General features: G+C 47.9%; 1 protein-coding gene across 1 annotated transcript; it reads right to left on the bottom strand.

The window, feature by feature from the left end:
• Positions 1-42,335: 42,335 nt before the first annotated feature.
• On the bottom strand, positions 42,336-143,034 carry syt10 (synaptotagmin X). Its single transcript, XM_063059586.1, has 7 exons — positions 142,735-143,034; positions 92,306-92,678; positions 85,591-86,149; positions 68,545-68,665; positions 66,198-66,369; positions 60,971-61,100; positions 42,336-42,798 (listed from the first exon to the last, which is right to left on the bottom strand). The coding sequence occupies exons 1-7, from the start codon at positions 142,880-142,882 to the stop codon at positions 42,727-42,729; spliced, it is 1,575 nt and encodes a 524-aa protein (XP_062915656.1). The 5' UTR covers positions 142,883-143,034; the 3' UTR covers positions 42,336-42,726.
• Positions 143,035-144,179: the final 1,145 nt, after the last annotated feature.

Genomic DNA, 144,179 nt, shown 5'->3' with positions numbered 1-144,179 from the left:
CTTTTAAAAACCAACAGAAGGCACCTACAAAAGCAATAAAGAAGGAAAAGATGGAATATGAAAGTAAGCTAGCTAACATTATTAAAGAGGATACCAGAAGTTTCTTCAGATACATAAAGTGTAAAAGATGCAGGAGAGATGGTAACGGGGAACAAGGAATTGGCAGATGAATTGAAAAAGTACTTTGCATCAGTCTTCACTGTGGAAGACACTAGCAGTAAGCTGGAAGTTTGAGAGTGTCAGGGGTCAGAAGTGTGTGAAGTCGCCATTACTAGGGAGAAGGTTCTTGAGAAACTGAAAGGTCTGAAGGTAGAAAAGCCACGTGGACCAGATTGTGTAGATCCTAGGGTTCTGAAGAAGTGTCTGAAGAGAGTTGTGGAGACATTAGTAATGATCTTTTAAGAATCAATTGATTCTGGAATGGTTCTGGAGGACTGGAAAATTGCAAATGTCACTCCATTCTTCAAGAAGGGAAATTACAGGCCAGTTATTCTGACCTCAGTTGGTTGGGAAGATTGTTTAGAATGTGGTTTCAGGGTATTTAGAGGCACTTGATAAAATAGACAGTAGCCCACATCGTTTCCTCAAGGGAAAATCTTGCTTGACAAATTTGTTGAAATTCTTTGAAGAAATAGCAAGCAGGATAGACAAAGGGGAATCAGTGGATGTCGTGTGCTTGGGTTTTCAAAAGACCTTTGGCAAGGTGCCATGGATGAGGCTTCTTAATAAGTTAAGACCCTATGGAATTACAGGAAAGATTCTAGCATCGATAAAGCAGTGGCTGATTGGCAGGAGGCAAAGAGTGGGAAAAAAGGGAGCCTTTTCTGGTTGGCTGCTGGTGATTAGTGGTGTCCCACAGGGGTCTGTGTTGGGACAAGTTCTTTTTGTGTTAGCTGTCAATGACTTGGATGACGGAACTGATGGCTTTGTGGCAAAGTTAGTGCATGAAACGAAGATAGGTGGAGGGGAAGGTAGTTTTGAGGGAATTGGGAGACTACTGAAGGACTTAGACAGATTAGGAGAATAGGCAAAGAAGTGGCAGATGGAATAGAGTCCAGGAAAGTGTACGGTCATGCACTTTGGTAGAAGAAATGAAAGCATAGACTATTTTCTAAATGGAGAGAAAATTTAAAAATCTGAGGCTCAGAAGGAATTGGGAGTCCTACCCCAGGGTTCCCTAAAGGTTAATTTGCAGGTTGGGTCAGTGGTGAGGAAAGCAAATGTGATATTCGCATTAATTTTGAGAGGACTAGAATGTAAAAGCAAGGATGTAATGTTGAGGCTTTTTAAAGCACTGGTGAGGCCTCAGTTGGAGTATTGGCAGCAGTTTTGGAGGTGCTGACATTGAAGAAGGTGCAAAGGAGGTTCACGAAAATGATTCCGGGATTGAAAGGCTTGTCATATGAAGAGTCTTTGATGGCTTTGTCCTGTACTCACTGGAATTCAGAAGAATGACGGGTGACCTCATTGAAACCTATCAAATGTTGAAGGGTCTCAATAGAATGGATGTTGAGAGGAGGTCTCCTATGGTGGGGGAGTCTAAGACCAGGGACACAGTCGGAATGGGAATGAGAAGTAGAATTAAAATGGGAAATCCTGCCTGGTGTGGTCAGAGTGAAGGTGCTCAGCAGAGCAGTTCCCTAATCCACATCATGTCTCAGTACATAGAGAAAGCAATGCCAAAAGTACCAGATACAGTCGACTCAAAGAAGTGTTACCCCATTCTGACATGGCCTCCTTTACTGCCATGAGCCTGTTGGGTTATCTTATGGCCACAGGCTCATGAGACACATCGAATCTCTGTGCCTGGCTCTTGGATCATCATACTCCTTTGTCAGAGACTGACAGGAGGAGGATGGGCTAGTGTACTGTGTCCGTGCATGGGTAGGGGGTTTTCTGGGGTTAGTATCCTGTGTCTGTGCATGGGTAGGGGGTTTCCTGGGGTTAGTGTACTGTGTACGTGCATGGGTAGGGGGTTTCCTGGGGTTAGTGTACTGTGTACATGCATGGGTAGGGGGTTTCCTGGGGTTAGTGTACTGTGTACATGCATGGGTAGGGGGTTTCCTGAGGTTAGTGTAAAGTGTCCGTGCATGGGTGGGAGGGAGGAAAGGGGCTTGTTTTGCTGTTGTTTTGTTGCTTGCTGTGTCTGTGTTGTCCTGTTGAACATTTTGTACATGCTATGTTGGAGCCAGAATGCGTGGCAAGATTTGCAGGTTGCCCCCAGTACATTCTTAGGTTGCATGGGTGAACTACAATAATTGTTCATCCCAGTTTGGCAAAAGAATAAATCAAGGAAGGTAGTGCACCCGTGGCTGACAAGAGAAATTAGGGATAGTATCAATTCCAAAGAAGAAGCATACAAATTAGCCAGAGAAAGTGGCTCACCTGAGGACTGGGAGAAATTCAGAGTCCAACAGAGGAGGACAAAGGGCTTAATTAGGAAGGGGAAAAAAGATTATGAGAGAAAACTGGCAGGGAACATAAAAACTGACTGTAAAAGCTTTTATAGCTATGTGAAAAGAAAAAGATTGGTTAAGACAAATGTAGGTCCCCTACAGACAGAAACAGGTGAATTGATTTTGGGGAGCAAGGACATGGCAGACCAATTGAATACTACTTCGGTTCTGTCTTCACAAAGGAGGACATAACTAATCTTCCGGAAATAGTAGAGGACAGAAGGTCCAGTGAGATAGAGGAACTGAGCGAAATACATGTTAGTAGGGAAGTGGTGTTAGGTAAATGGAAGGGATTAAAGGCAGATAAATCCCCAGGGCCAGATGGTCTGCATCCCAGAGTGCTTAAGGAAGTAGCCCAAGAAATAGTGGATGCATTAGTGATAATTTTTCAAAATTCTTTAGATTCTGGACTAGTTCCTGAGGATTGGAGGGTGGCTAATGTAACCCCACTTTTTAAAAAAGGAGGGAGAGAGAAACCGGGGAATTATCGACCGGTTAGCCTGACATCGGTGGTGGGGAAAATACTAGAGTCAGTTATCAAAGATGTGATAACAGCACATTTGGAAAGCGGTGAAATCATCGGACAAAGTCAGCATGGATTTGTGAAAGGAAAATCATGTCTGACGAATCTCATAGAATTTTTTGAGGATGTGACTAGTAGAGTGGGTAGGGGAGAACCAGTGGATGTGGTATATTTGGATTTTCAAAAGGCTTTTGACAAGGTCCCACACAGGAGATTAGTATGCAAACTTAAAGCACACGTTATTGGGGGTAAGGTATTGATGTGGATAGAGAATTGGTTAGCAGACAGGAAGCAAAGAGTGGGAATAAACGGGACCTTTTCAGAATGGCAGGCAGTGACTAGTGGGGTACCGCAAGGCTCAGTGCTGGGACCCCAGTTGTTTACAATATATATTAATGACTTAGATGAGGGAATTAAATGCAGCATCTCCAGGTTTGCGGATGACACGAAGCTGGGTGGCAGTGTTAGATATGAGGAGGATGCTAAGAGGATGCAGGGTGACTTGGATAGGTTGGGTGAGTGGGCAGATTCATGGCAGATGCAATTTAATGTGGATAAATGTGAGGTTATTCACTTTGGTGGCAAAAACAGGAAAACAGATTATTATCTGAATGGTGGCCGATTAGGAAATGGGGAGGTGCAACGAGACCTGGGTGTCATTATACACCAGTCATTGAAAGTGGGCATGCAGGTACAGCAGGCGGTGAAAAAGGCGAATGGTATGCTAGCATTCATAGCAAGAGGATTTGAGTACATAGAAACATAGAAACATAGAAAATAGGTGCAGGAGTAGGCCATTCGGCCCTTCGAGCCTGCACCGCCATTTATTATGATCATGGCTGATCATCCAACTCAGCACCCCGCCCCAGCCTTCCCTCCATACCCCCTGACCCCCATAGCCACAAGGGCCATATCTAACTCCCTCTTAAATATAGCTAATGAACTGGCCTCAACTGTTTCCTGTGGCAGAGAATTCCACAGATTCACCACTCTCTGTGTGAAGAAGTTTTTCCTAATCTCGGTCCTAAAAGGCTTCCCCTCTATCCTCAAACTGTGGCCCCTCGTTCTGGACTTCCCCAACATCGGGAACAACCTTTCTGCATCTAGCCTGTCCAATCCCTTTAGGATCTTATATGTTTCAATCAGATCCCCCCTCAATCTTCGAAATTCCAACGAGTACAAGCCCAGTTCATCCAGTCTTTCTTCATATGAAAGTCCTGCCATCCCACGAATCAATCTGGTGAACCTTCTTTGTACTCCCTCTATGGCAAGGATGTCTTTCCTCAGATTAGGGGACCAAAACTGCACACAATACTCCAGGTGTGGTCTCACCAAAGCCTTGTACAACTGCAGTAGTACCTCCCTGCTCCTGTACTCGACTCCTCTTGCTATAAATGCCAGCATACCATTCGCCTTTTTCACCGCCCGCTGTACCTGCATGCCCACTTTCAATGACTGGTGTATAATGACACCCAGGTCTCGTTGCACCTCCCCTTTTCCTAATCGGCCACCATTCAGATAATAATCTGTTTTCCTATTTTTGCCACCAAAGTGGATAACTTCACATTTATCCACATTAAATTGCATCTGCCATGAATTTGCCCACTCCCCCAACCTATCCAAGTCACTCTGCATCCTCTTAGCATCCTCCTCACAGCTAACACTGCCACCCAGCTTCGTGTCATCCGCAAACTTGGAGATGCTGCATTTAATTCCCTCATCCAAGTCATTAATATATATTGTAAACAACTGGGGTCCCAGCACTGAGCCTTGCAGTACCCCACTTGTCACCGCCTGCCATTCTGAAAAGGTCCCGTTTATTCCCACTCTTTGCTTCCTGTCTGCTAACCAATTCTCCACCCACACCAATACCTTACCCCCAATACTGTGTGCCTTAAGTTTGCACACTAATCTCCTGTGTGGGACCTTGTCAAAAGCCTTTTGAAAATCCAAATATACAACATCCACTGGTTCTCCCCTATCCACTCTACTAGTTACATCCTCAAAAAATACTATGAGATTCGTCAGACATGACTTTCCTTTCACAAATCCATGCTGACTTTGTCCGATCATTTCACCGCTTTCCAAATGTGCTGTTATCACTTCCTTGATAACTGACTCCAGCAGTTTCCCCTCCACCGACGTTAGGCTAACCGGTCTATAATTCCCCGGTTTCTCTCTCCCTCCTTTTTTAAAAAGTGGAGTTACATTAGCCACCCTCCAATCCTCAGGAACTAGTCCAGAATCTAACGAGTTTTGAAAAATTATCACTAATGCATCCACTATTTCTTGGGCTACTTCCTTAAGCACTCTAGGATGCAGACCATCTGGCCCTGGGAATTTATCTGCCTTCAATCCCTTCAATTTACCTAACACCACTTCCCTACTAACATGTATTTCGCTCAGTTCCTCCATCTCACTGGACCCTCTGTCCCCTACTATTTCTGGAAGATTATTTATGTCCTCCTTAGTGAAGACAGAACCAAAGTAATTATTCAATTGGTCTGCCATGTCCTTGCTCCCCATAATCAATTCACCTGTTTCTGTCTGCAGGGGACCTACATTTGTCTTTACCAGTCTTTTCCTTTTTAAATATCTATAAAAGCTTTTACAGTCCGTTTTTATGTTCCCTGCCAGTTTTCTCTCATAATCTTTCTTCCCCTTCCTAATTAAGCCCTTTGTCCTCCTCTGCTGAACTCTGAATTTCTCCCAGTCCTCAGGTGAGCCACTTTTTCTGGCTAATTTGTATGCTTCTTCTTTGGAATTGATACTATCCCTAATTTCTCTTGTCAGCCACGGATGCACTACCTTCCTTGATTTATTCTTTTGCCAAACTGGGATGAATAATTGTTGTAGTTCATCCATGCAACCTTTAAATGCTTGCCACTGCATATCCACCGTCAATCCTTTAAGTGTCATTTGCCAGTCTATCTTAGCTAATTCACGTCTCATACCTTCAAAGTTACCCCTCTTTAAGTTCAGAACCTTTGTTTCTGAATTAACTATGTCACTCTCCATGTTAATGAAGAATTCCACCATATTATGGTCACTCTTACCCAAGGGGCCTCTCATGACAAGATTGCTAATTAACCCTTCCTCATTGCTCAAAACCCAGTCCAGAATAGCCTGCTCTGTAGTTGGTTCCTCGACATGTTGGTTCAAAAAACCATCCCGCATACATTCCAAGAAATCCTCTTCCTCAGCACCTTTACCAATTTGGTTCACCCAATCTACATGTAGATTGAAGTCACCCATTATAACTGCTGTTCCTTTATTGCACACATTTCTAATTTCCTGTTTAATACCATCTCCGACCTCACTAATACTGTTAGGTGGCCTGTACACAACTCCCACCAGCGTCTTCTGCCCCTTAGTGTTACGCAGCTCTACCCATATCGATTGCACATCTTCCCGGCTTATGTCCTTCCTTTCTATTGCGTACAGGAGCAGGGAGGTACTACTGCAGTTGTACAAGGCCTTGGTGAGACCACACCTGGAGCACTGTGTGCAGTTTTGGTCCCCTAATCTGACGAAAGACATCCTTGCCATAGAGGGAGTACAAAGAAGGTTCACCAGATTGATTCCTGGGATGGCAGGACTTTCATATGAAGAAAGACTGGATGAACTGGGCTTGTACTCGTTGGAATTTAGAAGATTGAGGGGGGATCTGATTGAAACATATAAAATCCTAAAGGGGTTGGACAGCCTAGATGCAGGAAGATTGTTCTCGATGTTGGGGAAGTCCAGAACGAGGGGTCACGGTTTGAGGATAAAGGGGAAGCCTTTTAGGACCGAGATTAGGAAAAACTTCTTCACACAGAGAGTGGTGAATCTGTGGAATTCTCTGCCACAGGAAACAGTTGAGCCCAGTTCATTGGCTATATTTAAGAGGGAGTTAGATATGGCCTTGTGGCTACGGGGGTCAGGGGGTATGGAGGGAAGGCTGGGGTGGGGTTCTGAGTTGGATGATCAGCCATGATCATAATAAATGGCGGTGCAGGCTCGAAGGGCCGAATGGCCTACTCCTGCACCTATTTTCTATGTTTCTATGTTTCTATGCTTACTCAAACAATCTTTATTCAGTTCCCTTTTGAGAATTCCTGAAAAAAATACCTATATATTGTATGTATGAAATATGTAGAGCAAAAACAGAATAAAAATAGTGAAATAGTGTACATGGGTTTAATGTCCAGTCAGAAATCTCACGCTCACGGCAGTGGGGAAGAAGCTGTTCCTAAGTCGTTCAACCTGTGTCTTCAGGTTCCTGTACCTCTTCTCTGATGGTAATGAGAAGAGGGCATATCCTGGGTGAAGGGAGTCCTTAATGATGGACATTCCCTTCTGGAGGCATCACCTTTTGAACGTGTTCTCAATGCTGGAGAGGCCAGTGTCCTTGATGGGGCTAGAGCTGTCTGAGTTTCCTGCAGCTTTTTCCGGTCCCGTGCAGTGGCCCTTCCACACCAGACGGTGATGCAGCCATTTAGAATGCTCTCCACGGTACATCTGTAGAAATTTGCTCAAGTCTTTGGCAACATACCAAGTCTCTTCAAACTCCCAATGAAATATAATGTAGTTACTCTCTCATGCCTTCTTCATAATTGCATCAACAAGTTGTGCCCAGGATCGATCTTCAGAGATGTTGACACCCAGAAACTTGAAACTGCTCACCTTTTCCACTGTTTTATTATACATCTCTTTATTGCTTTCACAGAATGAAAAGAAAACATATTAGATCATCCATAAGTTGTACAACAAAGTACAACATAAAAGTACAACAAAGTTAAAGAAAAAGAAAAAAATAAAATATATAAGAAATCAAAAGAAAAAAAACACACAAAAAAGCAAACACCTCGCCATTAAAAAGCAGTCAATTCAGTTTGTTACTTTCATCATCCTGAATATTGTTCTCCAGAAACTTGTAGAAAATGTCCCAAATTTCCCGAAATTTGCCAAGTTTGTTTTTTTGTGATGTAGCTTATCTTTTCTAGAGCAAGATAAGAAGTCATTCCTTTCAGCCATTGTGAGAGTCCACTGGTTGTTGATTACTTCCATGAATAGGCTATGTAGCATTTGGCTTCCAAAAAACAACTATTGAGCAGAGATCTTACCTTTTTGGAGGCTACAAAGTCCTTTGGATAAATATTCAGAATACGTAATTTAGGATCAAGGGGCACCTCTTTTCCAATAATCTGACTAATCAAATCCAGCACCTTCTTCCAGAAGCAGATTATCTGGGGGTACTCCCACATACAATGGAACAGAGACCCCACCCTTTCCACTGTTGATCTCTCAAAGAGGACTGGTGTATGTTCCCTCAACTTCCCCTTCCTGAAGTCCACAACCTCCGGAGACAAAGGCATTGATTATAGAGGGCTGAATCACATAATCGTTACCTTCTTCCACTTATGAACACTGTCTTCGGAATTCTCCAAGGGGCAAGAGTATTCGCAAAGCTAGAATTGTGGAGTGCATGCAACCTGGATTGCATAAAGGATGGTGACAAGTGGAAGATGGCATTCAACACATCAACAGGGCACTATGAGTACCTGTTATGCACTTTGGCCTTATGAATGCGCCAGCAGTTTTCCAGGCCTTTATAAACATCATGCTCTAGGATGTTCTCCATATGCATGCCTTCATCTACTTGGACACCATCCAAATTTTCTGGAAGACCAGGGAAGAGCATATTGTTCATGTCAGAGATATCCTAAAGAGACTTCTTGATCATGGACTTTATGTCAAGCTGGAGAAGTATGAATTTCACATAACCACCTTTTAATTTTTGGGTTTCATACCTCAAATGGCAATCTCAAGATTTACCCTAGTAAGACACAGGGAGTCAGAGATTGGTCACAACTATCCATTGTGAAACAGGTCCAACAATTTCTGGGATTTACCAACTTTTACTGAATGTTCATCAGAAACTTCAGCTCAATGGCTCAATGCCTGTCAGGAGTCCTGACGAAGAGTCTTGGCCCGAAATGTTGACTGTACCTCTTCCTAGAGATGCTGCCTGGCCTGCTGCGTTCACCAGCAACTTTGATGTGTGTAATTTAAACTAGCTGGCTGGCTGCTAAGGAGCTACTCTATTGCAAACATCCCACCTCTCCCGGAAGTCTCCTGCAAATTGATGGTGCTACCTCCCTGAAATGAGTTTTTGCAGGGTGGGATGTCTGCTCTCTTGTTAACAAGGAACAAAGAGGTGTCACTCTTTCCATTGTGAGGGGGCAGACCAACAAAACAATCAAATTGCTGTCAACAGGAATTCTGCAGATGCTGGAAATTCAAGCAACACACATCAAAGTTGCTGGTGAACGCAGCAGGCCAGGCAGCATCTCTAGGAAGAGGTACAGTCGACGTTTCAGGCCGAGACCCTTCGTTAGGACTGATGAAGGGTCTCAGCCTGAAACGTCGACTGTATCTCTTCCTAGAGATGCTGCCTGGCCAGCAACTTTGATGTGTGTTGGTTGAATCAACTTGCTGTTACAGTCTGCTGCATCACTTTTATTCCGAGTTTCTCCAACTCAAGAATCAGCAGCAAGCTGTCCCCACCGAGAGAAAGAGAGAGAGCGATTGCCCAAGTACAGAGGCCTCTGACAGCCATGTCCACTGTCATGATGTCCCACCACGCCTGAGGTGGTAACACTGGCGTGGAACTGGTTCGTCTGCTGGGCTGCAGAGCCACACCCTGAAGGCTTGTGTCTTCCAGGCCACTCCTGGAGATATTGAAAACAGACGGTCCAGGAGTGGAAATTCGTCTGCCGTAAGGGACCGCAGTTTGAGTGTAGCTGTAGATCACGGACTCTGATAGAATCCCAGCCACCTTGAAAAGGAAACAAAGAGACATTAAGGAGAAGAATTGAAGCTGTTGTTGCAGTGAGCTTGAAGAAGCAGCCCACTGGTGACATCTTAGCTCAGCCATCAGGACCCAATATGGAGGCTGCAATGCACAGAGTCAGCAGGGGGCTCAGACAGCCGTATACTCAGCCAGTTGCAACAGAGGCACGAGCCTTCCCACCATGAAAGACGTCTTCAGGAGGCAGTGCATCAAGCTGCCAGCATTCAACATTAAGTTCCCTTACATTACATTGCATCAAAAAGTTTGTGGTGCAGCTGAATAAGGCAGGAAGACACAGCCATCAATCATGTACACCGAGCTGCAAAACACTGTTCTTTGTGCAGAATAGCAAGCACCAAAACAATGATCTAGGTGTGTGTGGCCCCTCTCCTGCAGCACACCTCCTACGCTATCCACAGCACCATTCACAAACAGCCCATCGGTAAGAACTACCCCAAGCACTTCCCCCCAACTCGCTACAGTTATATCCATTCCACTGATGTGCAATGCTGCAGTATGTAGCAGCTCAAACAACCAAACCAGAATCTATCATTGTTTGTCTGCATAAACACGAGCAATTCTGCAGATGCTGGAAATCCAAAGCAACACACACAAAATGCTGGAGGAAGTCAACAGGTCAGGCAGCATCTGTGGAGAGGAATACATACACAGTTGACATTCTGGGCCGAGACTCTTCTTCAGGACGAGAAAGGAAGGGGGAAGTAGCCAGAATAAAGAAGTGGGGAAGGGAAGGAAGGCAAGCTAGAGGGTGATAGATGAAGCCAGGTGGGTGGGGTAGGAAGGAGTGAGGAAAGAAGTGAAGCTTGGAGGAGATAGTTGGAAAAAGTAAAGGGCTGGAGAAGAGGATTGCAGAGGAGAGAGGGAAGGAGGAGGGGGTACCGAGGAACAAAACAGGCAGATGAGGAGAAGAGGTAAGAAGGGGTCAGTGTGGGGAAATGAAGAAGTTCTCTTCTTGCACTGCTTATTTAATTTATATTTATTTATAAATTACTGTGCAAAAGTCTTAGGTACATATAGAACATAGAACATAGAACAATACAGCACAGTACAGGCCCTTCAGCCCACAATATTGTGCCGACCCTCAAACCCTGCCTCCCATATAACCTCTATATACCTGTCTAGTAGACTCTTAAACTTCACTGGTGTATCTGCCCCCACCACTGACTCAGGCAGTGCATTCCACGCACCAACCACTCTCTGAGTGAAAAACCTTCCTCTAATATCCCCCTTGAACTTCCCACCCTTTACCTTAAAGCCATGTCCTCTTGTATTGAGCAGTGGTGCCCTGGGGAAAAGGCGCTGGCTATCCACTCTATCTATTCCTCTTAATATCTTGTACACCTCTATCATGTCTCCTCTCATCCTCCTTCTCTCCAAAGAGTAAAGCCCTAGCTCCCTTAATCTCTGATCATAATGCATACTCTCTAAACCAGGCAGCATCCTGGTAAATCTCCTCTGTACCCTTTCCAATGCTTTCACATCCTTCCTATAGTGAGGCGACCAGAACTGGACACGGTACTCCCAAGTGTGGCCTAACCAGAGTTTTACAGAGCTGCAAAGAATATATTGTATATACATACAGAATATAAAGCTAGGGTTCCTAAGACTTTTGTCAATATGGAGTAGAGAGTGAGTTTGTAAATCTGGCAGGAGCAAAGGGTGAAGCACCATGGGGGGGGGGTGGGACAGGTGGTGGAGAAGGAGTGCCAGGGCAGAGGGTGGTGTGGGTACAGACACACCCAGCCCTGAGACACCGGGCAAGGTCATTTGATTCCAAACAATTGGTTTATTGATCATTACAGAACGTCTCTCTGGTGCTTCCTGCTCCCTCCCCTCTCCCTTCCCCTTTTCCCAACCAAGATTCCCCTCTCCCTGCCCCCTTCCCACTCTCAGTCCACGACAGAGACCCATATCAGAATCGGGTTATCATCACTCACAAAATTTGATTTTTTTTGCAGCAGTACGGGGCGATGCATAAAATTACTACAGTATTGTGCAAAAGACTTAAGCTCCCTAGCTATATATATATTTCTTCCTGTGATTCATGATATTTTGAATTATGTATTACAATATATTGTTGCCACAAAACAACATATTTCACAAAATATGCCAGTGCTATTAAACCTGATTCTATTTCTGAATAATCCATACTCTCACAAACATTGCCACTTTATTCCCCTTTTCACTATTCATGTGTTCATTTGATAACTTGTAGAATTTTTTATGTATTGCACTGTCCTGCAACCACAAAACGACAAATTTCATTCCACCTATCAGGGAAAATAAACCTGATTCGGGTCCTGACTCTGACATGCCCTCTTCCCATAACTACAATTGAGGAGAAATCTGATTTACTTTGTTTAGTGGGTAAGCTGGCAGACGGAGCTGACAGTTTAATCTTTATATTCAGCATTGTTGCCGATAATATGCCCTCCCAGCCATTCAACACTTAAAGCAGAGTTCTTTGTGAATACACTTTGTACAAGGTGCTTTGATCAAGCGATACAGTGCAGGCTTTGATCTTCTCCAAGGCTCATCACCTTGTCATCCCGGACAGGCTGGTGTGTTGCTGAGATCCTGGGAGCAATGTTGTCTGCAGCTTAGCACCTGCTAGGGTCACCCATGGCAGTAAGGTCAAGCAGGAGATTTCAGACAACGAGCCATCCAACCAGGACCTCAGCGGTGGAGCTGGTGGAAGATGATGACTCATCACAGCAGCTGTGAAGGCAGAGGAAGGATGTAAGAGTGAAGGTCCCCAGTCATCTTGCACTCCATGTCACAGGACCCTGTCCCCGACCTTTCAAGGGCAGTCTGCTGGCAGCCTGTGCATCAGCTTCTCCGCGTTAAACAAAGTCACGCACAAGTGTTTTCCATTTACGGAATAAAATCTCAAGTGAACATCATACTCGAGGCAAACACGAGGAATTCTGCAGATGCTGGAAATTCAAGCAACACACATCAAAGTTGCTGGTGAACGCAGCAGGCCAGACAGCATCTCTAGGAAGAGGTACAGTCGACGTTTCAGGCCGAGACCCTTCGTCAGGACTAACTGAAGGAAGAGTGAGTAAGGGATTTGAAAGTTGGAGGGGGAGGGGGAGATCCAAAATGATAGGAGAAGACAGGAGGGGGAGGGATGGAGCCAAGAGCTGGACAGGTGATTGGCAAAAGGGATATGAGAGGATCATGGGACAGGAGGCCTAGGGAGAAGGAAAAGGGGGAGGGGGGGAAAACCCAGAGGATGGGCAAGGGGTATAGTGAGAGGGACAGAGGGAGTAAAAGGAGAGAGAGAGAAAGAATGTGTGTATAAAAATAAATTACAGATGGGGTACGAGGGGGAGGTGGGGCATTAGCCAAAGTTTGATATATAAATAAATAACGGATGGGGATCCTCTACTGTAAAGATGAAGCCACACTCAGGTTGGAGGAACAACACCTTATATTTCGTCTGGGTAGCCTCCAACCTGATGGCATGAACATCGACTTCTCTAACTTCCGCTATTGCCCCACCTCCCCCTCGTACCCCATCCGTTATTTATTTTTATACACATATTCTTTCTCTCTCTCTCCTTTTTCTCCCTCTGTCCCTCTCACTATACCCCTTGTCCATCCTCTGGATTTCCCCCCCTCCCCCTTTTCCTTCTCCCTGGGCCTCCTGTCCCATGATCCTCTCATATCCCTTTTGCCAATCACCTGTCCAGCTCTTGGCTCCATCCCTCCCCCTCCTGTCTTCTCCTATCATTTTGGATCTCCCCCTCCCACTCCCACTTTCAAATCTCTTACTAGCTCTTCTTTCAGTTAGTCCTGACGAAGGGTCTCGGTCTGAAACGTCAACTGTACCTCTTCCTAGAGATGCTGCCTGGCCTGCTGCGTTCACCAGCAACTTTGATGTATCATACTCAAGGCCACACTTAGGTTGGAGCAACAACACCTTATATTCCGTTTGGGTAGCCTCCAACTTGTTGGCATGAACATCGATTTCTCAAACTTCCAGTAATGCCCCACACCACCCACCCCTCTCTTCTCCATTTCCCATTCCCTCGTCCCTCTCTCATGTTATCTCCTTGCTAGCCCATCGCCTTCCCCTGGTACCCCACCATCCTTTTTACTTTCTTCCATGGCCTTCTGTCTCTTTCACCAAACAACTTTCCAGCTCTTTACTTCATCTCTCTCCCTCCAAGTTTCACCTGTTGCCTCGCGTTTCTCTCTCCCCTCCCCACCTTTCAAATCTACTCCTCAGCTGTTTTTTCTCTAGTCCTGCTGAAGGGTTTCGACCTGAAACATTGACTGTACTCTTTTCCATAGAAGCTGCCTGGCCTGCTGAGTTCCTCCAGCATTCTGTGTGCATTGTTCGGATTTCCAGCATCGGCAGATTTTCTCTTGTTTGTGATGATACTTGATTCCCATGATTGCAGTACTACTACAGTGCACACTCTGCAAACAGAGCAGGAAGGGAGAGCTGTTGTTCTCTTCACACGGAAAACATTCCTGCTGTTAGTGCCCATTAAAAGCGTCTCACCTGAGCACAGACTTAGGAATCAGTCGGAGTTATTTGAAGTGCAGAAGCCTGGGAACTAATGCATGATAATGACAGCTGTTAAACTGAGCAACGCACACACGATGCTGCAGGCCTGTTTTATGCATGGGCCAATACCATTAAGCAGATCCCTGGTTGGAATTGAATAAACAGTCAATCTTCCAGGTCGGGACCCTTCATCTGAACCGGAATGGAAGGGAGAAATTGCCAGAATAAAAAGAAGGGGGGAGGGGAAGGAGGACTGGCTAGAACGTGATAGGGGAAACCAGGTCAGAGGGAAAGGTACAGGGCTGGCTTCTGCCAAAGAAGGGTGCCAGCCCGAAATGTCAACTGTTAATTCATTTCCATAATGCTGCCTGACCTGCTGAGTTCCTCCAGCACTTAGTGTGTGTCGCTTTGGATTTCCAGCATTTGCAGAATCTCTTGTGTTAATGTTGAACGCTCAGTTTCAAGTGATGGAATCGAGTGCTTTAGGAATCCATTTAGCCTAATGCATCCGTGCATTAGTGGGGCCACCCTTTCGTCTCCACAAACCTGTGCTTTCCTCTAGAGCTTCGCACTTGTTTCCTTCAACAGACCTCTTGTATGGTAGGATCAGCACTTGACCTCACAATCTATATTGTCATTACACAAGAGGTTGAGCAGATGCTGGAAATCCAAAGCAACACACACAAAATGAAGGAGAAACACAGCAGGTCAGGCAGCATCTCTGGAGAGGAATAAACCAGTCCGAGCTTTTGGCTGAGATCCTTCATCAGGGCTACATTATTATGCTCTTGCACATTATTTTTACCTGCATTGCCACAGTATCAGTCCCTACCCTAGTGTCCTCAGTACCACCCCTCCAACAATGTGACCCTCCCTCAGTGCTGACCAACCCATAGCGTGACACTTCCTCAGATCCACCCCCTCCCATAGTATGGCTTTCCTCAATACTGCCCCTCCTATAGCGAGGTGCAGAAGGACCTCCCAGTTTGACATTACACCCACATCACATAAAAATCAGTGTTCACCAACCTTGCTGATTCTCTGCTGCACCTGTTGCACTGATCTTGTGGGTACTTTCCGTCAGTAATGTGTCCCCAGATCTCTCAGTGTTGTGGGTACTGTGCCCTCAAATCTCTCAGTGTTGTGGGTACTCCCAGTGGGTACTGTGCCCTCAAATCTCTCAGTGTTGTGGGTACTCACAGTGGGTACTATGCCCCCAGATCTCTCAGTGTTGTGGGTACGCCCAGTGGGTACTGTGCCCTCAAATCTCTCAGTGTTGTGGGTACTCCCAGTCGGTACTGTGCTCCTAAATCTCTCAGTGTTGTGGGTACACCCAGTGGATACTGTGCCCCCAAATCTCTCAGTGTTGTGGGTAATCCCAGCGGGTACTGTGCCCCCAAATCTCTCAGTGTTGTGGGTACTCCCAGTGGGTACTGTGCCCCCAAATCTCTCAGTGTTGTGGGTACTCCCAGTCGGTACTGTGCTCCTAAATCTCTCAGTGTTGTGGGTACTCCCAGTGGGTACTGTGCCCTCAAATCTCTCAGTGTTGTGGGTACTCACAGTGGGTACTATGCCCCCAGATCTCTCAGTGTTGTGGGTACGCCCAGTGGGTACTGTGCCCTCAAATCTCTCAGTGTTGTGGGTACTCCCAGTCGGTACTGTGCTCCTAAATCTCTCAGTGTTGTGGGTACACCCAGTGGATACTGTGCCCCCAAATCTCTCAGTGTCGTGGGTACACCCAGTGGATACTGTGCCCCCAAATCTCTCAGTGTTGTGGGTAATCCCAGCGGGTACTGTGCCCCCAAATCTCTCAGTGTTGTGGGTACTCCCAGTGGGTACTGTGCCCCCAAATCTCTCAGTGTTGTGGGTACTCCCAGTCGGTACTGTGCTCCTAAATCTCTCAGTGTTGTGGGTACTCCCAGTGGGTACTGTGCCCCCAAATCTCTCAGTGTTGTGGGTAATCCCAGTAAGTACTGTACCTCCAGATCTCTCAGTGTCGTGGGTAATCCCAGTGGGTATTGTACCCCCAAATCTCTCAGTGTTGTGGGTACTCCCAGTGGGTACTGTAGTCCTAAGTCTCTCAGTGTTGTGGGTACCTCCAGTGGGTACTGTGCTCCTATATCTCTCAGTGTTGTGGGTACACCCAGCGGGTACTGTGCCCCCAGATCTCTCAGTGTTGTGGGTACTCCCAGTGGGTACTGTGCCCCCAGATCTCTCAGTGTTGTGGGTACTACCAGTGGGTACTGTGCCCTCAAATCTCTCAGTGTTGTGGTACTCTTACTGGAATCTGTGCCCAAAGTTGTCAGTGTTTTAGGTTCTCTCAGTGGGAACACTGCCCCAAATCTTTTACTTTTGTGGGTAAACTTGGTGGGTAGTGTACCCCCAAAATCTCTCAGTGTTACAGTTGTCTGCAACGTTTCTCCATTTAAAACATAAACTGTTCAAAGTGCCTCCTTCCACGCTGACACACTTTACATTTTTCCGCATTATGCTCTGGTTAACAGTATTTGCTAACTCATTAACCCTCTCGGTGAACCGTAATCTCCTCACAACTTGACTTCCCACCTACATTGTATCAGCTGTCTACAATACATTGCTTACTTCAGAGTCAGAATCTACTTTATTATCTCTCAATTATATGACATGAAATTTGCTGCTTTGCAGCAACAGTACAATTTCAAGGCATAAAATTACTAGAAATTATTAAATAAATCAAAAAAGGAATATCGAGATGGTGGTCATGGGGTCTTGGACTATACTGAAATCTGATGGTGGAGGTGAAGAAGCTGTTACTAAAACTTTGAGGTCCTCAGGCCCCTCTGCCTCCTCCCCAAAGGTAGTAACAAGAAGTGAGCATGTCCTGGCTGGTGAGGATTCCTAGTGATGGATGTTGTCTTCCTTAGGGACAGCCTCTCGAAGCTGTCCTTGATGGAGGAGAGGGTTGTGCCCGTGATGGAGTGGCCTAGGTCTGCAAACCTCTGCAGCCTCTTGCAATCCTATGCACTGAAGTCTCCATGCAAGGTGATGATGCAACCGATCAGAATGCTCTCTGTAGTACATCTATAGAAATTTGCAGAAACCTTCAGGTGGCATACTGAACGGGCATTCCCTCCTCATGATTGCATCAATGTGTTGGGCCCAGGACTGATCCTCTAAGATTTGATAGCCAGGGATCATCCTTTCCACTGCTGATTCCTCAATGAAGACTGGTGTGTATTCTCCCTTCCTCGGTCTTGCTGCTGCTGAGTGTGAGGTTGTCGTTGCAATATCACTCAACCAGCTGATCTATGTCAGTCCAGACACCTGCTCTAAACCTTTGATAGGTTGTGTACTTTACTTTATTTATTTATTTTTTTAACGTCAACTCAGACATGAGAGGGGATTTTCATGCCTTACGAGGCGCAGATTGGAAGTCTGTGTGGGGCGCCATTCCTCGCACAGACTAGAGCAATGTGTGATTAAGTGCCTTGCTCAAGGACACAAACACGCTGCCACTGCTGAGGCTCGAACTAGCGACCTTCAGGTCACTAGCCGAACATCTTAACCACTTGGCCACGTGCCCAGCACATACTTTACTTTATTGTCGCCAAACAATTGATACTAGAGCGTATAATCATCACAGCGATATTTGATCCTGCGCTTTGTGCTGCCTGGAGTACAAATCGATAGTAAATAGTAAAAATTATAAACCGTAAATAGAAAATAGAAAAGGGAATTAAGGATATGCAAAAAACCAAGAGGCAGGTCCAGATATTTGGAGGGTACAGCCCAGATCCGGGTCAGGATCCGTTCAGCAGTCTTATCACAGTTGGAAAGAAGCTGTTCCCAAATCTGGCTGTACGAGTCTTCAAGCTCCTGAGCCTTCTCCCGGAGGGAAGAGGGACAAAAAGTCTGTTGGCTGGGTGGGTTGTGTCCTTGATTATCCTGGCAGCACTGCTCCTACAGTGTGCGGTGTAAAGTGAGTCCAAGTGTACCCTGCGTGGGACACCACACTAATTCACTGGTCACGGTTTCACACATGAAAATGGACCCCTCCAATCCAAATAGAGTTATTCCCTCCCACTCCTGAACTCTTGTGAAAGCACCAGTGAATGGCAGTACGTTTAGGGTGCCAAGTTGGCATAGGGGTTAGTGACCCGATTTCAGTTCCTGTCACTGTCTGTAAGGAGTCTGCATGTGATGATCTCTCCGTGATCGCATAGGTTTCCTCTGGGTGCTCCAGTCTCTTCCCACATCCCAAAGATGTATGCGCTGTAAGTTAAACGGTCACACAGATGTAATTAGACAGCTCACCTCTTTGGGCCGAATATCATGCTGTATTTATAAATAAAATAAAATAAAATCCAGGAGCCACGGAAGTCATGGGAAATGACACAAAAAAAACCTGTCAGGAGAAAATCTGTGGAGGCAAAGGAATGTTTGTTGAGACCTTGCATCAGGACTGTGAATGTAAATGGAAGGACAGAAAATCTAGAGGCGAGGAGCAGGGGTAAACTTTGCCACGGACAGTCCCAAGCCCAGCTATGGAAGGAGAACGGCTGGGCACGAGGCCAGAAACACCATCCAGTAAAAACCCAGAGCTACAGAATCTCCAGCAGAAGCCCAAATGCCTCATCCCTGGGAGAGGAAGGATCTCCGCCTAGAAGACGTATGAAGTCATGTGGTGAAAGCAGAAGCCACAGAGCCGATCAGTTTCTCTATGGGCCCAGGACAGAGAACTATTGGCAGCCTAAGCTCTAGCAGGGGTGATGGACTTGAAGAACAAGAAGAAGAAGAGGGTAGGTATGACACAGGAGATGGCAGGTAAGCAATAGGTGGATCCAGGTGAGAAGAGTTATATGGGCAGATGGAGCCAGCCAAGCTCCCCACATGGAGGCTGGGGAATCGTTGGAATTCTCTGCCTTGGACTCAGTCATTGACTGCATTTCATAGGTTTCTGGATATTAGAGGAATGAAATGGCATGTGATCAGGAAAATGGTAGCAGTGATCTTGTTGAGATGGGGAGCAGAGCTAAGGGGCCAAATGGCCTCTCGTGCTCCTGCTTCAGACAAATTGGACTGTGATTGTCTAGGTGAGATGCCAAGCTTTTCAAATGGAGTTCAGAAATACCCTTGGTAGTTCTTGTACCCAGAATGACAGACAATGGGGTTCTCTCCAGTACATTGTGTACAATACCCAAAGGTGATTGCTGATTGTGGGAGATTTGTACACATAAACCAGCAACACATTTAGCACAGGATCACAGATCCATGGTTCTGTCAGCTGGTGACCACTTGGGGCATTCTGAGGTTGTTCTATGAACACGCCATCTCCCTCTCAGTGCTGGATTGTAGTTTGCTGGGAGGTGGATTTGACCGTCTGTAATTGTCTGCTCCGTTCTCAAGGTACCTGTGTGACATTATAACTTTATCATAATAATTAACATGACTTTATTATAATAGTGCCAGTAACATTATAACTGTCTTACATAAACATGCACTTCACACATTATTGAATTGAATTGACTTTATTTCTTACATCTTTCACACACATGAGGAGTAAAAATCTTTACGTTTCGTCTCTGTCTAAACGTGCAATGTGCAATCATAGTAATTTATAATAAATAGAACAGTCAATGTAATATAGAGTACACTCAAATCAGCGTGAGTTCATCAGTCTGATGGCCTGGTGGAAGAAGCTGTCCCGGAGCCTGTTGGTCCTGGCTTTTATGCTGCGGTATCACTTCCCGGATGGTAGCAGCTGGAACAGTTCGTAAATCCCCAATGATCCTACGGGCCCTTTTTACACACCTGTCCTTGTAAATATCCTGAGTCATGGGACGTTTACAACTACAGATGTGCTGGGCTGTCCACACCACTCTCTGCAGAGTCTTGCGATTAAGGGAAGTACGGTTTCCATACCAGGCAGTGAAGCAGCCAGTCAGGATGCTCTCAATTGTGCCCCTGTAGAAAATCCTTAAGATTTGGGGGCCCATACCAAAATTCCTAAACTGCCTAAGGTGAAAGAGGCGCTGCTGTGTACAGACCACATGAGGTCCTCGGCGATGTGAATGCAAAAGAACTTGAAGCTGTTTACCCTCTCAACCCCAGATCCATTGATGTCAATAGGGGTGAGCCTGTCTTCATTCCTCCTGTAGTCCACAGCCAGCTCCTTTGTTTTTACAACATTGAGAGAGAGGGTGTTTTCTTCACACCTCTGCACCTCTGTGTTAGAGAGATGGTTTCTTCCCTATAGGCCATTAGGCCAATCAATGTAGAGTTGTCAGCAAATTTAATTAGCAAATTGGAGCTGTGGGTGGCGATACAGTCATGGGTATATGTCAACTCCATGTCACTCAGGGACTTGTGCTAATATTATTTTGAGACTGTATGTGCTGGATTGTAACTCTATGTGTGTTGTGTGACTGTTTTTCACCTCAGCCCCGGAGGAACAATGTTTCATTTAGCTGTATACTGTGTTTGGCCGAATAACAATGAGCCTGAACCTGAATGTAGGAGGAGGTCACAACCTGAATAGAATTATTACCCAAGTCCTTGAGACTCAGTGGATAATGGAGAGTTGGCAAGAGGAGGTTATATCACTGAATTATGATCAAAAACTGAAATCGGGGCAGAATATTAGCATAGTGGTTAGTATAACACTTTACAGTACTAGTGACCCAGGTTCAACTCCCACCACTGCCTGTAAGGAGTTTGTAACATTCTCCCCGTGACCAGTGAGTTTCCTGTCGGTGCTCCAGTTTCCTCCCACATTTCAAAATCATATGGATTAGTGGGCGTGTGGCCAAGTGGTTAAGGTGTCGGTCTAGTGATCTGAAGGTCGCTAGTTCGAGCCTTGGCTGAGGCAGCGTGTGTGTTCTTAAGCAAGGCACTTAACCACACATTGCTCTGCGATGACACTGGTGCCGAGCTGTATCAGCCCTAGTGCCCTTCCCTTGGACAACATCGGTGGTGTGGAGAGGGGAGACTTACAGCATGGGCAACTGCCAGTCTTCCATACAACCTTGCTCAGGCCTGCACCCTGGAAACCTTCCAAAGTACAAATTGATGGTCTCATGAGACTAACGGATGCCTATATGGATTAATAGGTTAGTTGGTCACATGGTTGTAATTGGACGATGTGGGATCATTGGGCCAGAGGGGTCTGTGACTGTGCTGTATCTCTAAATAAAACCACATTAAAGAACAGCAAACATAATCATAATTGCAGATTGATTTCCATTGTAGAGTATAGTGAATATTTAATAAAATCAGTGGCTTGTTGATTAATTTGTTCTAAAATCCAGACCAATTTAAAATAACGAATTGGACAAGTATTTATTCAACATCGCCTGAAACCTTGAGAAATATCTCACTGAATGTTCAGGAATTGTTCCACAATTTCCATTAAATTGGTGTTTGGGTGGCGCAGGAACATAGCAGTTACTATGACACTATTACAGCTCTGGGCGTCAGAGTTTGCAGTTCAGTTCCAACGCCGTTTGTAAAGAATTTGTACATCCCTCCCTGTAAATGGTTGTATTTCCTCCAGGTGCTCTGGTTTCCTCCCACAGTCCAAAGATGTACAGTTGGTGGGTTAATTGGTTATTGTAAATCATCCTGTGATTAAACTGGTGTTAAATCGGTAGAATGCTGGGCAGTGCTGTATACCACTCTGTACCTCTAAATAAAATAAAATACACAAGTGTAATAATCAGAAGAATATCCTGTTCATTGTCCATTCACTGGGCAAGGTGGTTGCAAAGCCAACTTTTATTACTCATCCTTCATTGCATCTGAGATTATGACTGTATTGCTTGACACAGCTCAAATGCCATCTATAAATTTGCTGATGATACAGCCATTGTTGGTAGAATCTCAGATGGAGATGAGAGGGCGTACAGGACAAAGATATACCAGCTAGTTGAGTGGGGTCGCAGCAACAACCTGGCACTCAACATCAGCAAAACCAAAGAACTGATTGTGGACTTCAGGAAGGGTAAAATGGGGGAATATGAGGAATCAGAAGTAGAAAGAGTGAGCAATTTCAAGTTCCTAGGTGTCAAGATCTCTGAGGATCTATCCTGGGCCCAACATATTGATGCAGCTATAAAGAAGGCAGGACAACACCCAGATTTTATTAGGAATTTGAGAAGATTTGGTTTGTCACCTAAAACACTTGGAAATTTCTACAGCTGTACTGCAGAGAGCATTCTGACAAGCTGCACCACTGTCTGGTACGGGGGGGGGGGGGGGTGGAGGTTACCGCACAGGATCAAAAGAAGCTACAGAAAGTTGTAAACATTAGTTGGCTCCATTTTGGGTACTAGCCTTTGTACTATGCAAGGCATCTTTAAGGAAGCAGTGTCCATTATTTAGAACACCCATCGCCCAGGACATGTGTTCTTCTTATTGCCACCATCAGGAAAGAGGTACAGGAGCCTGAAGGCACACACTCAATGATTCAGGAACAGCTTCTTCCCCTCTGCCATCTGATTCCTAAATGGATATTGAACCCATGAACACTACCTCACTTTTTCATATTATTTCTGTGTTTACATTTCTTTTAATTTAACTATTTAATATACATATATACTTACAGTAATCGATTTACTTTTTTTTCTATGTTATCATGTATTGCATTGTACTGTTGCCGCTAAGTTAACAAATTTCATGAGATATGGCGGCGATATTAAAGCTGATTCTGCTGTCCTGATCATTCATTGGACCTGATGAAGCATCTCAACCTGAAACATTGACTCTTTACTCCCCCCCATTCATGATAGACCTGATGAAGGATCTCACCCCGAAACATCGACTCTTTATTCCCCTCCATAGATGTTGCCTGATCTGCTGAGTTCCTCCAGCATTTTGGGTACAGAACCTCTTGTTTTTGTGATTTTCTAGCTACTCACTGCAACCAAAGAATGCAAGCAAACTAATTTTGTGGATCGATTCCCGATCAATTGGGTTATTTTATCCTGGATGATACCAAGTTTCTTGAGAGGTGTTGGAACTGAACTCACCCTGACAAGAGGGGAATGTTCTATGACGTATCTGACCTGTGCTTTGCAGATGGGCTCTCACCTGCCCCCTATCCTGTGCCTGTATGTGTGGTATTTATGTGACTGGTCTGGTTGAGTTTCTGGCTGTCAACATCTCCAAGGATTCGTCCTGGGCACGACACATAGATGCAATCATTCCATTAGGAATTGAAGGAGATTTGGTACATTTCCAAAGACTCTTCCCAATTGGAGAGCATTTCTGCTGGTTGCATCAGCACCTTGCCTGGGGTCCTCCAATGCATAAGGTCACAAGAGGCTGCAGACAGTCGTATACTCAGCCGGTTCTGTCCCAGGAACAACCCTCCCCACCATCAAGGATATTTCAGAAAGGTGGCATCCATCATTAAAGACTCCCACCTCCCGGGGCATGTCCTCCCGTTGTCACTGCCACTAGGGAGAAGGTACAGGGACTTGAAGACATACACTCGGCATTTTAGGAACAGCTTCTTCTGCCTCACCGTCAGATTTCTGAAATCTTTGCACACTCCCACACTATCCCTATTTTGCATCATTTATTTATTTTGTAACTTATAGTAGGTTTTATGATTTGCACTACAGTGCTGCAGAGCAGTAAGTTTTATGTTATACATATATCGGCGATAATAAACCTGATTCTGATTCAGATTAATAGGGACTTCTGGTAAGAATGCCATTGAGTATCAAGGGTAGAATCTTTCTAGTCGTAAATTATAGTTGTCTGGCTCTAAGATGGCGTATAGAAGTCTCTAAATTTAATAACACAATTCTTCATGGTTTAGGCTTGAACAAGCTATCCAAAAACAGGTTTAAACACAGCTGCCAATATTCTCTCTATTACCATCCAATGACGGATTTATACGAGCCAGTGCTTCTCTGTTCTCAGGCCAGTCTTTGCCTCACACTCAGCCTTAAATCTTCTCCTCTCATGCTGTCCAGCCACTTGATGTATGAGTGAGTACAGTGAAATGGGGTTCCTCCACCTAGACCACCTAGTTCCCTGCCCACCTGCTTCCATCTGCCCATCACCCACACATCAACCCACTGCGTCCTTGTTAAAATCCATGTGCCCAATATCCACCGCCTTTCCTCCATCAGCTTTCCCTCCCCTCCCCTCCACTTCTGTCATGTGTTCATTACCTGGTTCCATTTCCTTATCATAGAGTCAAAGAAAAGTACAGCACAGAAACAAGCCCTTTGGCCCATCTAGTCCAGCTGCCTACTCCCATCGGCCTGCACCAGGACCATAGCCCTCCATACTCCTACCATCCATGTACCTATCCACCTAGCCAAACCTTGCTTAAATGTTGAAATCAAGCCCGCATGCACCACTTGCGCCTGCAGCTCGTTCCACACTCTCACGTCCGTTTTCCCTCATGTTCCCCTTAAACTTCTCATCTTTCATCCTTAACCCATGATCTCTCGTTGTAGTCCCACCCAAACCCAATAGACAAAGCCTGCTTGCGTTTGTCCTATCTATACCCCTCATAATTTTGTTTACCTCTATCAAATCCCATCTCAATCTTCTACCTTCTAAGGAATAAAGTCCTAATCTATTCAATCTTTCCTTATAACTCAGGTCTTCCAGAGCCAGCAACATCCAAGCCTATACTCTCTCAATATCTTTCCTGTAGATAGGTGACTAAAACTACACACAATACACCAAATTAGGTTTAATCAATGTCTTATACAACTTCAACATAACATCCCATCTCCTGTACACAATACATTGATTTATGAAAGACAATGTGCCAAAAGCTTTCTTCACGACCCTATCTACCTGTGACACCATTTTCAATGAATTATGGACCAGTATTCCTAGATCCCTCTTCTACCACACTCCTCATTGCCCTACCATTCACTGTGTAACACCTACCCAGGTTGGTCCTACCAAAGTGCAACACCTCACACTTGTCTGCGTTAAATTCTATTTGTCATTTTTCCAGCTGGTGTAGACCCCTCTGCAAGCCATGATAGTCTTCCTCACTGTCCACTACACCCCCAATTTTGGTGTCATCTGCAAATTTGCTGATCCAATTAACCACATTATCATCCAGATCATTAATATAGATGACAAACAACAAAGGACCCAGCATTGATCCCCATGGCACACCACTAGGCACAGGCCTCCAGTCAGAGAGGCAACCCTCTACTACCACCCCTTGGCTTCTCCCACAATGTCAATGTCTAATTCAAGGCACAAATCCATGGTCTCATGAGACTAATGGATGCCTATAAAAATCCAATTTACTACCTCATTTTGAATGCTGAGCCACTGAACCTTCTTGACCAGCCTCCTATGTGGGACCTTGTCAAATGCCTTGTTAAAGTCCACATAGACAACATCTCCTGCCTTGTCTTCATCCACTTTCCTGGTCCATTACTCAAAAAAGCTCTGTTAGATTGATTAGACATGACCTACCATGTATGAAGCCATCTGATTATCCTTAATCAGTCCATGTCTATCCAAATACTGATACATCCAGTCCCTTAGAATACCTTCCAATAACTTTCCCACCAGCCTATAATTTCCTGGTTTATGTTTACAGCAGAACAACACTGGCTATCCTCGAGTCCTCTGGTACCCCACTTTATCGCATTTCATTACTTGCTGCACTTCCTTGTGTCTTTTTAACAACTCTTTCCTTGCTCTTTCCTTCTGCTACTGATCCTCGATGAGGATTGGTGTGTGTTCTCTTGAATTCTTCTTCCTGAAGTCCACAATCAATTCATTTTCATTTTTAAATCTTTTTATTAATTATTGAAAATTGACAACAAAAAACATTAAAATAATCAAGTCAATATATCAATATGTATAATTGAGTCAAATTATTAACCAAGCTAAACAGTATATCAATAATAATATTTTTTTTAAAAAACAAAATGTTTAAGCTTTTTTTTTGACCCAATCAATTCCTTGGTCTGACTGACGTTTCACATAGAACAAATAACATTCAACAGGCAACATAGAACATTACAGAATAGTACACAGTCATAGGTTGTTTGTCAGTCTCTGTGTGTAGTATTTTGTATAATTCTGTTGTCACATCCTGGTTATGATTTTTACTGCTATGCTGTAGACATTACATTTTAGCAGTTCTGTAAACAGTTTGTTCTGCTTTTAGCCTGTTTGGTTTTGAGCTGAGATAAGGGGCTTTATTGTTCAACTTAGGCATGTGGTGTCAGCCAATTAGGATGGTGGAATTGGGAGAAGGTTCTAGAGAATGCTGGGTGAAGAGCTGTTGTGACGGACGCTGGTGAGGGTTGAGGTCTTTTTGGCTGGAGCTAGGAGAAGACAGGAGGGAAGATGGCTGAGAATGCTGCCCCTTTTGGAGAAGTTGCTTTGAAGGAAGGACCAATACCTCTGTGGGGGACTCCTTTTGTTCAAGATGGATTTTGAGCAATATTCAGAAGGTGGCGTGTGATTTCACACAGACTGAGGGTCCAGTGCATAAGTTAAAGACAACTTCAAGATGAGCGCCAACTTATGTGCACATTTGACTGTTTAATTATGATGATCCCTTTGTTTTTTTCTTTATTAACTGTTTGGTTATGTTAACATTCTTAAATATACTTTCTTTATAATTGTATGCAGTGTATGGTCTGTAATTTCTTATAAGGGGAGATTGTATAGGGGCAGTAACTTACACAGAAATTACACAAATTGGGGTTCAGGTGGGCAAGACATCCCAACTTCATGGGTTTGGCTGGACCCAGGTCATATCTACCCTAAACATATGGAGTCTGAGAAAGGTGGTTTCTCACAGCTGAGTCCAATGGTGGCCAGTGAGGGGACTTCAAACCGCATCTCTAGAAATGCCTAGTAAAAAGGGTTTCATTGTGGGGGCTCATCTGGGATCGAATTTGTTGAATGCTATGCATTTGCTCTAAGGATTGATTAAGTGGGTTTGTGCTTAACCCTGTGTTAAACTATTGTCCGGGAGAGTGATTAAGATACGTGGTTATGTATGCCGCAGAGAATTTGATTTGGTGCAATTCAAAGAGATTGCCCATAACTAATGCTTGTGTTCCAAGCAGGGTGGATATCTGCAGCCCAGATGAATTGTTGATTAGGGTTTTAAGTAACATTGAAGTATTAGGGAAAGTTATGATCATGGAACGTCTGTTTGACTAAACGGCGCTCAAAGTGGTGGTTTTAGTTCAGACGAGCAAGGACGTGATGGGAGTGGATCCGCCTGATACAATTGGGGCATCTGGAGGGGCAGGATCACAGACCGCCCATACTTTCTGAGAAGAGGGGTGTGTAGGTGAGGGTGCTGAATTGGAAGTCAAGTTTCCCGTAGCTGAGGGTGGAGATTTAAAGAAAAGTTGCTCTTGTTTCTGTGGAGTGAGGGGAAGTTGTTGTCTGATATAGTAGGTTTAAAGAGTCCTTCAGTTGTTGGTTTAAATTCTGAGTGCGTTTTGGCTATCACATCATGGTTGACAAATCCATAAGTATATCTGTGGACAGCCTAAGCTATTGTAGGCTGGGAATATTATCTGGGGCCAAGCCCACACCCGATGGGGAAGAAGAATATGAGGCTTGGACATCTCAGTTACTGGGTGAATGGCAGTGCTCAGATAATATGAAAAGCAGAGACTGGTAGAGAGCTTAAAGGGCCCAGCGGCTAATATAGTGAGATTCCTCAAGGCAGAAACTCTATTAGCTATGTCAGCTGATTACCTGCAAGCTCTGGAAGGTGCTTCTGGCACTGCTGGAAGTGCAGCCGATCAGGATGAAGTTTAGCCACACATTTCAGGAGGAAGGAGAGGAGTTGTCCATCTATAATTACAGGTTGGAGAAGCTGCTGCACTGTTTGCACCCCAAAGGGGGCATTCAACTGTCTGAGAGAAATTGCTTGAGGAGGGAGCAAGTTGTGAAGGGTGCGTTGTCACATGATGTGATTGCTCTACCTACTTGAATGACCCACAAGATGCACCCTCCTCCATCTTTTATCGAGTTTCTCAGAGAAGTTAAAGAAGAGAAAAACACAGTAGAGGAGCGGGAGGCCTCTGTAAGCAGGGCAAAGTCCTCAGTAGTAGCCTCTGTTGCTAAAGCAACCTCTGATGCCACACAAGTTGGGTGAAGAGGTTTTTGTGACAGACACTGGTTTGGATTAGTGTCACCTCTCATTCTTCTGAATTCCAATGAATACAGGCCCAGAGCCATCAAACACCCTTCATATGACAAGCCATTCAATCCTGGAATCATTTTCATGAACCTCCTTTGAACCCTCTCCAGTTTCAGAACATCTTTTCTAAGTTAAAGGGCCGAAAACTGCTCACAATACTCTAAGTGACACCTCACCAATGCTTTATAAAGTCTCAATAGTACATTCTTGCTTTTATATTCCAGTCCTCTTGAAATGAATGCTTTCTTTTCTTTTTAAATCTTTTTATTGAATTAGTACACAAAAGGTAAACCATATAGGCACTGATACACTGTTGCAATATAACTTAACAAGCGATATTAATACACAAAAAGAAGTTAGTACAAACAATGCAGTTTAAATATAAAATAACAGGATAATATAGTAATATACTAATTTTCAAACATGTCAATAGAAAAAGGAAAAAAAAACCCAAAAAAACCCAAAAAAAACCCACCGTGCAACTAATCTAAAAAGCAAAGCAAAGCAATGGACTAACTAGGTATCAAGTAGAGTTAAACAACTTAAAACAATCACGTCCTCAAACCCGACCTCCATTAAAAACAGTTAAAAAGCAAGAAGGGAATGTAGATATGGCCAGAGAAAGAAAAAAAAGTCACATTAAATGAAAATGTTGAATAGCAGATTTCCAAGTCTGTTCACATTTAACTGAAGAATCATAAAGATTACTTCTAATTTTCTCCAAATTTAAACATAGTATCGTCTGGGAAAACCAAAAGAATGTAGTTGGAGCATTAATCTCCTTCCAATGTTGTAAAATACATCTTTTCGCCATTAAAGTAAGAAATGCAATCAATCTACGGGCTGAAGGGGAGACATTACTGGAAATTTTAGGTAATCCAAAGATAGCAGTAATAGGATGGGGAGAAACATCTATATTCAATACCTTTGAAATAATATTAAAAATGTCTTTCCAAAAAGTTTCCAAAGTAGGACAGGCCCGAAACATATGAGTTAAAGAAGCTAACAACAGGAATTCTGCAGATGCTGGAAATTCAAGCAACACACATCAAAGTTGCTGGTGAACGTAGCAGGCCAGGCAGCATCTCTAGGAAGAGGTACAGTCGACGTTTCAGGCCGAGACCCTTTGTCAGGACTACACAAGCTGACGAAGGGTCTCAGCCTGAAACGTCAACTGTACCTCTTCCTAGAGATGCTGCCTGGCCTGCTGCGTTCACCAGCAACTTTGATGTGTGTTGGTTGAGTTAAGGAAGCTATCTCCCCATGACATCTGTCACAAAGAGGGTTAATAAGAGAATAAAAATGAGCCAATTTATCTTTCGACATATGTACTCTATGGACAACTTTAAATTGAATTAGAGAGTGTTTAGAACAGATGGAGGAAGTATTGACTAGTTTGTAAAATATGCGCCCAGTCATCCGCCGGAATAATAAAACCCAATTCCTTTTCCCAGAAACGAATGCAACATTGCATTTGCCTTCCTCACCACAGACTTAACATACAAATTAACCTTTAGAGAATCCTGCACAAGGACTCCCGAGTCCATTTCCACCTCAGATTTTTGTATTTTTTCTTCATTTAGAAAAAAGTCAACCCTTTCATTTCTTCTACCAAAGTACATGACCATACAATTCCAGACACTGTATTCCATCTGCCACTGTTTGTCTATTTTCCTAATCTGTCTAAGTCCTTCTGTAGCCTCCCCATTTCCTCAAAACTACCTGCCCCTCCACCTATCTTCATATTGCCTGCAAACTTTGCAAAAAAGCCATAAATTCCACCATCCAAATCATTGACATATAACGTAAAAAGAATCGGCCCCCACACAGACTCCTGTGGAACATTACTATTCAATGGCAGCCAGTCAGAAAAGGGTCCTTTTATTCACTCCCTTTGCCTCCTGCCAATCAGCCACTGCTTTAACCATACTAGAATCTTTCCTGTAATGCCACAGGCTCATAGCTTGTAAGCAGCCTCATGTTTGGCACCTTGTCAAAGGTTTTCTGAAAATCCAAGTACACTTCAGCAGCCAATTCCCTTTTGCCCATCCAGCTTGTTATTTCTTCAAAGAATTCCACAGATTTATCATGCAAGATTTTCCCTTGAGGAAACCATGCTGACTACAGCCTATTTTACCATGTGCCTCCAAGTACCCTGAGTCCTCATCCTTACTAACTGAATCCAACATCTTCCCAGCCACTGAGGTCAGACTAACTGGCCTATAATTTCCTTTCTTCTGCCTCTCTCCCTTCTTGAAGAGTGGAGTGACATTTTCAATTTTCCAGTCTTCCAGAACCATTCCAGAATCTAGTGATTCTTAAAAGATCATTACTAATGCCTCCACAATCTCTTCAGCCACCTCTTTCAGAACCCTGGGGTGTGCACCATCTGGTCTACGTGACTTATCTAACTTCACACCTTTCAATTTCCCAAGTACCCCCTCCCTAGTTATGGTAACTTCACACACTTCATGACCCCTGACACATGGAACTTCCACCATACTGCTAGTGTCTTCGTCTGTCCACCATTTCATTGTCCCCCAATACTGCCTCTCCAGCATCATTTTCTATTGGTCTGATATCCATTCACGCAGCTTTTTTACACTTTATGAAACTGAAGAAACTTTTGGTATCCTCTTTAATACTATTGGCTAGCTTACCTTCATTATTCATCTTTTGCTTCTTTATGACTTTATTAGTTGCCTCCTGGTGTTTTTTTAAAGCTTCGCAATAAACTTCCCACTAATTTTTGCTCCATTATATGCCCTCTCTTTGGCTTTTATGTTGGCTTTGACTTCTCTTGTTAGCCACAGTTGTGCCATCTTCCCTTTAGAATACTTCGATCTATGTATATATCTTGTACCTTCTGAACTGTGTCCAGAAATTCCAACCATTACTGCTCTACTGTCATCCCTGCCAGTGTTCTTTCCCAATCAATTCTGGCCAACTCCTCTCTCATGTCTCTGCAATTCCCTTTGCTCCACCATAATACTGATACATCTGACTTTAGCCTTCTCAAAATTCAGGGTGAATTAAATCATATTATGATCACTTTCCCCTAAGGGTTCTTTTATCTTAAGCGCTCTAATCAATTCTGGTTCCTTGCATTGCACCCAGCCCAGAATAGCGGATCCCCTTGTGAGCTCAAACACCAGCTGCTCCAAAAAGCCATCTCATAGGTATTCTAGAAATTGCCCCTGTTGGAATTCCACAGTCATGTGGTTTTCCCGATCTACCTCTGTATTGAAATCCCCTGTGACTATTGTAGCATTACCCTTTTGGCATACATTTTCTACCTTCCAATGTAATTTGTAGACCACATCTTTACTACTGTTTGAGGGTCTGCATATAAATCCCCTCAAGATCATTTTACCCTGATTCAACATCTTCCTACCTTTTGTCATCTCCTTCTAATGATTTGATTTCATTTTTTTTTTACCGAAAGAGTAACGCCATCCCCTCTACCTTTCTGTCTCTCCTTTTGAAACAATGTGTATCCTTGGACATTAAGCTTCCAGCTATAATCTTCTTTCTGCCATGATTCAGTGATGCCTACAACATCCTACATGCTAATCTGTAACTGTGCTACGTTCATCTACCTTATTCTGTATACTGCTCACATTCAAATATAACACCTTCAGCCCTGCACTCACCCTTTTTGATTTTTGTCCACCTTTTACATTGCAACTCATCCTGTTGACTGCAATTTTGCCCTGTCATCAGCCTCTCCTTGCTAGGAGTCTCACTACACATTGCCTCTATTTGTAAACCAATTACCTCATTTTCAGCACTATCTCTCCAGTTCCCATGCCCCTGTTGAATTAGTTTAAACCCACCGGAACAACTCTAGCCAACCTGCCTGCAAGGATATTGGAACCCCTTGAGTTCAGATGTAACCCATCCTTACTGTACAGGTCATCCCTTCCCCAGAAGACATTCCAGTGATCGGTAAATCTAAACCCCTGCCCCCTACACCTCAACCATGCATTCTTCTGCCAAATTATTCTATTCTCACCCTCTCTATCATATGGCACAGGAAGCAATCCGGAGATTACTACCCCGGAGATCCTGTTTCTCAGCTTTGTACCCAGCTCCCTAAACTCTCTCTTCAGGAACTCCTCACCTTGTCTACCAGTGTCTCGGAGCCAATATGTGCCAAAACTTCTGGCTGCTCACCCTTACCCTTGAGAATGCCATGGACCCAATCCAAGACATCCCTGAACCTGGCCCCAGGGAGGCAATTTACCATCCTGAAGTCTCTATTGTATCTGCAGACTAAGGAATCTCCCATCAACACCGCAGTCCTGTCCACCTCTCTGCTCTTCTGCATCTCAGTGTCAGAGACCGGTCACCATTGCTCCCCCCAATAGGGCTTCCTCCTCAATAGTGTCTAAAGTCATAAACTTATCATTGGGGGGAACAGCCACAGGTGTACTCTGCATTGGCTGTGCATTTCCCCTCCTTCTCCTGATAGTCACCCAATTACCTGTCTCCTGCAACCGAGGGGTGACTACCTCCCTGTAGCTCCTGTCTATCACCTCATTTTCCTGTACGAGTCTAAGACCATCGAGCTGCAGCTCCAGTTCCTTAACGAGTTCTCTCAGGAGCTGCAGCTCGGTGCACCTGCTGCAGATGTGTTTATCTGGGAAACTGGAGATCTCACATCCCACACAGAGTACATAGAAACATAGAAACATAGAAAATAGGTGCAGGAGTAGGCCATTCGGCCCTTCGAGCCTGCACCGCCATTTATTATGATCATGGCTGATCATCCAACTCAGAACCCAGCCTTCCCTCCATACCCCCTGACCCCTGTAGCCACAAGGGCCATATCTAACTCCCTCTTAAATATAGCCAATGAACTGGCCTCAACAGTTTGCTGTGGCAGAGAATTCCACAGGTTCACCACTCTCTGTGTGAAGAAGTTTTTCCTAATCTCGGTCCTAAAAGGCTTCCCCTCTATCCTCAAACTGTGACCCCTCGTTCTGGACTTCCCCAACATCGGGAACAACCTTTCTGCATCTAGCCTGTCCAATCCCTTTAGGATCTTATATGTTTCAATCAGATCCCCCCTCAATCTTCGAAATTCCAACGAGTACAAGCCCAGTTCATCCAGTCTTTCTTCATATGAAAGTCCTGCCATCCCACGAATCAATCTGGTGAACCTTCTTTGTACTCCCTCTATGGCAAGGATGTCTTTCCTCAGATTAGGGGACCAAAACTGCACACAATACTCCAGGTGTGGTCTCACCAAGGCCTTGTACAACTGCAGTAGTACCTCCCTGCTCCTGTACTCGAATCCTCTCGTTATAAATGCCAGCATACCATTCGCCTTTTTCACCGCCTGCTGTACCTGCATGCCCACTTTCAATGACTGGTGTATAATGACACCCAGGTCTCGTTGCACCTCCCCTTTTCCTAATCGGCCACCATTCAGATAATAATCTGTTTTCCTATTTTTGCCACCAAAGTGGATAACTTCACATTTATCCACATTAAATTGCATCTGCCATGAGTTTGCCCACTCACCGAACCTATCCAAGTCACCCTGCATCCTCTTAGCATCCTCCTCACTGCTAACACTGCCACCCAGCTTCGTGTCATCCGCAAACTTGGAGATGCTGCATTTAATTCCCTCATCCAAGTCATTAATATATATTGTAAACAACTGGGGTCCCAGCACTGAGCCTTGCGGTACCCCACTAGTCACTGCCTGCCATTCTGAAAAGGTCCCGTTTATTCCCACTCTTTGCTTCCTGTCTGCTAACCAATTCTACAATTCCCAAATTCTACAAAGTACAATTCCCACTAACCTACGATGCTCTAAACAGATGTGGAATGAACAAATGAGAACAGAAAAAAGACTTTCAAGGCAATTTACTTCACCCACACCTGACCTCGCCTAAGCCTGATGAGCCAAGGGCAGTCTGAACACTGCCACACTCCAAATGAATGGCTGCTCCAAGAATGGCCTCTCTACTTGCACTAATTATTCTTATCGGCCCTTTATAATGAATTGTCGCCAAACTCTGCCTTTGAAATCTCGATTGCCCTCCTGATTAAACACAGAGACAACAGAATCATTTTAAAATAATTATCCATTTATTTATTTTCAAAATACATATTAAACAGTTATATTTTCTATATAGTAATAATGTAAATATGATTTTACAAAAATATCACAAACTGTACATTCATTGCACGTTAATTAGCCACCTTCAAGTGCCACATGTAATGCCCAGGCTCACACACTGAACCTGATCACGGGTACACTGGGAGAGGAGGGCAGCAGATATTTCGGACACTTCAATCTCAACACTGTAGCTCACATTGACATCATAGTTACACAGTGCCAAGCTGAAGCTCACAGACAGAGCACCCGATATTCACAACATCTACTGCTGATGTTAGGAATCGAACTGCATTACCACTCGATAGTCACTGAATGATACTGCATTAGACTTGAGGGGACTCTTAATAAATGGCACCATCTTCCGTTTGAGCTTCACTTGCAATGATTTTAATCAAGTGAAGCAGATCTTCCTCCACTCCTGACTAAAGATATTGGGGAGGGGGGCGGTGTTGGTGATTGCTGATATTTCCAAAGTGTTTACAAAAATCTTCAGGATAAACTTTGGGCAGTGTTGGTTTTGTTTTAGAGATACAGCACTGACTAGGCTCTTCCAGCCCTTCACGCCTTGCTGCCCAGCGACCCCGGTTTTTAACAGGATAATTTACAATGACCAATTAACCTACTAACCGGTACGCCTGTGATCTGTGGGAGGGAACCCGAGCACCCGGAGGAAACCCATGCATTCCATGGGGAGGACATACAAACCCCTTATAGAAGGTGCCATACTTGACACCCCAAGCTGTAATAGTGTCATACTTTCCGCTACACTACCGTGGCGCCTTTAGAAAGAAGCTCCTACAAATAGAAGTGTCAGAAAATGTGACATAAGAGATTCTGCAGATGCTGGAAATCCAGAGCAACACACACAAAATGCTGGAGAAACTCAGCAGGTCAGGCAGCATCTATGAGGGGAATAAACAGTGGACATTTTGGGCCGAGACCTTAATCAGGACTCAAAAATTCAGTTGTCAGAAAATGAAAAGCAAACCTGTGGAACTGTTGTGTGGCATTTATCAGAGTCACTCCCTCTTCACCACTGCAATGTTCTTCAAGAAAGTTTTCATCACCACCACAGAGTTCAGGTACATTCCAAGTGCCTTTTGAAGTTGTCATTGTAACGAAGAAACACAAGCAGGAGGTGTGTACGCAGCATAATCACACAGTTGAAGAGGTATATCTGCCGGAGTCTGACTACTTGTTTTACATTGAATGCTGTACGTACTACAGTACAGGCCCTTCGGCCCACAGTGCTGTGCTGACCCTTAACCTACCCTAAGATCAATCTAACACTTCCCTCCTACATTGCCCTCCATTTTTTATATTACCCATGTGCCTAAATGTTTCTTAAATGCCCCTAATGTCATTGCCTCTAGCACCACCCGGCAGTGCATTCCACACCCCACCACTCTGTGTATCAAAAACCTGCCTCTGACATTCTCCCTGTACTTTCCTTCAATCACCTTAAAGTTATGCCCCTGGTATTAGCTTTTTCTACAGTCTTTATTTGGCAGCTGACTGTGGAGTGACACATGGGGGCGTACGAGTCTTTACCCCAACCATTCACGTGTTTACACTGTGTTCCTGACAAAGGGAACAGCCCTGGCTAACGTCAGTATCAATATCGTTTCCTGACTGTTGTTGGTGCTAAATGGACTTGTTTTACAGACTATCTCATCCCCTTGTTGAAAGATTTGCTTTACTGGCCTCAGGTATATCAAAACATTGTCAGTGACCAGCACAGTCCGAGGATTGTATTGGGACAGTCGGCAAGCAGTGCCATGCTTCTGGCACCCACATCGTGTGCCCCAACCCACTAACCCTAACCCATATCTGTTTGGAATGTGGGAGGAAATCAGAGCAACTGAAAGAAGCCCACCTGGTCACAGGGAGAATATCATGGACCATTTGGAGATCTGATGGCGGTGGGAAAGAAGCTGTTCCTAAGAAGTAAAATGAGTTTTCAGGCTCTTGTATCTCCTCCCTGATGGTAGCAATGAGACGGGGGAATGCCCCAATGTGCCATTGCCATCTGTCAAGGACTGGTGGCGTTCCTGTCCCCTCACATCCCTCCACTGTGAGATGCAGGGAGAATCAACCTGTGGATTTGGCACAGGAGATTGTAGTCATTTATTTTTCAGAGACTCGGTGCAGAACAGGCTCTTCAAGCCCAACGAGCTGCACCTCCCAGCAGCCCCCAAATTAACCCCAGTCTAATCACAGGACAGTTTACAATGAACAATTAACCTGCATGGACATCTGGGTCCGGGGTCTGACCTCCGGTGGCCCACCCAACCACAGAGGAGGGGAGCCCGCCACCCTCTACCTTACTGACTCCTTCGATCAGCTTCACCCAGCCCATCATAGTAGCATAGCAGATAGCACGATGCTATTACAGCACAGGGCGTTCTGGATTTCAGAGTTCAGTTCAGGCACCATATGTGAAGAGTTTGAACCACGTAGATTTCCTCCGGGTGCTCAGGTTTCCTCCCACATTCCAAAGACACGCTGGTCAGTGAGTTAATTGTTCATTGTAAACTGTCCTGTGATTAGACTGGGGTTAAACTGGGGGCTGCTGGGAGGTGCAGCTCGTTGGGCCTGAAGAGCCTGTCCTGCACTGAGTCTCTGAAAAATAAATAACTACAATCTCCCGTGCCAAATCCACAGGTTGGATCTGTCTGACCCGTTGAATGGGCCATTGCTTCCCTTCTGGAACCAGCGGTACGAAGCCAGATGTTCGCCACCTGCTGTGGTCACCGCGGCTGTGAAGGTCAGAGTCCACATCTGAGCAAAACGGTGAGATTCGGATGGAGAGACTGGGAGGCAGGTTCACATCGGGGTTCTGGGCTTTGCTGACTCTCACCCCTCAGACTGAAATGCTCAATAATAAGTGGTTGCCATGGCGCACAGTTACCGTGGCACCGCTGGAGTGTCCTTGTATCCGGCAGGGCACGCGTCTGTGTTCAGGGTGTTGTTTATCGAGCACTACGACTCGTGTACAGTGCCTGGGGATCCTGTGTCTCAGTCACACGTCTCCACACACCGAGGTTACTGTCAGTGCCCAGACGTCACTCCCTACCACCCACACTGGCCTCGGACCTCCTTCCCGAGTCCTGTTTCGTGCTGTTTATTTTATTTTAACTTACAATCATTTTTTATGTATTACATTGTACTACTGTAGCATAATAACAAATTTCATGACCTGTGTCAGTGACAATAAACTGATTCTATTTGATTAATTCAGAGCCACAAATGGTGGCTGAGAGGTCATCACCAGGTAAACCGCCAGGGTTTGGGTAACCAGCACCTGGGCCTCACAGCACCGAGCTGTGGGTCTGGATGCTGGACTGGGACTGGTTGGATATTGATCCTAGTGACGTATTTGACACCACACGTGGGAAGTGGAGCAACAGCCAGTCTGCTGGGGTACTCAGCGACCTGGCAGTATCTTTAGGGGAGAGGGAACGGTCATCACTACTACCTGACTTGTGGTCACCCCCAGCAGGTTGTTTGTTACTGAATAAAATAATTGTGACTTGTTTGGCCTATGCTTTATAAATCTATGTCCACTTTTGTCCCACCACTCCTCAGTGACTGCCACCCATAAGGAATGATCTAAATCTAGTATAGAACATAGAACATCGCAGCCCACGATGTTGTGCCAACTTTTTAACCTAACCCGTCCTTCCCCATAGCCCTCCATTTTTCTGCACCTATGCGTCTATCTAAGAGTTTCTTAAATGTCCCTAATGTATCTGCCTCTAGCGCCACCACTCGCAGCACGTTCCACACATCCACCACTCTCTGTGTAAAAAACCTACTCCGACATCCTCCTATACTTTCCTAAAATCACATTCAAATTGCGCCCCCTCGTATTAGACATTTCCACCTTGAAAAAATGTCACTTGATCAATGCCTTTTATCACCTTGTACACCTCTATCAAGTCACCTGTTATCCTCCTTCACTCCAAAGGGAAAAGCCCTGGCTCACTCAACCTATCCTCATAAGACCTGCTTCCTAATCCAAGCAGCATCCTGGTAAATCTCTTCAGCACCCTCTCTAAAGCTTCCACATCCTTCCTGTAATGAGGAGAACAGAACTGAACACAAAGCATACGTGTGGTCTAATCAGGGTTTTGTGGAACCACAACATTACGTCAGGGCACTTAAATTCAATCCCCTTGACTAAAGAAGGCCAACACACCACTCACCTTCTTACTCTAACAACAAACAAGAGGAAATCTGCAGATGCTGCAAACCAAAGTAATACACACGATGAGGCCACACTCAGGTTGGAGAAGCAACACCTGATATTCTGTCTGGGTAGCCTCCGACCTGATGGCATGAACCGAGTTCTCAAACTTCCAGTAATTGTGCCCTTCCTTCCTCTGCTTCGTCATTCCCCATTCTCATTTCCCTCTCTCACCTTACCTCCTTATTTGCCCATCACCCTCTGGCACCATCATCATCATCTGCTGCTCCTCCCCCTTCCCTTTCTTCCATGGTCTTCTGTCCGCTCCTATCAGATTCCCCCCTCTCCAGCCCTGTATCTCTTTCACCATCAACTTCCCAGCTCTTTACTTCACCCCTGCCCCTCTTCGGGTTTCATCTCCCACCCACTACCTTGTACTTCTTCCTGTCCCCCCGCCCCTTCCTACTCTAACTTCTAATCTGATTTTTATCCGGTCCTGATAAAGGGTCTCGGACCGAGAATATCAACTGTGTACCCTTTTCCACAGTTGCTGACTGGCTTGCTGAGTTCCTCCAGCATTTTGTGTGTAACAACAAATTTGATTCCTCCTTGACATATGCTAAAATGCATAACACCAAATAGAGGTTTGAAAGACAAAATAGCAACAGACTTGGACATGAGATTTCAGTACGAGTACTACTCTACGACCTTGAGAGCAAATAATGGTGAACATCTTGTTTAACACTCACAAAATGCTGTAGGAACTCTGCAGGTCAGGGTAGGAGTAAATTGGCAAAGTAGAAACATAGAAAACATACAGAACAATACAGGCCCTTTGGCCCACAAAGTTGTGCAGAACATGTCCCTACCTTAGTACTACCTAGGCTTTACCCATAGCCCTCTATTTTTCTAAGTTTCATGTAGCCATCCAGGAGTCTCTTAAAAGACCCTATCGTTTCACCTCCACCACCGTCGCTAGCAGCCCATTCCACACACTCACCACTCTCTGCGTAAAAAACTTAACCCGACATCTCCTCTGTACCTACTTCAAAGTACCTTAAAACTATGCCCTCTCACACTAGCCATTTCAGCCCTGGGGAAAAGCCTCTGTCTATCCACATGATCAATGCCTCTCATTATCTTATACACCTCTATCAGGTCACCTCTCATCCTCCGTCACTCCAAGGAGAAAAGGCTGAGTTCACTCAACCTATTCTCATAAAGCATGCTCCCCAATCCAGGCAACATCCTTGTAAATCTCCTCTGCACCCTTTCTATGGTTTCCGCATCCTTCCTGTAGTGAGGCGACCAGAACTGAGCACAGTACTCCAAGTGGGGTCTGACCAGGGTCCTATATAGCTACAACATTACCTCTTGGCTCTTAAACTCAATCTCACGATTGATGAAGGCCAATGCACCGTATGCCTTCTTAACCACAGAATCAACCTGCACAGCAGCTTTGAGTGTCCTATGGACTCGGACCCCAAGATCCCTCTGATCCTCCACACTGCCAAGAGTCTTACCATTAATATTATATTCTGCCATCATATTTGACCTACCAAAATGAACCACCTCACACTTACCTGGGTTGAACTCGATCTGCCACTTCTCAGCCCAGTCTTGCATCCTATCAATGTCCCACTGTAACCTCTTACAGCCCTTCACACTATCCACAACACCCCCAACCTTTGTGTCATCAGCAAACTTACTAACCCATCCCTCCACTTCCTCATCCAGGTCATTTATAAAAATCACAAAGAATAAGGGTCGCAGAACAGATCCCTGAGGCACACCACCTGTCACCGACCTCCATGCAGAATATGACCCGTCTACAACCACTCTTTGCCTTCTGTGAGCAAGCCAGTTCTGGATCCACAAAGCAATGTCCCCTTGGATCCCATGCCTCCTTACTTTCTCAATAAGCCTTGCATGGGGTACCTTATCAAATGCCTTGCTGAAATCCATATACACTACATCTACTGCTCTACCTTCATCAATGTGTTTAGTCACATCCTCAAAAAATTCAATCAGGCTCTTAAGGCACGACCTGCCCTTGACAAAGCCATGCTGACTATTCCTAATCGTATTATGCCTCTCCAAATGTTCATAAATCCTGCTTCTCAGGATCTTCTGCATCAATTTACCAAGTATTGTTGGAGTAAGGGTCTTGAAGGATATTAAAAAGGGCAATTTCTTTGTAACTCCACCATGATGGTCATGAGCCCAGTTGTGAAAGGAGGAGGATTGAGCATGGGGCCAGCAACGCCATCCTATAAAACCCAGAGCTACAGAAACACCAACAGAAGCTGCAGAGACTTTATCCCTGGGAGAGGAAGGGGCCACCAGGAAGATGGGCTACCCTGGGGACAGTGTGAAAGACTGACCCAGGACAGAGGACTCTGGTGAGCTGCTGTTAGCAGCCTGTGCCCCAGTAGGGGTGATGGGGCTTAAGAGGATGAACTTCTTTGCATGAGGGCAAATCTTCTCTTAGCTTGAGTCACGACTAAGGCTAAGAGCTGGAGACAAAGACAAGGATATTGAGAGGGAGAGAAAGAGAGTGAGACAGAGAAAGAGAGAGAGGAAGATGGAGGAAGATGAAGAGAGAGACAGAGACAGAGAGAGTGAAAAAGCTGTTGGGCATTTATGGTTTCCTCCGGCAGTACATTGTGTAGCGAGCATAGTGATAGGTTGGTAAATATTATTTTCTGTATTTTACTAGTTCATTAACAATTTTGCTTTTTTTCTGTATTTTTTTCTTTATAGAGCTCTAACAAAATATTTTTATATCCTTTAACACGTGAACGCTGCCTCCTTTACTTGCTGCTGAATCGAATGAGGAATGAGCGTTAAAATATTTTCTCTAGCCCCACCTCTGTTTTCACTACCACCTGCCAGCCTGTTTGAGACTGTCCTGTTTAGAACGGTTGTACTGAGATTGTGAAACCGAGGTCATCAGTGCCTGGCTCTTGCAAATCTCTATAGATGTACCATGGAGAGCAGAGAGAGTGATTGCGTCACTGTCTGGTGTGGGGAGCTGGGCACTGCACAGGGTCAGAAAAAGCTGCAACAAGTTGTAAACTCAGCCAGCAAAATCATGGGCAGTAACCTCCCCAGCTTCCAGGACATCAGCAAACATTTGTCCTTCAGAAAGGCACATCCATGATTATGGAAACCATCACCCAGGGCATGCCCTCTTCTCATCAAGAGGAGGTACAGAAGACTGAAGACACACACTCAATGTTACAGGAACAGCTTCTTCGCCTCTGCCATCCGATTTCTGAATGGGCAATGAACCCATGAACACTACTGTATCTCATTATGTTTTGCTCTCCTTGTGAACTACTTACTTAATTTAATTTTTCTACGTAATTCTTACTGTGATGTATATATTTATTATTGTTATGTATTGCACTCTGCTGCTGCCTCAGGACAACCAGTTTCATGACGTATGCCAGTGATATTAAACCAGATTCTGAGTCTGTCAGATGTAACTGTGTTGAGTGCCTGGGTGAGGTCATCGCCCCTCCCCATTCCTGCCTGCCCACCCATGGGACCCTGACCATCCCCGACTCTGATGGTGTCCTCATCCAGCTCGACTCCTACGGATTACGTAACGACAGAAAGTGGATCAAAAGGTCACGACATCAGCAAATAACTTACGATAAAACGACGTGTGATTTAAAGTGACCCCGTCCCCAGCCATGTGCTCAGAAAGCACCCCCCTGAAGTAACTCCCAGGAAGGGCCCCCCTTTCATTCTGATAGCAGCTGGAATCAGTCATCAGTGATCCGTCTGACACTGGCAAACCTGCCCTGTGTGTGTCTGACAGGATTGCTTCTAGTCTTCATCTCCCCCATGGATCCTAGGTATGTAGTGTGGAGGGAGGCCCTTCCTATGGTGAAGGAGGAAGCTTCGGAGAAGGACACGATCCTTGGCTGTCAAAACTCGTCGCTCGTCCTGGCGCCTGGAATAGAATCAGTTCAGAGCAGAGTTAATCGAAGAACGAGTCAGCACGGACGGAGTTCATTCCCGTGTGGAACGGCCCATGTGGGCAGGGTGTCTGTACTGGGGGGTGTTAGCCCATGTGAGCAGGGTGTCAGTACTGGGAGTGTTAGCCCATGTGAGCAGGGTGTCAGTACTGGGAGTGTTAGCCCATGTGGGCAGGGTGTCAGAACTGGGGAGGGTTAGCCCATGTGAGCAGGGTGTCAGTACTGGACAATGTCAGCCCATGTGAGCAGGGTGTCTGTACTGGGGAGTGTTAGCCCATGTGAGCAGGGTGTCAGTACTGGGGAGTGTTAGCCCATGTGGGCAGGGTGTCAGTACTGGGGAGTGTTAGCCCATGTCAGCAGGGTGTCAGTACTGGGGGGTGTTAGCCCATGTGAGCAGAGTGTCAGTACTGGGGAGTGTTAGCCCATGTGAGCAGGGTGTCAGTACTGGGGGGTGTCAGCCCATGTGGGCAGGGTGTCTGTACTGGGGAGTGTTAGCCCATGTGAGCAGGGTGTCTGTACTGGGGAGTGTTAGCCCATGTGAGCAGGGTGTCTGTACTGGGGAGTGTTAGCCCATGTGAGCAGGGTATCAGTACTGGGGAGTGTTAGCCCATGTGGGCAGGGTATCAGTACTGGGGAGTGTTAGCCCATGTGGGCAGGGTGTCAGTACTGGACGATGTTAGCCCATGTGGGCAGGGTGTCAGTACTGGACGATGTTAGCCCATGTGAGCAGGGTGTCTGTACTGGGGAGTGTTAGTCCATGTGGGCAGGGTGTCAGTACTGGGGAGTGTTAGCCCATGTGAGCAGGGTGTCAGTACTGGGGAGTGTTAGCCCATGTGAGCAGGGTGTCTGTACTGCGGAGTGTTAGCCCATGTGAGCAGGGTGTCTGTACTGGGGGGTGTTAGCCCATGTGAGCAGGTCTGTACTGGGGAGTGTTAGCCCATGTGAGCAGGGTGTCTGTACTGGGGAGTGTTAGCCCATGTGGGCAGGGTGTCAGTACTGGACGATGTTAGCCCATGTGGGCAGGGTGTCAGTACTGGACGATGTTAGCCCATGTGAGCAGGGTGTCTGTACTGGGGAGTGTTAGTCCATGTGGGCAGGGTGTCAGTACTGGGGAGTGTTAGCCCATGTGAGCAGGGTGTCAGTACTGGGGAGTGTTAGCCCATGTGGGCAGGGTGTCAGTACTGGGGGGTGTTGGCCCATGTGGGCAGGCTGCCAGTACTGGGGAGTGTTAGCCTATGTGGGCAGGGTGTCTGTACTGGGGAGTGTTAGCCCATGTGGGCAGGGTGTCAGTACTGGGGAGTGTTAGCCCATGTGGGCAGTGTCAGTCCTGGGGAGTGTTAGCCTATGTGGACAGGGTGTCTGTACTGGGGAGTGTTAGCCCATGTGAGCAGGGTGTCAGTACTGGGGAGTGTTAGCCTATGTGGACAGGGTGTCTGTACTGGGGTGTGTTAGCCCATGTGAGCAGGGTGTCAGTACTGGGGAGTGTTAGCCTATGTGGACAGGGTGTCTGTACTGGGGAGTGTTAGCCCATGTGAGCAGGGTGTCAGTACTGGACGATGTTAGCCCATGTGGGCAGGGTGTCAGTACTGGGGAGTGTTAGCCCATGTGCGCAGGGTGTCAGTACTGGACAATGTTAGCCCATATGAGCAGGGTGTCAGTACTGGGGGGTGTTAGCCCATGTGGGCAGGGTGTCAGTACTGGGGAGTGTTAGCCCATGTCAGCAGAGTGTCAGTACTGGGGGGTGTTAGCCCATGTGAGCAGAGTGTCAGTACTGGGGAGTGTTAGCCCATGTGAGCAGGGTGTCAGTACTGGGGGGTGTCAGCCCATGTGGGCAGGGTGTCTGTACTGGGGAGTGTTAGCCCATGTGAGCAGGGTGTCTGTACTGGGGAGTGTTAGCCCATATGAGCAGGGTGTCAATACTGGACAATGTTGGCCCATATGAGCAGGGTGTCAGTACTGGGGGGTGTTGGCCCATGTGGGCAGGCTGCCAGTACTGGGGAGTGTTAGCCCATGTGAGCAGGGTGTCTGTACTGGGGAGTGTTAGCCCATGTGAGCAGGGTATCAGTACTGGGGAGTGTTAGCCCATGTGGGCAGGGTATCAGTACTGGGGAGTGTTAGCCCATGTGGGCAGGGTGTCAGTACTGGACGATGTTAGCCCATGTGGGCAGGGTGTCAGTACTGGACGATGTTAGCCCATGTGAGCAGGGTGTCTGTACTGGGGAGTGTTAGTCCATGGGGGCAGGGTGTCAGTACTGGGGAGTGTTAGCCCATGTGAGCAGGGTGTCAGTACTGGGGAGTGTTAGCCCATGTGAGCAAGGTGTCTGTACTGCGGAGTGTTAGCCCATGTGAGCAGGGTGTCTGTACTGGGAGGTGTTAGCCCATGTGAGCAGGTCTGTACTGGGGAGTGTTAGCCCATGTGAGCAGGGTGTCTGTACTGGGGAGTGTTAGCCCATGTGGGCAGGGTGTCAGTACTGGACGATGTTAGCCCATGTGGGCAGGGTGTCAGTACTGGACGATGTTAGCCCATGTGAGCAGGGTGTCTGTACTGGGGAGTGTTAGTCCATGTGGGCAGGGTGTCAGTACTGGGGAGTGTTAGCCCATGTGAGCAGGGTGTCAGTACTGGGGGGTGTTGGCCCATGTGGGCAGGCTGCCAGTACTGGGGAGTGTTAGCCTATGTGGGCAGGGTGTCTGTACTGGGGAGTGTTAGCCCATGTGGGCAGGGTGTCAGTACTGGGGAGTGTTAGCCCATGTGGGCAGTGTCAGTCCTGGGGAGTGTTAGCCTATGTGGACAGGGTGTCTGTACTGGGGAGTGTTAGCCCATGTGAGCAGGGTGTCAGTACTGGGGAGTGTTAGCCCATATGAGCAGGGTGTCAGTACTGGGGAGTGTTAGCCCATGTGGGCAGTGTCAGTCCTGGGGAGTGTTAGCCTATGTGGACAGGGTGTCTGTACTGGGGAGTGTTAGCCCATGTGAGCAGGGTGTCAGTACTGGACGATGTTAGCCCATGTGGGCAGGGTGTCAGTACTGGGGAGTGTTAGCCCATGTGCGCAGGGTGTCAGTACTGGACAATGTTAGCCCATATGAGCAGGGTGTCAGTACTGGGGGGTGTTAGCCCATGTGGGCAGGGTGTCAGTACTGGGGGGTGTTAGCCCATGTGGGCAGGGTGTCAGTACTGGACGATGTTAGCCCATGTGGGCAGGGTGTCAGTACTGGGGAGTGATAGCCCATGTGAGCAGGGTGTCTGTACTGGGGAGTGTTAGCCCATGTGGGCAGGGTGTCAGTACTGGATGATGTTAGCCCATGTGGGCAGGGTGTCAGTACTGGACGATGTTAGCCCATATGGGCAGGGTGTCAGTACTGGTGAGTGTTAGCCCATGTGAGGAGGGTGTCTGTACTGGGGAGTGTTAGCCCATGTGGGCAGGGTGTCAGTACTGGGGAGTGTTAGCCCATGTGAGCAGGGTGTCAGTACTGGGGAGTGTTAGCCCATGTGGGCAGGGTGTCAGTACTGGGGAGTGTTAGCCCATGTGGACAGGGTGTCTGTACTGGGGAGTGTTAGCCCATGTGAGCAGGGTGTCAGTACTGCGGAGTGTTAGCCCATGTGGGCAGGGTGTCAGTACTGGACAATGTTAGCCCATGTGGGCAGGGTGTCAGTACTGGGGAGTGTTAGCCCATGTGAGCAGGGTGTCAGTACTGGACAATGTTAGCCCATGTGGGCAGGGTGTCTGTACTGGGGAGTGTTAGCCCATGTGAGCAGGGGGTCTGGACTGGGGAGTGTTAGCCCATGTGAGCAGGGTGTCAGTACTGGGGAGTGTTAGCCCATGTGGGCAGTGTCAGTCCTGGGGAGTGTTAGCCTATGTGGACAGGGTGTCTGTATTGGGGAGTGTTAGCCCATGTGAGCAGGGTGTCAGTACTGGGGAGTGTTAGCCCATATGAGCAGGGTGTCAGTACTGGGGAGTGTTAGCCCATGTGGGCAGTGTCAGTCCTGGGGAGTGTTAGCCTATGTGGACAGGGTGTCTGTACTGGGGAGTGTTAGCCCATGTGAGCAGGGTGTCAGTACTGGACGATGTTAGCCCATGTGGGCAGGGTGTCAGTACTGGGGAGTGTTAGCCCATGTGCGCAGGGTGTCAGTACTGGACAATGTTAGCCCATATGAGCAGGGTGTCAGTACTGGGGGGTGTTAGCCCATGTGGGCAGGGTGTCAGTACTGGGGGGTGTTAGCCCATGTGGGCAGGGTGTCAGTACTGGACGATGTTAGCCCATGTGGGCAGGGTGTCAGTACTGGGGAGTGATAGCCCATGTGAGCAGGGTGTCTGTACTGGGGAGTGTTAGCCCAACTGGATGATGTTAGCCCATGTGGGCAGGGTGTCAGTACTGGACGATGTTAGCCCATATGGGCAGGGTTTCAGTACTGGTGAGTGTTAGCCCATGTGAGGAGGGTGTCTGTACTGGGGAGTGTTAGCCCATGTGGGCAGGGTGTCAGTACTGGGGAGTGTTAGCCCATGTGAGCAGGGTGTCAGTACTGGGGAGTGTTAGCCCATGTGGGCAGGGTGTCAGTACTGGGGAGTGTTAGCCCATGTGGACAGGGTGTCTGTACTGGGGAGTGTTAGCCCATGTGAGCAGGGTGTCAGTACTGCGGAGTGTTAGCCCATGTGGGCAGGGTGTCAGTACTGGACAATGTTAGCCCATGTGGGCAGGGTGTCAGTACTGGGGAGTGTTAGCCCATGTGAGCAGGGTGTCAGTACTGGACAATGTTAGCCCATGTGGGCAGGGTGTCTGTACTGGGGAGTGTTAGCCCATGTGAGCAGGGTGTCTGGACTGGGGAGTGTTAGCCCATGTGAGCAGGGTATCAGTACTGGGGAGTGTTAGCCCATGTGGGCAGTGTCAGTCCTGGGGAGTGTTAGCCTATGTGGACAGGGTGTCAGTACCGGGGAGTGTTAGCCCATGTGCGCAGGGTGTCAGTACTGGGGGGTGTTAGCCCATGTGGGCAGGGTGTCAGTACTGGGGGGTGTTAGCCCATGTGGGCAGGGTGTCAGTCCTGGATGATGTTAGCCCATGTGGGCAGGGTGTCAGTACTGGGGGGTGTTAGCCCATGTGGGCAGGGTGTCAGTACTGGACGATGTTAGCCCATGTGAGCAGGGTGTCAGTACTGGGGGGTGTTAGCCCATGTGGGCAGGGTGTCAGTCCTGGATGATGTTAGCCCATGTGAGCAGGGTGTCTGTACTGGGGAGTGTTAGCCCATGTGGGCAGGGTGTCTGTACTGGGGAGTGTTAGCCCATGTGGGCAGGGTGTCAGTACTGGGGAGTGTTAGCCCATGTGGGCAGGGTGTCAGTACTGGACAATGTTAGCCCATGTGGGCAGGGTGTCAGTACTGGGGAGTGTTAGCCTATGTGGACAGGGTGTCAGTACTGGGGAGTGTTAGCCCATGTGCGCAGGGTGTCAGTACTGGGGAGTGTTAGCCCATGTGCGCAGGGTATCAGTACTGGGGAGTGTTAGCCCATGTGAGCAGGGTGTCTGTACTGGGGAGTGTTAGCCCATGTGAGCAGGGTATCAGTACTGGGGAGTGTTGCCCATGTGGGCAGGGTGTCAGTACTGGACAATGTTAGCCCATGTGGGCAGGGTGTCAGTACTGGGGAGTGTTAGCCTATGTGGACAGGGTGTCAGTACTGGGGAGTGTTAGCCCATGTGAGCAGGGTGTCAGTACTGGGGAGTGTTAGCCCATGTGGGCAGGGTGTCAGTACTGGACAATGTTAGCCCATGTGGGCAGGGTGTCAGTACTGGGGAGTGTTAGCCCATGTGGGCAGGGTGTCAGTACTGGGGAGTGTTAGCCTATGTGGACAGGGTGTCTGTACTGGGGAGTGTTAGCCCATGTGAGCAGGGTGTCAGTACTGGGGAGTGTTAGCCTATGTGGACAGGGTGTCTGTACTGGGGTGTGTTAGCCCATGTGAGCAGGGTGTCAGTACTGGGGAGTGTTAGCCTATGTGGACAGGGTGTCTGTACTGGGGAGTGTTAGCCCATGTGAGCAGGGTGTCAGTACTGGGGAGTGTTAGCCCATGTGAGCAGGGTGTCAGTACTGGACAATGTTAGCCCATGTGGGCAGGGTGTCAGTACTGGGGAGTGTTAGACCATGTGGGCTGGGTGTCAGTACTGGGGAGTGTTAGCCCATGTGAGCAGGGTGTCTGTACTGGGGAGTGTTAGTCCATGTGGGCAGGGTGTCAGTACTGGGGAGTGTTAGCCCATGTGAGCAGGGTGTCAGTACTGGGGAGTGTTAGCCCATGTGAGCAGGGTGTCAGTACTGGGGGGTGTTGGCCCATGTGGGCAGGCTGCCAGTACTGGGGAGTGTTAGCCTATGTTGGCAGGGTGTCTGTACTGGGGAGTGTTAGCCCATGTGGGCAGGGTGTCAGTACTGGGGAGTGTTAGCCCATGTGGGCAGTGTCAGTCCTGGGGAGTGTTAGCCTATGTGGACAGGGTGTCTGTATTGGGGAGTGTTAGCCCATGTGAGCAGGGTGTCAGTACTGGGGAGTGTTAGCCCATATGAGCAGGGTGTCAGTACTGGGGAGTGTTAGCCCATGTGGGCAGTGTCAGTCCTGGGGAGTGTTAGCCTATGTGGACAGGGTGTCTGTACTGGGGAGTGTTAGCCCATGTGAGCAGGGTGTCAGTACTGGACGATGTTAGCCCATGTGGGCAGGGTGTCAGTACTGGGGAGTGTTAGCCCATGTGCGCAGGGTGTCAGTACTGGACAATGTTAGCCCATATGAGCAGGGTGTCAGTACTGGGGGGTGTTAGCCCATGTGGGCAGGGTGTCAGTACTGGGGGGTGTTAGCCCATGTGGGCAGGGTGTCAGTACTGGACGATGTTAGCCCATGTGGGCAGGGTGTCAGTACTGGGGAGTGATAGCCCATGTGAGCAGGGTGTCTGTACTGGGGAGTGTTAGCCCATGTGGGCAGGGTGTCAGTACTGGATGATGTTAGCCCATGTGGGCAGGGTGTCAGTACTGGACGATGTTAGCCCATATGGGCAGGGTTTCAGTACTGGTGAGTGTTAGCCCATGTGAGGAGGGTGTCAGTACTGGGGTGTGTTAGCCCATGTGGGCAGGGTGTCAGTACTGGGGAGTGTTAGCCCATGTGAGCAGGGTGTCAGTACTGGGGAGTGTTAGCCCATGTGGGCAGGGTGTCAGTACTGGGGAGCGTTAGCCCATGTGGGCAGGGTGTCAGTACTGGGGAGTGTTAGCCTATGTGGACAGGGTGTCTGTACTGGGGAGTGTTAGCCCATGTGAGCAGGGTGTCAGTACTGCGGAGTGTTAGCCCATGTGGGCAGGGTGTCAGTACTGGACAATGTTAGCCCATGTGGGCAGGGTGTCAGTACTGGGGAGTGTTAGCCCATGTGAGCAGGGTGTCAGTACTGGACAATGTTAGCCCATGTGGGCAGGGTGTCTGTACTGGGGAGTGTTAGCCCATGTGAGCAGGGTGTCTGGACTGGGGAGTGTTAGCCCATGTGAGCAGGGTATCAGTACTGGGGAGTGTTAGCCCATGTGGGCAGTGTCAGTCCTGGGGAGTGTTAGCCTATGTGGACAGGGTGTCAGTACTGGGGAGTGTTAGCCCATGTGCGCAGGGTGTCAGTACTGGGGGGTGTTAGCCCATGTGGGCAGGGTGTCAGTACTGGGGGGTGTTAGCCCATGTGGGCAGGGTGTCAGTCCTGGATGATGTTAGCCCATGTGGGCAGGGTGTCAGTACTGGGGGGTGTTAGCCCATGTGGGCAGGGTGTCAGTACTGGACGATGTTAGCCCATGTGAGCAGGGTGTCAGTACTGGGGGGTGTTAGCCCATGTGGGCAGGGTGTCAGTCCTGGATGATGTTAGCCCATGTGAGCAGGGTGTCTGTACTGGGGAGTGTTAGCCCATGTGGGCAGGGTGTCTGTACTGGGGAGTGTTAGCCCATGTGGGCAGGGTGTCAGTACTGGGGAGTGTTAGCCCATGTGGGCAGGGTGTCAGTACTGGACAATGTTAGCCCATGTGGGCAGGGTGTCAGTACTGGGGAGTGTTAGCCTATGTGGACAGGGTGTCAGTACTGGGGAGTGTTAGCCCATGTGCGCAGGGTGTCAGTACTGGGGAGTGTTAGCCCATGTGCGCAGGGTATCAGTACTGGGGAGTGTTAGCCCATGTGAGCAGGGTGTCTGTACTGGGGAGTGTTAGCCCATGTGAGCAGGGTATCAGTACTGGGGAGTGTTGCCCATGTGGGCAGGGTGTCAGTACTGGACAATGTTAGCCCATGTGAGCAGGGTGTCAGTACTGGGGAGTGTTAGCCCATGTGGGCAGGGTGTCAGTACTGGGGAGTGTTAGCCCATGTGAGCAGGGTGTCAGTACTGGGGAGTGTTAGCCCATGTGGGCAGGGTGTCAGTACTGGACAATGTTAGCCCATGTGGGCAGGGTGTCAGTACTGGGGAGTGTTAGCCCATGTGGGCAGGGTGTCAGTACTGGGGAGTGTTAGCCTATGTGGACAGGGTGTCAGTACTGGGGAGTGTTAGCCCATGTGAGCAGGGTGTCAGTACTGGGGAGTGTTAGCCCATGTGGGCAGGGTGTCTGTACTGGGGAGTGTTAGCCCATGTGAGCAGGGTGTCAGTACTGGGGAGTGTTAGCCCATGTGGACAGGGTGTCTGTACTGGGGAGTGTTAGCCCATGTGAGCAGGGTGTCAGTACTGGGGAGTGTTAGCCTATGTGGACAGGGTGTCTGTACTGGGGAGTGTTAGCCCATGTGAACAGGGTGTCAGTACTGGGGAGTGTTAGCCCATGTGAGCAGGGTGTCAGTACTGGACAATGTTAGCCCATGTGGGCAGGGTGTCAGTACTGGGGAGTGTTAGACCATGTGGGCAGGGTGTCAGTACTGGGGAGTGTTAGCCCATGTGGGCAGGGTGTCAGTACTGGGGAGTGTTAGCCCATGTGAGCAGGGTGTCTGTACTGGGGAGTGTTAGCCCATGTGAGCAGGGTGTCTGTACTGGAGAGTGTTAGCCCATGTGGGCAGGGTGTCAGTACTGGGGAGTGTTAGCCAATGTGGAGCAGGGTGTCTGTACTGGGGAATGTTAGCCCATATGGGCAGGGTGTCAGTACTGGGGAGTGTTAGCCCATGTGGACAGGGTGTCTGTGCTGGGGAGTGTTAGCCCATGTGAGCAGGGTGTCAGTACTGGGGAGTGTTAGCCCATGTGGGCTGGGTGTCAGTACTGGACGATGTTAGCCCATGTGGGCAGGGTGTCAGTACTGCGGGGTGTTAGCCCATTTGGGCAGGGTGTCAGTACTGGGGAGTGTTAGCCATGTGGACAGGGTGTCTGTACTGGGGAGTGTTAGCCCATGTGAGCAGGGTGTCAGTACTGGGGAGTGTTAGCCCATATGGGCAGGGTGTCAGTACTGGGGAGTGTTAGCCTATGTGGACAGGGTGTCTGTACTGGGGAGTGTTAGCCCATGTGGGCAGGGTGTCAGTACTGTGGAGTGTTAGCCCATATGGGCAGGGTGTCAGTACTGGGGAGTGTTAGCCTATGTGGACAGGGTGTCTGTACTGGGGAGTGTTAGCCCATGTGAGCAGGGTGTCAGTACTGGACGATGTTAGCCCATGTGGGCAGGGTGTCAGTACTGGGGGGTGTTAGCCCATGTGGGCAGGGTGTCAGTACTGGGCGATGTTAGCCCATGTGGGCAGGGTGTCTGTACTGGGGAGTGTTAGCCCATGTGAGCAGGGTGTCTATACTGGGTAGTGTTAGCCCATGTGAGCAGGGTGTCAGTACTGGACGATGTTAGACCATGTGGGCAGGGTGTCAGTACTGGACAATGTTAGCCCATGTGAGCAGGGTGTCAGTACTGGGGAGTGTTAGCCCATGTGGGCAGTGTCAGTCCTGGGGAGTGTTAGCCTATGTGGACAGGGTGTCAGTACTGGGGAGTGTTAGCCCATATGGGCAGGGTGTCAGTACTGGGGAGTGTTAGCCCATGTGGGCAGGGTGTCTGTACTGGGGAGTGTTAGCCCATGTGGGCAGGGTGTCAGTACTGGACGATGTTAGCCCATGTGGGCAGGGTGTCAGTACTGGGGGGTGTTAGCCCATGTGGGCAGGGTGTCAGTACTGGACGATGTTAGCCCATGTGAGCAGGGTGTCAGTACTGGGGGGTGTTAGCCCATGTGGGCAGGGTGTCAGTCCTGGATGATGTTAGCCCATGTGAGCAGGGTGTCTGTACTGGGGAGTGTTAGCCCATGTGGGCAGGGTGTCTGTACTGGGGAGTGTTAGCCCATGTGGGCAGGGTGTCAGTACTGGGGAGTGTTAGCCCATGTGGGCAGGGTGTCAGTACTGGACAATGTTAGCCCATGTGGGCAGGGTGTCAGTACTGGGGAGTGTTAGCCTATGTGGACAGGGTGTCAGTACTGGGGAGTGTTAGCCCATGTGCGCAGGGTGTCAGTACTGGGGAGTGTTAGCCCATGTGCGCCAGTACTGGGGATGTGCCCGCAGGGTGTCTGTACTGGGGAGTGTTAGCCCATGTGAGCAGGGTATCAGTACTGGGGAGTGTTGCCCATGTGGGCAGGGTGTCAGTACTGGACAATGTTAGCCCATGTGGGCAGGGTGTCAGTACTGGGGAGTGTTAGCCTATGTGGACAGGGTGTCAGTACTGGGGAGTGTTAGCCCATGTGAGCAGGGTGTCAGTACTGGGGAGTGTTAGCCCATGTGGGCAGGGTGTCAGTACTGGACAATGTTAGCCCATGTGGGCAGGGTGTCAGTACTGGGGAGTGTTAGCCCATGTGGGCAGGGTGTCAGTACTGGGGAGTGTTAGCCTATGTGGACAGGGTGTCTGTACTGGGGAGTGTTAGCCCATGTGAGCAGGGTGTCAGTACTGGGGAGTGTTAGCCTATGTGGACAGGGTGTCTGTACTGGGGTGTGTTAGCCCATGTGAGCAGGGTGTCAGTACTGGGGAGTGTTAGCCTATGTGGACAGGGTGTCTGTACTGGGGAGTGTTAGCCCATGTGAGCAGGGTGTCAGTACTGGGGAGTGTTAGCCCATGTGAGCAGGGTGTCAGTACTGGACAATGTTAGCCCATGTGGGCAGGGTGTCAGTACTGGGGAGTGTTAGACCATGTGGGCTGGGTGTCAGTACTGGGGAGTGTTAGCCCATGTGAGCAGGGTGTCTGTACTGGGGAGTGTTAGTCCATGTGGGCAGGGTGTCAGTACTGGGGAGTGTTAGCCCATGTGAGCAGGGTGTCAGTACTGGGGAGTGTTAGCCCATGTGAGCAGGGTGTCAGTACTGGGGGGTGTTGGCCCATGTGGGCAGGCTGCCAGTACTGGGGAGTGTTAGCCTATGTTGGCAGGGTGTCTGTACTGGGGAGTGTTAGCCCATGTGGGCAGGGTGTCAGTACTGGGGAGTGTTAGCCCATGTGGGCAGTGTCAGTCCTGGGGAGTGTTAGCCTATGTGGACAGGGTGTCTGTATTGGGGAGTGTTAGCCCATGTGAGCAGGGTGTCAGTACTGGGGAGTGTTAGCCCATATGAGCAGGGTGTCAGTACTGGGGAGTGTTAGCCCATGTGGGCAGTGTCAGTCCTGGGGAGTGTTAGCCTATGTGGACAGGGTGTCTGTACTGGGGAGTGTTAGCCCATGTGAGCAGGGTGTCAGTACTGGACGATGTTAGCCCATGTGGGCAGGGTGTCAGTACTGGGGAGTGTTAGCCCATGTGCGCAGGGTGTCAGTACTGGACAATGTTAGCCCATATGAGCAGGGTGTCAGTATTGGGGGGTGTTAGCCCATGTGGGCAGGGTGTCAGTACTGGGGGGTGTTAGCCCATGTGGGCAGGGTGTCAGTACTGGACGATGTTAGCCCATGTGGGCAGGGTGTCAGTACTGGGGAGTGATAGCCCATGTGAGCAGGGTGTCTGTACTGGGGAGTGTTAGCCCATGTGGGCAGGGTGTCAGTACTGGATGATGTTAGCCCATGTGGGCAGGGTGTCAGTACTGGACGATGTTAGCCCATATGGGCAGGGTTTCAGTACTGGTGAGTGTTAGCCCATGTGCGGAGGGTGTCTGTACTGGGGTGTGTTAGCCCATGTGGGCAGGGTGTCAGTACTGGGGAGTGTTAGCCCATGTGAGCAGGGTGTCAGTACTGGGGAGTGTTAGCCCATGTGGGCAGGGTGTCAGTACTGGGGAGCGTTAGCCCATGTGGGCAGGGTGTCAGTACTGGGGAGTGTTAGCCTATGTGGACAGGGTGTCTGTACTGGGGAGTGTTAGCCCATGTGAGCAGGGTGTCAGTACTGCGGAGTGTTAGCCCATGTGGGCAGGGTGTCAGTACTGGACAATGTTAGCCCATGTGGGCAGGGTGTCAGTACTGGGGAGTGTTAGCCCATGTGAGCAGGGTGTCAGTACTGGACAATGTTAGCCCATGTGGGCAGGGTGTCTGCTGGGGAGTGTTAGCCCATGTGAGCAGGGTGTCTGGACTGGGGAGTGTTAGCCCATGTGAGCAGGGTATCAGTACTGGGGAGTGTTAGCCCATGTGGGCAGTGTCAGTCCTGGGGAGTGTTAGCCTATGTGGACAGGGTGTCAGTACTGGGGAGTGTTAGCCCATGTGCGCAGGGTGTCAGTACTGGGGGGTGTTAGCCCATGTGGGCAGGGTGTCAGTACTGGGGGGTGTTAGCCCATGTGGGCAGGGTGTCAGTCCTGGATGATGTTAGCCCATGTGGGCAGGGTGTCAGTACTGGGGGGTGTTAGCCCATGTGGGCAGGGTGTCAGTACTGGACGATGTTAGCCCATGTGAGCAGGGTGTCAGTACTGGGGGGTGTTAGCCCATGTGGGCAGGGTGTCAGTCCTGGATGATGTTAGCCCATGTGAGCAGGGTGTCTGTACTGGGGAGTGTTAGCCCATGTGGGCAGGGTGTCTGTACTGGGGAGTGTTAGCCCATGTGGGCAGGGTGTCAGTACTGGGGAGTGTTAGCCCATGTGGGCAGGGTGTCAGTACTGGACAATGTTAGCCCATGTGGGCAGGGTGTCAGTACTGGGGAGTGTTAGCCTATGTGGACAGGGTGTCAGTACTGGGGAGTGTTAGCCCATGTGCGCAGGGTGTCAGTACTGGGGAGTGTTAGCCCATGTGCGCAGGGTATCAGTACTGGGGAGTGTTAGCCCATGTGAGCAGGGTGTCTGTACTGGGGAGTGTTAGCCCATGTGAGCAGGGTATCAGTACTGGGGAGTGTTGCCCATGTGGGCAGGGTGTCAGTACTGGACAATGTTAGCCCATGTGGGCAGGGTGTCAGTACTGGGGAGTGTTAGCCTATGTGGACAGGGTGTCAGTACTGGGGAGTGTTAGCCCATGTGAGCAGGGTGTCAGTACTGGGGAGTGTTAGCCCATGTGGGCAGGGTGTCAGTACTGGACAATGTTAGCCCATGTGGGCAGGGTGTCAGTACTGGGGAGTGTTAGCCCATGTGGGCAGGGTGTCAGTACTGGGGAGTGTTAGCCTATGTGGACAGGGTGTCTGTACTGGGGAGTGTTAGCCCATGTGAGCAGGGTGTCAGTACTGGGGAGTGTTAGCCTATGTGGACAGGGTGTCTGTACTGGGGTGTGTTAGCCCATGTGAGCAGGGTGTCAGTACTGGGGAGTGTCAGCCTATGTGGACAGGGTGTCTGTACTGGGGAGTGTTAGCCCATGTGAGCAGGGTGTCAGTACTGGGGAGTGTTAGCCTATGTGGACAGGGTGTCTGTACTGGGGAGTGTTAGCCCATGTGAGCAGGGTGTCAGTACTGGGGAGTGTTAGCCCATGTGAGCAGGGTGTCAGTACTGGACAATGTTAGCCCATGTGGGCAGGGTGTCAGTACTGGGGAGTGTTAGACCATGTGGGCTGGGTGTCAGTACTGGGGAGTGTTAGCCCATGTGGGCAGGGTGTCAGTACTGGGGAGTGATAGCCCATGTGAGCAGGGTGTCTGTACTGGGGAGTGTTAGCCCATGTGAGCAGGGTGTCTGTACTGGAGAGTGTTAGCCCATGTGGGCAGGGTGTCAGTACTGGGGAGTGTTAGCCCATGTGAGCAGGGTGTCTGTACTGGGGAATGTTAGCCCATATGGGCAGGGTGTCAGTACTGGGGAGTGTTAGCCCATGTGGACAGGGTGTCTGTGCTGGGGAGTGTTAGCCCATGTGAGCAGGGTGTCAGTACTGGGGAGTGTTAGCCCATGTGGGCTGGGTGTCAGTACTGGACGATGTTAGCCCATGTGGGCAGGGTGTCAGTACTGCGGGGTGTTAGCCCATGTGGGCAGGGTGTCAGTACTGGGGAGTGTTAGCCTATGTGGACAGGGTGTCTGTACTGGGGAGTGTTAGCCCATGTGAGCAGGGTGTCAGTACTGTGGAGTGTTAGCCCATATGGGCAGGGTGTCAGTACTGGGGAGTGTTAGCCTATGTGGACAGGGTGTCTGTACTGGGGAGTGTTAGCCCATGTGGGCAGGGTGTCAGTACTGTGGAGTGTTAGCCCATATGGGCAGGGTGTCAGTACTGGGGAGTGTTAGCCTATGTGGACAGGGTGTCTGTACTGGGGAGTGTTAGCCCATGTGAGCAGGGTGTCAGTACTGGACGATGTTAGCCCATGTGGGCAGGGTGTCAGTACTGGGGGGTGTTAGACCATGTGGGCTGGGTGTCAGTACTGGGCGATGTTAGCCCATGTGGGCAGGGTGTCTGTACTGGGGAGTGTTAGCCCATGTGAGCAGGGTGTCTATACTGGGTAGTGTTAGCCCATGTGAGCAGGGTGTCAGTACTGGACGATGTTAGACCATGTGGGCAGGGTGTCAGTACTGGACAATGTTAGCCCATGTGAGCAGGGTGTCAGTACTGGGGAGTGTTAGCCCATGTGGGCAGGGTGTCAGTACTGGGGAGTGATAGCCCATATGAGCAGGGTGTCAGTACTGAGGAGTGATAGCCCATGTGGGCAGGGTGTCAGTACTGGGGAGTGATAGCCCATGTGGGCAGGGTGTCAGTACTGTGGGGTGTTAGCCCATGTTGGCAGGGTGTCAGTACTGGGGAGTGTTAGCCCATGTGAGCAGGGTGTCAGTACTGGACGATGTTAGACCATGTGGGCAGGGTGTCAGTACTGGACAATGTTAGCCCATGTGAGCAGGGTGTCAGTACTGGGGAGTGTTAGCCCATGTGGGCAGGGTGTCAGTACTGGACGATGTTAGCCCATGTGGGCAGGGTGTCAGTACTGGACGATGTTAGCCCATGTGGGCAGGGTGTCAGTACTGGACAATGTTAGCCCATGTGGGCAGGGTGTCAGTACTGGGGAGTGTTAGCCCATGTGGGCAGGGTGTCAGTACTCGGGAGTGATAGCCCATATGAGCAGGGTGTCAGTACTGAGGAGTGATAGCCCATGTGGGCAGGGTGTCAGTACTGGGGAGTGATAGCCCATGTGGGCAGGGTGTCAGTACTGTGGGGTGTTAGCCCATGTTGGCAGGCTGTCAGTACTGGACAATGTTAGCAGATGTGAGCAGGCAGGACAACCTCACTTGATTGTTCCCGTGAGCGGTGAGGTTGCCCTGTCTGCTGTAGTATTGGGCTAACATTCTCTAGTACTGAGATACTGTTTACACATGGGGGGTTCCATTGGACCAGCCACCCCACTTACATGTCCAACGTAGGATTCCAATACAGATAGAGGGTGCTACATTCGTGCAGTGGTTAGCGCCAGGCTATGATAGCTCGGGGCGTCTGAGTTCAGAGTTCAATTCTGGCATCCTCTGTACATCCTCCCTGTGGAATGCCTGGATTTTCCCCGGATCCTTCAGTTTCCTCCCACAGTTCAAAGGCATAAACAGTGAGGAGGTTAATTGGTCATTGCAAATTGTCCCATGACTAAATTAGGGTTAAATCAGGGTGTGGGGAGTTTCTGGGGAGGCACAGGTTTAAGGGCCAGAAATGCCTATTCCGCTCAGTACCCCTAATTACAATCGATAGGTAGATACATATATACATACATGCATACATACATATGTGTGAGGTGATTGCGTTTGGAAAGTCAAACCAGTGTAGGAATTTTTGCTGGGATGCTGCATGGTAACGCGTCCTTCTGGCCAATGGCCTGCATTGTGCAATTATACCCATGTGGCCAATTAACCTATTGACCCGCCTTTCGAACATGGGGGGAAACCAGAGCACCCGGAGGTCATGAAGCAAACCAACAAACTCCCACAATCAGCAGCGGGAACTGGGCCCATGTCGCTGGTCCTGTAACAGCATTTACACTAACTGCTGCTCCACACTGCCAACCGGAATGTACTTTGAAAGTTCAATATTCAAAAGATGGTGAAGAAGCTGTAGGGTGCGTTGGCCTTCAGTGGGGGACTGAGTTCAAGGGCTGTTCTGTAACATTGTAGCTCCACAACACTCCAGGACCACACTTGGGATATTGTGTTCAATTCTGTTCACTTCAATAGGAAGGATGGGGAAGCTTCAGAGGAGATTTACCAGGATGCTGCCTAGATTTGAGAGCGGGCCTTATGAGGATAGATTGAGAGAGCTCAGGCTTTTCTCTTTGGAGTGAAGGAAGATGAGAGGTGATTGATAGAGGTGTCAAGATAAGAGACATAGATATAGTGGACAGCCAGAGACTTTTTCCCAGGGCAGAAATGGCTAATACGAGAGGACATCATTTTGAGGTGACTGGAGGAAAGGATAGGGGGCATGTCAGAGGTAAGTTTTTTTCACACAGGGAGTGGTGAGTGTGTGGAATGCCCTGCTAGCGGGTGGTGGTAGAGGCAGTACTCGGGGCATTTAAAAACCTCTCGGATAGGCACATAGATGATAGAGAACTGGAGGGCTATGTGGGAGGGAAGGGTTAGATTGATCTTAGAGTTTGTTAAAAGATCAGCACAACGCGTACTGTGCTGTAGTGTTCTGTGTTCGCTATAGAGTTCGTACAGAGGTACACAAAATTATGTATTCAAAAAGAGTTATACAAAATGATGAAGGGTATCAAAAGGGTAAATGCAAGCAGGCTTTTTTCCACTGAGGTTGGGTGGGACTACAACTAGAGGTTATGGGTCAAAGGTGAAAGGTGAAATGTTTAAGGGGAACATGAGGGGAAACTTCTTCACTCAGAGGGTGGTGAGAGTGTGGAACGAGCTGCCAGAGGAAGTGATGGATGTGGGTTCGATTTCAGCATTTAAGAGAAATTTGGATGCGGGTGTATGGAGGGCTATGGTCCCGGTGCAGGTCGATGGGACGAGGCAGATCGTTCGGCACGGACTAGATTGGCTGAAGGGCCTGTTTCTGCGCTGCAGTGTTCCACAACTCTGTGTTACCACATACTACCTAGGGAGTAATGATAGGGCAATAGGAGCGTATGGAAGAGAGGGGCCTGGGAGTACACAAAGACAGGTGGTGAAAAAGGTGTCCAGTCAGCGTGCTGAGGACAGAAGTTGGAACGTTGTGTTGCAGTTATATAGGTAGTTGGTGATGTTGCACTTGGAGTAATGTGTATAGTTTTGGGAACCTGTTATAGGAGAGATGTGGTTAAACTGGAAAGAGTGCAGAAAAGATGTATGAGAATGTTGCCAGGACCGGAGAGTTTGAGTTATAGGGACAGGTTGGCCAGGCATGGTCATTGAAACATCAGGGAGTGAGGGGCGACTTTATAGAACTGTTCAAAATTATGAGTAGTATAGATAAGGTGACACTCTTTTCCCCAGGGTAGAGGAGTTCATAGATAAGGTGACAGTCTTTTCCCCCAGGGTGGGGGAGCCCAAACCTAGGGGACATAGTTTTAGGGTGAGGGGGAAAAGATTTAAAGGGGTTGTGAGGAGCAACTTTTTGACATAGAGGATGGTGAGTATATGATACGAGTGATTGACGCAGGAACAAAAGTATCATTTAAGAAACACATGGAGGGCAAGATTGGACGGATATGGGCAGTAATGCTGTTTAAGTTGCCAGACAGATGACAGAAAGTGGTACCTGTGAACAGGTTTACAGTCTCCCCATCTGCTCAATGACAGCAATGATGGATTCCCTGACTGAGGGAGCTGACAAAGGTGGAGGAGTATAGGCTGGATCACTATCTGATCTGCCTCCCACCCATTTAACCAGACGTGCATACCTCTTCTCAGTTTTCCTGCAAGGGAGCCATGGTACACCTACACAAAGTCACTATGAGGTGGGTAGAGGGACAGACCACACCCTTACCTCTGCCAGTGGGTGCCAGTGGGCGATGGGTTTACGGGGGTAGGCCAACATCTCGTTCCAGTGTTCACGTCCCAGTCCCTCTGCATCCTGCCCCACACGACACACGCCAATGACCTCATTGTGACCCACTCTGTGAATAGACAGAAGACGCAGCCAGCTTATTTTATATTTGATTTAGAGTTACAACATGGTCCCTGGCCCTTCTGGGCCAACGGGCCTGCGCTGCCCAATTGCACCATGTGACCAATTTACCTCCTGACTCGACAAAAGTCCTGATGAAGGGTCTCGGCCCAAAACGCTGACTGTTTATTCCCCCTGATAGATGCTACCTGACCTGCTGAGTTCCTCCAGAATTTTACTCCGTTGGGTTTAGAGATACAGCAGGCTAACAGGCCCATGCGACCAATTAGCCTACTGACCCAAATGTTTTTGGACTGTGGGAGGAAACTAAAGCACCTGGTTAAACCCCCACAGTCATGGGGAGAACATAAAACTCCTTACATGGTGGGAATTAAACCTGGGTCGCTGGTGTTGTGATAGCACTATGCTTACTGTGCAGTACCAGTTTCTATTAATATCCAAATAATGTTTTTTATACGTATAACATAAGAAGCGGGAACATTGAGGAGACCAGATTTGTGTGTCTGTTCCACCATTATTTCATTCTTCAATTTCCCTGGCAACGCACACACAATGCTGGAGGATCTCAGCAGGGCAGGCAGTATCTATGGCAATGAGCAAACAGTCGACATCTCAGGCCAAGACCCTTCATCAGAACTTCGATTTCCTTTTTGACTAAGCCAATATTTAACATCAGTGGCATCATTATGAAGTGATTGATCTTTACTTGACCAACATTTCCAGCCATGAGACAGTACTTCTGCTCCAACGTATTTACTAGGAAAATTGGTAATATAATTGTGGGGTAAATGTTTAAATTTGTTGTTTGTTGCTTTAGGTTTCCAGCATATACAATGTCTCTTGTGTCTATAACCTACTAACCCGTATGTCTTGGAAATGTGGAAGAAACCAGAGCACCCGGAGGAAATCCGTGTGCTCACAAATGTACAAATTCTTCGCAGATGGCAGCAGGAATTGAACCTAAATTACTGGCTCTGTAATAACGTTACACTAACCTAGGGCTTCCCAGCTGGGGTCCATGGCCCCCTTGCTTACTGGTGTTGGTCCATGGCATAAAAAAGGCTGGGCACCCCTGCGCTAACCTCTATGTCACCATTGCTGTCCAAGTTATGGAGGTCAAAGGTCAAACCTGCAAAAGATGAGCAAAAGTACAACTCCTGAACAGCTACCCAATAGCACTGCACCCACTCTTCAACCCCTCCCTGTCTCCCTCTGCCACAATGACTGCAGTGTGTACCGTCCACAAATCACTCTCCTGCATTCTAACTTGTTTCTTTCACTGGAGCATTCCAATGGGTTGCATCACCATCTGGTGTGGAGGTCCACTGCACAGGACTGGAAAAAGCCGCAGAGGGGTGTAAACTCAGCCAGCTCCATCACGGGCACCAGCCTCCCCAGCACCCATAAGACCATAACACCATAAGATATAGGAGCAGAAGTAGGCTGTTCGGCCCATCGAGTCTGCTCCACCATTCAATCATGGGCTGATCCAATTCTTCCAGTCATCCCCACTCCATTGCCTTCACCCCATACCCTTTGATGCCCTGGCTAATCAAGAACTTGTCTATCTCTGCCTTAAATACACCCAATAACTTGGCCTTCACAGCCACTCATGACAACAAATTCCACCAATTTACCACCCTCTGACTAAAGTAATTTCTCTGCACCTCAGTTCTAAGTGGACGTCCTTCAAATCTGAAGTCGTGCCCTCTTGTCCTAGAATCCCCTACCATCGGAAATAACTTTGCCATATCTAATCTGTTCAGGCCTTTTAACATTCGGAATGTTTCTATGAGATCCCCCCTCATTCTCCTGAACTCCAGGGAATACAGCCCAAGAGCTGCCAGACATTTCTCACACAATCACAAGATCACAAGACAAAGGAGCAGAAGTAGGCCATTCGGCCCATCAAGTCTGCTCCACAGCTCCCCCATGAGCTAAACTATTCACCCATCTAGTTCCAATTTCCGGCTTTTTTCCCCATATCCCTTGATACCCTGACTAATTAGATACCTGTCAATCTCCTCCTTAAACACCCTCAATGATCGGGCCTCCACAGTCATATGTGGCAACGAATTCCACAAATCCACGACAACCCTTTCATTCCTGGAATCATTCTTGAGAATCTTCTCTGAACCCTCTCCAATGTCAGTATATCCTTTCTAAACTAAGGAGCCCAAAACTGCACACAATATTCCAAGTGTGGTCTCACGAGGGCCTTATAGAGCCTTAACATCACATCCCTGCTCTTATATTCTATACCTCTAGAAATGAATGCCAACATTGCATTCGCTTTCTTCATAACCAACTCAGCCTGGAGGTTAACCTTTAGGGTATCTTGCACAAGGACCCAAGTCCCTTTGCATCTCTGCATTTTGAATTCTCTCCCCATCTAAATAATAGTCTGCCTGTTTATTTCTTCCACCAAAGTGCATGACCATACACTTTCCAACACTGTATTTCATTTGCCACTTCTTTGTCCATTCTCCTTAACTATCTAAGTCTCTCTGCAGGCTCTCTGTTTCCTCAACACTACCCGCTCCTCCACCTATCTTTGTATCATTGGCAAATTTAGCCACAAATCCATTAATACCGTAGTCTAAATCATTGACATACATCGTAAAAAGCGGCGGTCCCTGTGGAACTCCACTGGTAACCAGCAGCCAGCCAGAACAGGATCCCTTTATTCCCACTCTCTGTTTTCTGCTGACCAGCCAATGCTCCACCCGTGCTAGTAACTTCCCTGTAATTCCATGGGCTTTTATCTTGCTAAGCAGCCTCATGTGCGGCACCTTGTCAAAGGCCTTCTGAAAATCCAAGTACACCACATCTACTGCATCTCCTTTGTCTACCCTGCTTGTAATTTCCTCAAAGAATTGCGGTAGGTTTGTCAGGCAGGATTTTCCTTTCAGGAAACCATGGTGGCTTTGGCCTATGTGCCTCCAGGTACTCCGTAATTTCATCCCTAATAATCAATTCCAACAAACTCCCAACCACTGATGCCAGGCTAACAGGTCTATAATTTCCTTCCTTTCCTTTCACCCAGAACACCTTCAAAAGGTGATGCCTCCAAAATGCGGCGTCCATCATTAAGGACCCCCCCCCTCCATCACCCAGGACATTCCTTGATCTCATTGTTACCATCAGGAAGGAGGTACAGGAGCCTGAAGATACACACTCAATGATTCAGGAACAGATTCTTCCCCTCTGCCATCTGATTTCTGAATGGCCAGTGAACCCATTTACAATACTTCAATTTTTTCCCTCTCTTTTTGTATGACTTGTTACATTTTACATATACATACATAATATATATATATCTCAATCTTATAACTTTTATCAGGTCTCCCAGGTTGATCTGACTGCCCATAATAGACTGCTATTCACTGGCCTTGGACTCAGGAGATTGTCTCCTCTCGGACGACCATCCTGGTCCAATTCTCCATCTGTGTGTTACTCAAGACTGCCAGTGTCTGCAGAATTGGTTGCGTTTAATGTTCTCTGTACTGCTTCCTTCCTCAGGTACTCATGATATCGATGCACTGATTCTTGGAAAAGCGATGACAGGGCTACGGTGTTTCACCATACAGAAATATGGCCAATCATTCAGCAAAGTGACCAGTGGGAAAACAGCACCTTGCCAGATGCCGAGGTGATGGGGATCACTGATGGTAGATGTTGTCCTTCTAGAGGCAACATGAATCATCATCTCCACCTTTAGAACATACAACACAGTGCAGGCACTTTAACCCATGATGTTCTCCCGACCTTTTAATCTGCTCTAAGATCAATCTAACCCTTCCCTCCTAATTATCCTTCCATTACTAGTATCCACACCAGGTGCACCAAATTCAAAAGCAGTTACTTTTCCCCAAGCAGTAAGAGTGATCAACACCTCCACCCACCTAACCCAGACCTCCACATCTCTCGCTTATCATTCCTCTCAGTCACCTTACGTACAGAAGCCAGCCGATGGTATAGTGTCATCAGTACGGACTTTGAGGCAAATGGTCCTGAGTTCAAATCCGGCCGGCTCCTTGCACGCCTTCCATGCTAGGTTGAGCGAAAAGCTAGCTACTCAGTCTTGTTAAATATCAGTCAAATGCTATGGAAATGGTAAAAATGCCACCCGATGTTCCACAAGGTTATGTACAGACACGTTACGTATTAACTACTGTGCCTAGCGTTACCCTGTGACAAGCTGCATCACTGTTTGGTATGGAAACAAGCTGCACTGCACCAAAAACCAAGAAGTGTCAGAAAAGGAAGGATCCACCCACCCTGCTCATGGACTGTTTGTCCCACTCCCATCAGGAGGAGGTTATGTAGCATCCACACCAGGACCACCAGACTCAAAAACAGTTACTCTGATCAACACCTCCACCCACTAACCCACCCCTCCACAGCCACCACTACTTTATTATTACCTATCAGAGTCACCTTATGTACAGACACTCCTGCGCCTAGTGTCACTCTATGCGTCACACAATCTATGTATATAAACTATCTTATGTATTTATATTTATTGTTTTCTTCTTCTTATTATTATTATTATTATGTTCTTTATCTGCTTCAGACATGGAGTAACAATTATTTCATTCTCCTTTACATTTGTGTGCAGAAAATGACATTAAACAATCTTGGATTTTGAATCTTGAATTTCCCTTTCATTCATATGCCTATCCAAAAGTCTTGACCACAGCACCTAGCACAGTGAAAAAACCTACCTCTGACATCACCCAAATTCATTCTTCCAATCACATTAATATTACGTTTGCTCGTATTAAGCATTTCTGCCCTGGAAAAAAGTCTTTAGCTGTTGGCTCCATCTTGTACACCTCTATCAAGTCACCTCTCATCCTCCTTTGCTCTATAGAGAAAAACCCTAGCTTTTCATGCTGTCTATTCCAGGCAGGATCCTGGTAAATCTCCTCTGCACTCTCTCCAAAGCTTCCACACCCTTTCTATAATGAGATGACCATAGCTGAACACAATACCGACAGCAATCCCGAACAAATATTCTCAGCCGTGTAGTCACGAAGCCGTTTGAGTGAAAGCAGAGAGCAGTGGACAGACGGAGACTCACCGATCGTAGTCCATGATGGTGATGGACAGGCTGACCTGCTCCATGCTCTCTGGGGGAATGTCGAAGATGATGGCCTCATTGTAAACGGGGTTCAGGGTGTTCTTCTTGGTGGTAGTCTTCCGCTTCTTCAATCTCTTTCCATCACAGATGAGAGAAACCTTTACATATGGGTCTGAAAGACAAAGAGAGTCTCACACCTCCCTAAGCCTTTCCTTCATGGACAAGGCACAAGTGAGGAGTGTCGTGAAACACTTCCCCCTGTGGGCAGCTCTGACAACACCAAAGAGGCTAATCGCATCCCTGATGAGAGTTTGTTCAATCAGCACCTCACCTTCAACCCTAAATACTCCCTTCCTCCCTCACACCACACAGGGGTTGCAGAATGCAGTCCAGCCAACTATGCCGGGCAGCTACCACCTCCAAAAACATAACCCCTACAACCAGGGACAGCAGGCACAGGGCAACACCATAGTTGCTCCCAAATGCACCTCCACCCCGCCATCTTTTCCAGCTGACCATGGGAGAAAGGGAAGGAGGAGAGGCACCAGAGGGAGGTTATGAGCAGGTGAGGAGAAGAGAAGGGGCACGAAGGAAAGCAGAACAGGGAAAGGAAAATGAGAGAAGTTACAGGAGGCTATCGAAACTGACATTCGTACCAGAGGGTTGGAGGCTACCCAGATGGAATATGAGTTGCTGCTCCTCCAACCTGAGAATGACTTCCTCACAGTAGTAGAGGAGCCCATGGACAGACATATCGGAATGGGAATGGGAAGGTAAATTTAATTTGATAAATTGTATCAAATTGGATTGAATTTGACCTGTGCCTGGGTTAAAGTCAAGTTTATTGTCAGATGCACAAGTCCATGTGTGCACAGATGCAATGAAGAACTTTCTTGCAGCAACATCAGAGACACAGAGCGTCAGATGAAAAATATATTTTAAACATAAATTATGCACCGATATTGCAAGAAAGTCTAGGAACAATAAAAACATCTACTGAGGTGAAAAGTAATCAAAGTGATTGTGGTGTTGCTATACTGTAGCAATTAGGGTGTATCAGTTGGTTCAAGAATTGAATGGTTGAAGGAAAGACAAGCCATATTGTGTTCAATTGCAGACAGCTGCAACATTCATGGACTCAGGGTCTTGGACTGTATTTTATTTGTGTGACAGTATTTTATAGATATCTTTTATGTACCTGCCATCTTCTAGATGCTCTGTGTGCCTGGTGCTGTGTGTGACTGTTGGTGCTATGTTTTGCACCATGGCCCTGGAGTAAAGCTGTCTCATTTGACTGTATTCATGGGTATTCATGGATGTTTGAAAGGCAATTGAACTTGAAGAAGCTGTTTCTGAATCTCATGGTGTGGGACTTCAGGCTTCTGTATCTCCTGCTCAATGGGAGCTGTGAGAAGATAGCATGGCCCAGATGGAGGAGATCTTCGATGAAAGATGTTGCTGTCTTGAGGCATCAAGTTCTTGAAGGCAAATGTAATGTTTTGAAAGGACTGGAACACAAAAGTAAGGGTATCATTCCGACGTTTTATAAGGCATTGGTCAAAATGCATTTAGCATATTCTAAGCAGTTCAGGGCCCCATATCTAAGAAAGAACATGTTGGCATTGGAGACTGTCCAGAGGAGGTTTGTGAAAATGATCCCTGGACTGAAAGAGCTAATCTATGAGGAGCATTTAATGACCCTGGGCCTGTACTTGCTGTAGTTTATAAAAATGAGGGGGATCTCTCATTGAATCCTACCAAATATTGAAAGGCCAAGCTTGAGTGGACATGGAGAGGACATCTCCAGTAGTGGGAAATTCTGGGATCAGAAAGCAGAATATCAGAAAAGAACAATGTCCTTTTAGTACACAGATGAAGAGGAACTTCTTTAGCCAGAGGGTGGTGAAGCTGTGGAATTCATTTTCACAGCTGTGGAGGCCAAGTCATTGGGTGTATTTAGAGCAGAGATTGATAGGTAAGGGATCAAAGGATACAGGGAAAAGACAGGAGAATGAGGTTGAGAGGGAAAATAAATCAGCCATGATGGAACAGGGGAGAACTCAATGGGCCAAATGGCCTCACTCTGTTCCTCTGTCTTGTGGTGCTATCCATCACCAGCTTTGCAAAGCCAGTTCTGAATGGGCAATGAAGGCTGGACTTGGTGAGGACTTCCAGATCTCTCATTCACAGTGAGGAGTGCAGAGCTGCAGGCTAACCCTTCTACAACCTGCAACCCTCAGGTCGCCATAACCCTTTGCACTTGTCCCGGAGTCAACACTGTTCCAAAACACCCATGTTTGTCAACGGCACTTGCCTCTCCAAACCCCTGTGTCGTGCTTAAGCTTACCAGAGAATCCGGTGATGTCCATGGCTTTCAGGTTCCTGCATTTGATGACCGTCAGAGTCATCCGCCCGGCTGTAGGAAGGTAACACAGAGAGAACATAATCTCTCCCAAATCCACACTCTCCTGTGGGCAGAGGCAGCAATTAAAGGCACACATTAACATCTCTGACATTTCAAATTATAGAATCATTGAGTACTACAGTGCAGAAACAGGCCTTTTGGCCCATTTAGTCAATGCTGAACTGTTATTCCTCCTGGTCCCATCGACCCGCTCCTGGACCATCGCCCTTCGTACCCACCCCACCCCCCCATCCACGTACCTATCCAAATTAAATTTTCTTCAGGCATTCATTGTAGAACAAAGAAATACAAGAGAATCAGTGAAAAACTACACACAAACTGACAAACAACCTGAGTGCAAAAGAAGAGAGACTATGCAAATACAAAAAAACAAATGATAAGAAAAGTAAATAAGCAAACAAATATACTGAGAACATGAGTTGTGGAGTTCTGGAAAGTGATTCTGTGGGTTGTGGAATCAGGTCAGTGCTGAAAGGATGGAAGTTACACACACTGGTTCAGGAGCCTGATCGTGAGGGGTACTAATGGTTCCTGAGCCTGGTGGTGTGGGTCCCCAGGCTTCTGTACTTCCTTCCTGATGGCAGCTTCAAGAAGAGAGTTTAGCCCGGATAGTGGGTGTCATGATGATGGATGCTGCTTTCTTGAGACAGCTCTCCATGTAGGTGTGCTCAGTTCTGCCTGTGTTGGACTGGGTTTTATCTACCACTTTCTGTAGACGTTTCCATTCCTGGCCGTTGACGTTTCCATACCAGGCCATGATGCAACTAGAAAGGATGGTCCTCATTGCGCATCTCTAGAAGTTTGTTAAAGTGTTCCATGGACCAGCTCTGGCTCTACCATGGACTTGTCTCCAAGTGTGTTTTTTTTTGCACTAATGTCTTGGTTTACAGCCCTTTTTTTGCACTACGTGGTACAATTTATGTTCAGTGTGTTGTCTGTACCTAAGTGCCTGTGATGATGATTCAAGCAAGCTTTTCATTCCATCTGTATCTCACCTGGAACTTTTCATTCCACCTGTACCTCACTGGGACCTTTTCATTCTACCTGTACCACACCTGTACCTTTTCATTCTACCTGTACCTCACCAGGATTATTTCATTCTACCTGTACCTCACCTGGACCTTTTCATTCTATTTGCACCTTACCAGAACCTTTTAGATAGATAGATAGATAGATACTTCATTAATCCCGAGGGAAATTTGGTTTCGTTACAGCCGCACCAACCAAAAATAGAGCAATATAGCAAATAAATAGCGTAAATATAGCAATACAAAAAATCCCAACTATCAAACAACAAAATGCAAACTATGCCAGATGGAAAATAAGTCCAGGACCAGTCTATTGGCTCAGGGTGTCTGACCCTCCACGGGAGGAGCTGCACGTTCGATGGCCACAGGCAGGAATGACCTCCCGTGCCTCCAAGTGTTGTATCACGGTGGAATGTGGCCGAAGTCCAACAGTAAAAAGTTCAATATCCAGTCTGCAGACACGTTCCTCGATCGTAATATACCCTGGATTGCACCATCCGTTGTTAGCCAGATCAGTAAGCACCCCAATCCTTCACGCCGCTCACCACTCTCGGTACACTTCCGGTCAGGTGGAACGGTATTACCCACCGAACTCCTCTTCTCCAAAAGTCTCTGTTGCCTCGACCCGGTCCTCTTTCCTCGGCTTTTCATTCCACCTGTACCTCACCTTTTCATTCCATCTGTACCTCACCGGAACCTTTTCATTCCACCTGTACCTCACCGGAACCTTTTCATTCTACCTGCACGTCACCGGAACCTTTTCATTCCATCTGTACCTCACCGGAACCTTTTCATCCTATTTGTACCTTACCAGGACCTTTTCATTCCACCTGTACCTCACTGGGACCTTTTCATTCCACCTGTACCTCACTGGGACCTTTTCATTCTACCTGTACCACACCTGGACCTTTTCATTCTACCTGTACCTCACGGGGACCTTTTCATTCCACCTGTACCTCACTGGGACCTTTTCATTCTACCTGTACCACACCTGGACCTTTTCATTCTACCTGTACTTCACTGTCCTTGTGAGCATGACAGAAAGCTACAACTGACTTCGCTGTTCACAAATACAAGAAATTCTGCAGAAGCTGGAAATCCATAGTAACACACTGAATAGTTCCTGACTGACAGGGTGCAGCAAGTGAGGCTGGGGAGCATCATTTCTAGCACCCGGACAATCAGTACCGGTGACCCCCAGAGATGTGTGCTCTCCCCACTGCTCTTCTCCCTTTACACTAATGACTGCACCTCACAGGATCCATCTGTTAAGCTCCTGAAGTTTGCAGACGACACAACTGTCATTGGCCTTATCCGTGAGGGTGATGAGTCTGCATACAGACGGGTGGTGGAACGGCTGGCATCTGGTGTGGTCAGAACAATCTGGAGCTAAATACGCTCAAGACTGTGGAGATGACAGTGGACTTCAGGAGGAGCCCCCCCCCCATGCTCCCCCCACTCACTAATCTCAACAGTATTGTGTCTGCTGTGGAGACCTTCAGGTTTCTGGGTGTCACAGTCTCCCAGGACCTGAAGTGGACACCCAACGCGGACACTGTTATCAAAAAGGCTCAGCAGAGGTTGTATTTCCTACGTCAACTCAGGAAGTACAACCTGCCTCAGGAGCTGCTGATTCAATTCTATTCAGGAATAATCCAGTCTGTTCTCTGTTCGTCCATCACTGTCTGGTTTGGATCAGCTACGAAACAAGACAAGAATAGACTCCAAAGAACCATCAGGGCTGCGGAAAGGATTATAGGTGTGAAGCTGCCCTCGATCCAGGACTTATATGCATCTAGAGTGCAGGAAGCAAGCAAACAGCATCATTGTAGACCCATCACACCCTGGACATCACCTGTTCCAACTCCTTCCTTCTGGTAGGTGCTTTAGATCACTGTATGCCAAGACAAATAGGTACAAGAACAGTTTCTTTCCGTTTGCCATCAGTCTTATGAACACTTGAGTTTTAGTCTATTATAAACCAAGTCCACCTGTACATACACTGGTATACCTCATTGTATATAGTTCATGATTATTTGCACTATTGTTTTGTTTGCTTTTTGATTCTGTACAGCGAGAGCTCAGGGAAACTGGCATCAAATTCCCTGTATGTGTCCACATACTTAGTGATAATAAAGGATTCTGATCCTGATCCTGATCTGATTCTGATTCTGATTCTGAAAATGCTGGAGGAACTCAGCAAGTCAGGCAGCATTCATGAAAAGGAATTAACAGTCAGAAATTTGGACCATGACCTTTAACACTGGAAAGGAAGGGGTAAGAAACCAGAATAAGAAGGTTCTGTCATGGTCCTGATCACTTATTCCCTGGGTCCCTTTAAATTTACTTTGTTTCACAATCAGGATCGTTGACTCCTTGTTTTCCTTAATTCATTGTTTCCCCATGTTTCTTGGGCTCTGTAATTAAAGGCACTTGAGTCTCAGCTGAACGAGCAGTATTTAGTGTCGGGCTTACAGCTACTCGCTGCTAGATTGTCATCTGATGTCACCGAAGCAAATGTGAGCAAATCACCCCGCCGGAACGAGTCAAGTTACATAGCCGGAGCTACTCAAGTCTTCCCCCCGAAGCGAGTACCAGTCAGTCGCCTCTCCTCACCAGAGCCCGCCTGTTAAGTTACCTTGCCTGATCGAGCCACTGTGCTACCTCGCCGGAATGGGTCTGTCAAGTTAACCCGCCAGAGTGAGACTAGAGCCGCTGTCTGTAGCTCCTGGGCTGCGTCAAGGGCTTGCCGCTACTTGGAACCGTTTTGTGTCAAGTTATGAACTGTCTATCGTTGTGTGGTACCGTCTCTTCGTGCCCTCGTCTCCACTGAGTAGGTCTGGCCATTTTGCCGCTACCCTAAGAGGGGAACTGTTTCTTCATGTTCACATCTCCACTGAGTAAGTCTGGCTATTTGCCACTACTCTGGGTTGGGGAATCCTGTCTCTCAGTGTTCTGCATCCTGTGTCTAAAAGAATAGTCCCTGCTCTATGTCCTGTGTCCAAGGAGGAGCCCCGGCTCAGTGTTCCATGTCCTGTGTCTAAGAAAGGTCCAGGCTTCGATGTTCCGAGTTCCAAGTCCAGGTTTCTGATGTTCTGAGTTCCAAGTCCAGGTTTCTGATGTTCTGAGTTCCAAGTCCAGGTTTCTGATGTTCCGAGTTCCAAGTCTGGGTCCCGGGTTCCAAGTCCAAGTCTGAGTCTAGCCACGCTTATTCCTGCTTCTGCTTTGCTCACTCCTTGATCTCCCTCTGAACAATCCTTGCTTCCCTGCTTTCCTAGTAACGATTAATAAACTCTATTCTTGCTAATGCTACAAAATGTGGTGTGTCCTGTTTTTGGGCCCACCCGTGCCCCGCACTTGTGACAGGTTGGGGGAGGGAAGGAAAGCAAGCTGGAAGGTGATAGATCAGAGATCACAGAGAGGGATCGGTGAGAAAGGGTCTCGCAGAACTCCACTGAAGAGAAGATTTAAACTTCTTCAGGGAAAACATCCCTTGAAGAGACTTTGCAGTGGAGCAGCAAATCATAAACACAAGAGATTCTGCAGATGCTGGAAATCCAGAACAACACAAACAAAATGCAAGTCACTACAAACTCTCTGAAATATTGTTGACATTCCTCTCCATGTCTTGAGCATGTCTGGCGACAACCCTGTCATTTCTTTAGCATTTACTCTGCTTTTTGAGGCCGAGTTGCAAGTTCAATGCACAACCCAACATGGATGCAAAGTGTGCGAGGAACTAGCTAGATTTGAACCTGAGACCACTTGCTTCAGAGTTCAGTGATGCCACTACACCACCAGCTGTCTGCTTTGAGGTATGACCATTTCTCATTCTGATATCTTGACCTTTGCTTTCCAGTCCTGCTGAAGGGTCGCAGCTTGAACTGCAGACTGCTTATTCATTCCCATTGATGCTGCCTGAGCTGCTGTGTTCTTCCAGCATTCTGTGTGTGTTACTCTGACTTGCCTGTTTCAGTACTATGCTGAGCAGTAGAACCCTGACTGGAGAGGCAGAGTGTCCAGTGCTGAACTCACACTCAGAAAGGTTCAACTGTTCTGGAGATTATGCACTGGACCCTACTGGATGGGTCCCAGCGACAGCCAGGGGCAAGGCAGAGAAGATAGGGGGATCTCATTGAAAGCTACCGAATATAAGACCACAACGCAGCAAGGCACAGGAGCAGAATTAGGTTATTTGGAATAATAAATAGTTCAGAATTGGGAATATTACATAGAACATAGAACATAGAGCAGTACAGTACAGTACGAGCTCTTCAGTCTATGATGTTGTGCCAATGAATCTAGAAGTGGTGATCTCTTTAAACTCACCCAGCAGAAGTCATAGTCATAGTCATACTTTATTGATCCTGGGGGAAATTGGTTTTCGTTACAGTTGCACCATAAATAATAAATAGTAATAGAACCATAAATAGTTAGATAGTAATATGTAAATTATGCCAGTAAATTATGAAATAAGGCAAAGGCAAACCACTGCTGTAACCTGCCAGGAACGGGATTTCCCAATATGTCAGAGCGGCGTGGAGGGAAATTGTCCGCCAACTGGAAATTCCAGATGCAACCTAACGACGACGAAGATGAATCTAACCCTTCACTCCCACATCGCCCTCCATTTTTCCATCATCCATGTGCCTACCTAAGTCTCTTAAATGTCCCTGATGTATCTGCTTCTACCATCACCTGTGGCAGCGCGTTCACACGCCCACCACACTCGTGTAAAAAACCTACCTCTGACCTCCCTCTTATACTCTCCTCCAATCACCTTAAATATTTTTGCCTTCTTGTATTAACCATTTCCACACTGGTTGTCCATTCTACCTATGCCTTTGAAAGGCCTGGATAAGGTGGACATGCAGAGGATATTTCCCATAGTGGAAGAGTATAGGACCAGAGGGAACAGTCTCACAATAGAAGAAAATCCCTTTAGAACAAAGATGAGGTGATTTTTTTTTTAGCCAGAGGGTGGTGAATCTGTGGAATTTGTTGCCAAAGTCAGCTGAGTTAATAGGTTCTTGGTTAGTAAGGGAGAAGGCAAGAGAAATGAATTGAGATGGAAATTAAATTGGCCATGATGGAATGGTGGCACAGACTCGATTGGACAAGTGGCCTAAATATATTCCTATGTCTTATGGTCATATGGAGAGGGTCTGGAATGGTTCTGCAATGAGTAGGGCAGGTTCGACAGAGAATGGAAAGCAAAAAGGTATGTAACACCCTGGGAAAGGTTCCACTGCTAATGTAATGGTTTTTCTGTAGCAGCAGTGTTTGGGTTATGACTAGAGATAACGGGGGCTTTGGAATGTGCGCTGTCCAGTGAAGGGAGTGCTTTTTCTTGTGTGCTTGAGAGTGAGTTGTTTGAGGTCTTTTGTTCGGTGGAAGATGAAGAGGGAAGTTGCCTGAAAGGAGTGGACTTGGATTGGAGCCGGAAGTCGACGAAGCCCGGGGGATCACCAGACAGGAAACCATGAGCTCCAAGGTGTGCATTAGACTGTTTCATTAAAGTGAGCCCTTTTCTTTTTGTTTTTCTTTGCTAAACCTCTAGTCAAACTAAGAATTATAAAGCTAAATCGTTTAATTGCATATTATGTACTGTCTGTTATTTCATGGTACTGATTTGTAACAGGGGAACGCATCACGCAGCATCCACACAAACAGGAGGTTTTGCCCCTCAAATTTCACGGGGCCAGAGACTGTCTTCCCTAGACTAATGCCGCCGGACAAACCTGAGGGTTACAGGTAATGGGTGTCATCAGTGGAGTGGGGTGTGGGGAAACACAGCTCAGAACATCGGAGTTCAGTTCCAGCGTCACCTGTAAGCAAGCTTGTATGTTCTTCCCGTGTGCATGTGGGTTTTCTCAAGGTGCTCCGGTTTCCTCCCACAGTCCAAAGACCGGTTAGTGGTTATTTCGTCATTGTAAATTGTCCCGTGATTAGGCTCGGGTTAAATTGGTGGGTTGTGGGCGGCACTCAAAGGCCTGTTCCATACTGCATCTCTAAATAAATAAATACTGAATTGGACAAGTGCTTGAACAGGGTTGTGGAGGAAGTAAGAGGGTGACACTGGGGCGCTCTCAAGGAGGAGGTCTCTTGCTATGCCTGGCATTATGGGCTGAATGGCCTCCTCCTGTGCTGGGAGAGTCCGTGGTCTGATTACTCTGCAGTGTCAGTAACAGACCACATACCCACCTGCAAAGGGCTACCTGTTCCATCCAAATGCAGACTCGTGTCACAGAAGGACTGTTTCCAGATTACCACAACTCCCTGAACAAATTCGGCATGTCTCCTGTCGATCCTCAGCAATCTTTACAGGTGCACAGCACCAGAGAGATCTTCCTGTCTGACCAGCCTATCCTGGTCCAGCCATACAGGTACCAGAGTCAGGAAAGTTCGCCAGCATCTCTACTTCTCAATGCCTCAGTAAAGCAGCCAGCGTAACCTTGGATCCTTCCCAGCCTAGACATTCTCTCTTCTTCCCTTCCCCATCAGACAGAAGGTAGGAAATGCTGAGAACCCGATTCTGGGACAGCTTCTATCCTGCTGTTATCAGATTCCAGAACAGACCCCTCAAACACTAAAAGATGAACTCTTGACCTCATTATGGCCGTCTCCTCATTTGTCGACGCGCACTTCACTGTCTCTGTAACTGTAGCATGACATTCTGCATTCAGCCATCTTCTTACTAACAGGATGTGCTTACGCAGAGAATCATCAGTCTGAATGGGATGCAGATAAAAAGCTTTCTATGTGCATGTGACAATAATAAACCAATACGGGTATCAAATCCTGGGAGGAAAAAGAGACTTGGCTAGAACACAGAGATCTTTGGCTGAGATGTTATCTGGGCACATCAAGACCTGCCATTGGGATGGAAGGAAGTTAACAGAAGCACACTCAAATTCCGAGAACTGAGATTTGTACCAACACCTGGCAATCAGAAATCTGGGGAAATTTATGGTTTTTATTTGATCCAGATATACTCACAACTCTTGCAATTGAGTGGCCAGATCCTACACTAACTCCATCTACTAGTTTGCAGATGAAACCACCGTGGTGGCCTGTGATAACAGTGAGTCAGAGTACAGGAAGGAGATCTCCAGCCTAGTGTCCTGGTGTCAACCAAACAAAAGAGCTGGTCACTGACTTCAGGAAGGGTGGGGGGTGGGGGGTGCGCCTGCTCCTGTCTATCAGTGGTGTTGAGGTTGAGGGGACTGAGAGCTAGGCACATGACTATGAGGAAAATGGAGGGATCTGGACATTGTGTAGGCAGAAGAGGTTAGTTAGTTATCCATTTGATTACTAATTTAGTTGGTTTGGCATAACATTCTGGGCCAAAGGGCCTGTTCCTGTACTGAATTGGTCTATGTGTAAGCAGGTGACCATTGAATATTATTTTTTGTTGTTAAAGTGCACTTACCTATTCACCATGGTAACGTTAAAATAGTTCCCTGTGACTTTAAGAGAAAACGGTAATGTTATTATGCACTGCGGAGTAGAAGAAGAGTTACAATGTTCTAGAAAGAACATCAAAACTGGGAGCTACATTTCCCCCAGGAGTACTGGTCGTACGGTGAGGAAGGATTTTCACGAGTAAGGCATCGGTGCAGGATGGCGTGGTTGTGCGAAGTTCCTTATCGGTCTAGTAGTGTGAACGAGGAGAATTTGTTTAGGGTCTAGGCAATACCTTTTTGGAAGTCAAGCATGTGTGTGCCAATAATTCTACCATATTGGTTTTGTATATTTTGTTTTATTTATTTTCATATTTAATATGTGGCGGGAGGAGAAGATGGCAGTGCCACACAGCGCGCGCAGCTCTCTGGTAAAATGATATCGTATTTGTTAAATAGGGGCCACGGACAATTCTGATTTGATGGAGACAGACGTGAGAAGCAGAGGAACATCTGGAGAAATTTCTGAAATGCCCGGTTTGCTGCCGCTGTTACTGTGCGATTGAGAATCTTCGGAGGGAAGGCCCCAAAACCCCCGGCTTTGCCTGCTGCTGGCGACCGAGGCTGAGGTCGAAGCGTTCGGATAGAGATGGTGCTCGGTACTCAGTGTCGGAGGGCTGATCGGAGGCTCGAAGTTTTCGGACGACTCAGAGTCGGACTGTGGTCGGGCATGGCAGGGAGAGTTTTCTTCCTTTTCCCGTCTGCGTGAGATGTGGGACTTTCGAGGACTTTGAACTTTTTTACTGTGCCCATGGCCTGTTCTTCATCAAGTTATGGTATTGTTGCACTGTTGTAACTATATGTTATAATTATGTGTTTTTTGTTAGTTTTTCAGTCTTGGTCTGTCCTGTGTTTCTGTGATATCACACCGGAGGAGTATTGTATCATTTCTTAATGCATGCATTACTAAATGACAATAAAAGAGGACTGTGTGTCCTCATAATCTAATCTAATCTAACTAGTTGATACACAAGATTGTGAGCTGGTATTGTAACAGCAGTAACTGTTTTTTTAAAAAATTCATTTGTTTTTATTTTGATTCTTTCTGCATTAAAACATCTAAAACAGATAAAGGACTAAAAGACCGGTAATACTTGTTGTCCTGGGTATGTATTATTTCCAGGCTGAATGCTGAAGGTGAAGTTTTGACTTCACAATCTATCTTGTTCTGGCCTGGCACCTTACCGCTACCTGCACTGACAACAGGCCGTATCTCAGTATCAGCTGGCCACTGACTTTGGGAAAGGAGCAGAGCACCCAGTCCTGTTTACATCAACAGTGCTGAGGCTGAGAACTTCACGTTTCTCAGAATGAACATTACCAGTCCAGCCACACTGACGCCAAGACATCTCACCAACATCTCTACTTGCTCAAGAGGCTAAAAGAAATTTGCATGTCCCCATCAACCCTTACCTATTTTTAGCAATGCACCTCAGAAAGCTTCCTACCCAGTGTGTCGCAGGTCGGTACAGCAACTGCTCTGCCCATGACCACAAGAAACTGCAGAGAGTCGTGGACACAGCTCAGCATGTCTCAGCAACCAGCCTCCCCTCCGTGGACTCTGTCTACACTTCTCTCTGCCTCAGTAAAGCAGCCAGCGTAACCACAGACCCCACCCACCCTAGACATTCTCTCTTCTGCTCCCTCCCAGATGGCAGAAGATACAAAAGCCTGAAAGCATGTAGCACCAGGCTGTAGGACAGTTTCTATCCTAGGCTCCCTAGTGTGATATGATGGACTCTTGGCCTCCCTCTCCACCTTGTTATGATCTTGTACCATACTGTTTCCCAGCACTTCACCTTCTCTGTAACTGTCACACTTTATTCTGCATTATTATTGTTCCACCTTGTTCTGATCTGTATGAACAGATTACAAGACAAGCTTTTCACTGTACCTCGGTACATGTGACAATAACAAACCAATTGGTCAGTAAGTCCATCACTCCCATTGCCCCGAGACGCTACCCAATATGTAATGTGCCTGCAAATGTTGGAAGGAATGTAGCAGGTTGCTTCACGCTGGTCTTCAGTGAGTTAATCCCTCTTGTTATAAGATAGCTGACAGACATAATTATTCTGGAGTCAATATTTACACAACCGTCAGAACATGACACAAAGATCATTAACATTCCTTCCAGAACTTTCCATCTGCTCTTCTGGAGGTAATCATTGAAGAAAACTAATGACCATAACATCTCATCTTCAGAGAACATAGACCATAGAACATAGACAGGACAGTACAGCACAGGGACAGGCCCCTCAGTTCACAGTGCTGTGCTGAACCAATTCAATTAGTAATCAAATGGCCAACTAAACTACTCTCTTCTGTCGACACAATGTCCATATCCCTCCATTTTCCTCACATTCATCTGCCTATCTAATCGTCTCTTAAAAGTCTCTAATGTAACTGTCCCTAAATGACCCTCCGAAGCAGTTTGAACGCATTCACCACAGGACGATTTGTCTGACATGGTGATGGGGTGTGTAGGGGCCAGATGGGGTTACAGAGACAGGGTGGGGGGGTGTAGGGGCTGGAGGGGGTTACAGAGTCAGGGGGGTGTGTAGGGGCCAGATGGGGTTACAGAGACAGGGAGGGGTGTAGGGGCTGGAGGGGGTTACAGAGACAGGGAAGGGTGTGGGGGCTGGGGGGTTACAGAGACAGGGAGGGGTGTAGGGGCCAGATGGGGTTACAGAGACAGGGAGGGGTGTAGGGGCTGGAGGGGGTTACAGAGACAGGGAGGGGTGTAGGGGCTGGAGGGGGTTACAGAGTCAGGGAGGGGTCTAGGGGCTGGGGGGGTTACAGAGACAGGGAGGGGTGTAGGGGCTGGAGGGGGTTACAGAGACAGGGAGGGGTGTAGGGGCTGGAGGGGGTTACAGAGACGGGGAGGGGTGTAGGGGCTGGAGGGGGTTACAGAGTCAGGGAGGGGTCTAGGGGCTGGGGGGGTTACAGAGACAGGGAGGGGTGTAGGGGCTGGAGGGGGTTACAGAGTCAGGGAGGGGTCTAGGGGCTGGGGGGTTACAGAGACAGGGAGGGGTGTAGGGGCTGGAGGGGGTTACAGAGACAGGGAGGGGTGTAGGGGGCTGGAGGGGGTTACAGAGTCAGGGAGGGGTCTAGGGGCCAGATGGAGGTTACAGAGTCAGGGAGGGGTATGAGACCAGGTGAGTAACAGTTTAGCATGGCCTAGTGCGTGAAATGGGCTGCTGGCAGCAGTGGTGGAGGCAGATATGATGGGGTCTTTTAAGAGACTCCTGGATGGATACGTGGAGCTGAGAAAAATAGAGGGCTATGGGTAAGCCTAGGTAGTTCTAAGGTAAGGACATGTTCAGCACAGCTTTGTGGGCCGAAGGGCCTGTATTGTGCTGTAGGGTTTCTATGTTTCTATATACAGAAGGGCCTGTTTCTGTGCTCCAGAGTTCTATGAGGCTAAGACTAGAATTATAAGGCTGTGTCCAGCAGCTGAACAATGACAGAGTGTGCTCTCCTCACATGGGTGAGGAAGGTGGGTGGACTGTGTTACAGCAATCCTCCAATTCCACCATCTCACTGAGTACGACCAGCCCACTGCCGCGTCAATAACCTGAGCAGATCAGTCTCAGGAGGGTGGGGGGGGAGATGCTGAAAATGAAATCCAGAAAGTTATGTAGAACTGGTCACAAATTACTGAAGAGGAAGCAGTAAAGTAACATCAATGTCCAGTCAAAATACTTTGGCATTACAGGAAAGAGACTGGCATGGATAGCGGAAGGGCTGTCAGGTGGGAGGCAGCGAGTGGGAATAAAAGGGGTCTTTTCTGGTTGGCTGCCGGTGACTAGAGGTGCTCCTCAGGGGTCAGTATTGGGACCGCTGCTTTTCACATTGTTTGTCTATGATCTAGATCATGGAATTGATGGCTTTGTGGCAAATTTTGCGGATGATACAAAGATAGGTGGAGGGGTAGGTAGTGCTGAGGAAGCAATGCAATTGCAGCAGGACTTAGACAAATTGGAAGAATAGGCAAAAAAGTGGCAAATGGAATACAGTGTTGGGAAATGTGTGATCATGCATTTTGGTAAAAGGAACAATAGTGCAGACTATTACCTAAGTGGGGAGAAGGTTCAAACATCAGAGGTGCAGAGGGACTTAGGAGTCCTCGTGCAAGACTCCCAGAAGGTTAATTCACAGGTTGAGTCTGTGGTAAAGAAGGCAAATGCAATGTTGGAATTTATTTCAAGGGAAATAGAATATAAAAGCAAGGAAATAATACTGAGGTTTTATAAGACACTAGTCAGGCAACACTTGAAGTATTGGGCCCCATATCTCAGGACAGATGTGTTGTCATTGGAGAGAGTCCAGAGAAGGTTCACAAGGATGATTCTGGGAATGAAGGGGTTAGCATATTTGGAGCACTTGGCAGCTTTGGGCCTGTGCTCACTGGAATTTAGAAGAATGCGGGGGATCTCGTTGAAACCTACCAAATGTTGAAAGGACTAGATAGGGTGGATTTGGAGAAGACGTTTCCTATGGTGGAGGTATCCGGAAAGGGAAGAGGTGGCTGTGCATCACAATGGAGCACGAGGTGTGGCTTGCTGACATGCAGGATTGCTGCATCATCAGCCTGACCCTGCTTTCCTGCTGTGCGGATGTGCCAGGGGCAACACTCCACCCCAGCACTGAAGCTGTAGCTCTCTGGTAAGGCAACTCCAGGAAGCAAACAAGACGGGCACAGGAACAACTACCTCCGGTCCCACAGCGGCCCGATGCAGCACAACGCACCCTGCAGCGGCCCAACACAACACGGCAGGACCAGGGGCAAGCGGTGGTGGCAGCTGAGGGGCAGCCGGAGGTGAGGCAGACCACCCACCACTGACCAGCAGGTGAGGGGGTGGCTGAGGTGGGACAGTGGCCCGAGTGGGCAGGGTTCTCCATCCTGGATCCAGGGACCGATGCCCTTTACTCCCAGTGAAGCACACTGAAGGTGCACAATGGTTACTCTTCCAGTGGTGGCACTTTGCCAACAGCACCAGACTTCTCCTGCAGCGGGACATCCCCCGTGGGCTCCATGCCAGAATGCTCCAGTTGGCACACAGGCCAGTGGTGGCCAGATATTTCAGGGTCACAAAGATTCTGGGCAAGCTTTGTAAATGCTTTTACTAGCCTGGGCAGAGGCAGCGCGTGGAGCGCTTGCATGTCCCAGAAGGAGCAGGGTCACCAGCCTAGGGCGCCAATGCAGCAGTGCCTTTCTGGGGACCCCAGTCTGTGCCTACTGGCCCTCCCAGAAGACGGGACTATTCACCAGCTTGGAAGTCGCTGAAAGGGGCCGGGAAAGGTGCTTGACGCATCTCTGATGTGGTATACTGGCAGCGGCTGCCTGAGCAACGGAAGGCAGTCCTGCTGCACTGGGACCAGCTGGCACCATATCGGACTTTGGCCACCACCCACCCTGCGAGGCTGAACGAAGGGGTACCCTGCCTCTCGCCTCGTTATACAGTGCCTCCCATGGGGGGGCGAAGGCCGGTGGTGGCTACAGACAGAGCCAGCACTCCAGACAGCAGTGCCGACCACCACCGGACCTCTTGGACAATGTGGACCCTGCCCTGCGGCTGCTGGGGATGGCTGACCCGTCAGGTGGGGGCTCTGTGGCACCACGGGGGGAGGGGGGTCCAGCATTCCTGGTGGCCAACACTGTTTATTGTTCTCGTTTTAAATGCGTTGATGGGATTATGGTAGGATGTTCAAGTTCATTTATTGTTACATTTTAGCTTCGATTGTAGAGTTATTCACGCATGTGTTTAGAATACAGAGCATAAAACGTACACATCTACAGCACATTACAGGCCCTTCAGCCCACAATGTTGTGCCAACCATGTAAGCTACTCTACCTCTCTCCCAGATGAGCTAAACCTTTTTTTAGTCTCAGTTCGATGTCGCCAACACTGAGCCCCCGAGGAGAGCGGCCAATGTGACTGCACCTTGGTCATCTCTGAGGCTGAAGTATGCGAGCGTTTCCAGCGAGTGGACAGTCGCAAGGCTGCGGGACCGGACAGCATCCCAGGTACTCAGGATGTGCGCAGCACAACTGGCTGGGGTGTTTGCAGACATTTTTAATCTCTCCCTCTCCCAATGTAGAGTGCCATCCTGCTTCAAAACATATACTCATGTTCCTGTACCTAAAAAGACCAAGGTAACATGTCCGAATGACTGGCGTCCTGTCGCACTCACCTCAATAATAAACAAATGCTTTGAGAGGCTGGTCAAGGGTTACATCTGCAGCTTGCTACCACCCACACTGGACCCCTTACAATTCTCCTATCGATAAAACCGATCGACAGATGATGCAATGGCCACAGCTCTACACACCATCCTTACACATCTGGAGAAGGAGGATGTTTGTGTGAGAACGCTGTTCTTGGACTACAGTTCAGCATTCAACACCATAATTCCCTTCAAGCTCGACAAGAAGCTCAGAGACCTCGGCCTTCCCCCTGCCTTGTGTAAGGCTCAGAGACCTCGACCCTCAACAAAGGAGCCCCTCAGGGCTGTGTACTGAGTCCCCTCCTTTACTCCCTGTGTACCCATGACTGTGTCGCCACCCACAGCTCCAATATGCTAATTAAATTTGCTGACAACACTATATTGATTGGCTTAATCTCAAACAATAACAAGGCAGCCTACAGAGAAGAAGTCATCACCCTGACACAGTGGTGTCAAGGAAACAACCTCTCCCTCAATGTTGCAAAAACAAAGGAGCTGGCTGTGGATTACAACAGGAATGGAGACAGGCTCACCCCTATTGACATCAAGAGAGCTGGGATTGAAAGGATGAACAGCTTTAAATTCCTCAGCATACACATCACTGAGGATCTCACGTGGTCTGTACACACCCGCTGTGTGGTGATAAGAGCACAACAGCGCCTCTTTCACCTCAGACAGTTGAGGAAGTTTGGTATGGGCCCCCACATCCTAAGGACTTTCTACAGGGGCACAATTGAGAGCATCCTGACTGGCTGCATCACTGCCTGGTATGGGAACTGTACTTCCCTCAATCTCAGGACTCTGCAGAGAGTGGCGCAGACAGCCCAGTGCCTCTGTGGATGTGAACTTCCCATGGTTCAGGACACTTACGGTGACAGGTGCATTAAAAGGGCCCGAAGGATCACTGACGACCTGAGTCACCTCAACCACAAACTGTTCCAGCTGCTACCCATCCGGGGAATGGTACCACAGCATTAAACCCAGGATCAACAGGCTCCAGGACAGCTTCTTCCACTAGACCATCAGACTGATTAATTCACACTGACACAATGATATTTCTAAGCTATATTGACTGTTCTGTTATATATCTTACTGTACATACTGTTTATTACAAATGACTATAATTTCCACATTGCACATTCAGACGGAGAAGTAACATAAAGATTTTTACTCCTCATGTATGTGAAGGGTGCAAGAAATAGTCAATTCAATTCAATTCAAACTGCCTAGAAATTCCCTATCACATAGCCCTCTATTTTTCTAAGCTCCATGTACCTATCTAAGAGTCTCTTAAAAGACTCTATTGTATCCACCTCCACCACCGTTGTTAGCAGTGCATTCCACTCTCTGTGTGAAAAACTTACCCCTGACATCCCCTCAGTATCTATTTCCCAGCACCTTAAAACTGTGCCTCCTCATGTTAGACATTTCAGGGGAAAAGCCTCTGGCTATCCACACGATCAATGCCTCTCATCACCTTTTATACCTCTATCAAGTCACCTCTCATCCTCTGTCATTCCAAGGAGAAAAAGCCAAGTTCACTCAACCTATTCTCATAAGGAATGCTCTCCAATCCAGGCAACATCCTTGTAAATCTCCTCTGCACTCTCTCTATAGTATCCACATCCTTCCTGTAGTGAGATGACCAGAACTGATCTCAGTACTCCAAGTGGGATCTGACCAAAGTCTTAAATAGCTGTAACATTACCTCTCGGCTCTTGAACTCAATCCCATGAAGGCCAACACACCTTATGCCTTCTTAACGACAATGTCAACCTGCGCAGTTGGACACAGACCCCAAGAGTCTTACTATTAATATTATATCCTGTCTTAAAATTGATCTGGGTTGAACTCCACCTGCCATTTCTCAGCTCATTTCTGGGGTGACCAGAACTGAATACAGTATCTGTGGGTCACCGACTGTAACCGGCTGATTCAGGAACAGCTTCTTCCCCTCTGCCATCAGATTTTTGAATGGACATTGAACCCATGTACTCATTACTTTCTTTATTTCTGTTTCTCACTACTTATTTAATTTAATTTAAATATATATACTCACTGTGCTTCACAGTTTTTTTCTATATTATCATGTACTTCATCGCACTGCTGCCGTAAAGTTAACAGGTTTCATGACATCTGCCGGTGATAGTAAATCTGATTCAGTTATTTGGTGTGTATCTGGACCTTCCCAGTGGTCTAGGAGCTGCCTCACCAGTGACTGGGGAACCGACAACAACCATACTCACTGATGTGACGCAGACGATGTCCCTCCAGATGGTGTCCTCCTTGGGAAGCTCGAGAAGCTCGAACAGATTGTCGGTGACCACCTCGCCAACCAGGTCGTGCCTGGAGAACCGGTCAAAGTCAAACACACTGAAATGCAGCTTTCGGTTGTTCAGATGGTCGAAGGGCACGGGGAACTGGAAGCTCTCGTTGAAGCTGGGGTTCAGCGTCTTCCTGTGGACCCGAGTCTGGAACTTCTTTTTCCGATCAGGTAGGAGATAAATTTTAACGTATGGATCTGAGGTTCCGGAATCGTCTTTTGCTGGCAAGTCCAAGCATTTAAGGATCGTCACAATCAGGTTCTCGTTCTCGTAGTCATATCCCAGAGTAAAGTTTAACTTGCCACTGGTCTTCAGCTCCTCCTTCTCACCGTCCTGTGAGTCAACTGACTTCTGTTTGTAGAGCTCGGGTTTGATGCGGCCGATGCTGGTGGTGGTCTCTCCCCGGGGCAGGCTGTCTGAGCTGAAGTCAACACTGGTGACATGCATCTGCCTTGGGAGGTGTCTCCTGAAGGAGTTATGCCTGCGGACACAGAAGGAGACAAATCAGTCTCAAATTCACACCCCTCCCTGGGATCAGGACCTACTCACAGCGTGAAGAGCTGCTGACGCACAGCCCAAGGGAGCTGGGATCGATTCCCACCTCAGATGCTGTCTGGATGGAGGTTGCATGTTCTCCTTGTCCTCTGAGTTTCCATAAGACCATTATTAAGCCATTCGGCCCATCAAGTCTGCCCCACCATTCAATTTTGGCCGATTTATTACCCTCTTATTATTCTTATTTGCTGCCTTTCTCCCCGTAAACTTTGACACCCAGACAAATCAAGAACCTATCAACCTCCACTTTATATATACTCAATGACCTGGCTCCCACAGCCGCCTGCGGCAATGAATTTCACTGATTCACCTCCTTCTGGCTAAAGACACATTCCTCATTTCTGAGGCTGTACCCTCTAGTTTTAGACTCACCAACTACAGGAGACATCCTCTCCAGTGGTGAAGGTCTTGGCTTGAAACATTGACTGTTTATTCATGTCCATTGATGCTGCCTGACCTGCTGAGCTCCCCCAGCATTTTGTGTGAGTTGCTCCATATCCACTCTATCTACGCCTTTCAGTATTCAATAGATTTTAATAAGATTTCCCCTCAATTCTTCTGAACTCCAGTGAGTACAGGCTCAGAGCCATCAAACACTCCTCAAATGTTAACCCTTTCTTTCCCAGGATCATGCTCGTAAACCTCCGCTGGGCCCTCTCCAACGCCAGCATATCCTTTCTGAGATAAGGGGCCCAAAACTGCTTAAATACACCTAATGAGATAGAGTGGAGTGACATTTGCAATTTTCTTGTCTTCCAGAACCATGCCAGAATCTAGTGATTCTTGAAGGTTTATTACTAATGTCTCCATAATTTCTTCAGCTACCTACTTTAGAACCCTGGGGTGTAGTCCATCTCGTCCAGGTGACTTTTCTACCTTTATACCTTTCAGCTTCTCAAGCACCTTCTCTGTAGTAATAGCACTTGACACTCGAATTTCCATCGTACTGCTAGTGTATTTCAATATGATGCAAAATATTTACTGTTTGTCCACCATATCCTTGTCCCCATTACTACCTTGCCAGTGTAATTTCCAGTAGTCCGATATCTACTCTTGCCTCTCTTTTACTCGTTATATATCTGATAAAACTTTTGGTATCATTATTGATATTATTGGCTAGCTTAAATTCATAATTCACACAGGAGAAAATCTGCATATGCTGGAAATCAAGGTAACACACACAAAATACTGGAGAAACTCAGCAGGCCAGGCCGCATGTCCGGAAAAAAGAAGTATTTAACAGCTGATGTTTCGGGCCAAGACTCTTCATCAGGACTCAATAGACACTAGACCCTTCGAGCCAGCACCTGATGAGTCTTGGGTCTCGGCTGCAAACATTGACTGTTTACGCTTTTCCATAGATGCTGCCTGGCCTGCTGAGTTCCTCCAACATTTCACGTGCGTTGCCTTCATAGTTCATCTTTTCAGTCCTTATGGCATTTTTAGTTGCCTTCTGTTGGTTTTTAGAAACTTCCCAATCCTCTAACTTCCTGCTAATTTTTGCTCTATTACATGCCATTGCAACTCTGCTGTCATCCCGTCTAGTGTCCCCCTCCAATCAACTTTGGCCTGCTCCTCTCTCATGCCTCTGTAATTCCCTTTACTCTACTGTAATACTGATACATTTGACTCTAGATTCTCCCTCTCAAACTGCAGGGTAAATTCTATCATATTACGATCACTGCCTCTTGAGGGTTCCTTTACCTTAAGCTCCCTAATCAAATCCAGTTCATTACACAACACCCAGTCCAGAATAGCTGATTCCCTAGCGGGCTCAATTACAAGCTGCTCTAAAAAGCCATCTTGTAGGCATTCTAGAGATTTCCCCTCTTAGAATCCAGCACCAACCTGATTTTCCCAATCTACCTGCATATTGAAATCCCCCATGACTATTGTAACATTGCCCCTTTGACATGTATTCTCTATCTCCTCTTGAAATTTGTAGCCCACATCCTGGCTACTGTGTGGAGACCTGTATAGAACTCCCACCAGGATCTTTTACCCTTGCAGTTCCTTAAATCTACCCACAATGATTCTACATCTTCAGATCCTATGTCAACTCTTTCTAAGGATTTGATTTCATTTCTTACCAGCAGAGCATGCCACCCCATCTGCCTACCTGCCTCTCCTGTCAATACAATATGCCACCCCCTCTGCCTACCCGCCTCTCCTGTCGATACAATATGCCACCCCCTCTGCCTACCTGCCTCTCCTGTCGATACAATATGCCACCTCCTCTGCCTACCCGCCTCTCCTGTTGATACAATATGCCACCCCCTCTGCCTACCTGCCTCTCCTGTCGATACAATATGCCACCCCCTCTGCCTACCCGCCTCTCCTGTCGATACAATATGCCACCCCCTCTGCCTACCCGCCTCTCCTATCGATACAATATGCCACCCCCTCTGCCTACCCGCCTCTCCTGTTGATACAATATGTGAAACTCCCAACCTTAACCTTCTTTCAGCCGCAATTTGGTGATACCCACACAGTCATACCTGCTAATCTCTAACTGTGCTACAAGATCATCTATCTTATTCCAAATACTGCATGCTTTCAAATATAACACCTTCAGTCCTGTATTCATCAGCCGTTTTGATTTTGTCCCCATGTTACACTTCAACTCATCCCACTGACTGCAATTTTGCCCCATCATCTGCCTGTCCTTCCTGAAAGAGTCACTACACACAGCCTCTGCTTGTATACCAACTGCCCCATCCTCAGCCCTATCACTCAGCTTCCCAACCCCCTGACAAATTATTTTAAACCCTCACCAACAGTTCTAGCAATCCTGCCCACAAGGATATTGGTTCCTGAGGTGTAAACCATCCCTTTTGGGTCATAACTTCCCCAGAAGAGGTCTCAATGATCCAGAAATAGGAAACCCTGTCCCCTGCACCAGTTCCTCAGCCACACAGTCATCTGCCAAGTCATCCCATTCCTACCCTCACTGCTGTATGGCACAGGCTGCAGTCCAGGGATGACTACCCTGGAGGTCCTGGTTTTCAGCTTGCTAACTAGCCCCCTAAATTCTCTCTTCAGGACCTCTTCCCTTTTTCTACCCATGTCATTGGTGCCAATATGTACCAAGACTTCTGACTGCTCACCCTCCCCCTTTAGGATGCCATGGACCTGATCTGAGACATCCCTGTCCCTGGCACCAGGGAAGCAGCCTACTATCCCGGTCCACGGAATTCCATGTCTATGGAATGTCCAATCACTTCTGCAGTTCTCTTCTCTGCACTTCCCTTCTGTGTCACAGAGCCAGAGCCAGACTCAGTGCAGGGACCTAGCTGCTGTGGCTCCCCCATCCCCCCACCAACATAGGTCATCCCCCTCAACAGTATCCAAAGCAGTATTCTTATTATTGAGGGGAACAGCCACAAGGGTACTCTGCTCTGGCAGCCCATTTCCCTTCCCTCTCCTGACAGTCACCCAGCTACATTCTGCAACTTAGGGGTGACTACTTCCCTGTAACTCCTCAGTTTCCTGTATAAGCCAAAGATTATCGAGTTTGCTGACACATTCTCTGAGGAGCTGCAGCTTGGTGCACCTGTACATGTGGTTGTCCAGGAGGCTGGAGATCTCCCAGAATTCCCACATCCCACATGAAGAGCACAGCACAGGCCCTGGAGCCATCCTCAGTGCACTTTGCACTAGCAGACAAAGAATGAAGAATGGAGAAGAAAAAACTTACCTGATATGTTCCTCACTCAAGCCAGATGAGCCAAAGTCTTCTCACTCTGACACTGGTCGACTCACACAATGGCCACTCCACCCGTCCCTACCTTACTTTTATTTGCATTTGCTACTGAATTGCTGTTTGATTAGGCCACTGGAAAACAGCAAAAGCCCGCTAATGCTCCGTTTATAAATCTCACTCACAGACCTGTGAGTTGCCTCCTCTCTCAATCCAAATTCAATTGAGCCACTGGAAAAGAAAGCCAAAATCCTGCAAATGTTCCTTTTTAAAATCTCACCCACGGACCTTAACTATTAGGGAAACCTGCATGAGGACTTGCAAGTCCCTTTGTACCTCCCCCATATCCCAATAACGTCGCCAGTCAGTGAGTGAATTCAAACTTCTGTAAGTTATCCCCAGTGGCTAAGGGGTAAATTCTGCAGGGAGCTGATAGGAAGTGAATAGAATTAAATGGGATTGGTGTAAATGGGTCAGCACAGACTCAATGGGCCAAAAGGTCTGTTCCCATGCTTTATCTCTCTGGTTGTATGCGATGGAGGTGACAGCTCACTGGATTTGTAAAAAGTTCAGCTTAAAGATTAATATTAAAGATGAGCTTTATTTGTCACATGTACTTAAAATCATTGAAACCTAAAGGAGGGGCAGTAGATGCCAAGGTCTTCACTCAGCTCCCCCACCCTCACCTTCTCACTCACCACAAGTAACCGCAGAGAGTCGTGGACACAGTTCAGCACATCGGGGAAACCAGCCTCCCCTCCATGGACTCTGTCTACACTGCTCATTGCCTCAGTAAAGCAGCCGGCGTAATCACAGACCCACCCACCCCGGACATTCTCTCTCCTCTTCTCTCCCATCGGGCAGAAGACACAAAAGCCTGGAAGTACCTATCACCAGGCTCAAAGACAGCTTCGACCCCACTGGTACACGACTATTGACTGGTTCCCTAGTATGAGGAGATAGCCTCCTGACCTCACAATCTCAATCATTATCATCCTGCACCTTACAGTTTGCCTGCATGCAGTTCCTCTGTAGCTGTCACACTTTATTCTGCATTCTGTTACTGTTTTCCCTTGTTCTACCTCAATGCACTGTGTAATGACCTGATCTGTATGAACAGTGTGTAAGACAGGTTTTTCACTGTATCTTTGTACAGGTGACAATTATAAACCAATTTACCAGTTTAGTTTACCCCACAGTAACCCAATTGCTCTAACACCTGACGTCAAAGTGCTTTCTGTGAAAAAGAGCAACGCACACAAAATGCTGGAGGAACCCAGCTAGTCAGGCAGCATCTATGGAGGGGAATAAACAGTCGATGTTTAGGTCCGTGACCCTTCATCAGGAAGGGAGACAAAGTCCAAATAAAGTGGGGGTAGGCAATTTCCAATACCATTACATCATTTCTTAGAAAATTTCTCCAAGTGCAGTCTGACCACTAGCTTATAAAGCCTTGGCATTACACCCTTTTTCTATATCCCAGCCCTCTCAAAATCAATTCGAAGTTTGTTAATCTTTAAGGAATCCTGAACTAGGACTGAATGAGTACAGAGAAAATTTACAGGGGTGTTGCTGGGATATGAGAGCAAGATTGAATAGGTCAGGACGTTATTCCCTGGAGCGTAGAAGAATAAGGGGAGATTTGATAGAGGCATACAAAATTATGAGGAATTCATAAGGTAAATGCAAGTAATACACACAAAATGCCGGAGGAACTCAGCAGTCCTGATAAGGGGTCTCAGCACAAAACGTTAACTGTTGACTCTTTTCCATAGGTACTGCCTGCTGAGTTCCTCCAGCACTCTGTGTGTATTACTTTGATCTCCAGTAACTGCAGATTTTCCCATGAAGGTAAGTGCAAACAGGCTTTTTCCACGGAGTTGGGTGAGAATACAAGAGGTCATGGGTCAAGGGTGAAAGGTGAAATGTTTAAGAGGAACATCTTCACTCGGAGGGTGGTGAGTGTGTGGAATGAGCTGCCGGTGGAAGTGCTGCTTGCAGGTATGATTTCAACATTTCAGAGAGGTTTGGATAGGTACATGAATGAGAGGGTTTGGAGGGCTATGGTCCCGGTGCAGGTTGATGGGACTTGGCAGAAAGATATTCCATGTCTCCCAAGTTCCTTTGTACCTCCAATTTCTGAACTAGCTCCATTAGAAAATAGTCTATGCTTTTATTCTTTCTATCAAAACGTATGTCCATACATTTCCCTACACTACATCCCATCTGCCACTTCTTTGCCCATTCTCCCAGTCTTTCAGTAAACTCCCTGTTTCTTCGACACTATCTTCCCCTCCACCTAACTTTGGATCATCCTCCAACTTGGCCACAAAGCCATCGATTCCGTCCTCCGTGTTCCTCAGGCTGTGCCCCTTCACTCACCTGGAGGATGAGGTAGGCTCTGTAGTCTGCCTCTGCACCCGGGTGTGTTTCAGCAGATGCTCTCTGAGGGCAGCTTGTACCTCTGCCGGGATGTCAGGAGAGGTATGGCTGATCTTCATGGGGGTAGCCAGTAACACCACAGAGTTCTTCCTGTTCTCCCTGACCTCCTCAGCTTCCTTTTTCTCCGGAGCTTCCTCGGGTTCGGGTTCGGGGTCATGGCTGGGCGCTGGCTGAGGGATGTTATTGGCATCAGATGTCAGACCTTTGTTCTTCCAGTGCGGCCAGCATAGCTTCCAAAACACAAACAGTGACACTACCAACAGGGCAAGAGCACAGAAACTGACGACCACCGCAAGCAGACTGACCGAAATGTCTACAGGCAAGCAGAAAGTCCGAGTGAAACACACAGCACAGCGGACAGCCAACAGACAGGGAGGAGAGAGAAAAGGAGATGATGTGAGATCAGTGCCCCTGCCAGGTCTCGCATCCAAAGATTCATACAGTTCAAGTTTCAAGATTCAAGATACAAGATTGTTCAATGTCATTTCCAATACACGAGTGTAAAGGAGAATGAAATAATTGTTACTCCAGATCCGATACAGCACAAAAAAAAGATAAAGAACACAAAAAATAAGAATTAAAAAAACATAAGGACATTCTTGCTATTGAGAGAGTGCAGCGTAGGTTCACAACGTTAATTCATGGGATGGCGGGACTGTCATATGTCGAAAGATTGGAGCGACTGGGCTTGTATACACTGGAATTTAGAAGGCTGAGAGGGGATCTTATTGAAACATATAAGATTATTAAGGGATTGGACACGCTGCAGGCAGGAAGCATGTTCCCGCTGATGGGTGAGTCCAGAACCAGAGGCCACAGTTTAAGAATTAGGTGTAGGCCATTTAGAACCGGAGTTGAGGAAAAACTTTTTCACCCAGAGAGTGGTGGATATATGGAATGCTCTGCCCCAGAAGGCTGTGGAGGCCAAGTCTCTGGATGCTTTCAAAAAAGAGATGGATAGAGCTCTTAAAGATAGTGGAATCAAAGGTTATGGGGAGAAGGCAGGAACTGGATACTGATAATGGATGATCAGCCATGATCACAGTGAATGGCAGTGCTGGCTCGAAGGGCCGAATGGCCTACTCCTGCACCTATTGTCCATAATAAATATAAAAACATCAGATAGTTTATATATATTGATTGATTATATGTCCACAAAGTGACAAAGTGTTTCTACATAAGGTGACTCTGACAGGTTGGGGTGTGGAGGGGTGGATTACAGGGTGGAGGTCCAGGAATGGCTTCACATATGAAGAGTGTTTGATGGCTCTGAGCCTGTATTCACTAGAATTCAGAAGAATGAGGGGTGACCTCATTTAAATCTATCGAATGGTGAAAAGTCTTGACAGAGTGGATGTGAAGAGGATGTTTCCTATGGTGGGAGAGCCTCAGACCAGAAGATATTGCCTCAGAATAGAGGGGCATCCTTTTAGAAAGGAAATGAGGAGGAATTTCTTTGGCCAGAGAGTGGTGAATCTGTGAAATTCTTTCCCAGAGGCCAAGTCTTTATGCATATTTAAGGCAGAGGTTGATAGTTTCTGGATTGGTCGGGGCATGAAGGCAGGAGATTGGGGCTGAGAGGAAAATTGGATCAACCATGATGAAAAGGTGGAGCAGGCACAATGTACCAAATGGCCTAATTCCGCTCCTAGATCTTATGGCCTTATGGAGGTGTTGATTTGTCTTACTGCTTGGGGAAAGTATTTTTGAGTCTGGGGGTCCTGGCGTGGATGCCGTGTAGCCTCCTCCCTGATGGGAGTGGGACAAACAGCCCATGAGCAGAGTATACAGGCTTCTTCATGATGTTACTTGCTCTTTCCCGGCACCTTTCTGAATATATGTTCTTGATGGTGGATAGGCTGGTGCCAGTGACGACTACCCATCGTAGAGCCACCCTGTCTGCCACAGTGCCACTCCCATACCAAGCAGTGATGCAGCTTGTTAGGGTGCTCTCTACTGTGCATCTGTAGAATGACTTGTGTACAGATGCACAAAGTCAAGCTCTCTTCAGCCTGCTCCGAAAGTAGAGACACAGCTTTCTTGACGGAGTATGATGTGTTCTGGGACCATGAGAGGTTGTGTGAGATGTGCACACCAGAGATAGACTCAGCAGCACTTTCACACACTGTCCAGTGGCTGCCAATTGAATGGGAACAAGATGAGGCCATTCAGCCCATTGTGCTGTCCTGCTCTCCCATTTTGGTTCACTATCCGCACTCTTGATATCTGTACCCCACAGCACAACACCAATGCGGACAAGCAAGGTTGAAACTTTGCCCGCAACACGTTCCTTGTTCGTTCTCACCTTCTCTCACCATCAACACCTTCTGGCATGCTGTGGGGATAATTTAGAACAGGGGTTCCCAACCTGGGATCCACAGACCATTTGCTTAATGGTATTGGTCCATAGCATAAAAAGATTGGGAACCCCTGATTTAGAGGGTAAATTGGGATTTCTTAATCCTACATCTCCTCCAGTCTGGATCTTAGTTTACCTCTACCTCAGTAAGGAGACTGTGATCGTAGGTCATCACAAGATTAATGGGACAAGCTCTCCGACAGGCAGAGGGAACGGTTCAAAGATGTGCTCAAAGCTTCCCGAGAAATAATCAGAATCAGGATTAATATCACTGGCATACTTTGTAAAATGTGTTGTTTTGCAGCAGCAGTACATAACAATAAAAACTATAAATTACAATCAGTATATGTAAAAATATTCAATTAAATTAAGTAGTGCAAAAAGAGAGGGGGGAAAGTGTTCATGGGTTCATTGTTCATTCAGAAATCTGATGGTGGAGGGGAAGAAGCTGTTCCTGAAACACTGAGTGTGGGTCTTCAGGCTCCTGTACCTCCTCCCTGATGGTAGCAATAAGAGGGCATGTCCTGGGTGCTGGGGTCCTTAATGACGGGTGCTGCCCTTTTGAGGATGTCCTCGATACGAGGGAGGCGAGTACCCATGATGGAGTGGACTGCAGCTTTTTCCGAGCCTGTGCAGTGGCGCCTCCGTACCAGATGGTGATGCACCAGTTAGATTCAACATTCCCACTGACTCCAGGAAACCCCCGGCACAAGAGCATCCACGGAGAGGGGAGATCCTGAAGGCACAGAGAGCCCAGCAGAATGGCAGGAGGTGACCGAGGGCTCACGGACACCCTGCCCCCTGTCCTGCGCAGGCATCTCCTCTCCCATCTGCATGTCTCACATTGGTTCAGCACCCACCCAGGAACTATAGGGCTAGAGGGGAAGGTAGACATACTCACTTCATGGAAGAAAGAGAGGTTTTCGAGAGCAATAGTGTGACCCTCCCTCAGTATGACCCCTTTCACAGTGTGACCCTCCCTCAGTACCACCCCTTTCACAGTGTGACCCTCCCTCAGTACCACCCCTCCCACAGTGTGACCCTCCCTCAGTACCACCCCTCCCACAGTGTGACCCTCCCTCAGTACCACCCCTCCCATAGTGTGACCCTCCCTCAGTACCACCACTCCCACAGTGTGACCCTCCCTCAGTACCACCCCTCCCATAGTGAGACCCTCCCACAGAGTGACTCTCCCACAGTGTGACCCTCCCTCAGTACCACCCCTCCCACAGTGTGACCCTCCCTCAGTACCATCCCTCCCACAGTGTGACCCTCCCTCAGTACCACCCCTCCCATAGTGAGACCCTCCCACAGAGTGACTCTCCCACAGTGTGACCCTCCCTCAGTACCACCCCTCTCACAGTGTGACTCTCCCTCAGTACCACGCCTCCCAGTGTGACCCTCCCTCAGTACCAACCCTCCCACAGTGCGACCCTCCCTCAGTACCACTCCTCCCACGGTGTGACCCTCCCTCAGTACCACCCCTCCCACAGTGTGACTCTCCCTCAGTACCACTCCTCCCACGGTGTGACCCTCCCTCAGTACCACCCCTCCCACAGTGTGACCCTCCCTCGGTATCACCCCTCCCACAGTGTGACTCTCCCTCAGTACCACCCCTCCCACAGTGTGACCCTCCTTCAGTACCACCCCCTTTTATTACCAAAAGTATAAAACTTTATTTACAAACAATTACACAAAGTACAAACATTCAATATTTTCAAGACAGTGAATAAATTCAATTAAAAGTATGATTACTACTGTCTATAGAACAGTCAATTCCCTGGGGAGCTCCCTCTCCAAGGACGACCGGTACGAACGTCTGCTCGGAAGAGGGGCAGACAGTCGGCCCTGGCAGAACCCTTGACTTTCCGCCGCCTAGGTCCGTGAATGGCCATCTTGGCCACCAGGCCCAGAACCAGGGCCACCAGTAGCTCCTCCTCACAGCCCGTTCCCTTCCATACTGGGTGCCCGTATGAGGAGCACGGGACTGAGCAACCAGAACCTGAGCAGCAGCCCCTTCAGATACTCCCACAGGGGCTGCAGCCTCTCACACTCCAAATAAACGTGGTACACTGACTGCTCCTGGCCACAGAATGGACAGGTGGACGGGTGTCAGTGAACCTGTTGCACGGTACTGCCCTACGTTACACCTCCCACCCCAGGACGCCAATGTACAGGGGAAGGACGCCTGTATAAAGAGCTTTCCACTGGGGACCTCCTCCGCTGCCAGGTGGTAACACGGGCTACCAAGGTGAGCCCGGTCGGTAGACGAAGACAAGGAAAGGACAGGTGTGCAAGAACCGCCTGTACAAGAAATGCTATGTATTGTGTGGAGCATCACGTAGCACCCTGTCTGGACGAGACCTGACCCCATACACTCAACAGCTCTCGGTAAAACAAGGCAGTTACCTCAGAGCGGAGTGGCTGATGCTGTCTGCTGGAAGCTGCACGGCCTGCTGCAGGCAGTGTCCCGGGCGCAGAAAGTTTGTCACCGACACATACTGTCTCAGAGGGTGGTCACTGTACGGGTATCTCTGCAGGATCCTGTGTGGAGAGCCACCAGCTGGGCGCACAGTCACACCAATGACTGACTGCCCTCCGCAATTGGAACACTCAGGCCTGCAGCAGAGACTCAATGCCTCCAATTGCCTCAGAAGTCCACCAGCCTCTTCTGGGTCCTGGAGACATGAGCAGTGGCTGGGATCAAAATAATCAGCCGGTACCACACCATGGAGACGACCAGCTGACCTTCCCCGGTATGAGATCGCACGAAGGAGGCCTAGACAGCGTCCCAGCCGGACAGAGATTCTGTCTCCAAACCCGCCAGTTCACCGGCCAAGCCTCTTCCGTCGAGCTCAGGTAGACCCCCAAGTACAGCAAAGGGTCTCATCCCCTCTGGTAGGGAGCCCACCTGCCACTGACCCACTAAGAGACCCGAACACGCTTCCCAGTTGACCCTTGCAAAGGACGTGGCCGAGAAGATCGGCTGGCAGTCTTGCATTTCCCTGCAAGTCAACTGGCCGGTGACCATGAGGAGGACATCAATGGCGTAAGCTGGAAAGACAAGCCTCCATACCTGGTTCATGTAGAAACCAAACCCGTTAATCTCTTATGGAGAAGGCCTCCACGCAGAGTACAACTGCCCTGATGTGGGGCACCGCTGACGTATCCCCCTCCCAAAGCACAAGGGAGCTGTCAACAACCCATTAACCTTAACAAGGCACTCTGTAGCAGTGTACAACATTTGGATGTGGGCCACAACATGTGGCACAGAGTCCCAAACGCTCGCAGAGTCCCAAAAAGGTACTCGTGGTCCAGCCTGTAAAACGCTTTCTCTTGGTCAAGGAAGAGAAATGCGACTGACAGACCAGCCTCTCGACACAGGTAAATCAGATCCCAGACAAGGTGGATATTGTCCTGGATCAACCACCCTTGGACTGTGTAGGACTGGTCAGGGCAGGCCTCTCGTGCCAGCATGAAGCCCAGATGATTGGCCACTGCCTGGGCAAAATCCTGTACTCCACACCGAGGAAAGATACTGGGCATCAGTTCCTCGGGCAACAGAGATCCCCTTCTTTGGCAACAGGGTTACAACTGCTCTGCACCAAGAGAGGGGCATCTCAACCATCACCACGCTCTCCCCCAATCCCCCTGCACCCTGCATAATCAGCCCCTAGGATGTCCCAGAAGGCTCAGAGAGATTCAAAGGTCAACCCGTGGACTTTCCTATCTGCTGCTGGTTGAGGGCACTGGTCAGCTCCACCAAAGATAGCGGTGCATCAAGTCGATCTGCACCCCCAGGGCTGACCCTCACCACGTCCTCCCACACAGCCCTGTGTGCATCCTTGTTTCATGGGTCCAGTGAGAAAAGAGCCCCATAAAAGGAATGAACTTCCTCAACAATTCTCACCGGATCCGTGATGGAGGAGACATCCTCTGCCAGCAATTCCACTAACTGCCTGCGGACACCCGTCCCCCTCGAGAGAGCATAGGAGGGGGGCAGGCGTGGTCCAGATCCTGCAGCATCCAGACCTGCGACCTCACATAAGCACCTCGGGACCTCTCAAGCTGCAGGTGTCAGTGCCTCCTCCTTCCTCTGGTACTCATCCCAAAGGGGCTGCTCTCCACTAGTCATCCCTGGCAGGGACTCCAAGTCGATCAGCTCCTTCTCAAGCCAATCGTTCCCGGACAACCACCGCTTGGTCAGCCCGATAGCCTATTCATAGAAACATAGAAACATAGAAAATAGGTGCAGGAGTAGGTCATTCGGCCCTTCGAGCCTGCACCGCCATTTATTATGATCATGGCTGATCATCCAACTCAGAACCCTGCCCCAGCCTTCCCTCCATACTCCCTGACCCCCGTAGCCACAAGGGCCATATCTAACTCCCTCTTAAATATAGCCAATGAACGGGCTTCAACTGTTTCCTGTGGCAGAGAATTCCACAGATTCACCACTCTCTGTGTGAAGAAATTTTTCCTAATCTCGGTCCTAAAAGGCTTCCCCTTTATCCTTAAACTGTGACCCCTCGTTCTGGACTTCCCCAACATCGAGAACAATCTTCCTGCATCTAGCCTGTCCAATCCCTTTAGGATTTTATACGTTTCAATCAGATCCCCCCTCAATCTTCTAAATTCCAACGAGTACAAGCCCAGTTCATCCAGTCTTTCATCATATGGAAGTCCTGCCATCCCAGGAATCAATCTGGTGAACCTTCTTTGTACTCCCTCTATGGCAAGGATGTCTTTCCTCAGATTAGGGGACCAAAACTGCACACAATACTCCAGGTGTGGTCTCACCAAGGCCTTGTACAACTGCAGTAGTACCTCCCTGCTCCTGTACTCGAATCCTCTCGCTATAAATGCCAGCATACCATTCGCCTTTTTCACCGCCTGCTGTACCTGCATGCCCACTTTCAATGACTGGTGTATAATGACACCCAGGTCCCGTTGCACCTCCCCTTTTCCTAATCGGCCACCATTCAGATAATAATCTGTTTTCCTATTTTTGCCACCAAAGTGGATAACTTCACATTTATCCACTGTTTCCTGGCAAAACAGTCAGATGTTCATCCCAGTTTGGCAAAAGAATAAATCAAGGAAGGTAGTGCACCCGTGGCTGACAAGAGAAATTAGGGATAGTATCAATTCCAAAGAAGAAGCATACAAATTAGCCAGAAAAAGTGGCTCACCTGAGGACTGGGAGAAATTCAGAGTTCAGCAGAGGAGGACAAAGGGCTTAATTAGGAAGGGGAAAAAAGATTATGAGAGAAAACTGGCAGGGAACATAAAAACTGACTGTAAAAGCTTTTATAGATATGTGAAAAGAAAAAGATTGGTTAAGACAAATGTAGGTCCCCTACAGACAGAAACAGGTGAATTGATTATGGGGAGCAAGGACATGGCAGACCAATTGAATAATTACTTTGGTTCTGTCTTCACTAAGGAGGACATAAATAATCTTCCAGAAATAGTAGGGGACAGAGGGTCCAGTGAGATGGAGGAACTGAGCGAAATACATGTTAGTAGGGAAGTAGTGTTAGGTAAATTGAAGGGATTAAAGGCAGATAAATCCCCAGGGCCAGATGGTCTGCATCCCAGAGTGCTTAAGGAAGTAGCCCAAGAAATAGTGGATGCATTAGTGATAATTTTTCAAAACTCGTTAGATTCTGGACTAGTTCCTGAGGATTGGAGGGTGGCTAATGTAACCCCACTTTTTAAAAAAGGAGGGAGAGAGAAACCGGGGAATTATAGACCGGTTAGCCTAACGTCGGTGGTGGGGAAACTGCTGGAGTCAGTTATCAAGGATGTGATAACAGCACATTTGGAAAGCGGTGAAATCATCGGACAAAGTCAGCATGGATTTGTGAAAGGAAAATCATGTCTGACGAATCTCATAGAATTTTTTGAGGATGTAACTAGTAGAGTGGATAGGGGAGAACCAGTGGATGTGGTATATTTGGATTTTCAAAAGGCTTTTGACAAGGTCCCACACAGGAGATTAGTGTGCAAACTTAAAGCACACGGTTTTGGGGGTAAGGTATTGATGTGGATAGCGAATTGGTTAGCAGACAGGAAGCAAAGAGTGGGAATAAACGGGACCTTTTCAGAATGGCAGGCGGTGACTAGTGGGGTACTGCAAGGCTCAGTGCTGGGACCCCAGTTGTTTACAATATATATTAATGACTTGGATGAGGGAATTAAATGCAACATCTCCAAGTTTGCGGATGACACGAAGCTGGGCGGCAGTGTTAGCTGTGAGGAGGATGCTAAGAGGATGCAGAGTGACTTGGATAGGTTGGGTGAGTGGGCAAATTCATGGCAGATGCAATTTAATGTGGATAAATGTGAAGTTATCCACTTTGGTGGCAAAAATAGGAAAACAGATTATTATCTGAATGGTGGCCGTTAGGAAAAGGGGAGGTGCAATGAGACCTGGGTGTCATTATACACCAGTCATTGAAAGTGGGCATGCAGGTACAGCAGGCGGTGAAAAAGGCGAATGGTATGCTGGCATTTATAGCGAGAGGATTCGAGTACAGGAGCAGGGAGGTACTACTGCAGTTGTACAAGGCCTTGGTGAGACCACACCTGGAGTATTGTGTGCAGTTTTGGTCCCCTAATCTGAGGAAAGACATCCTTGCCATAGAGGGAGTACAAAGAAGGTTCACCAGATTGATTCCTGGGATGGCAGGACTTCCATATGATGAAAGACTGGATGAACTGGGCTTGTACTCGTTGGAATTTAGAAGATTGAGGGGGGATCTGATTGAAACGTATAAAATCCTAAAGGGATTGGACAGGCTAGATGCAGGAAGATTGTTCCCGATGTTGGGGAAGTCCAGAACGAGGGGCCACAGTTTGAGGATAGAGGGGAAGCCTTTTAGGACCGAGATTAGGAAAAACTTCTTCACACAAAGAGTGGTGAATCTGTGGAATTCTCTGCCACAGGAAACAGTTGAGGCCAGTTCATTGGCTATATTTAAGAGGGAGTTAGATATGGCCCTTGTGGCTACGGGGATCAGGGGGTATGGAGGGAAGGCTGGGGCGGGGTTCTGAGTTGGATGATCAGCCATGATCATAATAAATGGCGGTGCAGGCTCGAAGGGCCGAATGGCCTACTCCTGAACCTATTTTCTATGTTTCTATGTTTCTATGTGAGACCTGCCCACATCCCACCAGAGCCTCAGGAAGGGGAAATTTCCCTGTTCCTCCTGCCAGGTCCTCCAAAGCTGACGGAACGAATCCCAGAACCAGCCGTCCTCCAGCAGCCGGCTGTTGAAATGCCAGTATGTGAACTCTACCCGTGTGGGCCGGCTGGTGGCACAATGGCATCAGCGCCAGACTCTGCAGCGAAGGCTCCTTAGTTCGAATCCAGGTCGGGCCACCCCCAAGCACGCTTTCCATCCGTGCCCGGTTGAGCGTCAAGCTAACCACTCGTAAAAAAAAAAGGGTCGAGTCAGGAACGTTTATGTCGTGACCCGGTTAATCCGAAAGGAGACCAATCCTGACACCACATGCCAGACAAGAATGGCTGACTGTCTGGGGCGACCCGCTGAAAAAAAACAACCTGTGTGGGCAGCGTAGTCAGCTCTGCCCACACCAGGTGGCGGTCCGAGCACACAACTGGCCGCACGGAGGCAGCCAACGCCCGGGAGATGTACAGTTGACCAATCCGCGAGCCTTCACCCCCTCTGTACCACCTTGAGAAAGCACAAAGGTCAGGGTGAAGGCTCCGAAACATCGTCCAAGTCAGAGGATACAACCAACTCCCGTAACCGTCTTACTGATGCTCGACTACTCTGAGGACCAGTGTGACCCTCTCCACGAGGGTGCAATTGAAATCACTCCTCCGATTACGCATTTGCTCTGATCTATGGACCCAGCAACACAAACATCTCTTAGAACAGGCGCAACTGCATTGGGCCAGGCTCAGGGGCGTACACATTTACAAAATGCATCGGCACACCATCCTGGCGCACGGCTAGGTGAAGTAGGTGGCCTGGCACGAGGTCCTGAACTGGCAAAACCGCAGGCTGGAAAAAAAGGGCCAACAAGATGGCCACCCCGCTGGAAGTGGAGCTGAGGTGACTCATGTGGACACCTCCCCCCCACCCCCCACACATCCCTCGACATTTCAGGAGCCAGGTGGATTCATCTCCTGGAATGGTGCGGGTTTCTTGCAGGAATCTCACCACATATCACCCGTCCCAGAGAACAGAGAGATCATGGAATCTGCGGAGAGCCCCCCACCACCTCTGGCATTAAGGGTGGCAACACTTAACCTCACGACTCACTTTATTGAGACCCCTCACCAGAGCCCCCAGGAGTAGCAGAGCTCTCCTTCAACCCCTTTCCCGTCTTCGCCCCACAATCCTTCTCCAGGGTCTCCAGGAGTCTCTGAAACTGGTGCCTCTCCTTACAGGTCACATCAACTCCCTTCCCCTTCTTCTGTAGGACAGTTCGGATAGACTGAATGACCCCCTGCAGACCCAACCATCCATCAGCGGCCAACTGGGTCTTAAATGGTTTCCTGCAGTAGTCCTTCACAAACTGTGGGATCACTTCCAGAGAGATGGACTGTGACTCGGTGCTGGGGTCAAGCAAGTCTACCATCTGTGCTTCAAAAGAGCCCTCCTTTTTCCTCCTCACCGTGGCCACCATCGTCCCCGTGCCGAAGAAGTCTTCAGTGTCCTGCCTCAATGATTACCATCCCATTGCACTCACATCCATCACCATGAAGTGTTTCGAGAGGCTCGTCATGAGGCAGATCAAGACCCTGCTGTCCTCCTCACTGCAGTTTGCGTACCGTCCCAACCGTTCAACAGACGACGCCATTGCCATCACCCTCCACCTGGCCCTAACCCACCTGGACAAAAAGGACACGTACATTCGAATGCTATTCATAGACTTCAGTTCAGCATTCAACACAATCATTGCTCAGAAACTGATTGGAAAGCCGAGCCTACTGGGCCTGAACACCTCCCTCTGCAACTGGATCCTAGACTCCTGACTGGGAGACCTCAGTCAGTCCGGATTGGAAGCAGCATCTCCGACACCATCACACTGAGCACGGGGGCCCCCCAGGGCTGTGTGCTCAGTCCACTGCTGTTCACTCTGCTGACCCACGACTGTGCTGCAACACACAGCTCGAACCACATCATCAAGTTCGCCGATGACATGACCGTGGTGGGTCTCATCAGCAAGAACGATGAGTCAGCATACAGCGAGGAGGTGCAGCGGCTAACGGACTGGTGCAAAGCCAACAACCTGTCTCTGAATGTGAACAAAACAAAAGAGATGGTTGTTGACTTCAGGAGGACACAGAGCGAACACTCTCCACTGAACATCGACGACTCCTCCGTAGAGATCGTTAACAGCACCAAATTTCTTGGTGTTTACCTGGCGGAGAATCTCACCTGGTCCCTCAACACCAGCTCCATAGCAAAGAAAGCCCAGCAGCGTCTCTACTTTCTGTGAAGGCTGAGAAAAGTCCATCTCCCACCCCCCATCCTCACCACATTCTACAGAGGTTGTATTGAGAGCATCCTGAGCAGCTGCATCACTGCCTGGTTCGGAAATTGCACCATCTCGGATCGCAAGATCCTGCAGCGGATAGTGAGGTCAGCTGAGAAGATCATCGGGGTCTCTCTTCCCACCACTACAGACATTTACACCACACGCTGCATCTGTAAAGCAAACAGCATTATGAAGGACCCCACACACCCCTCATACAAACTCTTCTCCCTCCTGCCGTCTGGGAAAAGGTACCGAAGCATTCGGGCTCTCACGACCAGACTATGTAACAGTTTCTTCCCCCAAGCCATCAGACTCCTCAATACCCAGAGCCTGGACTGACACCAGCCTACTGCCCTCTACTGTGCCTATTGTCTTGTTTATTATTTATTGTAATGCCTGCACTGTTTTGTGCACTTTATGCAGTCCTGGGTAGGTCTGTAGTCTAGTGTAGTTTTTGTGTTTTTTCTTACGTAGTTCAGTGTAGTTCTTCTATTGTTTCATGTAGCACCATGGTAATGGAAAACGTTTCATTTTTACTATGTTCTGTACCAGCAGTTATGGTTGAAATGACAATGAGAAGTGACTTGACTTGACTTGACTAACGGGAGATCTGACCACAGACTCTATCTCATACCCAGGACCAGTGACAGAGGGAGGCCCCACCACCTCTCGATCCAGAATCCCTCAGTACGTCCAACGCTCTCGTCACCCGCCAAGCAGGCATCAGCCACACCTGATGAGACCACGTCCCTCCTCACACTAACTGTAGCTGCTGGTCCTACCCTATCCCCAGGTCCAGTGACAGAGGGAGGCCCCACTACCTCTCGATCCAGAAACCCTCCCACAGCCAGGATATGAGCTTGCTGGACCAAACCCACCTCCACATCCTTGTCACCCTCCCCGGAATCAGCACTGGGAGAGTCCCCAACCTCCTCACCCCTCGGGAGATATTCCCTCCGATTAGCCATGTGGGATGGCGATTCTGGGTGTCTCCGGTTTCCCTCGTGGACTACACACTCCTCAGCAGGGCACTTGACCTTAATTGAGGCAAGAATCTGGGAAACCAATCCCACTGGTGACCCCTGTTCTCCAGGGCTTTGCCCGTCCCCAGGGAATACGCTCCCTGAGTGTGCAGTCTCAATCAAAGACGTCTGCCTCCCCACACGGCCCCTCTACAGTGGCACCGCTCCCCAGCCCGGAGGACACATGATCAGGAGATGCCACCCCAGCAGAGGGCCCCTGAAGGACAGGGCTATCCTCAGCTCTGGGGGAAAATACTCCACACACACAGCCTCAACCAGGGGTAAATCCTCCTCCTCCTCCTCTTGTGGCCCCTGATCTCCAGTCTCAGGGGACACATCCCTCCATCATTTCAGGCCGCAGATATGCTGAGGCTCGCTGACCTCCATTTCAGAGGCGTCCTCAGCCTCCGACACCTCCTCCCCTCCCCGACTTCCTCAGACGCTTGCTTTATTGAACTGAATTGACTTTATTACTTACATCCTTCATATACATGAGGAGTAAAAATCTTTACTTTATGTCTCCGTCTAAATGTGCAATTTATAGTAGTTTATAATAAATAGCATGTACAACAGGACAGTCAATGTAACATAGAAATACAGTCTGATGGCCTGGTGGAAGAAGCTGGCCTGGAGCCTGTGGGTCCTGGCTTTTATGCTGCGGTACTGTTTCCCGGATGGTAGCAGCTGGAATAGATTGTGGTTGGGGCTGGATTTCAGGAGCCACGAGACCCTCCAGCCTCGGTTCAACAGCAACAAGCTGCTCCTTCTCGGGGGGAGAAGCCTTCAGATGCCTTTTCTTCTTTTTCACCTTCCTGCCCCCACTTGAACCCACCCCTCACCGTCACCTGCCCTGTCTCCAACGACGACCTCCACAGCCGATGGCCCGTTGGGGGGAAGCGGACAACAGGGTGGACAGGGAGGGGACAAAAGGGTGGAGGGGGCAACAGGGGGGAGGGGATAACAGGGTGGATGGGGGAGGGGTGTCAGCGGGGGGAGGTCCAGCTGTATCACCCTGTGCCTCCGAGGTAGAGTTGGCAGCCGGACAGTTCAGGCAATTCTTCGGACTATGCCCGAACTCTTTACAGGTGTGGCACCTCAGGCGTCCTGTAGCCCACAGGATGGTATAATAATGCCCCTCAAAATATACCTGAAGCTGCCTCTTGGCACCCCGACCCTGCTCTGGCTGCATAAGCAGACGGCGCTGGAATGAGAATGGGTGCTCATAACCCTGAGGAGGTGCCCTGTACCCTACCGGGGTTATTTTCAAACGCACCTCGCTGATGGAGTGCAGGTAGGGGGATGAGGGCCTTGTCAGGGACGTTGGAGAGTAGTCCCATCTGTATGGGGGCCAACACCAGCTCCACCTGCATAAAAACTCTCCCCACCCTTAACCCTGACTCAGGGCCAAAAGCACACCACTTGCCAACTTCATACAGAAAATAGTCTTCCCATTCAAAACCGCTTCACAACAATGCCCTCGTGGCCTCCAACAGTCTCCGCCATGGCCTTTATGGCAGCGTTCCTAGCGACTGAAGTAGGCACAGTACACGGTAAAGTGTTCTTTAAAGTTATTAATTTGAACAGGTAGTCCTCCCCGTGAGCTGCAACTCCCAACACCGCAGCCTCCGCATACAACTTCAGCACAGACATCTTAGGGCACCCACCATGACACAGTTCGAATTCAGAAGGTCAACACCTCCACTGGGATACTACACAGTCTACACCCAGCCGAACACCAGCAAACAGTCAAAAAGAAACAGCTCAGAGACGAGATGGGACGGGACAGGAGGGGAGAAAGGAAGAGCTCAGAGATGAGATGGGACGGGACAGGAGGGGAGAAAGGAGTGGATAGACAGGGAAGTCATGCGGTGTTAAAAAACCCCAGCACTGTCTGTGCACCTGTGAACAATGAAAGCTTTTCCTGGCCAGTCCACTGCTCCTCTTGCCATTCCGAAGTCGGAAGTCCTCTTCAGCCAGTCGCCTTGGGATACGCACTCCGAACGGGAGATGATTTCCGCTGTTACAAACAGAATAAATCCATCCGCGTTCCCAGCAAAATCAAACTCGAACTTTGGCAATCTGCCAACTGCTCCCTCTGCTCAACACCAAGAGACATAGACTGAAAAACTTCACCAAACAGAATCCTTCCAGACAAGAAAACTGTTTCAGCCCACTGCTGAGGTGATATTTCACACTGCCGAAGTCCACTGACCATCTCCAAAACTGTTCTTTGGCAATTTTGCAGAAAATTTTCAACTTTAGGAGAGAGGGCTCCATCAGTGTGAGTCTCCCTCAGTACCACCCCTCCCACAGTGTGACCCTCCCTCAGTACCACCCCTCCCACAGTGTGACCCACCCTCAGTACCACCCCTCCCACAGTGTGACCCTCCCTCAGTACCACCCCTCCCACAGTGTGACTCTCCCTCAGATCCACCTCTCCCACAGTGTGACCCTCCCTCAGTACCACCCCTCCCACAGTGTGACCCTCCCTCGGTACCACCCCTCCCACAGTGTGACCCTCCCTCTGTACCACCCCTCCCACAGTGTGACCCTCCCTCGGTACCACCCCTCCCACAGTGTGACTCTCCCTCTGTACCACCCCTCCCACAGTGTGACTCTCCCTCAGTACCACCCCTCCCACAGTGTGACTCTCCCTCTGTACCACCCCTCCCACAGTGTGACTCTCCCTCAGATCCACCTCTCCCACACCACAGAACAGCAGGAGTGAATTTTGTTCATTCACCGTGTTTCAGAGGTGCTGATGAGGAGAGGTTGTGACCCATGATGGATTGCTGTAACAGAACAGCAGGATGCACTGACTGGTCTCTCGGGCTGACGATTGGAGTTCAGCCCTTCTCAGGCTGTCGATCAAGCATTAGAAATCAGCTTTGTCTCTGTTACCTTACACTCTGTGCTATTTCTGCTATGTATGGTATGTTGTGTGCTGTTGGTAATGTGTTTTGCAACTTGGACCCAGAGGAATGCAGTTTCATTTGACTATGTTCATGTATGGTTAAACTTGAACTTGGACTTACAAAGTGTGACAGGTACAGGAGTCAGGTGTACCTCTTCCACTACTATCCCATCAGAGATCCTGTGGAGGTGCCCAGCGCAAGGGAGTCAAGGCTTTGCAAAGATAGGTATCTTTCAGCATATATGATGCTTGCAGCCTTACAGAGCATGGAGAGCCTGCACTGCTGTACCATTACTGAGTTTAACACAAGACTGTAAACATGATATCTGCGTATGACAAGGCACATGGCATGCTGCCTTTATCAGTCAAGGTATTGAGTTCAAAGGTCAGGAAGTTAGTTTGCAGCTCTATAAAACTTTAGTTTGGATGTATCTGGAGTATCGCTGGAGTTATGGCTAGCCCGTTATAGGAAGAATGCCAAGACTTTTAGAAAATGCCTGGATTAGAGGGCATGTACTGTAATGAGAAGTTGGAAAACTTGGGTTATTTTCTCTGGAGCAGTGGGGGCTGAGGCATGAGCTGATTATGAGAGGCACAGACAGAGTAGACAGACAATAGATATTTCCGAGGGTTGAAATATCTAATACCAGAGGGCATACATTTTGGTGAGGGAGGTAATTTCAAAGGGGATGTGGGGACAATTTTTTTTAATAGAGAGTGGTGGGTCTGGGTGGTGGTAGAGGAGATACATTAATACTGTAACAGATGAAGCTGAGGAAAATGGAAGGATACGGTCATTGTGTAGGCAGAGGGGATTAGTTTAGTTGGCCATTTGATTACTAATTTAACTTGGGTTGGCACAACATTGTGGGCCGAAGGGCCTGTTCCTGTGCTGTACTATTCAATGTTCTATAGTTGTAACTAGAAAGTGTTTGCACTAAACACCATTACATTCAGTAGGGTCACTTGCACTATATGTGTAACACCTATCCAAATTTCTCTTAAATGTTGAAATTGAACCCACACCCACCATTTCCGCTGGCAGCTCGTTCCACACTCTCACCTCCCTCTGAGTGAAGACGTTCCTCCTCATGTTCCCCTTAAACATTTCACCTTTCACCCTTAACCTATGACCTCTGTGTATAGATTCTGTATAGTTTATGTGTAGCTTTTCATAAATTCTACTGTATTTTTCTATTTTCTTGTAAATAGTTGCAGGAAAATGAATCTCAGGGTAGTAAGTACTTTGATAATAAATTTACTTTAAACTTTGACTTTTAACCTTATCAGAGGTTCAAAGTCAGTCCTCCAACGTTTGGGGCTGTGAATTAGTGGCGTTATCAAGTCATTCTGTTATTGTTCTGATCACTGTTCCACTCACTACAGCGCCCCATTGTACAGGTGTGTCCCTGCTCAGAGCTGAAATGAGAGTTCAAAGTAACGTTATTACCAAATAACATGTATGTTACAACATACTTCCTTGAGATTAATTTTCTTGCAGGCATTTTCAGGAAAATAAGGAACTACTATAGTATTTATGAAAAACTACATAAACAAAGCCTGACAAATAATCAATGTGCAGAAGAAGACAAATAAAAGAAAATAATACTGAGAAGATGTGTTGCAGAGTCCTTGTGAGTGAGTCTACAGATGGTAGAATCAGTTCAGGGATGTGGTGAGTGACGTTATCCACACCAGTTCAGGAGCCTGTTCCAGAACCTGGTGGTGTGGGATCTGAGCCTCTGTACTTACTGCCTGATGGTAGCGGAGAGAAGAGAGCATGTCCTGGGTGGTGGGGGTCCTTGATGATGGATGCTGCTTTCTCTGTGGCCATCTTCCTTGCAAGTGCGCTCAGTAGTGGGGAGGGTTATCTCTGTGATAGACTTAGCCTGTGTCCACCACCTTCTGTAGACCTTTCCATTTTGGGGCATTTTGGGGTATTTCCAGGTCAGGCTGCAATGCAATCTGTCAGAATACTCTCCACTGTGCATCTATAGAAGTCTGTCAAAGTTTTTGGTGACATGCCAAATCTGCACAAACTTGTAAGAAAGTAGAGGCAGACTAATCCAGCAGGACATGTGTTTGAGGTGAGAGGGAAATTTCAAAGGCGATGTGTAGGGCAAATTCCTTTACACAGAGAGTGGAAGGGGCCTGGAATGTGCTGCCAGGAGTGTTGATAGAGGCGGATACAATGGGGGCATTGAAGAGATTGTTAGAAAGACACATGGATATTTGGGGAATGGAGGCAAAGGACCATGTGCAGGCAAAATGGATTAAGTGTTTTGTTTAATTAAGTTGGTACAGCATTGTGAGTGGAAGGGTTGGTTTCTGGACTGTACGTTTCTGTCCAGCAGAAGCCCGGAAGTTGAAACCCCATGGCTGAAGCCTGAGATACTGGAGACTGGAGGACTGTTTTGGAGTTGGACAACTGTCCATGTGTAGGAAGGAGAAATGGGGCTTGCTTTGCTGTTTTGTTGCTTGTCATGTTCTGTGTTGTTCCACTGAGCACAGTGACCATGCTGTGTTGGCACTGGAATGTGTGACAACATTTGTGGGCTGCCCCCGGCACATCCTTGGCTGACGACACATTTCACTGTGGGTTTCCATGTACACGTGATAAATAAATCGGAATGTGAATCTGGAAAAATAATCTGCTCTGTGCTCTGTGTGAGCAATTCATCAAAACGTGTTTAGCATTCCAATTCCAGCACATATTTATGTATTCGGTTCCACATTTACTCAGTGCAGGTCCCTTCAGAACCTACCAATAATCTTTCAATTACTGATGGCTTAATAATTGATGGATGCTTCAGAGTATGCCACAGGCTCATATTGCACTGTTCCATAATTTAATATTCTGTTCAGGAAGAAAGAAACAGCTATGTGTGGGAACACAGGCTGATTCATCGTAAGGGGAGAAAACTACATCCCATTATGAGCTGGCAAAGAGGGTATATTGGTACAGACCTGCCTGGTGCACTAAAATTCATAGATTATCAAGTTAATTTTAAAAGGAGGACTTTAATTTATTCAGCACGAGCTTCACTCATGGAGAATCGTGTACAGTTCTGGTCACCAGCCTACAGGAAGGATATCAAGAAGATTGAAAGAGCACAGAGAAAATTTACAAGGATATTGCCAGGTCAATAGAGATGCCAGGCGGGATAGCGGAATGCTCGTTTTGCAGAATGTGGAAAGGGAGGGAGACCTCCAGTGTCTCTGACGACTACACCTGCAAGAAGTGCATCCAGCTGCAGCTCCTAGCAATCCGTGTTAAGGAGATAGAGCTGGAATTGAATGAACTCTGGATCATTCGGGAAGCTGAGGGGGTGATAGGCAGGACATATAGAGAGGTAGTTATACCCAAGGTGCAGGACACAGGAAACTGGGTGACAGTCAAGAAGGGGTAAAGGGTTAATGAGCCATCCCCCTCAACAACAAGTATATCACTTTGGATACTTTTGGAGGGAAGACCTAGAAGAAGAAAGCCACAGCGTCCTGGTTTTTGGCACTGAGTCTGTTTCTGTGACTCAGAAGGGAAGGGAGGAGGAGGCGAGCTGTGGTGATAGGGGATTCGTTAGCTAAGGGAACAGAGAGGAGGTTCTGTGGGTGAGAACAAGATTCCTGGAATGTATGTTTCCTTATGGGTGCCAGGGTCCAGGACATCTCAGGTCGAATCCTCAGCATTTTTAAATGGGAGGGTGGACAGCCAGAGGTTATGGGCCATGTGCTGTAGGTACAAATGACGTGGGTAGGACGAGTGATGAGGTTCTGCATAGGGAGCTCAGAGAGTTGGGTGCTAAATTAAAGGGCAGGACCTCCGGGGCTGTGATCTCAGGACTGCTACCCATGCCATGTGCTAGTGAGGCCAGAACTAGGAAGATTATACAGTTTAACACGTTTTTCGAGCAAGTTACCAGGAAAGTGGATGAAGGCAAGGCAGTGGATGTTGTCTACGTGGACTTTAGCAAGGCATTTGACAAGGTCCCACATGGGAGGATGGCCAAAAGGTTCAGTCACTTGACATTCAAGATGAGATAGTAAATTGGATTAGATGCTGGCTTTCTGGGAGAAGCCACAGAGTGGTAGTAGAGGGTTGCCTCTCTGACTGGAGGCCTGTGACTAGTGGAGTGTCACAGGAGTCAGTGCTGGGTCTGCTGTTGTTTGTCATTTATATCAATGGTCTGGATGACAATGTGGTTAACTGGTTCATCAAATTTGTGGATGACACCAAGGTTGGGGCATACTGGACAGTGAGGAAGGCTGTCATGGCTTGCAGAGGGGTCTGCATCAGCTGGAAAAATGGGCTGAAAAATGACAGATGGAATTCAATGCAGACAAGTGCGAGGTGTTGCACTTCGGTAGGACCTACCAAGGTCGGTCTTACACAGTGAACGGTGGGGCACTGAGGAATGAGGTAGAATAAAGGGATCTGGGAACACAGGTCCATAATTCATTAAAAGTGACATCACAGGTAGATAGGGTTGTAAAGAAAGCTTTAGCCTTCATAAATCAATGTACTGAATACCGGAGATGAGATATTATGTTGAAGTTCTATAAGGTATTAGTGGGGCCTAATTTGGAGTATTATGTACAGTTTTGGTCACCTACCTACAGTAAAGATGTAAACAAGATTAAAAGAGTGCAGAGAAAATTTACAAGGATGTTGCCAAGTCTGGAGGACCTGAGTTGTAAGGAAAGATTGAATAGGTTAAGACTGTATTCCTTAGAACATAGAAGATTGAGAGGAGATTTATGAGGGGTATAGATAGGGTAAATGCAAGAAAGCTTTTTCCACTAAGGCTAGTTGAAACTACAACCAGAGGTCATGGGTTAAGGGTGAAAGGTGAAAAGTTCCAGGGAACATAAGGGGAAACTTCTTCACTCAGACGGTCGTGAGATTGTGGAATGAACTGCCAGCACTAGTGGTGCATGCAAGCTCAATTTCAACGTTTAAGAGAAGTTTGGATAGGTACCTGGATGGTAGGGATATGGAGGGCTGTGGTCCCAGAGCAGGTCGATTGTGTGCCGTTCTGGACATCTACATATGGGAAAGATGTCAATAAGATTGAAAGAGTGCAGAGGAAAGTTAGAAGGATGTTGCCAGGACTTGAGGACCTGAGTTATAGGGAAAGGTTGAACAAGTTAGGACTTTACTCCCTGGAGCGTAGGAGAATGATGGTAAATCGGGTAAATGCAAGCAGGTTTTTTCCACTGACTAGAACTAGTTGGGTGAGAAGAAAATTAGAGGTCATGGGTCAAGGGTGAAAAGTGAAATGTTTATGGGAAGCCTGAAGTGGATCATCGTCACTGAGAGGGTGTTGAGAGTGTGGAATGGACTGCCAGCAGAAGCGGAAAAGCAGTTCAGTTGCAACATTTAAGAATTGTTTGGATAAGCATTGAATTGAACTTATTTCTTACATCCTTCACATACACGAGGAGTAAAAATCTTTACGTTTCGTCTCCATCTAAGTGTGCAATGTGCAATCATAGTAATTTATAGTAAATAGAACGATCAATGTAACATAGAAATACACTCAAATCAGCGTGATTTCATCAGTCTGATGGCCTGGTGGAAGAAGCTGTCCCAGAGCCTATTGGTCCTGGCTTTTATGCTGCGGTACTGTTTCCTGGATGGTAGCAGCTGGAACAGTTTGTGGTTGGGGTGACTCGGGTCCCCAATGATCCTACGGGCCCTTTTTACACACCTGTCTTGAATCATGTGAAGTTCACAATTACAGATGCACTGGGCTGTCCGCACCACTCTCTGCAGAGTCCTGCGATTAAGGGAGATACAGTTCCCATACCAGGCAGTGATGCAGCCAGTCAGGATGCTCTCAATTGTGCCCCAGTAGAAAGTTCTTAGGATTTGGGGACCCATACCAAAGTTTCTCAACTGAGGTGAAAGAGACGCTGTTCTGTCTTTTTCACCTCACAACTGGTGTGTATAGATCACGTGAGGTCCTCGGTGACATGGATACCAAGGAACTTGAAGCCGTTTACCTTCTCAACTTCAGATCCATTGATGTCACTAGGGGTGAGCCTGTCTCCATTCCTCCTGTAATCCACAACCAGCTCCTTTGTTTTTGCGACATTGAGGGAGAGGTTGTTTTCTTGACACCACTGTGTCAGAGAGATGACTTCTTCCCTGTAGGCCATCTCGTTATTGTTTGAGATTAGGCCAATCAATATAGTGTCATCAGCAAATTTAATTAGCAGATTAGAGCTGTGGGTATACAGGGAGTAAAGGAGGGGACTCAGTATACAGTCCTGGGGGGCTCCTGTATTGAGAGTCAGAGGGGTGGAGGTGAGGGAGCCTACTCTTACCACTTGCCGGCGATCTGACAGGAAGTCCAGAATCCAGCTACACAAGGCAGGGTGAAGGCCGAAGTCCCTGGGCTTCTTGTCAAGCCTGGGTGGAACTATGGTGTTGAATGCTAAACTGTAGTCCAAGAACAGGATTCTGACATAAGCACATGGATGGGAGGGTGTAGAGCAGCGGTCCCCAATCACCGGGCCGCGGACCGGTATCGGGCCACAAGGCATGTGCTACCGGGCCGCGAGGAATCGATATCATTTGGTGATATGAGTCAGCTGCACCTTTCCTCATTCCCTGTCACGCCCACTGTTGAGCTCGAACGCACGCGAGCCCATTACGCATGCGTCATCCATGTCAGCGCGGGAAGGAGATCAACTCCTTGAGCTTGCAAATGACGGCGGGCTGAAAAGTATATTTGACATAACATCTCTGTCAGCATTCCGGATCAAAGTCAAGGCTAAATATCCTGAGATAGACACGGAAGCACTGAAAACGTTGCTTCCATTTCCAACATATCTCTGCAATGAATGCAACGAAAACTAAATTGTGGAATGGACTGGACATAAGGAACCCCCTTCGAGTATCGCTGTCTCCCATCATCCCTCGATAGGACCGTCTTGTTGCAGGGAAACAAGCCCAGGGCTCCCACTGATTCAGCGATATTGGTGTGTTGCAATGATTTTATATGTTCATAGGGGAAAATATGTGCTGCGTGTTTAATATCCAAATGTTACTTAAAATGTTATGATGCTATTGACTTATAAGTGACTTATATAACCATATAACAATTACAGCACAGAAACAGGCAATCTCGGGCTTTCTAGTCCGTGCCGAACGCTACTGTCACCTAGTCCCACCGACCTGCACTCAGCCCATAACCCTCCATTCCTTTCCTGTCCATATAGCTGTCCAGTTTAACTTTAAATGATAATATCAAACCTGCCTCTATCACTTCTACTGGAAGTTCGTTCAACACTTACTTCAAGCTCCCCTGTCCTCCCCTGATGATTGACTTATCACTATATTCACGCGAGGAAAATATGCGCTGTGTGTTTAATATTATATTCATTAGATAAACCCTTTTAGAAACGAAATTGAGTGTATTAGCGACTTATCACCTATATTCCGGTTGTAATTAACACCCCCCCCCCCCACCCTGGTCAGAATCGCCAAAAATGATTTGCAGAAAAGAAATCGGCACGTACACGCATGCGCAAGTCATGCATACGCACTGGTGCCCGCACAAGGCTTCATGGTCATTGTAGTCTTTCTCGGGGTAAACACAATGTTTCTGACTGCTACTCTTGTCCGTTGGCAACCATTCCCCTCGCCCCCCCCCCCCCCACCGGTCAGCCGGACCGCAAGAATATTGTCAATATGAAACCGGTTCGCAGTGCAAAAAAGGTTGGGGACCCCTGGTCTAGAGAACCAATAGGACTAGGCAGAATAACAAATAAGAGAAAATCTGCAGATGCGGCAAGTCTGAGCAACACACACAAAATGCTGGAAGAACTCAGCAGGCCAGGCAGCGTCCATGGAGAAAAGTACAGTCAACGTATCGGCCCCAAACATCAATTGTACTTGTTTCCATAGATGCTGCCTGGCCTGCTGAGTTCCTCCAGCATTATGTGTGTGTTGCTAGGCAGAATAACAGATTGGCATGGACTAGATGGGCTGAAGGGTCTGTTTCTGTGATGTAATCCTCTGTGACTATGACTTGAGCTGAGGGCACTGGCTTTATGTGGGATTCTCGTTCTAAAACATTTGGAATTGTATCACATTAGACTCAGAGACACACAGCATGAAAAGTCTAACAGTGTCAATCTGACTTGGCTCCATTTGCCTGTGTTTTGTCCATATCCCTCTAACCCTTCCCTACCCACGTACAGTACCTGTACAAGTACCTTTTCAACTTTGTAACTGTACCCACTTCTATCTCTAACAGCTCATTCCATGTACCCACCACCCTCTGTGAGAAAAAATCTGCCACCTCAAGTCCCTTTTAAATCGTCCCCCCCCCCCCCACACCTTATAACAGTGCCCTCCAGCCTTGGAGTCCCCTAGCCCCTGGAAACAGACTGTTGACACCCACCTGATCTCTTCCTCCGTGACTTTACAAGCCACCCCTCTGCCTCTGAGACAAGGGAAAAGTCCCAGCTTCTCCAGTCTCTTCTTGTAACTCAAGACCTACAGTCTCAGTGATATTCTTGTGAGCTTTTCTGTACCCTTGCCAATTTAAGACCCTCCATTCATCAGGGTTGACCATGGATATTGTGTCCTAGCTATCTATATAATACACAAGCCATAGCAGTACAACATGGAGAACAAACTGATGCCCATGTAGCAGGCTCCCCCTCTTCATACAGCTGATGAGCCCAAAGGAATAGCCGATGTGTGTTGCTTGAATTTCCAGCATCTGCAGAATTCCTGTTGTATCACAGGAATAGCCAATTAGCATTGAACTCAACTTGGGACACCCTTAGGGACTCCAGCTCTGGATTTTACCCTCGGGGTTTACTCCTGAAGCCCTCCGCATGCGTAGGTATAGCTGCAAGGCAGTGGTGGCCCAAGATCAGAGTTTTCTTCCTCCTGGGTGAGCTGCCAACCATGGGTGATGAGATTCATCTGCCCAAAGCAACTGGCTTGTGCCAGTAACCCACCTTTAACCCTTCTCCTGTCAGAAGGAATGGCTCCGCTGGGCTTAGAAGATAAGCCACATGTGAAAGCCAAGAACTAGCACACAATTCTGGGCACCAGTGCTGCATGCAATTCTCTCTTTCTCCATTCCCCATTTTTGCTTGACTCTTACCCATTCTCTTCTGCCCATCACCTCCTCTTGCCCCTCCTCCTTCCCTCTCTCCCATGGTCCACTCTCTTCTCCTATCAGGTTCCTTCTTCTTCAGCCCTTTACCTCTTCCACTTATCACCTCCCAGATTTTGATTTCATCACCCATCACCCATCCCCCTCACCTGGTCTCACCTATCACCTGCCAACCTGTACTCCTCCCCCTCTCCCCCACCTTCGTATTCTGGCTCCTGTTCCTTTCCTTTCCAGTCCTGATGGGGGGCCTTGGCTGTTCATTCCTCTCCATAGAAGCTGCCTGACCTGCTGAGTTCCTCCAGCATTTTGTGTGCTGCTCTGAATTTCCAGCATCTGCAGAATCTCTGTGTTCATAAACAGACAAAGGGTGACAAACAGCCAACATGCAGGTGTAAGATTGCTCTTGTGTTTAGATGATTAAAAAGTACATTTCTTACAGGGCAATTACAGGTTGCAGATTGCATCGATAACATTGCGAAGATGTATTGTACATCCAGTAGCACCAGTCTTGTGCACGACGACAGCCCAACTCCTGTATTCAGTACACGGACTGCTGAAGGCCAATGTGCTAAATACCATCTTTACTGCCCTGTCTACCCGTGTCACCACTTTCCCTAGGCCTCTCAGTTCTACATCAGTCTCTGGGACCCTGCTATTCACCGTGTACTGCGAAGCAATTTGAATCCACTCCATTTTGCCTACCGTCACAACAGATGTCCTCACTCAACCCTGGAACATCTGGACATCAAAGATGCGTACATTAGTATGCTCTTTATCGACTACAGCTCAGTATTCAATACCATCATTCCCTAAAAACTAATTAGTAAGTTTCAAGAACTTGGCCTCAATACCTCCTTATGCAATGAGATCCTCCATTTCTTCACTTGCAGACCCCAGTCAGTTCAGATTAGCAACAACATCTGCTCCACGATCTCCATCAGCACAGGTCTACCACAGGGCTGTGTGCTTAGTCCCCTGCTTTACTCGCTTTACACTTTTGACTGTGAGGCTAAGCACAGCTCCATTGCCATAGTCAAGTTCGCTGAGGACACCACTGACGTTGGCCAAATCAAAGGTGGTGATGAGTCAGCATAACGAAGGTGGATTGAAAATCTGGCTGAGTGGTGTCACAACAACCACTCACTCAATGTCACCAAGACCAAGGGGCTGCTTATTGAGTTCAGGAGGTGGAAACTGGAGGTCCCATGAGCCAGTCTTCATTGAGGGGTCAGAGGTGGAGAGGCTCAGCAACTTCACATTCCTCGGTGTCATTATTTCGGTGGGCCCGTCGAGGACATAGACGTAAAGAAAGCACGGCAGCACCTCTACTCAATGGGATTGCGAAAATTCGGCATGACATCTAAAACTTTGACAAGTTTCCCTAGATGTGTAGTGGAGAGTATATTCATTGACTGACTGCATCACAGCCTGGTATGGAAACATCAATGCCCTTGAATGGAAAATCCTACAAAAAGTAGTGGATATGGTCCAGTCTATCATGGGTAAAGCCCTCCCAACCACTGAGCACATCTACATGAAGCGTTTTCGCTGGAAAACAGCTTCTATCATCAGGGACCCCCACCTTCCAGGTTATGTTCTCTTCTCACTGCTGCCATCAGGAAGGAGATACAGGAGCCTCAGGCCTCACACGTCAGGTTCAGGAACAGTTATTACCCCTCAACCATCAGATTTCTGAAACAGAGGGGATAGCTTCACTAAAATGCACTCGCCCTATCACTGAACTGTTCCCACAACCTATGAAGTCACTTTCAAAGACTCTTCATCTCATGTTCTCGATAGTTATTGCGTATTTTTATTATTATTAATTATTACTATTATTTTTCTCAGCTCAAGCTGGTAAAACCTGAGGTATGGGCATTTATTTCTTATGCTAGGAACTTCTGGACTATTCTAGTGGTGTTTCTGGAGATTTACATAAATATTGCTGTGTAGACCAAATTGTTTGATACTATAGTGTAGTGCCTTTGGGATGAGACCAGTTGTAGATATCACTGTTGGGACAATGTATACCTTGTTCATGTTCCATAGTATTGCAGTTTTTTCTTTTAATTCAGCATATTTCTTGTGTTTTTCACTTATTGATTTCCGTGTGTTTGGAATGGCTATATCTAATAACTGAGTTGTTTTTGCTTGTTTATATTATATCCAGATGGTTATTATGGATTGTCCTATCTATAATAACAGATCAGTCATAATATAATTTGTAGGACTCTAATTCTAAAACTGGATCAGACTTGTATTTATAATGAGCTATAGTGTCTTTTATGAGCTTGTGTTTTTAAGCAAGATTTTGGTTAATGACATTTGACACTTCATTGTGCCTGTGTAGGTAATCAGATTGAGTTAAACTGCTACTGGATCCTGTAATGTGTTGGGCTGTTTCTGGTTTTGCTTGGCATTTTCTGCATTTATTGTCTTGAAGTTGTTTGTCTTTTATTTTGTACCTTTGATATTTTTTGTGTTACCATCTGGTCCTGTATTGCCACAAAGAACCCCTCTGTTTCTGAGAAGAGATCTCCAAATCTGAGCCAGGTGTTCAACGTTTCCTGGTCAGCATCTAGTCCACTCAGATCATGGGGATGTCTTCCATGTTCTTCAGTTAGTTAACATTTTCTTCTACAGTGTTAATTTCTTCATTTTTCTGGGTTAGGCTTTCATTTAAGTTTAGTGGTATATACTTATCAGAATTATATACAGTATGTTCGCATGAAGTGCTGAATCCTGTTTTTGTTGATGAAAATATATCCTTAGAAGTTTGATCTGACTTACATAACTTTTTTGTCTGTTATTCCTCTTTCCCCTTCTGTCTTAGGTAGTGTTAATCTAAGTATATTCAAGTGTACATAATGTTTTCTGAAAATTGTCATTTCAGTTCTTATTTTTCTTTGTGAATTTTCCAGATCGGTTTCAGACTAAGATATTATGCCAAAAGAATACATTTATATAGGTATAGCGAAAGTGTTTATTGCCTTTGTTATATGTTTGGCAGATTTTCTTAAGCCTTGAAGTAAACTCTGTCAAAAGTTTTTCCTTTATCGCACTATGATTTATTTTCCTCCCTTGTTGATAGCCCAGATAGTTACGTGTTTCATATCGGTTGTGTTGCATCCTGCTGCTCTGTTTATATTCTATTGGTTCTATTGCACCTTTCTTTATGTTTAATGTTCTGCACTTATCCAGTCCAAAGTTCATGTTTATGTCTTACAAAAGCAGCTCTACTATCTGAATTCATTGCTTTAGCTTTACTGATGAAGGAACGTATCATTTCAAATTGTCCACGTGTGTCACTGTATTTCATTTGTTTTTCTCAGATTTTATATCCTATATTCATCCAATTCAGTAAATTGGAGAGTTAGTTTAAAGCTAGACAGACCATAGCTTACCATGAAAAATGCCTTGCTTTATTTTGATAATGGTGGTTGTTGTTTTTTGTTTGTGAATGGATAGGGTGATTATAGTACGCCGATGTGCCATTCGATGTTGCAGGAATTTCACAATTATTGGGTGTTATTATTTTCTTCTTTCTTTTTGTATTTGCAGAGCTTGCTGTCTTTTGCACACTGGTTGTCCACTCTGTTGGTGCGATCTTTCCGAATAATAAAATACTAAGACATAGGAGCGGAACTAGGCCATTTGGGCCCCATTGAGTCCATTCTGCCATCCAAGTATGGCCGATCCTTCTATCCCCTCCTCAGCCCCACTCCCCAGCCCTCTCCACGTAACCTTTGCTGGCGTAGCCAATCAAGAACTTATCAATTTCTGCCTTAAATACTCCCAAAGACCTGGCCTCCACAGCTGTCTGCGGTAACAAATTCCACAAGTTCACCACCCTCTGGCTAAAGAAACTTCTCCACATCTCTGTTTTAATGATGTCCCTCTATCATGAGGTTCTGCCCTCTTGTCCGAGACTCCTCCACCATGGGAAACATCCTTACCACATCTACTCTGTCTAGACCTTTCAACGTTCGAAAAGTTTCAATGAGATCCCGCCTCATCCTTCTGAATTCCAGTGAGTACAGACCCAAAGCCATCAAACATTTCTTGCATGATAACTCTTTCATTCCTAGAATCATCTTTGTGAAACTCCTCTGAATTCTCTCCAATGCTAGCACATCTTTTCCAACAACTTTTGTAGTAACTTTCCTGTAATACTATGGGCTCTTAACTTGGTAAGCACTTTGTCAAAGGCTTTCTGGAAACCCAAATATACAACATCCACTACATCCCCTTTATCTATCCTACTTGTAATCTCCTCAAAGAATTCCAACAGGTTCATCAGGCCTTAAGGAAACCATGCTGGCTATGTACTATCTTGTCCTGTGTCACCAAGTACTCCTTAACCTCATTCTCAACAATTGACTTTAACATCTTCCAAACCACTGAAGTCAGGCTAACTGGTCTATAATTTCCTTTCTGCTGCCTCTCTCTTTTCTTAAAGAGTGGAGTGTCATTTGCAAGTTTCCAGTCCTCCGGAACCATGCCAGAGTCCAATGATTCTTGAAAGATCGTTACTAATGCCTCCACAATCTCTACCACTACCTCTTTCAGGGCCCTACGGTGCAGTTCATCTGGTCTGGTTGACTTATGCAACTTCAGGTCTTTCAGGTTTTTGAGCACCTTCTCCCTTGTAATAGTAACTGCACCCACTTCTCTTCCTTCACACCTTCCACCTGGCACACTGCTGGTGTCTTCCACAGTGAAGACTGATGCAAAGTACTCATTAAATTAATCTGCCCTCTCCTTGTCCCCTGTTAGGGATCTTAAAGATGAGGTTATAGAGTACCTGGTGACACAGGACAAGATAGGACAAATTCAGCATGGTTTCCTTCAGGGAAAATCTTGCTTGACAAACCTGTTGGAATTCTTTGAGGAGATTACAAGTAGGATAGATAAAGGGGATAGAGTGGATGTTGCATATTTGGACTTTCAGAAGGCCTTTGACAGGGTGCCACACATGAGGCTGCTTACCAAGTTAAGAGCCCATGGTATTACAGGAAAGTTACCAAAATGGTTAGAGCATTGGCTGATTGGTAGGAGGGAGCGAGTGGGAATAAAAGGATCCTTTTCTGGTTGGCTGCCAGTGCCTAGTGGTGTTCTGCAGGGGTCAGTGTTGGGACCACTTCTTTTTATGCTATATATCAATGATTTAGATGATGGAATAGATGGCTCTGTTGCCAGGCTTTCAGATGATATGAAGATTGGCGGATGAGCAGGTAGTGTTGAGGAAACAGGTAGGATGCAGGTAGGACAGATAGGAGAAGGGGCAAGAAAGTGGCAAATGAAATGCAATGTTGGAAAATGCATGGTCATGCACTTTGGTAGTAGAAATGATTATGCAGACTATTTTCTAAATGAGAAGAAAATCCAAAAATCTGAGATGCAAAGAGACCTGGTACTCCTTGTGCAGAACACTCTGAAGGTTAACTTGCAGGTAGAGTTGGTGGTGAGGAAGGCAAATGCCATGTTAGCATTTATTTCAAGAGGTCTTGAATACAAGAGCAGGGATGTGATGCTGAGGTTTTAGAAGGCACTGGTGAGGTCTCAGATTGTGAATTGTTTTGGGCCCCTCATCTAAGAAAAGATGTGCTGGCATTGGAGAGGGTCCAGAGGAGGTTCACAGGGATGATTCTGGTAATGAAAGGGTTATCATACGACAGGGATGATTCTGGGAACGAAAGGGTTATCATACGAGGAACGTTTGATGGCTCTGGGTCTGTACTCACTGGAATTTAGAAGGATGAGGGGAGATCTCATTGAAATCTTTTGAATATTCAAACGCCTAGACAGAATAGATGTGGAAAGGATGTTTCCCATGGTGGGGGAATTTTGGACAAGGGGGGCACAGCCTCAGAATAGAGGGGCATCCAATTAAAACAGAGATGTGGAAAAATTTCTTAAGCCAGAGGGTGGTAAATTTGCGGAATTTATTACCACTGGCAGCTGTTGAGGCCAGGTCGTTGGGCAGAGATTGACAGGTTCTTAATGGATATGGCATCAAAGTTTACGAGGGGAAGGCTGGGGAGTGGTGTTGAGGAGGGGAAAAAAGAATCAGCCATGAATGAATGGTAGAGCAGACACGATGGGCCAAATGGCCTAATTGTGTTCCTATGTTGTATGGTCTTATTATTTCTCTGGCCTCATTTTCTAGCAGTCCTCTATCTACTCTCAAAACATAAAATAATCTGCAGATGCTGGGGTCAAAGCAACACTCACAACACGCTGGAGGAACTCAGCAGGTCGGGCAGCATCCGTGGAAACGATCAGTCAATGTTTCGGGACGGAACCCTTCGTCAGGACTGAAGGGGGAAGGGGCAGAGGCCCTATAAAGAAGGTGGGGGAGGGTGGGAAGGAGAAGGCTGGTAGGTTCCAGATGAAAAACCAGTAAGGGGAAAGATAAAGGGGTGGGGGAGAGGAGGCAGGGAGGTGATAGGCAGGAAAGGTGAAGAAAGAATAGGGGAAAACACAATGGGTAGTAGGAGGAGGCGGAACCATGTGGGAGGTGGTAGGCAGCTGGGGGAGGGTCTCACCCCTTTATCTTTCCCCTTACTGGTTTTCTGACCACACTTTGACTCAGACTCGCTATCACAGCCATATATCCTTTCTTGGAACGTGCCTCCGTCGCCAACTTACTCCAGTTGGCTTTAGGATTCGTTTCCAAGCCTCTCAATTTGGACCTTCTGAGGATCCCAGGTACTCACATTTTATTGACTCTGCCTCTCGCCGCGTCTCCCGTCAAGCTCTGAAGGCGACGCTCTCCGCCATGAGGAGGTACTTGGTGTCCCTATCCCAGACCCTTCCACACCTTCGGGACACTTTCTTCGCCGTCTGTAATGGTCCTACCCGTTATTTCATCCTCCGTCGGATTCACGCCTGCAATCGCCGTTTTTTTGACTTTGTCATGTTAGGCAAAGATCGCAAGATCCTACATCTACAGACTCCAGAGCCTGCCGGCCCTGAAACTAGCAGGCATGAACTTCAGATTGCGGCTACTGCCATTGATCTCGCCGGCTCCAACACCTCAGGGCATATTCAAAACCCGGACTCCAGCAACGACCATGGACACATTCACAGCGATTGCGCAACTACCAACTGCGACTCCAGCCTTGAACTCCAGGCCAGGTCTTTATGTGCTGCTATTGTGACTCCCGTCTCCCCTTCCCCCACCAATACTCTGCAACTCCGTCTCCCTTAGATCCCACCGTCAGCTCCTGGGTCCTCAGAGGCTCCATCTTCCTCTCAACCCAACCCTCCCCTCTCCATTGACACCCCCAGCCTCCCCCCTCCCGCCTCTGATCCCAGCTCTCATCCGTGCCGGGTCTTTACCATCCCCTCCGACCTTCAACTGTCGGAGGCAGAGCGCTCTGTCCTCAGTAAGGGCCTCACGTTTGTCCCCCTTCGCCCACACCTCAGCGAGTTCCGTGTTCGGCATGACGCAGAACTCCTCTTCCGCCGAATCCGTCTTCAAGCCTACCTCTTCGGCAAGGACTCTCCCACCCTCACCAATGACCCCTTCTCCCGTCTTCAACCCTCCTCCTCTTCATGGACACCCCGCTCTGGTCTTCTACCTGCTCTGGATCTCTTTATTGCTAACTGTCGACGGGACATCAACCGTCTCGACTTCACCGCACCTTGTCCCCATTCCAACCTCACTCCTTCGGAACGCTCTGCTCTCCACTCCCTCCGCACTAATCCTAACCTTATTATTAAACCCGCCGATAAGGGGGGTGCTGTTGCAGTCTGGCGTACTGACCTCTACCTTGCCGAGGCACAGCGACAACTCGCAGATACCTCCTCTTATTTACCCCTCGATCGTGACCCCACTAAGGAGCACCAGGCCATTGTCTCCCACACCATCACCGACTTTATCCGCTCAGGGGATCTCCCATCCACTGCTACCAACCTTATAGTTCCCACACCCCACACTTCCCGTTTCTACCTCCTACCCAAGATCCACAAACCTGCCTGTCCTGGCCGACCTATTGTCTCAGCTTGCTCCTGCCCCACCGAACTCATTTCTGCATACCTCGACACTATTTTATCACCCCTTGTTCAATCCCTTCCGACCTATGTTCGTGACACTTCTCACGCTCTTAAACTTTTCGATGATTTTAAGTTCCCTGGCCCCCACCGCTTTATTTTCACCATGGATGTCCAGTCCCTATATACTTCCATCCCCCATCAGGAAGGTCTCAAAGCTCTACGCTTCTTTTTGGATTCCAGACCTAATCAGTTCCCCTCTACCACCACTCTGCTCCGTCTAGCGGAATTAGTCCTTACTCTTAATAATTTCTCCTTTTGCTCCTCCCATTTCCTCCAAACTAAAGGTGTAGCTATGGGCACCCGTATGGGTCCTAGCTATGCCTGCCTTTTTGTTGGGTTTGTGGAACAATCTATGTTCCGTGCCTATTCTGGTATCTGTCCCCCACTTTTCCTTCGCTACATCGACGACTGCATTGGCGCTGCTTCCTGCACGCATGCAGAACTCGTTGACTTTATTAACTTTGTCTCCAACTTTCACCCTGCCCTCAAGTTTACCTGGTCCATTTCCAATACCTCCCTCCCCTTTCTAGATCTTTCTGTCTCTGTTTCTGGAGACAGCTTATCCACTGATGTCTACTATAAGCCTACTGACTCTCACAGCTATCTGGACTATTCCTCTTCTCACCCTGTCTCTTGCAAAAACGCCATCCCCTTCTCGCAATTCCTCCGTCTCCGCTGCATCTGCTCTCAGGATGAGGCTTTTCATTCTAGGACGAGAGAGATGTCTTCCTTTTTTAAAGAAAGGGGCTTCCCTTCCTCCACTATCAACTCTGCTCTTAAACACATCTCCCCCATTTCACGTACATCTGCTCTCACTCCATCCTCCCACCACCCCACTAGGAATAGGGTTCCCCTGGTCCTCACCTACCACCCCACCAGCCTCCGGGTCCAACATATTATTCTCCGTAACTTCTGCCACCTCCAACGGGATCCCACCACTAAGCACATCTTTCCCTCCCCGCCTCTCTCTGCATTCCGCAGGGATCGCTCCCTACACAACTCCCTTGTCCATTCGTCCCCCCCATCCCTCCCCACTGATCTCCCTCCTGGCACTTATCCGTGTAAGCGGAACAAGTGCTACACATGCCCTTACACTTCCTCCCTTACCACCATTCAGGGCCCCAAACAGTCCTTCCAGGTGAGGCAACACTTCACCTGTGAGCCGACTGGGGTGATATACTGCGTCCGGTGCTCCCGATGTGGCCTTTTATATATTGGCGAGACCCGACGCAGACTGGGAGACCGCTTTGCTGAACATCTACGCTCTGTCCGCCAGAGAAAGCAGGATCTCCCAGTGGCCACACATTTTAATTCCACATCCCACTCCCATTCTGACATGTCTATCCACGGCCTCCTCTATTGTAAAGATGAAGCCACACTCAGGTTGGAGGAACAACACCTTATATTCCGTCTGGGTAGCCTCCAACCTGATGGCATGAACATCGACTTCTCTAACTTCCGCTAAGGCCCCACCTCCCCCTCGTACCCCATCCGTTATTTATTTTTATACACACATTCTTTCTCTCTCTCTCCTTTTTCTGCCTCTGTCCCTCTCACTATACCCCTTGCCCATCCTCTGGGTTTCCCCCCCCCCACCTTTCTTTCTCCCTAGGCCTCCTGTCCCATGATCCTCTCATATCCCTTTTGCCAATCACCTGTCCAGCTCTTGGCTCCATCCCTCCCCCTCCTGTCTTCTCCTATCATTTTGGATCTCCCCCTCTCCCTCCCACTTTCAAATTCCTTACTCACTCTTCCTTCAGTTAGGCCTGACGAAGGGTCTCGGCCTGAAACGTCGACCGTACCTCTTCCTAGAGATGCTGCCTGGCCTGCTGCGTTCACCAGCAACTTTGATGTGTGTTGCTTGAATTTCCAGCATCTGCAGAATTCCTGTTGTTCTTTTCTGTCCTTCTTGATTTTGTTTGCGAGCTTGCTTTCATATTTCATCTCTTCCCTCCTAATGACTCTTCTAGTTCCTTTCTGTAGGTTTTTAAAAGCTTCCCAATCCTCTATCTTCCCGCTAATTTCTCCCTATCAAATTTCAAGTTGAACTCAATCATATTATCTTCACGGACTCCTTAGGGTTCCTTTGCCTTAAGCACCCTAACTGTCTCTGGTTCATTATATAACATGGTATAGCTCTCTAAATTCTCTCTTCAGTTGTCTTTGCTTTTCCTTCCCAGGTCATTGGTACCGATATGTACCAAGATATTTGGCTCGTCTCCATCCCCTTCCGAAATGCTGCAGGCATGGTCCAATACGTCCCTGACCCTGGCACCTGGGAGTTAACATACCATCCAGGCATTCCGTTCACATCCACAGAACCTTCTGTCTGTTCCCCTATCACTACTGCTCCCCTCTTCTCCCTCCTTACCTTCTGCACCATGTACCCACCGCTCGGTGGTCTCCGTGGCACTCCCGTAGGAGCTCATACCCTACAACAGTCTCCAAAACAGAACATCTATTATTGAGGGGAATGGCCACAAGGGTGCCCTGTGCTAACTGCCTATTTGCCTTCCCATTCCTTCTCCTGACGGTCACCCAGCTATTCGTCTCCTGCAACTTAGGGGTGACTACTTCCCTGATCTCCTCGTTCTCCCGTACAAGCTGAAGGTCATGCAGCTGCCACTCCAGATCCCTAACACGGTCTTCAAACTGGACGTACTTCATGCAGACGTTGTTCCTGGGAGCTAGTTCCCTTTCATTGATTCTATTATGGTTATTGGATTAATTGAGTATGCCCAAATGACATTGGTGGCACTGTAGCACAACGGTTTACAGTACCAGTGACGTGGGTTCAATTCCTACTGTTTCTGTCAGGAATTTATGTGTTCTCCCTGTGAGTGCATGTGTTTCCTCTGGGTATTGCGGTTTCCTCCCACATTCCAAAGACATTTCATTTTGTAGATTAATTGATGATTGTAAATTGTCCCGTGATTAGGCTGGGATTAAATCAGCATTCTCTGAGCAGCACGGCTTGATGGGCTGGAAGAGCCTGTTCTGCGATGCATCTCAAAAAATCAAACAATAAATAGATAAATAAAATGAATCTCAAGGTTGTATATAGTGACATGTATGTACCTGAATAATAAATTTACTGTGAACTTTGAACTTTGCACTTTGCAAGCCCTGCTCTGGTTTAAAGTGATCAAAATACAACCCCACACATTTGTTCACATTACATTCTGTCTGCATTCCTTGGGCCACTTCCCCAGGTCCTGTAGATCCTGTGGTAATCTTAGATAATCTTCTTCACTGTCCTCTACATCAGCCATTCTCAACAGGGGCCCTGGCACATTTGAAGGGGGCCACCGACTGAAAACTGTGGGAAGGGGAGCCCCAAGGGTTTACGGGGGCCCTGGTAACTGAACCGATGAAATGCCCAAGCAGCAACTTCATTGCAGTAAATAGTTTCCCTTCTATTTATAACATCTTTCCAACACACCGTTTGAATTCGGCGCACCCAGTAAATTCATTGCTTAAGCTCCTCCCACACAGCCTCACTTCAGAGTCAGTCGCGAATCAGACTGCACCGAGTCAACGTATTCAGTCAAGGGTTCTCGCATCCATTATCGTCATAGTTCACTCTCCGAAGATCAGTGTGTCTTGCTAGGCCTTTTTTAGCCTAGTAACTTTAAAGTATATGTGTTTGGATATATTATACATTAAGGTAGGTTGTGAAAGGTGTCTATCTGTTTGTGTTGTATCCCTGTTTGAAACGGGGGCCCTGGAACCTGAGGAGAGCTCCTAAGGGGGCCGTGGCCAAAAAACAGTTGAGAATCACTGCTCTACATCACCAATCTTAGTGTCATTCATAAATTTTCCCAATACATTAACAACATTGTTGTCCAAATTGTTAATATAGTTGAAAAGCAGCAAGGAACCCAGCACCGACCCCTGCTGCACTTTGCTGGTCACAGGCCTGCACCTCAGTGATAACCTGCTAGTGTAACCTTCTGTCTGCTTCCACCAGGACAATCTGTATCCAATCCAATTGACTCATTTAACCTGCATCCCCAGTGATCTCCCCTTCCACTTCCACCAGGACAATCTGTATCCAATTGACTCACTTAATCTGCATCCTCAGTGATCTCCCCTTCCACACAAGCCCACCGCGTGGGACCTTGTCGAAAGACTTGCTGATGTCCATGTCGACAATGTTTACCACCCTGCCCTCATCAATCTCTTTGTCACCTCTTCAAAAAAATTCAATTAAATTCTTGGGACACGATTTCTCACACACACAAGCATGCGGACTGTTCCTTATAGGCCCAGATGAGGAGTAACAGCCCAAAATATTGACCGTCCATTTCTCTATATAGATTATAAACACAAGAGATTCTGCAAATGATGGAATTCTCAGCAGGTCAGGCAAGATCTACAGAGGAGGATAAACAGTTGTCAAAGGTTAACTTGCAGGTAGAGTCGGTGGTGAGGAAAGCAAATGCAATGTTAGTATTCATTTCAAGAGGTCTAGAATACAAGAGCAGGGATGTGATGCTGAGGCTTTATAAGGCACTGGTAAGGCCTCACCTTGAGTATTGTGAACAGTTCTGGGCCCCCCACCTGAGAAAAGATGTGGTGGTATTGGAGAGGGGGTCCAGAGGAGGTTCACAAGGATGATTCCGAGAATGAAGGGGTTATCATATGAGGAAAATTTGATGGCTCTGGGACTGTACTTGCTGGAATTTAGAAGGATAGGACCATAAGACCTTAAGACATAAGAGCAGTATTAGGCCACTGACGAGGGGAACCTTTCGAATGTTGAAAGGCCTGGACAGAGTAGATGTAGAAAGGATGTTTCCCATGGTGGGGGTGTCTCGGGCAAGATAGCCTCAGGATAGAAGGGTGTCCATTTAAAACAGAGATGTGGAGAAATTCCTTTAGCCAGAGGGTAATGAATTGTGGAATTTATTACCACAAGCAGCTATACAGGCCTGGTCATTGGGTGTATTTAAGGCAGAGATTGATAGATTTTTGATTGGACAAGGCATCAAAGGTTACAGGGAAAAGGCTGGGAAGTGGGGCTGAAAAGGGGTTAAGAATTAGCCATGATTGAATGGCAAAGCAGACTCGATGGGCCAAACAGCCTAATTCTCCTCCTATGGCTCATGGTCTTGTTATTTCTTCAACCTCATTTTCTAGCAGTCCTATAAGCGTTCTCATCTCTATTTAATTTTTTTATATAGTTGAAAGAGCTTTTGTTATTGACCTTGATGTTGTTTGCAAGCTTGCTTTCATATTTCATCTTTTCCCTCCTAATGATTCTTCTAGTTCCTTTCTGTAGGTTTTTAAAAACTTCCTAATCCTTGACTCAATGGGCTAAATGGCCTAATTCTGCTCATGTATTCCTTATGGGCATTTTGGGCTGAGATTGCTCATCAGGACCTCTACAGGTCTCTCTACAGGCGAACTACTGAGTTCCTCTAGCATTGTGTATTTTATCTCTTATCAGTCCTTCTGTTCCAATGTAGTGGATGATCTTGCCCTTCAGAATCCTCATAGTAGCTTACCCATTACTGATGTTAGGCTCAGTGGCCTGTAGTCCCCTGTCTTGTCATAGCTGCCCTTCTTAAACAAAAAGCACTTTGCAGTTCTGGCCACCCCATTACAGGAAGGGTGTGAAGGATTTGGAGAGGGTGGTGGAAAGGTTCGTCAGGTTGCTGCCTGGATTAGAGAGTGTGAACTAGAAGGAGAGGATAAACAGACTTAGCTTTCTTTACTCTCTGGAGTGTGGAGGTTGAGGAAAGACCCAATGGAAGTTCGTAAAATTCTGAGAGGCATAAAATGGGTAGACATATAATGTAAAAATAAGAAACAGTAGACGACATGCATGTAAGGTGAGTTGAAGAAAGGTTAAGGCAGTTGTGAAGGGCAAGTTGTTTTATTTGCAAAGAGCGTGGTGGCTGTCTGGAACAGGCTGCCAAAATAATGGTGGAAGTAGGAACAACAGTGGTGTTGAAAAAGCTTTTTGATAGACAGGTGTATATGCTTGGTGGGAAGGGATGTGGAGAGAGTTAGAGTCCACTACCTTCTCTGCAGGAAATACAGAGAGAACATATTCATTTACCAGATTATTGTTCAGTCTTAGATCCTGATGCTTTTGTGACCCAAAAGTTCTTCGGAAGTGAAGAATGAGGCATAAAAGTTGTTGATTATTCATTAAGTGTTACAAGAGCAAAGCATGAGAAGAAGCGTGGTGAGAGACGAAGGAAAGAAAAACAATAAAAGTACTCGTGGTCTTCTCATGCCAGCCGAGACATAACAGTTAATCAATACGATAGCCAGATTCAAGTAATATGACAACCACCATGGAAACTAAGAAGTTTCCAGAAAAAGACAGAAGCAACTGTGTCACAATTACTGAAGCTTTCACTGAACAATATAAAAATGCAAAAAGCATCTTTAAGTTCCAGTTTGAGCTGGTGGTGGCAAAGCACAGCGATAACTTGCTGATAGAAAACAGAACCACTAACTACCTACCATTCACGTGTTTTCTGGTAAACGATCACCACAATAACTAACCTGTAACTTCCCTTTGGAGTTGAGCCTTTGAGCCGCCAGTATGACCTGACATTTTTGCGGTGTGAACTGAGTCTCGAAGATGCAGGATGGTTGTGGCGTGGTGCTTATGGGCCAAACCAAGATGGTGGGCCCGGACCCAACAGCGGGGAATGAGTCAATGTTTGGTTATTGCTGGAGTGGACTTGGAGGCAATTCAAAGCAGCAGGGCCTAGGCCTGAGAATGAGGAACAACCCACTGTTTGATATAAGTGCTGGGCCAGATTGGAAAGGTCAGGTACGGGCTGAATTGAACGCGTAGGGCCCAGGCCTGAGAGCGTATTGAAACAGCAGGACCCGTCTCCAAGAGCAAGGGTGTGTGGCTGATGTAAGTCCTGGACAGATTGAAAAGGTCAGGGTGTCAAGGCCTGGGGAGAGGGACGGCCAGCGTTCAGATCACTGCTTGGTGAGGTTTACTTGCCTCTGCACTGAACTGAGGCTGTGGATCAACTGTGACTGGCTTTGCAGCCATGGACTGACCTTCATGAGCTACAGTTCTAAATGTTATTTGTTTACTATTATTGTCAGCACAATCTGTTTTGTCTCTGCACACTGGGTGTATGGCGGTCTTTTTTAATAGGTTGTATTGGGTTTCTGTGAGCAAATGAATCTGAAGGTTGTACATAAGACCAGAAGACATTGGAGCTGAGTTAGCACATTTGACCCATTCAGTCTGCTCTCAGCGCCGGTTCCCAGCCTTCTCCCATGATGCCATGTCCAATCAAGAACCTATCAATCTCCACCTTAAATACACCCAGTGACCTGGCCTCCACGTAAACACGAGGAATTCTGCAGATGCTGGAAATTCAAGCAACACACACCAAAGTTGCTGGTGAATGCAGCAGGCCAGGCAGCGTCTTAGGAAGAGGTACAGTCGACGTTTCGGGCCGAGACCCTTCGTCGGGACCTGGCCTGCACAGCTGCATGCGGCAACAAATTCACCACCCTTTGGCTAAAGAAATTTCTCCACGTCTCTGTTTTGAAAGGGTCCCCCACTGTCCTGTCTGTCTTCCAATACCACCTAGCACAGCCCTGTCTCCCAATACCACCAATCACAGCCCTGTCTGTCTCCCAATACCACCAATCACAGCCCTGTCTGTCTTCCAGTACCACCTATCACTGCCCTGTTCCCCAATACCACCTATCACAGCCCTGTCCCCCAATACCATCTATCACAGCCCTGTCTGTTCCCCAATACCACCTATCACAGCCCTGTCTGTCTCCCAATACCACCTAGCACAGCCCTGTCTCCCAATACCACCAATCACAGCCGTCTCCCAATACCACCAATCACAGCCCTGTCTGTCTCCCAATACCACCAATCACAGCCCTGTCTGTCTTCCAGTACCACCTATCACTGCCCTGTTCCCCAATACCACCTATCACAGCCCTGTCCCCCAATACCACCTATTACAGCCCTGTTTGTTCCCCAGTACCACCTATCACAGCCCTATCTGTCTTCCAATACCACGTATCACAGCCCTGTCCCCCAATACCACCTATCACAGCCCTGCCTGTTTCCCAACTCCATCCCTCCCCATTCCCCACCTGAGGGAATCTGCCAGTATCTTTCATCCCTCCTTGGTCCACCTATCACCTACTCAGCCCTACCCCCTCGATTAAAAGCCCAGTCCACTTCCTTTCCCACAGGAACAGGGTGTAACCAGCAACATCCTAGTGACCCTGGAACCACGTCATTAAAATAACTGTCAGATCACAGTCAGAGTACGCTGTCAGTTTTGTCAGACGTTCCATCTTATTGCAAACACAGCATGCATTCAAATAAGGACTGCTCGGCTTTGCTACTTTTTACAGTTCTTACTAACTCTGGATTCGTCTCTGCTGCTGGCTTCAGTTACTAGTTTCTGCACCAACCTGTCACAACTTGTCTGCTTCTCAGGGTGGGGGTGCGTAACACCGGAGGGTGCGGGTTTAGAACACAGAACAGTACCGGCCCTTTGGCCCACGATGTTGTGCTGACCCCTTAGTCTCCTGTAAGATCAATCTAATGCTTCCTTCACATGTAGCCCTCCATTTTTCTATCCACATGCCTATCTAAAAGTCTCTTAAATATTCCTAATGTATCTGCCTTGACCTCAACCCTAGCAGTGAGTTCAAGCTCCTACCACTCTGTGTAAAATAATTACCTCTGACATCCCTCCTATACTTCCCTCCAATCAGCTTAAAAATATGTCCCCTCATACTAGTCATTGTTGCCCTGGCAAAAAGTCTCTGTCTGTGCCTCTTATCATCCTGTACACCTCTATCAAGTCACCTCTCATCCTCCTTCACTCCAAAGAGAAAAGCCCTAGCTCACTCAACCTATCTTCATAAAACATGCTCTCTTATCCAGGCAGCATCCTGGTAAATCTCTGCACTCTCTCTAAAGCATTCACATCCTTCCTATAATGAGGGGTGCAGAACTGAATACAATATTCCAAGCAACACACACAAAATGCTGGAGGAACTCAGCAGGCCAGGCAGCATCTATGGAAAAGAGTACAGTTGATGTTTTGTGCCGAAACCCTTCAGCAGGACTGGAGGAAACACAGCTAAGGAGTAGATTTAAAAGGTGGGGGGGGGGGGAGAAACACAAGGTGATAGGTGAAAGCCAGAGGGAGAGGGGGGAAGTAAAGAGCTGGAAAGTTGATTGGTGAGAGAGACAGAAGACCATGGAAGAAAGAGGGGGAGCACCAGGGGGAGACAATGGGTGGGCAAGGAGATGAGGTGAGAGAGGGAAAAGAGGATGGGAAACGGTGAAGGGGGAGGGGGGTTGGGGACATTTCTGGAAGTTTGAGAAATCAATGTTCATGTTATCAGGTTGGAGGCTACCCAGACAGAATATAAGATGTTTTTCCTCCACCTAAGTGTGTCCTGATCCCAACGGTGGAGGAGGCCATGGATGGACATATCGGAATGGGAATGGGAAGTGGAATTAAAATGGGTGGCCACTGGGAGATCCCACTTTTTCTGGCATATGGTGCGTAGATGTTTGGTGAAGCGGTCTCCCAATCTACATCGGGTTCAGGAGGCCACACTGGGAACAGCAAAAGACTCACAGATGGAGTGTTGCCTCACCTGGAAGGACTGTTTAGGGCCCTGAATGGTTGTGAGGGGGGAGGTGTAGGGACAGGTGTAGCATTTGTTCTGCTTGCAAGGGTAAGTACCAGGAGGGAGGTCAGTGGGGAGGGACAAATGGACAAGGCAGTCACATAGGAAACGATCCCTGCGGAAAGCAGGAAGTGGGGGGGAGGGAAAGACGTGTTTGGTGGTGGGATCCCGTTGGAGATGATGGAAGTTTCAGAGAATTATGTGCTGGATGCGGAAGCTGGTGGGGTTGTAGGTGAGGACAAGAGGAACCCTATCCCTGGTAGGATGGTAGGAGGATGGGGTGGGAGCAGACATTCTGGGTGGCAGTGTGAAATGTGCGGAGGATGTTGAGATAATGCAGGATGACTTGGACAGGTTGGGTGAGTGGGCAGATGCAGTTTAATGTGGATAAATGTGAGATTATCCACTTTGGTGGCAAGAACAGGAAGGCAGATTACTATTTGAATGATGTCAAGTTAGGAAAAGGGGAAGCACAACGAGATCTAGGTGTCCTTGTTCATCAGTCACTGAAAGTAAGCATGCAGGTACAGCAGGCAGTGAAGAAAGCTAATGGCATGTTGGCCTTCATAACAAGGGGAGTTGAGTATAGGAGCAAAGAGGTCCTTCTGCAGTTGTACAGGGCCCTGGTAACACCACACCTGGAGTATTGTGTACAGTTTTGGTCTCCAAATTTGAGGAAGGACATTCTTGCTATTGAGGGAGTACAGCGGAGGTTCACGAGGTTAATTCCCAGGATGGCAGGACTGTCATATGTTGAAAGATTGGAGCGACTGGGCTTGTATACACTGGAATTTAGAAGGCTGAGAGGGGATCTGATTGAAACATATAAGATTATTAAGGGATTGGACACGCTGGAGGCAGGAAGCATGTTCCCGCTGATGGGTGAGTCCAGAATCAGAGGCCACAATTTGAGAATAAGGGGTAGGCCATTTAGAACGGAGTTGAGGAAAAACTTTTTCACCCAGAGAGTTGTGGATCTGTGGAATGCTCTGCCTCAGAAGGCAGTGGAGGCCAATTCTCTGGATGCTTTCAAGAAAGAGTTAGATAGAGCTCTAAATGATAGCGGAGTCAAGGGATATGGGGAGAAGGCAGGAACGGGGTACTGATTGTGAATGATCAGCCATGATCACAGTGAATGGCGGTGCTGGCTCGAAGGGCCAAATGGCCTACTCCTGCACGTATTGTCTATTCTTGAAATTCAAGAGATGTAGTTGAGGGCAGGGTTGATGGTAGAGGAAGGGAAGGCCCTTTCTTTGAAAAAGGAGGACATCTCCTTCATTCTGGAATGAAAAGCCTCATCCTGAGAGCAGATGCGGCGGAGATGGAGGAATTGAGAGAAGGGATGGCGTTTTTACAAGTGACAGGGTGGGAAGAGGTATTATTCAGGTAGCTGTGAGAGTCCATGGGTTTGTAATAGACATCCGTAGATAAGCTGTCTCCAGAGATGGAGACAGTGAGACCAAGGAAGGGGAGGGAGGTATCAGAAATGGACCAGGTAAATTTGAGGGCAGGGTGAAAGTTGGAGGTGAAGTGGGTGAAGTCGACAAGTTCAACATGGGTGCAGGAAGCAGCACCAATGTAGTCATCGATGTAGCGTAGGAAAAGTGCGGTAAGGTCACCAGTGTAGGCTTTCAGCATAGACTGTTCCACGTAGCCAACGAACAGGCAGGCATAGCTGGGACCATGCGAGTGCCCATGGCTACTCCAATTGTTTTAAGGAAGTGGGAGGACCCAGAGGAGAAATTATTGAAAGTAAGGACAAGTTCTGCTAGGCAGAGGAGAGATGGTGGAGAGGAACTGGTTGGGTCTGGTGTCCAGAAAGAAATGGAGAGCTTTGAGACCTTCCTGGTCAGGGATGGAGGTGTATAGGGACTGGACATCCTTAGTAAAAATAAGGTGATGGGGCCAGGGAACTTGAAATCATTGAATAGATCCGGAGTGTGTGAGGTGTCACGGATGTAGGTGGGAAGGGACTGAACTAGTGGGAATAAAACAGAGTCGAGGTATACCGATATGAGTTCAGTGGGGTAGGAACAAGCTGAAACAATGGGTCTACCTGGATAAGCGGTTTGTGGATCTTGGGTAGGAGGTAGAAATGGGAGGTGCAGGTGGTGGGAAAACTATGAGGTTGGTGGCGGTGGATGGGAGATCCCCAGGGTCAATAAGGTTGGTGATGGTGTGGGAGACAATGGTCTGGTGTTCCTTAGTGGGGTCCTGTTCAAGGGGTAAGAAAGAGGAGACATCTGAGAGTTGGGTCTGAGTAAGAGGAGGTGTCTGCGTTGGAACTGAGTAAGAGGAGGTGTCTGAGAGCCGGGTATGAGTAAGAGGAGATGTCCAAGTTGGGTCTGAGTAAGAGGAGGTGTCTGAGAGCTGGGTCTGAGTAAGAGGAGGTGTCTGAGTTGGGTCTGAGTAAGAGGAGATGTCTGAGAGCTGGGTCTGAGTAAGAGGAGGTGTCTGAGAGTTGGGTCTAAGTAAGAGGAGGTGTCTGAGAGCTGGGTCTGGGTAAGAGGAGATGTCTGAGAGTTGGGTCTGAGTAAGAGGAGATGTCCGAGTTGGGTCTGAGTAAGAGGAGGTGTCTGCGTTGGAACTGAGTAAGAGGAGGTGTCTGAGAGTTGGGTCTGAGTAAGAGGAGATGTCCGAGTTGGGTCTGAGTAAGAGGAGGTGTCTGCGTTGGAACTGAGTAAGAGGAGGTGTCTGAGAGTTGGGTCTGAGTAAGAGGAGATGTCTGAGTTGGGTCTGAGTAAGAGGAGGTGTCTGCGTTGGAACTGAGTAAGAGGAGGTGTCTGAGAGCTGGGTCTGAGTAAGAGGAGATGTCTGAGTTGGGTCTGAGTAAGAGGAGGTGTCTTGAACTCAATCCCCTGACTAATGAAGGCCAACACACCGTACACCTTCACCACCCTGTCAACTTGCGTGGGAACTTTGAGGGATCTATGGATGTGAAGCCCGAGATCCCTCTGCTCCTGCACACTGCACAGAATCCTGCCATTAACCCTGTCTTCCACATTTAAATTTGTTCAGGGTGAGAAGGTGCAGCTTTAAAGGGCCCCGGGGGTGGAGTAAATTTTTCATCTCGAATAGTCGATACCTGCGATTACCTGCCATGGAGATGGTGGTGGCAGACACAGTAACACATTCAAGGGTCACCTGGGCAGGTGATGGAATGAACAGTGGATAGAGGGATATGGAATTACTGCAGACAGGTGAGATTCGTATCAATGAATATGATACTCGGCAGAAACACAGTGGGCCAAAGGGCCCGTACACGAGATTAGAGAGGCTGGGACTTTTATCCCCCCAGATCACAGCAGACTTCATGACATCAAGATTTATAAAATCATGACAGCATAGATAGGGTGGATGGTAACTCTCTTTTCCTCAGGGTTAGAGAGTCCAAAACTAGAGGGCATAGATTTAAGGTATATATACACTTTATATACATGTTGTATATATAAATATATAGCATTTGCACATTTGCAGTTTATCAGTCTTTGCTTATGTCATAGTTTTTCTTAAATTACACTGCGTTTCTTTGTTTTTCCTGTGAATGCCCACAAGAAAATGCATCTCAGCTAGTATATGGTGACATACATGTTCTTTGATAACCTTACTTTGAACTTTGAGTTACCACATTGTTCACACCTCACACTGAACTAGAGTCAGCGTGAAAGAATCCCAGATGTTTACAGCCCAGACACAGCTCATCCAGTCTGTCTCTGAGTGCTGGAGGCTACCCTGCACAGCCATTGAAAGACGCTATCTGAATGCAGCATCCTTCCCGCTAAACGCCTTGCTATCTCTGGATCTGTAATTATTCTTCAATCGCTGCACTGCGAGTAACATTGCAACAATAGGTTAACCCAAACGTCCCCAAGAGTTCAGATGAGGGATATCCACATATTTATCTGCAGTATATACATACGGAAAAAGATGTTACATAAGTATGAGTTGTATAGTTATATATGTTGCCACATACAATATACTATATAGAAATAAAAAATTCTTTTGTATACAAATATATATTTTCGCTATACATTACATTATTTGCTAATATAATGATATATTAGACCATTACATGTAGGAGTAGAATTAAGTCATTTGGCCCATCAAGTCTGCTCTGCCATTTTATCGACTGATCCATTTCCCTCTCAGACCCAATTTCCTCCCTTCTCCCTTCATGTCCTGACTAATCAAGCATCCATCAATCTCTGCCTTAAATATACTTGGTCTCCACTGCCACATGTGGCAAAGAATTCCACATACACCACTTTCAGGTCTAAAGAAATTCCTCATCTTCTCCATTCTAAAAGGAATCTTTTCTGAGGTTGTGTCCTCTGACCTTAGACCCCTCCACCATAGGAAACATCCTCTCCACACCCACTCTATCGAGACCTTTCAACATTTAATAGGTTTCAATGAGATCTTCCCTGATTCTTTTGAATTCCAGTGAATACAAGCCCAGAGCCATCAATGCTCCTCATATGATAAGCCTACATAAGGATTCCCACGTGCCTTTGCACCTCAGATTTTTGAAACTTCTCTCCATTTAGAAAATAGTTTATGCTTGTATTTCTTCTACCAAAATGCATGACCGTACACTTCCCAACACTGTATTCAATCTGCCACTTCTTTCCCCATTCTCCGAATTGTCTTCTGTAGTCTCTCTGCTTCCTCAGCCCTACCTGCCCCTCCACTTATCTTCATATTGTCTGCAAACTTTGCAACAAAGCCATCAATTCTGTCATCCGAATTACTGACATACAACATAACAAGAAGCGGTCCCTGTGGAACACCACCAGTCACCAGCAGCCAACCAGAAAAATGCTCCTTTTATTCCCACTCTGCCTCCTGCCAATCAGCTAATGCTTTATCCATGCTAGACTCTTTCCTGTAATACCATGAGCTCTTAACTCATGTGTGGCAGCTTGTCAAAGGTCTTCTGAAAATCCAAGTACACATCATCAACTGATTCAGCTTTATCTATCCTGCATGATATTTCTTCAAAGAATTCAAACAGATTTGTCAGGTAAGATTTTCCCTTGAGGAAACCATGCTGACTACAGCCTATTTTATCATGTGCCTCCAAGTACCTTGAAACCACATCCTTAATAATGGACTGCAACATCTTCCCAACTACTGAGGTCAGACAAACTGGCCTATAGTTTCCTTTCTTCTGCCTCTCTTCCTTCTTGAAGAGTGGTGTGACATTTCCAATTTTCCAATCTTCCAGAATGATTTAGAATCTAGTAAAAGATCATTACTAATGCCTCCTCTTTCAGAACTCTGGGGCATACACCATCTGGTCCAGGTGACTTTTCTACCTTCAGACCTTCAGTTTCAATTCATTCACTTCTGCCACCTGACACTCTCGAAGTTCCAGCATACTGCTCGTGTTTTCCATAGTGAAGACTGATGCAAAATACTTATTTAGTTTGTCCGCCATTACTACCTCTCTAGTGTAATTTTCCAGCAGTCCGATATCTACTCTCACCTCTCTTTTACACTTCACATGTCTGAAGAATCTTTTGGTATCCTCTTTAATATTATTGTCGAGCTTACCTTAGTATTCCATTTATATTATATTACTTTCTTAAAAATATAGATTCCTAATTACAATTCATAGTGCACTTTATGTGTTACACTGTACTGTTGCTGCAAAACACGAAGTTCGCAAGATACGTCAGTGATAATAAAGCAGATTCTGATTCCAGCTCTGCGCTCCAAATTAGATCACTGGCCCACTGAATGGAACTTCGGAGATATTTATTAGAAGCATTTTTCCAACTAATGTTTGGTGCCCTACCTGCCTGCACAGCGTTACTTCAAAACAAATACTTTACACAAATTGATAAAAATAAGTATTGTTGTGTTAATAGTTTATCAGATGTCCCAGTCCTGGTGAATCTGGAAATTAATGGTCTTCTCACACTGCCACTAAGCGGTGAAGCATAGGTCAGAGGGAAATGTGAACCCGGGAGAGAGAGAGAGGGTGGGAAGGAGAGACGGGAGCGTGATATATGACCTTCAGACTGAGGGAGGGGCGGGGGACAACTGAGGGCTGAGAACTTCGGAGAGACTTAGAGAGAGAGAGACAGAGAGCGATGTCAACAGGAGCAAGAGAGATTTAAACAGCTCAAAGAGAGCGGGGAAGGAGACGGAGCCCAAGGTCAGTCCGGATTAGTCTCGAGTTCACGGGGGTCGGCAGTCGGTTGATAGACCCGGTCGCGGTCTGGAGGAACGAATGCGGTGTAAGTCCCGGGGCCGGGAACCCCATACCCGCTGAAGGGTGGGGTGAGGGTGACGAAGATCGACCTTCTCTCCGCCGGACCCAGCGCCGCCCGGGGAGCCGCAACAACAGAATTCCGTCGGCAGTCTGCCGGGAGAGGGCGAGAGGGTAAACGGGGAGCGGATAGACAGCGGGAGGTGGCGGAAAGCGAGAGAGTGGAAGGGAGAAGGAGGAAGGGGAAGAGGGAAAGGAAAGGACAGAAGAGATACAGACGGGGGAGAGGGGAAGGGAGGAGGGACGAGGGGTAGAAGGGGAAGGGGGAAACGGGAGGAAGGGGAGGGTCGGAAGGGAGAGGAGGGTAAGAGGGGGAGAAGAACAGAGGGGAGGAGGGAGAGAGGAGAGGTAGAGACGGATGGATGAAAGGGTGGAAGGGGTGGGTAGTGGAAAATGGGATGAGGGACTAAGGGGTTGAGACGAGTGCGGGAGAGGGGAGAGAGAGGGTGAGTAGGTGAGGGTGGAGGAGGAAGGGGAGGGGATAGAAAGGTCGAGTATTGAGAGGAGGGGAGGGAGAGGGAGCTAGAAAAGAGACGAATGGGGAAGAGGAGAAGGGTTGGGGAAAAGTGTGTGGAATTGAGCAGGGGGTTGGAGGGAAGGGAATGAGAGTTGGAGGTGGGGAAAGTTTGGGAATGGGAGGAGGGGAGCGGGTTGGGGAGAGTTTGGGAATGGGGAGGAGAGGAGTGGGTTGGGAGGTTTTGGGAATGGGGAGGAGGGGAGGGTTTTGGGAATGGGGAGGAGGGGAGGGTTTAGGAATGGAGAGGAGGGGAGCGGGTTGGGAGGTTTTGGGAATGGGGAGAAGAGGAGCGGGTGGAGAAGGGCTTGGGAATGGGGAGGAGGGGAGCGGGTTGGGAGGAGGGGAGCGGGTTGGGGAGAGTTTGGGAATGGGGAGGAGGGGAGCGGGTTGGGAGGTTTTGGAAATGGGGAGGAAGGGAGCGGGTTGCGGAGAGTTTAGGAATAGGGAGGAGGGGAGGGTTTGGGAATGGGGAGGAGGGGAGCGGGTTGGGAGGGTTTGGGAATGGGGAGGAGGGGAGCGGGTTGGGAGAGTTCGGGAATGGGGAGGAGGGGAGCGGGTTGGGAGGGTTTGGGAATGGGGAGGAGGGGAGGGTTTGGGAATGGGGAGAGTTTGGGAATGGGGAGGAGGGGAGCGGGTTGGGGAGAGTTTGTGAATGGGGAGGAGGAGAGTGGATGGGGAAGAGGGGAGGGTTTGGGAATGGGGAGGAGAGTAGCTGGGGAGGATTCGGGAAAGGGGCGTAGAGGACGTGGCTTGCCGCGGGTTGGAGTCAATGCTCGAAGCAACAGGTGGACGGTCCCGCAGCTTGACACCGCTCCCTCCGACCTCGCCCTCCTTCTTCTCCCTATTCCTCATCCCCCCTCCTCCATTCCTGCCCCCTTCGCCCTCCGTTACCTGCCCCGTTGACTCCGCTCCGCCGCTCCCCACTGAAGATGAATTCGTAGCATTTGTTGCGTTCCACCAGCCCCCGAAAGCAGAGCTCGGTAACGATGTGCAGCGCCTTCTCGCACAGACTGACCCCGTTCTGTGAGGGGCCGCTCATCGCCGCCCCCTCCTCGCGCCCCTCCTGCGCTGCTTTCGCACCGATCCTGCGCCCGGCGCTGTCGGTCCGCTCCGCGCTCCGGACCCCGCGGACAGCGCGATCCCCGCACAACTCAACGCGGCTGCTTGCATCTGACTGGCGCCGACCCCATCCGTTGCATTAACTGTTCCTCCGACCGCGGCCGGCCAGAATGTTTCCGCGGTCCGTCACCAATATCTTGCGCTGCGCCGTGGGTCTGTGGGACCCGGCTCCCAGGAGATGTTTCTGAACCGCGTCCTGGGACCTGCCTCTGCACGTCACACAGCACCTCCCCTCCCGCAGCGCGGCGCACCCTCAGTACTGCCCCTCCCCCAGAATCACCCCTCCCACTGTGTCCCTCCCTCACTACCACCCCTCCCACAGTGTGACCCTCCCTCACTACCACCCCTCCCACAGTGTGACCCTCCCTCAGTACCACCCCTCCCACAGTACCACCCCTCCCAGTGTGACCCTCCCTCACTACCACCCCTCCCACAGTGTGACCCTCCCTCACTACCACTCCTCCCACAGTGTGACCCTCCCTCAGTACCACCCCTCCCACAGTACCACCCCTCCCAGTGTGACCCTCCCTCACTACCACCCCTCCCACAGTGTGACCCTCCCTCAGTACCACCCCTCCCACAGTGTGACCCTCCCTCAGTATCACCCCCTCCCTCAGAACCACCCCCTCCCACAGTGACCCTCCCTCAGAATCACCCCTCCCACTGTGTGACCCTCCCTCAGTACCACCCCTCCCACAGTGTGACCCTCCCTCAGTATCACCCCCTCCCTCAGAACCACCCCCTCCCACAGTGACCCTCCCTCAGAATCACCCCTCCCACTGTGTGACCCTCCCTCAGTGCCACCTCTCCCACAGTGTGACCCTTCCTCAGTACCACCCCTCCCACAGTGTGACCCTCCCTCGGTACCACCCCTCCCACAGTGTGACCCTCCCTCAGAATCACCCCTCCCACAGTGTGACCCTCCCTCGGTACCACCCCTCCCACAGTGTGACTCTCCCTCAGTAACACCCCACCCTCAGTACCACCCCTCCCACAGTGTGACCCTCCCTCAGTACCACCCCTCCCACAGTGTGACCCTCCCTCAGTACCACCCCTCCCTAAGTACCACCCCTCCCACAATGTGACCCTCCCTCAGAATCACCCCTCCCACAGTGTGACCCTCCCTAAGTACCGCCCCCTCCCACTATGTCACCCTCCCTCAGAATCACCCCTCCCACAGTGTGACCCTCCCTAAGTACCACCCCTCCCACAGTGTG

The sequence above is a fragment of the Mobula hypostoma genome, chromosome 9 (genome assembly GCF_963921235.1).
Source record: "Mobula hypostoma chromosome 9, sMobHyp1.1, whole genome shotgun sequence".
Lineage (NCBI taxonomy): Eukaryota > Metazoa > Chordata > Chondrichthyes > Myliobatiformes > Myliobatidae > Mobula > Mobula hypostoma.
The sequence above is the reverse complement of the archived record's forward strand: the minus strand, read 5'-3'. Positions and strand labels throughout refer to the sequence as shown.

What these genes read in the sequence shown, in the direction of transcription:
- syt10 (XM_063059586.1), bottom strand. Translation starts at nt 142,882, where the DNA reads ATGAGCGGCCCCTCACAGAACGGGGTCAGTCTGTGCGAGAAGGCGCTG. An exon ending in GAGCCTACCTCATCCTCCAG is followed by an intron (nt 86,150 to 92,305) that starts GTGAGTGAAGGG and finishes CTGTGTCCGCAG; the next exon opens with GCATAACTCCTTCAGGAGAC. An exon ending in ACTGGCACCCACTGGCAGAG is followed by an intron (nt 42,799 to 60,970) that starts GTAAGGGTGTGG and finishes ATTCTATTCCAG; the next exon opens with GCGCCAGGACGAGCGACGAG.